At 47.0% G+C, this 121,591-nt stretch overlaps 2 protein-coding genes across 4 annotated transcripts in view; both read left to right on the top strand.

Moving 5' to 3' along the window:
• Positions 1-24,078, top strand: part of LOC144115599 (sodium-coupled monocarboxylate transporter 2-like) — a 100,146-nt gene extending 76,068 nt beyond the window's left edge. For both annotated transcript variants that reach the window (XM_077650019.1, XM_077650018.1), the window contains exons 8-16: positions 3,512-3,641; positions 4,350-4,438; positions 4,886-4,995; positions 7,854-7,921; positions 10,219-10,305; positions 13,027-13,208; positions 15,384-15,502; positions 23,284-23,375; positions 23,837-24,078. In XM_077650019.1, coding sequence (XP_077506145.1) covers positions 3,512-3,641; positions 4,350-4,438; positions 4,886-4,995; positions 7,854-7,921; positions 10,219-10,305; positions 13,027-13,208; positions 15,384-15,502; positions 23,284-23,375; positions 23,837-23,941 — 982 coding nt within the window. In that variant the 3' untranslated portion in view covers positions 23,942-24,078. The remainder of the gene's footprint in view (positions 1-3,511; positions 3,642-4,349; positions 4,439-4,885; positions 4,996-7,853; positions 7,922-10,218; positions 10,306-13,026; positions 13,209-15,383; positions 15,503-23,283; positions 23,376-23,836) is intronic.
• A 15,760-nt stretch (positions 24,079-39,838) lies between these two features.
• On the top strand, positions 39,839-116,190 carry LOC144115598 (sodium-coupled monocarboxylate transporter 1-like). 2 transcript variants are annotated; one of them, XM_077650017.1, is made up of 15 exons: positions 39,840-40,356; positions 48,142-48,207; positions 48,293-48,344; positions 48,860-48,927; positions 82,502-82,659; positions 82,754-82,894; positions 86,004-86,133; positions 86,216-86,304; positions 88,706-88,815; positions 90,242-90,309; positions 91,561-91,647; positions 110,648-110,808; positions 111,392-111,498; positions 112,704-112,798; positions 115,750-116,190. In XM_077650017.1, the coding sequence occupies exons 1-15, from the start codon at positions 40,024-40,026 to the stop codon at positions 115,825-115,827; spliced, it is 1,743 nt and encodes a 580-aa protein (XP_077506143.1). In that variant the 5' UTR covers positions 39,840-40,023; the 3' UTR covers positions 115,828-116,190. The 2 variants fall into 2 exon arrangements, 1 of the variants encoding a protein (XP_077506143.1); XR_013311467.1 differs by lacking the exons at positions 110,648-110,808; positions 111,392-111,498 and having other exon boundaries at positions 39,839-40,356.
• Positions 116,191-121,591: the final 5,401 nt, after the last annotated feature.

Here is a 121,591-nt window from a genome sequence, read left to right as displayed (position 1 = left end):
TCATCTCGCAGTGCTGTATTAAGAATTCAAGGTTATTATTACAACAGCTTAGTTCTCAATACTTGTAATCGATGTAAGAGTTGTACAGGCGTTGCTCAATCCTACAGTGTAATAAATCATGTGAATGGTCTAATATATAGTACTACAAGAGAAGAGCTTCATAATGGCAATATAGTACGCGCTTTTGCAAGTGCTCTAACTCAGCAAACCATTTTGTGTTTTGTGCTGTCTACGTGGTTGTCAAAATTTGGGTTAGGATGAAGCAAAATACGCAACTAGTTATGGGCTGACCTTGCGAAACTGGAATAATCTCGAAAACAGGTGAATGGAAAGAGTGAAAGCAGTTTGTGGTGTCGTGTGGAAAGAAATAAATTTTTTAGTTAATTAATTTGAAAGTGATTCACGTGGCATAACTTTGGTATGCAATTCTGATTAGAAGGACTATGAAAATCCTTGCTGTCAAGCCTTTGTTACAGCTGACATTTCAGCATGAAGTGTGCATTTCGGTGAAGGAAAGCGATTGTACAGACCATTCCTGCAGATAAAAAACAAACGCAGGCCTATTATTTGATTCTTAGGCAGTCTGATGCCAGAAACTACGGGAATAGAGCAAAGCACGGAAAAAAAATGGTAGGGTTTAACGTAGTTCAGCAGAGTAGACGTACGAAAGCAGATGTTCATTCATTCTTCAAATGGAGGGGGCACTTAAGCTCTGTCTTTAGGGTATGACACGATACCTTTAGTGGGTTAATGCCCATTTATATAAGCAGAATTAGTCGTTCTCTACTTAACATTCATAGCCTGCGGCGAGTCCTCCTACCCCTACCAGCGCAGCGCTTAAGCGTTGCGCCACTGCGCTGGCAGGTGGCCGTTTCTGTCACAGCCACCGCTAGAGATTGCGTAGCCCATGTTGCTCATCCAAGAGCAACCTCTCGCGCTGCTGGCGCGATGCTCCTCTGAACTTACCGGAGCTTATCCGAGGCCCGTGACTCCGGTTGCTAGGCAACGGCACGAGATTGTACGTACGTACGTACGGTGACAAATATCTTGGTCGGTGTTGGGGAGCGTATGTGTGCTTTCGCTCTAATACTGATATTAGCGAATAAGTATTTCTGATATATAGATAGATGAAGAGGAGGAGGGAAAGGCAGGGATGTTAACCAGAAAGGGGTTCCGGTTGGCTACCCTGCACTGGGGAAGAGGGATTAGGGGACCAAAAGGAGGGAGAGAGAAGGAAAAAAGGCATAACACACACACGCACAACGCTGTCACAATTTGCCACTCAATCCAGTCGCTCTCAAGTACGCAAAGAGTGCCTTGTATGCCTTGAGGGTAGTCGACTGCTGTGGCCACAGACCGAGGATCTTTTGCTCTGTTAATGGGCGAGGATCGAGACGGTCCAGGGCACAACACAGTGTATGTCTTGCACTCGCAAATGCAGGGCACTCACAGAGAAGATGAGCGATGGTCTCCTCACAACGACAGCTCTCACAGGCAGGGCTGTCGGCCATCCCCATCCGGAAAGCATAGTAATTGGTAAATGCAACACCGATCCATAAACGACAGAACAGTGTTGCGTCGCGACGTTCTAAGTTACGTGGAAGACGAAGGCGCAGTTCAGGGTCCAGTGCCTTGAGGCGGAGGTTGCAAAACTCTCCCGTGTTCCACGCTGAAAGTGTGAGCTCCAGCGCCAAAGGGCGAAGCCCACACGCTGCATCAGGTCTTGATATTGGGATCCTCACTGGAAGTCCGTCGTTGTGAGCAGAATGCACAGCCGCATCGGCCTGGTGATTACCGTTAATACCACAGTGTCCTGGCAGCCACTGAAAAATGATGTCATGACCTTTGGAAACGGTGCCGTGGTACAGTAGACGGATCTAAGCAACAAGTTGCTCCTGCGACCCGCGGCGTAGCGCAGCTTGCAGGGCTTGAAGGGCTGCTTTAGAGTCGGTGAAAACCGTCCAGTCATGTGGAGGTTCTTGACTGATGAACTCTACCGCAGCCCGTAAGGCTGCTGAGTTCCGCACCAGTTGAAGATGTTGGATGGGTCGTCTTTACTTTCATGAAGATGGATCTGGCCGGTATCACCACCGACCCCACAGAACTGGTCGAGTGAACTGATCCATCTGTGCAAACATGTATGCGGTGACTGTGGTAAGAATGCAGGTGATTCAATGTCAGTTGTTTGAGAGCGGGCAGTGATACACCAGCTTTCTTTCTAATGCCAGGAATATAGAGGTGAACCCGAGGTTCATGAAGACTCCATAAGGGTGAGCTCGGTCTTGACGCAGGGGTGAAGTGCGATGGAAGATATGCGGGATGGGCTTCAGTGACTTTGGCGAATGCAGTACGCGGCCTAATTATTGGGAGTGTTCTGAGGTGATGACAGGGAACCCGTGTGAGGTGCCGAATATGTGTTCCCATGGTGTCAACAGCAATGTATGTAGTAACAGGATGTTCCCGGGCAACAAGAACAGTTGCTGCTGTTGATGCACATTTAGGCAGTCCAAGACAGATGGGAAGTATTTCTGAACTAACTGTAGTAGTACCGGGTATTCTTATTGCTTCGAGATTAAAATTTGAACTTCTAAGTTTGGTGGTTTATTTCATTGATTTAAATTATATTATTAGGGAGGAGCGGGGCGGCGCGGTGTGGTACGTGCCTCAGATGGGACCAGCAATGCTGGAAGTTGGTCGATCACGCAGAGTGGCGGCTTGCAATACCTTTCAGATGTAATAAACACCGGTCAGCATATGCGCTTGTTGTGGAAATCGGTGCTAGAATATAAATTCAGGAAATAACTCCTGCGGGGCAAATATCTCTTTGATGTACTGTTACAAAGTCACGTAAATACCTTTTCCGCGTGGCCGCATTCGCCCAACAAAAGCGCTCAGTTCTTTTTCTTTGAATACGCGGAGTTTTTTTCCTCGCACCAGCAGCATGCAGCATTGCTATGCATTGCTACTCTGATGTTATGAGAAACAGTGGCTCAACAAAAAAACCCCGAATATCTCACCACATCACTGATGTTCTCTGGTGCGGCCTTGAAGTCATAACAACGCGTCGTAATGCGTCGGTACGTGAAAGACCATTGAATGAAAGCTCTCAGCAAAGTATACGTAACGATGGGTCGAGTATATTTAGGTAAATGTGGCCTATAATTGCAACCTGTTTAAGTACTGAACCGCTTTTTTTTCTGAATTCTTTCAGCCGCGATTAATATGAAGGAGCGTTTTACAATTCGAGTGCATAAATAAAAACCTTAATTGTTCTTTTGTGCAACTTGATTGTTTTCTTAAGCATTGTAGCTATATCTATGCGTTCGAGAGACATGTTTATCGTGTAGTCGAAGCATTTCATGCTTTCACCTGCTCTGAGATGTGCGCATGATAGCTGCTCATTCACTGAAAGGTTCGTGACCATGCTTGCTTACTGGGATCGCATTTCCTACAGTGTTGCAAACTTCATTCAGTTTGTGGTGTCTCTTTTTTATTTTTAACTCTGAAACAGCATAACCTACATCGGGATCACGTTGAACTCTATGTACAACTTTATCATGGCCGGCATGGCGGTGGCGTTAGTCTACTGGTACCGAGACTGCGATCCACTTCTCTCTGGTGCCATCACCAAACTTGATCAGGTAAATGAACGTCTTGAATGTCATATTACATCAACAGTCTGAAATGTACACGTGGAATGCTAAGTTGGCGACCGAAACTTATCTTCAAAAAGAGACATTTGGTTGCAAAACTAGCTTCTGCATTTTGCTTTTCATCTTTCTTATCGGTACAGCCTATCTAGTAGCCTGTTGCAGCAAGGTGAAACGTGTTTGTATGATACGCCCTGAGCATTTTGCCATTCCAAATTCACTTAACCATGGCTGCTACCTTTAGCTGCGGACTAATCGCAAAATAACGCATCTCAAACCCCTTGCGATGGCCAAGTTTATGATTGGCGTAATTTACTACAGAAACTACTAACGTATGCCGCATATTTGGGCATCCTGAACAAATGCACTCTTGCGAGTATTGCAGTTAAATTCCTCACAGGAACCCTAGATCTTGACTCCCACTTTTACAGAAAGAGACCACCTTTTGAACTCGAACATAGATTTAATTTTTCTCTCGCATATGAAGATTACATTACCACCGCACTTAATAGTTCTTTTATTCGCTTAAAAACTATAAAAAATTCAGAATTCCTAGCAAGTATTGAACAGTTTTTCTCTTTCAAGCCGTCTGGAATGGTCAAGGCAATGATATTTGACGGATACTTGAAAAAAATATAAAATAATCGATTTTTAGTGTTACTGTGTTACTGCATGAATTTTCATCCTTTATTTCATCAGATGCTACCGTACTACGTAAAGGAGAACTTAAGCGACTTCCCTGGTTTCTCAGGGCTTTTCCTGACAGGCGTCGTCAGTGCTGCAACCAGGTACGAAATATGTTGGTCAATATTTGTGCGTACGTGCAGACTTTGAAAGAAGCTATTTGTGCTAGGCTGAAGATTTTAGTTGTAATAGTATTTCAAGCAAACTTGGCTATGTGTTCGAAACCATGCAGTGAACATGACAGCGAGAAGCGTGCCTCATTTTTATTGGACTTCTGGTAAAAAGTTTGTTGCTTATAATAAAGCGACCAATCAAAACATCTACGTTCTAGCAGAGGCAGCAGAGTTCTGCCTTACTCTGTTTTTTCTTTTATGAGCTAGACCTTATATTCACGATGTTTGATTGTTTTCGTACAAAGTGCCTTTAGAAACTGTGGCGTGTCTATTAACGGGGACCTATGTAGCAAATAGCATATAGGCTGTGTAAAATTACAACAACGTACTTGAGCAATGTAAGATGCTCACACTGATCTGTTCATTTCATTTCTTCAGCACTGTATCCTCTATCATCAACTCCCAAGCTGCTGTATTTTACGTGGACGTAATCTCTCAGTACATGAAATTCACGACACAGCAAGCCGCATCCTTTACAAAGAAGAGTGGTGAGTATTGCTTCTATTTTTTTTTGTACGGGTACACTTACAACGGCACGCCATGATAAGTTAACATCGGAGCTTTTTCCGTCTCCTTCGATCGAAAAAAAGATTCGAATTCACAAAAACAAAAGGAACTCAAGGCTTTTGCCAAATAAACGTTTCTGCATAAAGCCTGTAGCTTAACTTTGGCTGCATCTGTACACTGCCAGGGAAACTTAAAACCAGAACAGCTGCTCGTCTTGCATAAAAAAAAACAACCTTTAGATTTCTGGACCGAGCTCGAGCCAGCCGGCCATCTGCACAGGTGCGCTGATATATACGCGTGCACCAACTATGTCGCTTTTATGCGAATGAGATAGTCCTGAAAGTTCGTAGCTTTCGGCCAGTTAAATTTTTCTTTTTAGAATATTTTCATGGCAAGCAAGGAAGAATCTTGTGCTCAATATTTTCAGCTGTTGTACCGAGCAGGCGTAGTGCACCAGAATGAAAACCTTCTATGGATCAAAGAAGCAGATTAGTACTCACTCGACTGACTTCAGCATTGCGTAAAAATTGTCTGTATGCTTAAAAACCCTTTTCAAGCAAAATACTGAAAATTGTCTCCTGATAATTTTCCATGAGAGCTACATTACCGAGAACGTAGAAAAAGGCAGCTATTCTAATTTCTTCAGGTATACGTTTTCGGAAGAAGCCAGCTGTGCATTGATTGGTAGAACAGGTTAACTTTATTATCGACACGACGCACGGCTTTTCAGCATCGTCTGAAAATACGTGAAACTTGAGTGCAACCTCACTCCGCCAGTGGATTTAATATAATTCTGTGATTTATTTAAAATCTTGGGGTGTCATTTAATTCAGCCATATCTTCTCCTGAACTCCCATTTGAAAAACCGTAATGCAATTCCGGTTCAGAACACTGATTCCCATTGCCTTGTGAAAAATTAGTGGACCCCCCCAACCGCGTGTTTTGTAAGACGCTAAAATATACACTTTACTCAAACATATACTTAAAAGCTAACACTGTGGTTTTTGGCTTTCAACTTTAAGGCCGAATTTTTGGATGTTTCGTATGTAATTAAATTTTATGCCATCTGTCCCAGGCTCCCTTTTCTCCTTGGAATATATAACATTGGCTCAAACGCTACCTACAAGCAAAATTACGATGTATACTAAGGACTGCATTGTGTACATAGACATTAACAATGCGACTGAGTCGTTTTTTACAGGCTGACCTTAACCCCTTATTTATCATGTGAAAAATGATACATGAGCCTTAATGCCGCGAAATATAGTCATACTCATATTAGTGAAAACTATTTTACAATCAGGACGACTATTACTTAGAAAATGTAGCAATGATGAAAGCTGCAGAAGCAAGTTTTCTTGGCGTCATTCTCTCATGAAATTTAACACAAATTAGACACATAGCTTATATCACCAGACAAGCCGGCTGATTACATGCTTCTGTTAAACGACGAAATATCTTCAAGAATGACATCTTTCCACAGAATGAAATAATAAGGCTGCCTTTTTCCAAGGTTTGCTCTGTACTGGGATACGCAGGTATTGCGTAAGATCCTAATACTAAACCTCCTATATAAAAAAAAAACAGCAGGTTGTTCAAAAACACGTTCACCAAGTTTTTTCTTACCGCTGCACAGTTTGCCTTTATTTTTTTTGCATGAACCTTGACACAGTTTTTTTTTACTTTAATTTCAAGATGAAATAGTAGCCGCGATGTCTCCGTGGTTGTGGCACTCGGCTGCTGACCCGAAAGACGCTGGTTTGATCCCGGCCGCGGCGGTCACATTTCGATGGAGGCGAAATTTCAGAGGCCCGTGTACTGTGCGATTTCAGTGCACGTTAAAGAACCACAGGTGGCAGAAATTTCCGGAGCCCTTCACTACCGCTGTCCCTCAGAGCTTGAGTCGATTTGGAATGTTAAACCCCCATAAACGAAACGAAACGAAATGAAACGCAACGATTTCAAGATCAAATATATATCGTAAGCAGGTTGGAACTCGTTATACCGGATAGCACGAACCGCCAATTCCCATTTTCTTGCGAAGCTATAAGAATTAAATGTATCAAGCAGGAACAGGCTTCCGGGGACTGTTTATGCGTACAGACGAATGTTTTCTCAACTGCTTCGTGGAGACATCTGCGTGCGCCAACACTATGGCTAGCCGTTGCAGCGTGCTGTTTACTCACGCCATGCTATGCCATTCCACTCATTTTTCAGTTATATTAGCGATAATGACTCAAACAGGGTGCATGCTTCATCGCAAATGTGCTAAAGCACCTGTTTTTGTATCTTACGTTTCAATCTTAGTGTAAAATACCTCTGTATTAGCGGCTTCCAGCAAAATGTACGTTTTGAAACGAATTGAAATAAATCCTGAATTACTAATGTATTTTACGTTTCAAGTTAAGATTGATGAAATTTCAAGAAAACTTATTAAAATATTTTGGGGCCAAAACTTGCATTTTACTTTCGTGTTTAAGAAAGTGGTAGTTCACTTTCATAGATTAGCATTTGCCAAGAAAGCACAGGCACGTTATCTACGGAAACTTTTGCGCATAACGGATTGGGATGACAGCACGTCAAGTATCACAGCTGCCCAGGTCGATTGACGGTGACTTGATTGCATCAATTCCACTGAAAAAAAATTTCGGTAGCTGCAGCGTAGGGCCAGCAGAAATGTTCAGCAAGGCTTTTAACATGACGTAATGTTTACTCGGGTGTGGCGGGATAAATCGCACACGCAGCTTCTGAAAAGCAGTTGTGTGGAGAGCTGCATTTGGTAAGGCGTGATTATGTTTCAGTGGAAGTGACTCGTGTTCTGTTTTCTTTTGTTCTGCAGCCCTGTTTTTTGGGTGCGTTCTTACTGCTTGTGCTGTCGCAGTTCCTTACCTAGGATCGGCCGTTAGGGTATGTAAGAGCTTCCTGCATTTCAATTCTAAGCGCTCTGGTACGCAGCAGCAAGAATCGTGGGAAAAGCACATACATGATTTATTTACGAAGCTGCTGTCCTGTGTCCTGAACAACTTTTGCAACACGCCATCTTGTATCGCGCACGAGTACATACAGAGTGTGGGACGCAGAGGGCACTTCGCATTCTTCCATGTGCCGCATGTGGGGAGAAAAAAAGGTGTAGGAAGCACTATAGTTGTAGCGTCACCTGATGACCTTTCATGAATGAGGGCACTGCACTGTACCACCCATACTAGTGACATGAAATTGCCGGAGCAGGAATGAATCCACTGTCAACCATGGCCCGTTATTAAGTATCCTAAAAAAAAACTATAATGAGAACTCAGCGTGTGCTCAGATATACCAAGCGTTTACGGGAAGTGCGCCACTAATGTTTAAAAATTAGGTTTTTGAGTTAAATAGAAGCCTTTTGTGTCATCGTAATACTAGTGTTGGCGGACGTCAAAAACAAGCGATTAATTTTAACTAGTAAAATAATTAACCAAATTTTCATAGTTAAATTTTTAACAATTACTGATAAGTACCTGGTTGCAAATAGAGATTTGTAGCTGGCCGATAGAAGTAGCCCTATAGGTTTTCAAAATTTCCTAAACGTGATTATCCTCGGCGCTGTGGCTCAACAAATTTGAGCCATTTCTCGCTGTAATCGAAAAACGAGCGCCTGCGGGGAGCGCAAAGCGACTTCTATCGAATCGCGACACTCTGTGACGTACATGTCACGTGATATTCTCTGCCCCGCCCGCGCTTGAGCAACGAAGTGGCGTTGCGGTATTCCCCGCCTCAGCGGAAAGGACCCAGCGAAAATTTTTTGTAATGAAGATGATGCCCACATTGTAACCTACTAACCAAGGCAGTAAAGACAGGGGCCTAATATGCCATTAGCTGGTTTCATTGTGCAAGGTAATCCCAGAAAACATGCAGATAAAAACTCGGCAAAAAAATGCTGCTTCGTGACAGTACCCAAAAGCGCCGCGTTGCACAAGGCTCTGCGTGTGAGTTAGGGCTGGAATGACCGGCCACCCAGCTTATTATTAGGGTCGTGCCCCTGTTACTTTTTTTGTTTCAAACTTTGAAAAAGAACATTCGAGGAAACCGATCCCTACCTGACGATGAGCTCAAAGAAGTCACTGCGTACTTTTTTCCAGGTGTGCGACAAAAGCTTCTTTTCCTTGGAAATCGAAAAATATGAAAACCGATGTATGCAGTACTTTGAAGTTCAGAGGACAGTTTTGAAAAATAAAAACATGTTCTTTCTTTTAGAGTCCTCGCTCGTGTATTAGGCGTGGAACATACTGAACGCACCTCGTACGTTACGTTTTACATTTATTACATAAAACTGTATTTGTGACAAAGTTCTGAACAGCATGGAAACATCCATTGGTTTTTCAGAAGCTCTCGTTACGGTTGCATTTAAGAATGGCGAATAGTACAAACGATACAAATGAATGAAATTTCATATCCTTTTACAAATTACACATATTTATTCATCAGAGAAGAAAGGCACATTTAGAAGAGGGTCTGAACGACGGCATTCTTCTTTTTTTTATTATTCAACTAATTGTAAAAGTAGAAATGGTAGTAGCTTTTAATAATGGGGTTTGAAAAAACTAAGCGATTAATTGCCTTAAAGAAATAATTCTGTGACCCAGTGCAACTACTAAAATATATGAGATCACCTACACCATTTGCGCTTCAAGTACTTGTTTAAAAATATATTTAAATAAATTTGGTGACCAGCCCATCAGGGGTGATCAAAGGCCACTGCGAGCTGTCTTTTCCCCACGGGGAACTTACGCCGTTTGATAATGACGGTAGTGTAAGAGGCAGAGTATGACGGGTAAAAACGAGACATTGGAACCGCAATTTGGCAGAGAAATAAGGTGCATTCTCTTGTGCATTAGACGCACGTTTTTGCATGATAAATATTTTACCAATTCAAAACGATATATATATATATATATATATATATATATATATATATATATATATATATATATATATATATATATATATATATATATATATATATATATATATATATATATATATATATACAAAACTTTGTCGCCGCATTTATTTTCGTGTTTTTATGTTGACATATCTACGCAATACACATTTTTCTTTAACATGTTTTTTTTTGAGACTCACAAACACTTAGCGCAAAACACGTAGTTACTAAGGAAACAAGAGAGCTGCCATAACTTCATTATTGTTCTCTTTTCATTATATTTAAGCTAATTCTAGTGCTGCACAGTGGTGGAACTGCCCCCTTCGTTGGAATCTTCATTCTGGGCCTCGCCTTTCCGTGGGCCAATGCTAAGGTATGGTGGTTGAAACTTCATGCGTCCGGTATTCTTGATTGGTAAGAGCTGACCAAACACACTTGCGTTTGCTTTTGTCTGCCTTTTTGCTCGATACTGCTGAGATATACGTTTACTTTCCAATCTGTTTTCGTACTGAACAACCTTTCTTCGGCCTGTTCTCTGGAGGTCACCTTTTTATGGAAGTGTGGATATTTATCTTTTTCAATGCAAGCGACGTGCATGATATTGCATGTCCTGATTAAGAAAATTTATTTCGAGCGCATGAAAACAATATTTCTCTTTAGACTACAGCCAGACTGACGCAAAGTCAGTCTGGCTGAATAAAGAAAGTTGCCTACAAAAAGGAAGGCAGCTAGCCACACGCTTAGCAGCGGAAATGGTTAACAACAGTATTCATACATGCACGTCTGAAAAAAGCAAGCCTCTCTCTTTTTGCTTGTCTATTCTCTCAGCTCAAGCAAAAAAAATTGCAAGAAAAATGACGAAATACCTCACAAGCGAGTTTTGAAACATGAGCGAAACAAAAAATATACCTGCGCAGTTTTCAGAGCAAAGGACGAATCCGAAGTGCTGTCCGCACTTAAGTTTGTGGTTCAACAGACCGTCTGCATAAGCAGTTGACGGTGATGTTTCGTTTGACAAGTTTCGTAAGTCCTGTGGCATGTTGCAGTCTTCTTTTCTCTCCCGTGGTCTTGAATTCCCAGCAGGTGCGGCTTGCGTTGAAGGTTATGCACAGGTCAAGGTACTGAAGGCTGCTTGCTTCTGGCAATTCACACTTGAACTGCAATACTCCGTGCGACTTTTGGAACATACCGAAACCCTTGGCTGCATTTTCTTCAGTGATATCATGTGCAGAGAAGCAGGTGAAAAAATCGTCGACGTGTCTTAATGCGCGCAAAACTCCGACTTTTTGGAATATCCTGAGCAGCCTGCAGCCCTTTTTTGCTAGGAAAAGGTATCACGAGATCGGTTCACTGCAGTATCCGATGCATATTTCGTAGTTTTGCTCCTAGACATGGCCGCCGAAGGTGACCTACAAGGAGTTCAAGAAAGTGCTAAACAGCTGCGGAAAATTGGTGGTGCTTGTTCCGCATAGGTTTTGGAACTTGAGGTTGCCAAACGTGTCAATGGCTTCCTACCCTGCCTGAACGGCCCCCGTATGGGCCACGTTGTAGAAGATGTCCACAACTCCTTAACAAGGTTGACGTCAGTTATCCGCTTTCTAGCACACTACTCTGAGGAGGCTGTAAGATTGTTTATGGGGGCGCCACCAGCAATTTGATTCTTCTTTGATGTTGTTTTATGCGGTCCAGTCCAAGACACAGACGAGCAAACTTCTCAGATTTTAAAACACCGTCCAACTCAATAGATAATTGCACCCGGATTTTTTTTGTTTTTTTGTACGAATGGTTCGGCGCCCAGGTCCACTGGGTATATTACATGTGGGGAGGGGGGGGGGTGACAAAATAAGAGGTATTGGCATGATAGAAGATGATCTCCGAGTGCAGATTTCAAGTGAACGGGATTGATGATCGTCTCCACTTCGGAAGGGATGCCATTCCAGTCGCTGGCCTTTCAGAGGAGAAAAGACTGATGATATGTTTCTGTGCGTGCTTTTTAAGGGTAGACGGCATTCGTGTGGCTGTTACGAGAAATGCGATGAGCGCGTGTTATAGGTTCATGGTTGAACGTGCGATAAAGTCTGTGATACAAAGAAAGAGGGACGACTGTGCGACGACAGGCAAGGGAGATGGAGCTGAAATTTTAGTGCCCAAACGCTAGCATAAGAATAGCCGGAGCATCGTTGTAAAAGATGCAAGGAATGTTTTTGAAAGCAGAAGGAAACAGTCATTCTGGCATACTCGGAAGACTGGCTGACGGATGAGATATGAGAAGCGCATATCATGAAATCCGGAGAACATGGTCCCGTCAGTTCCTATTACAATCAATTTGATCGAAATTATCGGTTCATACGCCCGTCGCCAAGGAAACAATCAGCCAAGAAGCTGAAAACACAGACTAAAAAAAAGCCCGTCACCAACTGATCACCTTTGATACGATTTCAGTGAACGTTTTATCTCAGGATTTTATACGGATTCTCTATTTTTCACGCGTTCCACCTTTCCATCACCGGCAGCGGAAAGGAGCAGAGCGTAGCTAGTTGCTCGTCGTTGTGTGTGTTTCGTCCTGTTTATGTTGCCCTGTAAATTGCTAAAAAGCGCGCGAACTTTTTTGCCACATTATTTCAAACAACGCGTGGCTTCCTTTCATTCACCTTGTACTTAAGATATAAGCTGGTTGTTCGCGTTCACATCATACATACAAGCTCCTAAGATAAATAAACCATTCAGCATGTGATTTTAGCAGTTGCGCAGTTTTTTCGCCGCTCTTCTGTGAAATGTTACAGCAGAAAGTTGAGCTGGAGTGCGTTCATTATTAGCCTTAAGCGCGAAAAAACAGGAACAGATAATAAATAATACACCAACGTTTGAATATCATGTCTCCTCCCTCCCCGTCTTTTGGCACTTAAGGGTACAAAGAAACCTTTGCACTGCTTTTCACTTGTATATGAATGCTCTTACGATGATGACAGTGCTACGGGTTGAAGGTAACTAAAAATGTCTAGAATACGTACTCCTATGTAGAAAATAAAGTAGAATGCCGCATCAGAAAAAAAAAATGACAAAGAGCTGCATGCTGACCGTATTTTGTCTGCAGGGCGCTGCTGTTGGCACCCTGGTCGCGGGAGGCCTGCAGTTATGGTTGATGTTCGGGAAAATAGCCCTTGATATTCATTCTCCAAGGATGCCTGTTACTCTGGACTACTGCCCAGTCAACGTCAGCGCTCTAGTCGCTAACAGCTCGGCCTCCGGATTCGACAAAGCCTCATCATTGGAAAGGTGAGGATTGGCCCCGTGGAAGTCTTTAAGCTCACTACAGCTGGTGCTTAAACTAGCAAAACAGATTTCAGAGAAAGGGAGAACTACCAGTAATAATTCATTACAGTTGTTGTTGTGCAAGCAGGCACTGCACGTTAAAAACGAAACTCTTATCGCAACAGCGAATGGGCGATCAAGGAAGCTACGACGATGTAAAGGCTTCTCCTCGCTGGTTGTTGATTAAAAGATCAATTTTTTTTGCATGTCTTTGCATACAACGTGTAGAAATGAGAGTGGGGGTACCTTGGAAGCTTTGTTCTGCGTGATGCCAGTCCATTATGTATGACTGCTGAGGTTTCCACTGAGTCGAATGCTTTCTCGTAATCAATGAAAGCTATATATAGAAGTTGGTTATATTCTGCGCATTTCTCTATCACCTGATTGATAGTGTGAATATGATCTATTGTGGAATATCCTTTACGAAAGCACACCAGGAAGTGTTTGTGGGCCAAGAGCACAATCACGCACTTCAAACACTTTATTGCTCTGAATTGCTGTTTAGACTGTAAACAGTTACATCACTTCTCAACTTACTTGACACACACACATGCGCAAATGCACATGCACACGCACACGCGCACACGCAGGCACACAAAGAAGGCAACTCGTTTGATAGGGCACAGCTGTATATCCGTCAAACAAGATGGGAGGCAGTGGAGTAAAACGATCGCTGCAAAGGTAGAATGCAGTGCTACCTGTGAGGAAATGCTTTACCAGACCATTATGCTGAGGTGGAGACGAAGAGGCCACTCAAAATTAAAATCAACGGGTAAAAGAATGCGCACTTGGAAGAACAGCACAATTTCTCAGTAAACCTATTCAACGATAAAGTTTTGTCCTGAGGGTGGAGCAAAATAGACAGAGACGTGGAAGGCACATACAAACAACGGCAGAGATGAAAAATTCCAACTGAGGTTTACTCGCCTAAACCCTGCTCCTATTTGTAAGATGAATCCAAGTGATATCACACAAACCTTTCACAAAAGGAAAAGAAGCCTCCAACAACTATCAGCGTACAGATTCCTGGCGAGACTGCTGACGGGCAAAAAATAAAAATCCAGCAATGAACCAACTAGCCGAAACCAAATACTGTTTTACCATTCAAAGAGGAAACCAAAGCACTAAAAGTAACAATATTGGAGTATACAGGTAAAGACATGCATGGTATCTGATTTGTTACAGTATGAAGGCGCAGATCGCTGAAAGATATCAATGTTTCTACGTTGGCATTCAAACGGTTCTGTAGCCTGTGTTAAAAATACAAGAGGGGACAAGAAGCTTGAAGCTATTAGTGTAGAGTCAAGAACGAAGGTGTTAAAGTGGGCTAATTATTATATGAACGAAGGCCAAGAGCCCTACCTACCTGCCGCGTTGGCTTAGCGGCTATGGCATTTGACTGCTGAGCCCAAAGACGCGGGGCCCCACCCAGGCCATTGCAGCCGCATTTAGATTTAGGCAGAATGGAAAAACCCCAGGTGCTGTGCGATGTGGGGGCACGTTAAAGAACCAGAGTTGGTCTAAACTTGGTGTAAGTTAATGTGGAGCCCTCAACTACGGCGTCTCACATAGCTCCTGTGCAGTTTCGGGACGTCCACGCCACATACCATAGCTGCAGCGCTACGTAAACGCGGCCACAAGGACATATAGTAGATTGAGTTAAAGGAGAAAACCTTGCCCGCACCTATAATGTATTGCAGGTAGAGATAAGCCTATTCTAAAACACTATAAAGCGGTCTCTAGTGCGAGGAACATACAGCGAGCTGGCTCTGTGTTGGCTTGTTCTGCTTGCTTTTACGTGAACGCAGTTTCGGACATAACATGCAGGGCCGCCTCCAGGTCATTCTTCGCATCCTTAGGCTGCCCAGTTTCTTGCTGGATACGCCAGTGCTTCTTACTTTCGCAGGAGTATAATCGTAGATGGGATACCCAAGGCTGGCGCAAGAATATAAACAACAGATGCTTTTTGCTCCCCTTGTATCATCCCTTCTTACCTGAGACTCGTATTGTTATTTCACAAAAATAACGCTTCATATTCAGGAGTATATAGGAGCCTAATGAAATGTACATACGTCAGCTCCTGAAAACTGGCTCATGCAATTCAACACTGATAACGTCATTAATTGTGATTTATTGCAGGGTTTCCGGCTTTGAAGAAAACAGCCTGCTGAGCTTCTATCGATTTTCAGCCTACTGGAGCTTGATTTTTACCACAGCACTCACAATCATTATCGGCGTTACTGTCAGTCTACTGACAGGTAAGTACCGTAAGCATTCTTTGGCTTTTCGCTTGCGGCGCCACTGTAAGATAGTCCGAGGATGCTCAGTCCTGAACATTGACTTTATATCTCAATCTTGAACTTTTATACTGCGATGAAGGGCGCCCTTGGAGAGCATCTGCACTTGGCCAGTAATCCATAATAGATAACTTGCACATGATAATGACGGGTTACGTTACGAGATACGATTTCAGTAAAAAGCGTCTAATCACTGGTGAGATCCGTTGTCAAAAAATTGGTGTTTCTACCATGCTAGAAATTGAATAATGTGGGTGGGCTTTCTTGTCTGTCAATACATTTCGCTCAAATGAGTTTTTCTCAACATCAAGGCCATAGCATAGAACTCATTTAAAGCCGATACCTTTTTGAAATAGTGTTAACATAGGTATGAAAACTTTTTTTGAAAATTTAGACGCAAAATATGCGAGAACAAATTGAGTAAATTTATGCGATTCTGAAACTTCTTAGCGTTTATCAGACTGCCCATGTCTTACGCTAAATAATGTGACCGATACAATACTGTTCACACGCTATGAGTATTGAACCGAAAATGCTTTTCGACACTCGCATATGTGTCGTAGCATTTTAAATGTACGCCTTTAGGAGAACTTTCATGAGTAAACTGATCAAGTGAAATATGTTTAAAATTTTTATTTCTTGTTACAATAGATGCCATGCAGAAATTGATAAGCTGCCCATCCTTTATACATGCAACGATCTTAACGGCGCTAAATTTTCCTGCTATCTGAAAGGCATAAATTTTTCTTTATGTAATGACTCAGCAAGAAAATAAACTTCGTTGCTATTGTTTAATTTTTTTTGCTCATGTTCTTCATTAACCAATTTCATCATTCCCTAAGGAAGGCTACACTTGGTGCTAGCTATCCGGGTAGCAGGTCTATCACTTGCATTGCTTCACTTTTTCTTGGGGTAGATTTCGGGTCATGCTTTCGTCTGACTATGGGAGTTTATCCACGATGTGGAATCGAGTAGGTGTTTGTGGCTATTATTGGTGCGAGATCACTATTCCGATGGGCAAACCCGGAGCAAGATCTAGTGATGTTTGTATGCTTTGAAGTATGAAGTATGCTTTGTATGCTTGCAGTGTTCATGACTTTGTAACAAGTGAAAGAAATAAAAGTAAACTAAACAACTAAACAAATATCCGCGACTAGGATTCGAACCCGCAGCGGCGCGAACAGATCAGCTTCGCTGGCCACTGCGCGACACCGCTAAGCTATCACCGCCTTTTTTTTTCTTTATTGCATGGAAATAGTGCCGAAAAGGAGAGTATGCTTATGCCACAAAACACCAGGCTGTGTCATACGAGCCTACCGTACCCCCGCACGTCCCCACCTTCCCAAACATCAAAAGTCTGGGAGGCACACACATGCATCTAGATAGCGGAGCCAGCTGGGTGGCTCTTCCAGGGCTGGATATACTCCCCGCACCAAAGCGCACTGCTCACGGGGCAAATATTTTGATGACCACGGTGATTTCACGTGGCGGTCCATCATACGGCTCTCGCAGAGACTAAATCGCCGCAGCCGCACACGGCTCGTGTTAAACTGCAACGCACTTTCGCGGTTCTTCTTCTTCTCCGTAGTAAGCATGGCACATACCCACGAAGGGGGATTGGCCAAGGTTCAGTAGATAATCCCAATGAGGTATTTGCGCGGGGAAAAATAGGCGTGAGAATACTAAATCAGTACAAAAATCGGAACAGTCAAATGAATTAAAGAAATATGAATTACCGGGAATAGAATCGAGCATATTTGGACATGCGACAAAATTTTGTATGCAGCTACCAAGGTAATCGATCAGCTGCACTTATGTAATCATGAAGGTAACCGCAGACACTGCTTAACGGGAATCCCTTTCCGCTCGCACCGAACGAAAGAATAACTGGAAGAGACAGTGGGAGTCCTAACCTCTAAAAAGGGACCTCCTAATACTGTTTTCTTTGAACTGCGAACCGCCGGCAAGAGAGGAGAAAATGATATATTGTTTCACCTTGCCCACATGATACACAAAGGTTTGTTACAGCGAACCCACATCTGCATAAGTGCAAATTTAAGTGAGCGATTCTGCATCGCAGAAGCGTCATTGACACCTCAAAAAGCCTTGATTTACACCACCTGATATTCCATGGAAACTTTAAGTGGCTAAAATCCATAGCATTGAGCAATGGATCACTCAGGTTGGCTGAAATATGTTGGAAGCGCTGGAAACGTGAAGTTTCTAACAGAATGAGGTGAGGGACGGGATAGACTACAGGAGCGCTGCGAGCTGACCTTGCCAATAAATCAGCCACCTCGTTAAAATAGACGCCCGAATGCCCAGGTACCCAGACAAAGCGGACCTCACGTACGTTGCGTGGAACAAAAAACCTAAGCGAACGATTCAATAAAGATTTCCCCGAATTTTGTAAATAGACGAACTGAAAGGCAGTCTGCAAAAATAAGAACCCGTGCTACATGCCTTGGAAGTTTGAGAAGAGCCAAACCAAAGGCCAGAAACTCTGCGAAGAATATAGGAGTATAATCTCGGATATGAACGGAATAGTTCCATGCCAGCTCCTGCGAATGTATCCCAACCGCCGCCTTCTCACAGCTGCCGGAGGCATCAGTGGAGATAACAGTATGAAGAGGAAAATTCTGTAGGTGTTCTGAAAGGAGACCATTTAGGATATTTGCGGGCATATGTTTTGCATGGGATGAGAAAATATGGTCATAATAGAAGACGGGGTCAGCCTGCGTATCTGCCACTTGCTACAAGGAGATCAGATTAACCTGAAGCGGGGCTAATAGATTCTCCTTGAACCTAACTTGCGGAAGCTGATAGCGTGGCCGGGGGCCGGGTCAAAGGACCTGAGGAAAGTACGCACTGTTAGAAGTTGGAAGCGGGAAAAGAGATCGGGGATACGGGCTTCCAGATAAAGGACAGCGTTTGAAGCTGATTTTGGGAGCCCGTGGCATAGCCGTATGGCATGCCTTTCCAGTAAAGCTAATGGCTGCAGCTTGTAGTTTGCGCTACCAGAGAACAAGACGCAACCAAATTCCAGAATTAGCCTCATAGAGCAACAGAAACGTGTCACGACGTATGCCAAACTTTTTATTACCAACTCGTGTCAACCGGCCCAGAGCACGTTCCCCTTTAATAACATTATTCATAATGTGGTGTTGCCAGTCCATGCTTTGATCATAAGTAACGCCGAGGTATTTAACCGACCCCACCTGCGGAGTTGGAGCGGAGCGGTAGACTAGAGAGATGTACAAAGGAGTGTCGGGCGGAAATAGCAGCACGCCATATTTGCTGACATTAAGTGATAAATTAATTTGGTTCAACCAGACTTCAATAGCATTCAGGTAGGCCTGCAAACACTCGTATAGTGCATGAATATCCTTTTCTGATGCGAAAAAAGCTATATAATCTGCGTATACACAAACTGCAACATCTGGATGAATGGGTATGTCCCGAACCAATATGTTGAAAAGCAGTGGAGACAAAACAGATCCTTGCGGCACACCTCTTGATTGAACATAGGTACTAGAACATCAAGATCCGTCTGTACAGAAGAAAAATATACGTTCTAAAAATTCACAAATCCAAGCATAGATGTAGTGCGGTGGATGTAGCTGAGTAAGATTGTTAATATAGACCGCGTGCTCAACGCTGTCACAGGCTTTAGCAACATCAAGTGTCACCAAGGCCGCAACTTCTCTCTTGCGCATTGATAGTCGTATTCGGCTCTCGAGGTCCACATGCGCGGACCATATGGAACAACCGCGACGAAAGCCAATCTGTGCGGAGCTCAGGCCGTTAACGTGATGAACATGCTCTGTGAGGTGACAGTGTACTACTCTTTCTACTAGCTTTACTAAATTTGAGGTTAAAGCAATCGGCCGAATATTGTCTAAATGAAATAAATTCTCTGCATTTTTCAAAAGTAAAATTATTTTCGCAATTTTCCAACTGTGAGGAATCCAAGAGTTTTCCAATGACGCATTTACAATATCCAGAAGGTGAGTTGGAAAGTCTTTCGCTAAAACCTTTAACATGCCCACAGTAACCCCATCAGATCCCGGGGCAGCAGACTGCACCGAGGAAACAATTGGGAGGAGTTCCGACACGTCCACCTCGGGATAGTCCGAGCTGGGGGTGAGAGTGTGCAAAGGTTCTGTTTTCTGCACTTGGAAACGTAAAGCCAGCCCCTGAGCGATACGTTCAAGGTGTTGCTTAGCTTCCTGCGGAGACAATACCATTGACTTTATGCGGTTGGAGGCCGGAGAGTTGTTATTCTGCGTCATGAATCTATATAGCGCCTTCTTATTATGAGGTTTAGAGAGATATGTGTTTAAATTTTGACTATATTCCTCCTTTGCTTTTTTAACAGCTCTTTTGAGAGATGCAGAGTAGAACTTATAATTTATCCAATTAGCTGTGTTCTGATTATAGGAAAGGCTTTTCCATGCTGCTTTTCTAGGGCGATAAGCTTTCTCACACTCCTCCGTCCACCAAGGAGACGGCTGTCTGGCAGGGGCAGTAGCGCACACAGAGAATACAGAGCTCTCAGCAGCATCTCGCAGAAAGGAAATTGCCCGCTGAGCTCTTTCTGCTCGACCTGAGCTAACTATGGAGGGAAGCGAGGCAGATATCAATTTTTTATACGTAATGTGATTTACAAATTTCATGGTTGCACTTCCTTTTCTGATATGAGAGGAAATAATAGTAAAGGTTATTAGAAAGTGGTCACCAGATGTACCTGAGTCTACTGTTGACCATGCAGATACTCCAACCCCGCGGGATGCTAATGTTAAATCTATGACTGAGTAAGAAACTCCACGCATAAAGGTTACTTCTTCGGAATTGCAGCAGCGCACTACATTAATAGACATCCATGACCAGAGAAGCTGGCCTCAGGAGTCAGAACGACTACCCCAGACACTGGTGCGAATTAAAATCCCCTGCGATGACTGTGTTGTTCGCTCCGCTCAGTAAGGTATCCAAACAGTCTGTCCTGTGAACACCTACAGGGAAGTAGACGTTAGCAATAGTTACTGTGGCGCACTGTGGAAGAGAGATTTCAACCGCCAACAACTCACAATCAGGGAGCATAACTTTCTGCGAGACTGATTCCCGGTGACATATTTTTGTAGAGATCATAGTTATTAGCCCACTACCCCTGTCATTAATGCGGTCTACCCTGAAAACACGGAATTTTTTCATTGAAGATGATTTAAGTAGAGAGAGCTACGTTTCTTACAAAATCACAATATCTGGATTATGTTTATGAAGAAGCATTTCAAGATCCGTGAGAAAAGAAAGTACGGAACGACAATTCTATTGCAGAACTTTTAGACCCGCCATTATTATTGACTGAGGAAAGAGGCAGCAACAGCCTCCTTCAGCACATCAGTCTGGTGGATTAGTTTGAGGGTCCTTTCTTTGCTTGCTTTGATTTGCGGAACAGCTGACTTCGAGGGTGAGGAAGAAGCTCGACGCTTCTGGGAAGGACAGAGCATTTCGACATCCGTGTTACAGATAGCTACGTGAGAGACACTGCCAGGCGTGCTGTTGGCAGGCGGGACTTGGGATGCGTCAGGAGGCGACATGGAGTCACTCTTACTAGCAGCACAATTTAGGACCTATGCAGGCGTTGGCGCCGAATCCGATGATTGAGAAGGCAGAGACAGGCCTGCAACAAGTTGAGATGAAGCCTCGGTGAAGTTGCACAGCATTCGCTCGACCACCACAGAAAGAGCCTGTTCTACTGAGGACACTATCGAAGTAGTCAAACTTGACTCTATATCTGCAACAGAGCTTGGCGCACGACTGGCATATATTCTTCCGATCCAGAATTGCATACGCATGTGCTCTCGAGCATCGCCTCGCTTGAATTATATCTAGCAGGCTTCGTTCGTCAGCTAGCTTCGAGCAGTTGGGATCATCAGCTGAGTGGTTACACTTGCAGAGGCAACACTGGGGCTGATCAGAGGAGCAGATGTCATCCGAATGCCCTTCTCCACAAACACGGCAGCGGGTCGCCGATTTACACGCTTTGCCACTGTGAACGAACCGCCAACAGTTGGTGCATTGAAGTGGACGGGGTTGCAAAGGATCCACACGATGCACTATTGGCCAGACCTTGAGCTCAGAAGGACAGGAGGAGCCAGGAAAAGTAGTTTTCACTGATTATGTCGCTACACGCACACCATTTAATTCTCTACTGCACCGGTAGACAGAAAGAACCCCCACACCTGCATCCTGAAACTCCTTCAGCATTTCCTGTGGGGAAAGTGCTAGGCCCACTCCACGACCAATACCTTTGGAGCATGTGAGCTGTTCAGGGATGAATGCTTGCACTACTAATGACTGAAAAATTTTGCTCTGGAGCAGGTCTGTGATGCTAGCAATGTCAGAGGACTTGAAAAAAAATGCCTGTACGGCCGAACGGTCGCACCTCAGAGATCTGGAGGTAGTGGGTAGTGAGAGACCTTAGCTTCTCCTGAAGAATCTCAGAGGTTTTCATCTTGATCATTCCTTCACCGATCGGTACGAGCGCCACAGGGATGACGTCAATTCCATTTTTCCTAAAAAGGTCCAGCGGCAAGCTTTGGGTGGGCAGGCTGGAAAACCAGGCTGCCGACCCTCCGCCCGGGGAGGTCAGCGACATGCCTGAGCCAAACGCTCCCTCAAGTGCACATTAACCGTACCTACATACTTAACCTTAGACCTGGCCAAATCCCCCAAGCAGAACTGCCTCACCAGAGATGAGCACGCAGACACCAGCAGGAAACCACAGACACCGCAGGAAACAGCCGTTCAGAACCGTCCAGGTAGCAATCCCGCTGCTCCTCCAAAGCTCAAATTACATCTTATCATATAATACTATTATGAAACTAATATTTGCGCTTTGAGCTATTTGGCGGTAGTGACAGAGAGATGTGCGTTGCATGCGGTGGCGTGGACAACGTTGGGGCAGAAAAACGGCACGAGAACAATAACCGTTCGCGATGACAACATTGCTGCAGAAACGCGGCACTGGAGCATATGCCGCCGTCGTACATTGGGTAAATTGGCATCGACGATGAAAAAGTTGAAGACACGCATAACGGATTCCCTGGGTCAGTGGACTCCTCAACCTCGCTTAGATGTACATGGCGGTGGTGTCCACTTCTAAAGAACGGCGCTTCTGCACAATATTTCGTGCTTAGCGCCAGCCTTTTTTTTATTCTGCCCATTTCTTCTGCATGGTGGAATTTTATGATCGTACTCTTATGTTCACGCTTCCTGTTATGTTATTGTTTTTATTTTCGTCTTTTTTTCGTTTTGGCGGCACATGGCTCTCATAAAGGCAACTCTATTCTATGCGTAGATTTATTATATATCATATACAATTCTCATTCTCACGTATGATGCATCGTTACCACCAATTAGTCCAAGGCGCAAACTAGTTAAAGCAGCGTATCTAAGCCTATTTAGGAGCAGTTCAGTTCACTCAGTTCTGGCGTCATCAAACAAAACACCAATGTCTACTTAGTGACTAGATTCAGAAAAGTAAAATGCTAATATTAGTGTTGTCCGGGAAGTGAAAGTCTTTTGGAAAAGCAGTGCGCTGTCGCTAGGTCACGCAACGGCAGCGCGCGCGCGGACTGATATCTCGCAGCGTTGTTTATTAGTTTGAGGCGACAGTAGCTCAATCCTGTCATATTTTCTACTGCCAAAGAGTGGCTACCTTGTTTCCGTCTTGCATGCAGGAGAGAAAAATACCTGTGCTGGGAACTTTCACCTCACGAGCAAGCTTGCATTGATGTTGTGGAGGAAACTGAACCTTCTGCCAAAGCCCGAGGTAAGTTGCGGACCCCATGGAGCTCTTTTATAAGCACTGTGCATTGTGCACTGTGCAACCAACTTGCCCAAAAGCTCACCTTACCAAAGGGCATCTCGCATATTTGTGCTTGCGAAATTCAATAGAAAAAAGAGAAATACTGAAATAGGAATGAAATAGCGTTTCATCGTAGAAGGTCCCGTTTTTGTGTGTGTCTGTGGTTGTCATGCCTTAAAATAGAGACACGAAACTAAGTTTTTGAGAGGTGTGTCTGGCATGAGTTGATGTGCAACCTCCAAGAAATTCTTATCCTTGTAGTCACTAACACAGGTCAGGCTATAAGATAGGACGTTTGAACGTGTTTCCTTCATGTTACCTGCCCTGCGTAAAGTTGCACAACCTTAAAAATTTTGCTACGATGTTGAATTGGCGCACTAGTAAAAACAAAAGACCTGCATCTGTTTTTGTGTACCTTGTTCTAGGTGAAGCTTCCAGCCGAAAAGGGCGAGGAAGAGGATGAGAAGAACATTCTTTGTAACGAATTCAAACGAGAAGAGTCCTTCAACTCAAACGAAATCAACGTGTAGATACCAGCTTTATGCATCCTGCAGAGTAGTCACCTCACGTGCTCAACAGCGGCGGATTCCACGACGATATGTTTTGCCCTTTGCGCTGGAATTGTCTCATTTTGTGTTGCTTCCATCAGTGGGTGGTGTGCCAAACAAGAGGTATAGTTTGAGGAGGCAAGGAAAAAAAGAAAGGACGCTCGACATACAGTGAGTGCGCTGGATTCGCCCGTTCTGCCATTAAGGGATAAAAAAAAGATGTGCAACTAGCAGGATTCTGTGATGCAGTCGTCCGCACACCTTTCCGGCATACAGTGGCACTTATCATAAATGCAATATACAGCGCGCCGTACGAGCTCCCTAGACAGGTGTACGGAAGAATGTACATCTGAAGCAAAATCAAATTCAAGGGGAAAATTCGGATGGATGAGGAGGAAACGCGAGAGCATTCTACTCTACCTTGTCTTCCTTTGTGCGATCGTTCTGCAGCCTGGAGCACGAACTCTGTCAGTACGACCATGACCTCTGCTTGCGTAACCTCACAAAGCCACTATCATCAATAGAACCCAATCACTATCACCTGTCACTCAAGTGTCCTTACCAAATTGCTATCGCCGGCGTTTCGTTATAGCTGGTGTTTTATTGTAATAGGTGTTTCATTAAAGTCTATTTTATTATGCCCGATGTTTCTCTCTAGCCGGTGCTATAACAAGTGGCAGGTGGAGAGCGTGAACTCCCTAAATGCCATCTGCCACATACCACGGTTGGCAGGAGGAGGAGTCACACAGTAGACGGCACCGGACAGTTTTTGACATGGTGGCCCACCTAATGCTATTGCATTAAAATAAATAAAAATATCACAGCCTTTGTAACGAGTAGGTGTTCACACACTGATAATGAAGTCACGGAGAACTCCACATTTAAGATGGCCTCGCACGCCGATGGAATTAATTTGTAGGTACTGGTTGCATTGTTGACAATTTCCCAAATTAGAGAACGTCTTTCTAGAACGGATCAAAACACGTGAGGGGCCCATACGCGAGAAGTTCTTGTCGCTTCTTAACGTGGTGCAAGCTGCCGCCCGTGTTCATGACAGTTCAAGGGGTCTCTGGTCGTGTCTCGCGTTGCGTACAAAAAGTGATAAGGCCGTGTGCAGGCGACTACAGCCAAAGAACGCGCAAAAAAGGACAAAATACTTGGCGGCAACATTATCCGTGAAATTGCTCTCGGATAAAGCTCCCTGCCCTCCATCGGCGGCCATCAATATAATCGAAATAGTGCGCGCGAGCAGTGGCTGCCGTTTCGCAAATACCGCTGTGATTGGTTACATTATTTTGAAGTGTTTAACGGCGGGCGGGATCCACGAAGACATGCAAGTAACAAAGGCTGTTCCTCTTATTGATTAACAGTGAAGAGACGGCTGGCTGCCTTAAATAGAAGGCGGAAGTCCATCGCAGGGTGAGCACTACTCCGATCAACCGAGAATTGCAACGAAGGAAGAGAATGCGACCTGTGTCTGGCGACCTCACCGTGGAAGATTGTCTTGGGATGTTCGGACGGATGGTAAAATGTGCGGTGATCGCACATTAACGCCCACGTCACTGTCCACTTTGAGTAGTACACAAATGTTTCCGTAGAGGAGATTTAGGTTTCCGCAGTTCGAATGGCGCATAATTTGACAGCGGAACAAAAAGCAAAGTTTGTGATTGCTGCTGTTCACTTGAAGTGTCTCTGCAGGTACTCAAAGGCTTCCTTGGCTTGGTCACTAACCCAGGATGAAACTTGGTTGCACCGGTTTGACCACAAAACGAAGCAACATTCAGAACAGTTGAAACTTTACGGCTCTCGACATATTCCGTAATGGTCATGGCCTCAGACTTCTGGGGCTTTGATGAAGTTCTAATAGGTTATTATATATACCCAGAAAAGCCAGGAACCCAGTGACGAGTATGACTGGAACCTTTAGGTGGAGTTCGAAGCCACCCTTGGGAGAAAATGTTCTGAAAGGCTGGAGCGTGTCGTAATTTTCTTTTTGAAACAAGGCGCCGTTCTCTGAAAGCAATGAAGATTTTACCTTACCTGACTTAATCACATGACCTCGCATCCTCAGAACATTAACTTGCTTCCTGCCCCGGAGGAACTCCTGAAATGGAAGTATTTTTCAATGAACGATGCCATCGTGGCCATTGTTGAGGAGTGGCGCAACTTCAAAGAATTATCATTTTTTGAAGGTTTCGCAAACTTTCAGCACAGATAGAACGTGCTTGAATGAGCCAGCGGTACCATGTGAAGAGGCCTGTGGTTCGGACGCTTGTGAACAGCCACACAATATTTAAGTGACTTTTCATTAAACGCCCGTACGTCAGCGGAGTGCCTCTGTGCAGTTCCCGCCGTCCAATGCTTGTGATGTGGCGGGCAGAACGCTCTATAGCACCAATGCTGTCTCTTCGGTTTTAAAGCTCCGCGTACGCGCAAAACTCAGGGGAGCACTTAGGTCACCTTACGTGCGTCAAGGTGAAAGCCTTTGTGTCGTCCTGTTGAGCTCTCTAGCTCAACGCGATCGCCTCAAGCTTCTCGAATTAGTTTCGGTTTCAAGCTACGACATACTACACCTTCGTTATATCCGGTGTGTTCGCTATATCCGGTTTCTTGTTACGACATATGCCTTCTAAACCCCTCTCGTTTCGTCGGACTAGGTGGCCGAGCGGTTAAAGCGATGGACTGCTAATTTATTGGGCTCAGCCCGCGTGGGTTCTAATCGCACCCTTGTGGAAATTTCTTTTGCTTTCATTTTATTTGATCGACAGGTGGAGCGGACACTTGTACACGTATCCTGCAGACAGGTCTTCAGCACACTCATGAGGCAAGAAAGGCTAATGAGGCAGCACAATGCATTCCTCACAGCTGCATAAAGCAACGGATGCAAGTCAGACTGATCCACCCACCTGTAGACGACACTGAGCGCTACCTCGACGGAAACCTAGACGCCGTGTCTCAAGCGCCTATTTCTCACACGTGTTATGACAGCTTGATAAGTCCAAATCTGCCGTGTGGGTGGCATGAGCAAAAGCCTCTTAAATTAAAGCATCCCGGCCACTCTAAGCTTGATTGATGTGGATATAGCGACATGATTCATATTTAGCACGCATGTGTATCCCAGACAGAAGTTATTGCGAAGTTTCGTTGTCGGCTGGCGGCTATGCAACTGATTGGAGCTTAGCGCGAGTGTGCGCACAAAGATAAAAAAGATAAAATAAAACTAATTGCGAGACATAAACGGCAAGAAAAAAGAACAGATATAAGAAAAGAATGACTTTATAGCTCGGATGATAAATCCAGTGATGCACTAAACATCCCTTAATTACATTTTCCTCATGCCTTGTGTACGCTTAATATATGCAAACCAAACAAGCTAAGAAAAGATTGGGTTTAAGGAGTGCACAGAAGGGGAAGAAAAAGGTTGAAAACAAAAGTACAGGCATTTTTAAAAGACGAGGACCCATAAGGACTTCATATGGAACATCGTCGATGATTGTACGTAGGTAATCACTATGCATTGACCGTGACGGCGCAATGGTGGCTTGTATTACGAAAAGGAACACCTCCAATAACTAGGCGCAGGTAATCAGGACTTGTGATTAAATGAGCCATGACATAGTTGTTCGGTGTACTGCAGTTTTGTACTTAAGTAAATAATACAAGAGCCTGCGATTCTATTTCCAATGTTTGAGTGTTCTGAACGCAATGTATATTAAAAAAATATGTGATATGAAAATGGAAACGGGAATTTCTCCCCACTGACAGCGACCATTATATTGAAATGCTCGCATGGCGTCACAGGGGCATACACGGCGCAACGTCGTCTGCAGTGTCAGCTACGAGGTCAAATGAAGTATGCCTCCAGTTCTTTCGTAGGCGATCGAAGTAGCGGATCGTCCCTCATATACAAGTAATTGATGAATAACGTGCTACTACGAAAAAAGAGATAACAGCAGCGCAGGTGCTATTCCGTATAGTTAAGACACGGTCGCAATAGGCAGATGCGACGCCGACGATCGGTGGGCTGGCCGGCAGGTAGACGACGTCGTTGACGCACTCTTATGTCACACTAGACCGACGACGACATCAGTACGACCAACGGCCGCGTATCGTCGCAGTGTGACATGTTTTCAACAAATTGACGCCGACGAAACCGACGGGTGGACGGTTGCCCGATCTGCCTCGGCCAGGTCTGAGGTCAAGCGAAAACTTCACGCACGATGAGGCGAAGGCCTGAATAGCTGCGCTTGCATACACCTCGGGATTCTATGGATTCGCAGCAGCAGCGGTTGCGCCTTAAAGGTCGTTTCCCAAACTCTCAACTTGCCTTTGCAGGTGCAAGCGGCCACAGCTTCATATCTGTCCCATACATCATCCACGTGTGCTTATTTCTATCGTCAGCGATGCTGTGTGAAGCAGTCTCTTGAGCTGTACCGGTAGGCTTCAGCACTTGCGAATACCTGCGCAGTTTGCCTGCGTGAATTGTCTACAAACCCCATCGACGTCGTCTTCCTGCGCGAACACCCTGCGTGGATTGAGCGCCTGAATAAAAGCGACCATATCATAGAGAAACATACTACCATATTGCTTCACCGTCTTCACTGAGCAGCCACGGCTACGGCTGAAATGACGTTTTAAAAGCTACAAACTTGCCTTTGCAGGTTAGTCTTATTCTGGGCTTTCATATTCCCAGAATTTATCTGCCGTTGCTGCAGCTGCGCGTGACCGGTGAGTGGCTTTGCTCAGTTTTTACTTCTTTGCTTGGTGGCTGTCTGACGACTAGCTACTTATGCCCACTAACGCGGAACTAGCAAACCGAACTGAAGCACTCGAAGCTTCTGAGAAAAATCTGGATGAGTTGGTGGTTCAGCTTTGGCACCATTCAAACTTAAACTGGAATCATCGAAAAATAACATTGCAGCTATCAAATCTGGTGTGACGAACCTTGTGTCTTCCATCGAAATGCTGAACAGCCTGGTCGAAGAAGCCTGAAATGATAATCAAAGAGCCTCGTTTCTGCGAACAAATCCCTCTTATCTCAGAATGAGGCTTGGACGAAGAGAGTAGCCGAATTTGAACAATACTAAGGTCCAACAATATCAAAATCGAAGGCATTCCTAGTAGCCAAGGCGAGGATTGCTTGGAAATTGTCAAAACTGTTGCCTCGAAAATAAACTCCACGGCCGAGCAAACAATCAGATTCGTCGGTCATCGTGTTCCAACGCTGTCGAAGGCTGAAAACATAAATGATGTCATCGCACGATTCTGCTCACGAGCAAAGAAACGGGATTTTATAATAAAAGCGCGCAAGCCAGGGCTGAATACTCGGCCTTAAGAGAACTTCTTGTTGGGCTAATTGGTAATTGATCATTGTAACTTAAAGCCGCCAAAACCACACACGAGAAGAGAGAACGGCACAGAGCGCCTTCTCTCGAGTTCTCTTCTCTCGTGTGCATGTGTGCGTGGTTTTGGCGCCTTTAAGTTACAATGAATACTCAGGACACTTGATTTAATATAGCACAGCGTCACACTGTGTTTGTAAACGACTATCTAACAGCTGGTAATGGCAAACTGTTCGCTAAGGCTCTGGCCCTAAAGAAGAAAAAGCAATGTAAATTCCTCTGGGTGAGCAACTGCCAGATCAAAGCGAGGCAAGCAGATGACCAGCCACGTCTATTGCGCTTCTCTCCGAAAATATCTATCACTGTTGTAGTCGATTTGGCATCGGTACCACTGTCTCTATTTCTGCCATATCATAGTACTTTTCATTGCATAGGCTTGTAACCTTCCTTCGGGTCCGTTCTTTGAAAGGCATATATTTTATTGCGCGAAGTATTAAAAGCCGCCACGATGAACGCACTCACTGTTGTCATTTAAAAGAACACCGCTTTTATTTCGTCTGTATGTCGGAGGCATGGTTACGGCGTGATGATAGAAACTTGTTCGGCTTTCCATCCTACTCATCGAAATATTGTCACCGATCAACTAACGCACATGATGCTGCCGCCATTTCCATTTCACCGAATGTCACCTGCCAGCCACGAAACGATCTTGACATATGGGTCGAAAGCTGCGAATCTGTTATGATCCGAGCACATGACTCATCCTTGCTGGCAAACTGCAACGCAGTCATCAGCTGTATCTGTCATTCACCGTCATCACTTATTCCAAAGTTTTGCTCTATGTTTTCCGCTATATTTGGCGTTGGAACCGCTGAAAATAAGAATGTTGTGATAATGGGTGACATAAACATTAGCCTTGAAGATGACAGCAACCTTAACGCCATTGAACATACTGTTTCCATTGATTTGGATACGACTCCTATAACTATTCCCACTTGTTGTGTCCCCGGTGGTTCATGCACACTAATTGATCATATCCTCTCCAACTTCGTTCCAACAGAAAAATGCGGCGTGCTATAGGCAAATATCGCAGATCGTTATCCACTTTCTTTCATTCAGGACACTGCTCAGCTCAGCATGACCGCTCATTTCTGAACCCACCAGTTGACAAAGCAGTACTTGTCGTGAGCGTATGTAGCCAGAATGGACTGATTTGTTTACATTACCTGATTGTACTTTTTGCACTTGATCATTTCACATCCGCAATAAGAATGTGTTCAGACCAATTTCCTGAAATTAAGAGATGCCAGAAGTAATACTCAGCTCCTCATAATTCCTGGGTTACCACTAGCTTATTAAATTCGATGAGGAGCAAAGAAAAACTTAACAAGAAAAGTAAACAACACCCATTTTATCTTTGAAGTAAACGCGCTATTCTATCTACCGCAACATTCTGAATAAAGTATTAAAAGAATCCAAAATAAAGTTCCATGAATCTAAACGTAATAAAGCTGGTAACGATATGAAACGAAAATGGAAACTTGTGAACTCATTCTTGAGGACCTGACATGAGCCACAAGTCACTACTTTATTTTACAAGAATCTAATTGTTTCATTTGCAATCGACCTATGGAGAAAGCAAATGTGTTCAATAGTCATTTGCTCAGTAATACATTGTCTCGCCGTCGTTCTTGCGCAGCCCTTTCCGCGATGCCTCCAGTTTTGTTTCCCTCGACCCCTAACGAAGCACGAATTGTCATTTTAGGATTAAAAATACCAGCGCACGTCTTGATTATATTCGTCGGATTCATATCAAACGAATCTCTCATCCAACTACGCTCCACTTTGTCAGATAATAAGCTTGATTTTTAAAACTGTCGTATTTCCTATCTCATTAAAGAAAAGGTAAGATTATACCATTTTTAATAAAAGGGATAGGACTTCCGCTTCTAGCTACCTCCACATACCCATATTATCCTTCTTTAGCAAGATTGTTGAGAAGTGCTTTGAATCATGCCCAATCAACTTATTGTCAAAATTTAACATGTTATCACCTCATGAATTGGGATTTCGATCAGGGTTTTCTACTAACCTTATTATGCTGTCTTTTACTGATAAAATTAAGACGGCTATTGATAAGGAAAGTTTTGGTGGCAGGATATCTGTTGATTTAACCAACTGATTTGACCCAAGTGTTTATTCTATTTCATTAGTTAAACTTGAATGGATGGACATTGTAGGTCCAGCATTAACCCTTATTAATAGCTACTCTCTGAAAGACAAGCTGCTTGCATCTCTCATGTCCACATTCTCGGACAACAATTTTCAATATTGAAAAATTGTAAGATACTGTTATAGAAATATTGAAGGTAATGGTTCATTCTTCTGATGTGTAACAAAAAATTTCTTTTACGAGTTTCCATCGATTGAATCGAGCAGTTAAGGCTACTTTAGAAAACCAATGGGGAAAGCTTTAGACGATAACAAAAACGTTATTAGCAAAAAAATGCAAGACTGCCGTCGGGTGGTCTGCGGATATATTGATTGTTATACTGAAATCTTACATTGTATGAAAAAATCACGTGCGTAAAGTGTTTCCCACTCAAAAATTCTTTTGTCCATAATTGTTGGGTATGACCTGCTTTCGGATTTTTCGACCATAGATAAAGGCGTACCTCAAGAATCTATGCTTGGACCAGTTTTTTTTTAGTTTACACTAATGAATTGCCCGACTGCCTCGCTTACTCCCAAGCCTTTCTTTATCCGGACGATACCACCATACTAACCACTCATAGCTCATTGGATTTGTTAATCAGAAAACTTAGTATTGATATTAATAACGTCCTTCTCTGCTGCCCCCGCAATTGCATATCAATAAATACCTCCAAAACAACACACGCTGTCTTCACATCCAGTCATTGGCCTCTGCTACACAAACCTGTTATTAACATATCTTCTCATCTCATACAAGCCGTTAACCAATGTACATATCTTGGGTTTATACGCGATTCTCATTTGAAGTACACAAATCATATAGCGCACTTACAACTAAAAAAATTGTGCATATCGCATCCGTATACTACTCAATGCGCGACATTATTTTCCTCGAGAAACATTACTTTCCCTGTATTTTGCTTTTGTTCATGGCTACACTACATATATCATTGCATCATGGAGAAACACTTATGGAGCTCACATAGCTCCTTGTAACAAGATGTAGAATATCAGGCCATCCGTGTTATAACTTTCAGCTCACACCGCAGCAGTGCATATCAACTTCTTCATGAACATCGCATATTGCCGATTCGCTCCTTTTAAAACTGTCAAGAATCTTTTGCCAGTTTGTTTCACACTTGGGAACTCATTATTATTAATTCTTTATTATTATTATTGTACTAACTACGGAAAACAAACCAGTCTTTTTTTTCTGCATTATTAATTTGAACCAGCTTCCAACTAATATTGAACGTTTTTCTGCTTTGACAATTTTAAACGTGAACTATCATCACTCTGTATGACCCCACCGTGATTTATTTATTTATTTATTTATTTATTTATTTATTTTTTTATTTATTTATTTATTTATTTATTTATTTATTTAAGGAGTCCTGCAGCACCCGAAGGCATTATTGCAAGGGGGTCGTACAGCGAAATCAAGCATTACAAGCGCCATACTCAGATGATCAGACTATTCGAATAGCACATGGAATAGCCATAAACACAATAAAAACGTGCACACATTTGCTTATATTGAAATATGTAATCTTAGGATAAAATCAATTTATGAATAAATTCCTGATACGCTTCCACAGATGTGCAGCCAAACCTGTTTTTTGACACACGCGGAGTGAACAATGGAGGGGAAAGCCTCAGGGTGCTTGGCAAGCACCCTGAGGCTTTCCCCTTCCTTGTTCACTTTTTGATTATCAAGGACCATCTGCCCAATCTCTCTCTACTATGTTTTTAGGCAGTTTGTTCCGCCCAGATATGACATGTGGAAAGAAGAAATTCTGATAAGCGTTTGCTCGACATCTGATTTCTTGTACCTTAACAGCAGGATCGCAACGCGCAGATACAAAATGTGGCAGGAGAACATATAGAGCTTTATCAGTCCTGATTTTGCCTAAATATGCGGCAGAACATTTGTAATTTACTGCGCAGGCGCCTAGTACTAACATGTTCCCAAACCAACAAAAAAAATTCCTTCAGTGATGCAACGCTGCGTTGGAAGTTGTAGTCATTCGCGATAAACCGAGCTGCGCGGTTCTGTACGCGCTCTAAAAGATGTGATAACGTAGCCATACGTGGTTCTCACACCACGCTCGCGTATTTTTCTGGTCTTGTTTTCCTTTGTTTGTGGTCATAAATATTTTTTCGTCTTTTCACTGGGAACTGCTGTTGTTGATTTGCTTTTTGCATTTCAATTCTCATAACTTCTGATAGCAGATCCCAATGCAGCCTTTCTGCTCTGCCACCTACTTCCGAATATTTATTGATGCGCAGTATTTACGATCAATAATTCTTGCTCGTGCCTGCAATTTTAGCGATTAAGAGGAGGGAGTTCTCAGGTATTGGCGAATGCAAATTAGCATTGAGTGTAGGCGGGAAATGCCGACGTGGCCCGGTCTGCCGAGCAGTGCTGAAGGCAGCCGGCAGTAGCCGTCGACGTTGCTTATGGACAACCCAGTTGGCTATTTTAATTCATGCGAAAGGTCGCCGGCCATACTTCTAGATAAAATGATTTAAAAGTATGTATTTTGACGTCGGAGAAAGGGGCACAATAAGCGGCAAGTGCCGGTCCTACGAGATGGCAAAAAGTACGCACCCGGCTACAAAGAACTTCCCAGAAGGGCGATCGCATCATTCGAGGTCCTTGCAGGGTTATAGTAGCGTGTTTGGTTTTGGTTTTTTGGGGTTTCACGTCACAAAGCAACTTACGCTACCAGGGACGCCGAAGTGGAGTCCGGATAATTTCGACCACCAGGGGATCTTTATGGGTTTATAGGTGTTTAACGTCCCAAAGCGACTAAGGCTATTAGGGACGCCGTATTGAAGGGATCCAGAAATTTCGACCACCTTTAACGTGCACGGACATCGCACAGTACGCAGGCCTCTAGAATTTCGCCTCCATCCAGCGCCCGTCAATGTCTTCCTTCAGTCCTCGTCCAAGTTCGCGCTGCTTTTCAGGAAAATGTTATATCAACTCTCCCAAGCATTCGTTTTAACTGCTTCAACCGCCGCGGCCGGAATCGAACCCGCGTCTTTCGGGTCAGCAGCCGAGCGCCATAAGCACTGAGGCACCGCGGCGGCTCTGGGGATCTGTAATGTGCACGACATCGCGCAGTGCACGGATCTCAAGCATTTCGCCTCTATCGAAATACGACCGCCGCGACTGGGATCGAACCTGCGTCTTACTGCTCAGTAGCCGAACACCGCAACCACTAAGCCTTTTCGTAGTCTGTAAACAAGGAAAGCTACAACTGACACACAAGAGATGAGAATATTTAAGTTAAGGTGGACAGGACGCAACTTGCGTTTTATGTCATGCGAACAAACAGGAGCTGTTTGTACATAGCTATGCTATCAACAGTAGTGTTGAGACGGAGTTGTCGGAATGGGGGACTTTCACGCTTATGCAGTAAATTCTAAATGGTGCATTACTATATTAAAATAATCATTTAGGGAGTGCACTAATGCATAAAAGAAGCCAGAAGCACATACATAGCCTTGGGAGCCCGAGCAGTCGCGCGGCGCGGCAGTGGGCGGACTGAAATGAAGACGGCGGCTGCTACTGGTAGGTGCGGGCCCTGAAGCATTGAAGCCTGCATAGGTCTTGAAAAAGGGTTCTACCAGCCGAAAGGATATACTTTCCACTAAGGCGTACGCACACAGCTTATAGCAAGCATGCAGCAAGGAAGCCGAACGTAGCGTTAGACAGTTTTATCTGGGCGTTACTTTAATGCCGTCTTGTGCTAATTTGAGTTTTTATTTAATGGACCCGCCGCGGTGGCTCAGTGGTTAGGGCGCTCGACTACTGATCCGGAGTTCCCGGGTTCGAACCCGACCGCGGCGGCTGCGTTTTTATGGAGGAAAAATGCTAAGGCGCCCGTGTGCTGTGCGATGTCAGTGCACGTTAAAGATCCCCAGGTGGTCGAAATTATTCCGGAGCCCTCCACTACGGCACCTAATTCTTCCTTTCTTCTTTCACTCCCTCTCTTATCCATTCCCTTACGGCGCGGTTCAGCTGTCCAACGATATATGAGACAGGTACTGCGCCATTTCCTTTCCCCAAAAAACCAATTATTATTATTATTTAATGAAAGGACGGAGTTGTGGGCTAGCCGGCAACGCAATGCCACTGCTGCCCTTCGCGCGTCGCACATTGACGGAGGCAGACACGGGACGTGCCGCTTTTCACATGCGCAAACACTTGGCTGTTAAAAGCAGACCGGTCCTATAATGTACAAATATGTACCTTAGCGTAGGCTTTAATTATACAGCATGAATCCATTTGTTTCCTCGACGTCCCCAACATGGGCACCTCTAACAAGCCCAATTTTCTAAGGATCATTAAGATCGCGTACTGTGCTGAAGGTTTCCAGAAAGGAAAAAAAAAGGGAATTAGTTTTATTTTGCTACAGAAAGTTTCCAGTGGCAGTAATCCACGGCATTAATGCAAGCATATCAACACAGCTAACAATGTCTAGTGGACGACGCGGAATCGGCATGCCCTTGTGACGTTAGTGATCAAAGTTTGCCAGACTAGCAAGCAGTTCGCAAATGAAACGAAAAAAATCATTTCAAAATTATCTACCGCACCAGATGAAGAGAAATTTTGCGAAGTATAATTCGATGTAAGAGGAAAAAAGTGCAATGGGGGGAGTTTACGTTCGAAAACTAGATTTCATGGCCCTTTAAGCTCCCGTTCCGCGAGCTGAAAGAACCAGAGAAGGAAACAGGTATCGCTGTGAAAGTATTTAGTTCACAGTTACACGTGTATTTGCGTGAAGGATTTTTCTGAAAAAGGCTGAAAAAAGTACTTGTTTTCATGGTCATTTTTTGCTGCATCCTGGTCAGGTCCTACGCACATTGTATTGCATATTTGTTTTTATAGAATTAAAGAAAAACACCACTTTCGCAGGCTAAAGTGATACTGGTATTCAAGAGATACTCGTCGTGCTCCCATGCAGCCAGCTGTTCAAGAAGTGCGTAATAGTAGGGACTGTGCGATCTGCCATCCAAGTCAGTTGCTCTGTCTAAATCAAATTTACTCTCCAGAGGACAAACAGCTCTCGAGAATCTCGTGCTTCAGCATGAGCATATTTTTAATTTACGCTTAATACAAATTCAGTCGTGTAGTTATTTAGATGAAGGACATAAGACCTTGTTGCATGTTTCTAAAGGCATAGAGGTCCGTAGCAGAGGAGGAGGAGGAGGAAGAAGAGGAAAGGCAGGGAGGTTAACCGGAAGAATAATCGGTTTGTTACCGTACACGGGGGGAAAAGGGTGAGGGGGTTAGTGAGTCAGTCAGAGGCATTGGGGAAAACTCAGGGGAAGAACTGTTGGAACCGTGGCTACTGAACCTTTTGTGTACATTCGTGGGAAGATCCAATTTACAGAATATATTTAAATTAACGACGACAAACCAAACTTGTCCTAAAGTTTGACAAGGATCTACAAGTCAATACATTAGACAGCTCGGTTTTTGCAGGGCAAGGCTTTTGAGTAGACGATAAGGTTAGTGACTCAGTCAGCTTGTGTCTCAATGCTTTTAATATGAAATTCATGGATTCTTTTTCGTACCTAATATTTTTATGTTTCTACCCTAATTTGTTAGCGAAACCGCGTTGTTCTTTATAATCGCCTTTAGGAACTTTCTGGAAGTTATGGGACACGTATGATTTAGTGCAAAGTCAAATGAGAGGTTTATGTAATGTTGCTGCTGTGATCTTAGTTGTAGTAGTTATAAGCATGCTTTATCAGAAGCCTGAATGAATGCGAAAGAATGCGCATATGATCTGAATGGGTGCGATGTCTCAGTATTCGTTTGGTGATTTTGTTAAGATCAGCGGGGTTAAACGTGCTGACACACACATAGGGTTATATACTTCTTTTCGACTTCTGGCAACAAACGTTTTACAGGAAATCGTATCTGTGACTACACCGCACACTCAATACATAAAGGAATATGTTAACTCTTTTACTGCCATGGAAAAAATGGCCGCATTTAGTGGGTTTTCGTGAATTTTTTTCGAACAACTACGAGGTTTAAATTTTTATTCAATACCTCAAAATTAAACCCATTAAGCACACTTTTTAATAATATTGACTTCGTTGCAATGATTGATGTCTTATTATGAAATTTTGTAAATCATTTCTAACAATTGCAATACAGGAATGGAATGAATTGCCAGATTCTACTGTCATGGAGGGACCCTGTCAAATTCAAAGAGCGGTTACTGTCTGTCTTTGAACATTAAATTTGTCTATATTTTTTTTCTCGCCCTCAGTTTGATGTGCTTGAGCAACTCGTTTGTAATTCCCCTTCTCTACTCGATTGATTTTTTTTGCAACTGTTTTGTGTTCTCATTTGATGTTACTGATTGTATTCGTTGTCCTAATTGCCCTCATTGTATGTTTATATATATGTTTTACTAGATTTGTTTTTCTTTTTTCAACCTCTTTGGCTTCGTTCTTGTATTGTCCTATGTGCGTCGCCCCCCCCCCCCCCCCTTATGTAATACCCTGCGAAGGGCCCTTAAGGGATCATTAAATGATGATGATGATGAAATCAAGGTTTTTAATAAACTTTGAACAAAACTTGCAAACACACGCTTCTATTAAAAAAGAAAAAAGTTTCAAAGAAACTTTGGAAGATTTGAAAAGTCTGCCGATCTCAGAAAATACTTCTGGAAAATCAGTTCTAGCTCATACAGTTCTGCGGGTAGAAAACAATCATTTCAGTACTTTAGTTGGGCACATCATTGAGCGCCAAACGCTGCGCTTCGTGAGAGGTCTCAAATCCTACCAAAATTATGTTGAAACCCTACATATGAGACAAACAACATCGGTAGTACCAATGTCTTTTTCAGAACGGCTGCTGTGTCGAGCAGAACGGGCCCAAATAGCACGGCAGCCGAGGAGCTACCACCGATGTTCTGGGCTTGTTCCTCGGGTATTTTTCGATCACTTATCAAAGTCGGATGACAAGGCAGAATCCTCAGAGACACTGCTACCTAGATCGTCGACAAAATCAACCGCAGGCGCAGCTGCATCTCAAGATTTGCCGCGTTTGAGGACGCGCCCCACAATGGCGGACGCGACCATTCTCATCTTTTACGCTTCGCTGTTTTCAGAGATGGTTAAAAAATCGCCGCCATGGGAAAGAAGTACAAACTAAAGAGAAAATAAAACTATTTTTCTAGCTTCAAGACACATGGTGCGGCATATTCGATAACAGGAGGCCTGGTATCATGACACCGACTCATAGCGTAACATTGCTCATTCACTGCGTAATGACACAAGTTAAACAATTTACATGCGATCGTCTGATCGTAGTAGCGAATTGGCTCTGCCGAGACAAGACAACGGTTTGCCGTCCTGGGGATGAACGCCACGACGCAGGAAGTTCGTTTATTGGGACCGAGCCCCTAGTTAGAAAGAATAATTTATTTCTGATCTCAGCCAAACTGAAAAAAAATGTAGGCTCATAGTTCAGTAGCTACAGAGCACTGGTCTTGAAATCAATCTCTGAAAGCTTGTATCCCTGGTTTGGCCATAGGTCACCTAATCAGTGTGTTACGATTAACCCATGACGCATTGCTTGCAAGCGATATCCAGCTGACTGCGAAACATTTAATTTCGGTTGAACCTTTTCTAAAGAGTATAAACTGCGCCTGGGAAATATCGACGTTGGGTGCAATGTATGGCATTCTTTCAATTTCAAAAAGACACACGGACAAAGAAAGATTGTAGAGCTGTGTTTGATTTTTTGAGAAGCCTTTCGATGCAATAGAAGTCAGTTACATCATTGAGCTTTACTGTTTACGTAAACTGAGTCAGGGAGGTGCAAGATTGCAACCGTACTAACAATATCATTAACATACACTGTTCGCAAAAGCCATATAGTGCCTCTATCGGCGAGAGTATTCTACAATAGGTCACCTAGGAAACCACACAAGACCGACTGTATGAAAAATACCGCGGTCCCAAACCTACTTTCTCTTTCCTGCCTCATGATCTTATGTCTGATATTCGATGCTTTCTTATTAAGCCGCAGGTTCAGCGCCATTCGGCGCATATGGCTTTCTCTGAAACACTTCAAAATATACCAGCTGTCGCTTCAGTCAAAATCGCACCCTGCAAATGATAAGCTGCGCTCGGTGCAGCAGAGTTCTGCGCATAAATGCAAATAGCAAGATAGCGGTAGTTGATCTTGGGTGTTGTAACCCGACGCTGAAAGACTGTGCAAAAGGCGCACAGCTGCTGTCTGCCTGTCGCCGTAAGCTGGTATAAACCGCAGTCTGTAGACGATATTTGAATTTTCCTCGAATCGTCTCCCTTTCTCTACGGAGTGCGTCATTCGCTCTGCGCAGCATCTCCTTGCAGGGTAACCAGTGCACCGCACAACTCAGAACTGTCGCCTCAATCGTCGTCGACGGATCCCTCTGGAAGAGCCTCTCGCGGTCAGGAGAGCGCGGTAGCAGCGGCGACTCTAGCGGCATGGAAACTGCTTGGGCCGAGTACACCGTGTTTGCGGTGCTCATGGGAGCCAACTTCGGCCTGGGCCTCTACTTCTCGTTCTACCGGCGGAACCGGAAGTCCACGGCTGACGAAGTATTCTTGGGTAGCCGGTCGCTTCATGCCTTGCCGCTAGCAGTGTCCGCGCTCGCATCCATCATGTCTTCCATCGGAATCGTGGGTGTGTCGGCGCACGTCTACGCCTACGGCACGCACATGTTTTGGAACCAGGTGCTGGCGCCCCTCAATGCACTCATCGTGGCGCACATCGTGGTGCCGGTGCTCTACCGGCTCAGGGTAACCTCCGTCTTTGAGGTGAGCCTAGAGGCCGTTAAGGGGCTGAAGCGTGCTCAGACTTTTCGAATACAATAAACTGGGCGAGTTGATTGAACACTAAGAAAGGAGCAAAAGGCTACACGACTGCGACATAAAGAAAGAAGCAGAACACACACCACGCTCTTGGAAGGAGGCACCTTGCTTGTTATTGAGCCACGAAGAACGTGCAGCATATGGGGACCTCTGAATTCCTTTTTCGAACAGTTCCCTATGCGTACACATCCTGGTCCTATCTCTGTAATTTTTTCAAAACAAACAAAACCCTTTTCTTAGTTCATGTGGTACGAAAATCACTGCTGCCCGTGTAGTTCGCTGTGTTTACTTCAGTAGCTTCAGAAAGGCGGTTCTTTTGAAAGGGGAGAGGCGGGAAGTTCCACCTGACGAGCTATCTCAAATATTAAAGAATATAGTCGTCATGGTAATTCGTTAAAGAGGAATTATACGGCATTATAATCTCTCATGGTCAGTGTACAATATGTGAGATAGAGAACTGCGTGCTCCTCTCTCTAGATACTACAATGTGTGTCTGGCATCAGTGCAATAGCAAATGGCTAGGTGTGAATAGAAGCCCGCCTGTCTGAAGACTTACAGCCGAAAGGAGCCTCACTTTGAACTCACCTCATTCGTGACGCCGACAGGCTTAGCTGAGATAAAACATCCTTTGCATTTCCATTTGCATTTGAGCTGCATTTGCGGTCATCACGGCACGCGTCATAATGTATGACGCATGCCATGAACAAAATTAAAGAATCAACTTTCATAGGCATGTGTGAACATTCGATAATTTCGAATACTCCGTCGAAAAGTAAAGTATTCGATTCGATCCGGATGTTTGGTATTCGAAATTTCAATGCATTTGTCTCGAGCAAAGAATGTTTATGGTACTCTTGCCGCGTGTGGTTTCGGTTCAGCTTACCTCCTCCGGGATGGCCCCACTACGCGCCGCCTGTCTGCGCTCCTGCGGGTATGCTGGAGCCGGGCTGCGCATGCTCGCGGCAACAGACGCGAATAAGCGCAAGCGCGGCGCCCTGATCTGTACCTGCCGGGTGTCTGCGGCCGCGATACCCGCGATCACGGCAGCGTGCACCTATACAGGGATTTAGCATAGCGCCATCCTCTTGCACGTACCGCCAGTGTGCACGCGCTGAATGGTCCCGGCGGGGCAGGCGTGCAAACAGCTGGCCGGCGCCTGGTGGCGTACTTTGTATGATCTCCTCATGCGCGGTGGCTCCCCACGGGAGCAGATGGCGCTATTCTAAATCTCTCTAATCGGAGGACCAGATGATCCCTTGATTTCCGCGGAACGAATCTGGGCTGACTGCTGCTGCCGCTCTTCTCCGCGTGAAATTCGGTAAACAAGCGCCAACGGCCGAGCACGAAGGGGAGCTAGCACGAGACAAATGGAGATGGGCGTCCCTTTCCGACGCCTGACGCGAGGTGGCGCTGGACTGGTGGAGCGTACTTCTAGCAGGAGTCATGGAGTCACCGCTTAAAAGCAACAGCTCCTCAATGAAACAATCGCAATTAAGAGCAACAGCTGGAGGCTCCACATATAGTTCTCGCACCCCACAGATACTCAGCACCGCATGTATGTCGGCTTCTCTAATTTCCGACGGCCATTTCTGTGAAAAGTCGACACAGCTTCGATGAGTGTGACAGAGCTTGAATGCATTCTCTTATTTTTTCATGTAATTGCCTTGTGTGGTAAAAAAGTTTAATTATTTGAAAATGCCTGTTGTGCCATTCAAATTTTTTTTTGTGTGCCAGAAGTATTGGAAATATTCCGTACGAAAGTATTCGAAAATAAATTACTGCGGGCTTCAAATTCGCCTCCAGCCAAAAAATAAACACTATTCGCACAAGCCTACAGTTTAAGCTTTGCCTCATGTCTACATGTTATTCGTGTCCAAGGTTGCTGTTGGGCAGTCTTAGTCCAATGCGTTTTAGTGGCATACCTCTAAGATGGAGTAAATTTTTAATATAGAAGCAATCAATCACAGAAGCTTCATGACTGAATAAAAACCAAGGACCGGGTCAAATGTATCTTCAACAGATAAACTTGTGTGGAAGCTGCATAGCTTTCCTTTGTCGCCGTATGGATTCATTTGGATGGACACTAATGAGCAATAGCTCCCATTTTATATAGCCTTCAGTAGGTCGCACACAGATGCAGCAATGTGAAAATACCGAGGATAAACTTTGTGACATTGGGGCTGCTTGATGGGACGTATTTAGAGGTCAATTACCAGGAAAAAAAAATGAACATATTCACGGGAGCTGATTATGTCTCCATTTCTCCTTCGTCCTGCCCGCTGCGTAGTTAATTTCTTGCAAATCCTGTCAGTGAAAAATAATAATGGGAGAACAAAAAACTTGGAGGACGTTTAAGCTTCTCCTTTAAGAGCAGAATGCGATAGCGTTACCGGACCGCCGCCGCTGAGAGGCAGCTGCTCTCTTTCATTCACGCAGCGCGAAGACCAACACGGACAAGAGGGGAGACACCACAAAGCGCTTACTTCAACGTTTATTGGTGCGTGCAGCTTATACATATACAGCACAGCGCGCATGCGCAGCAACGAAAACGACACGCAAAGAGTCAAGTTAAGAATGGTAGTGGCGCCGAATTCCACGAGGACACACCCTTCATCGGTACAGGAAAGGAACCATAAAGCTAAAACCCAAAAAGCAAGATATCAGAAGGCAAACAACAACAAAAACACACTATTTCAAAACCTCTAAAATGGAATTCCCAAGAAACGACGAATTTTTTCACTCAGAAACACCGATGTTGTGCGGACAAAGTCATCTGCTGCTTCTGCGATTTCACCAGCCTCAGCTATCTCTCTGGCAGATTTGTTGATATACTTCTGGAGTATTGTGGTCCTTCCCAAGAAGGGACTACGTTCTTTGCGCTGTTCGCAGTCACGGCAGTGTATGCCGAGATGACGAGGTGTCCCGATGACGTTGTTGTTATGTTCCATGAGCCTCTCGTTCGGACATCTGCCCGTTTGGCTGATGTAGACTCAGCTACAGGGCAAAGGTATTGAGTAGACCACGTTTACTGAGCCACTCTGCAAACGGTTTCTGGTGCCTATAACAAGAAGTTATCGCTCACAGTGACGGTGGAATTCACCTTCTTACACAAATTGGACAGCTTCATTGTTGCGGAAAACATCACATGTGCACCTGCTCTTTTTCCTGTTTCTTTGAGATGGTGGGCGATGGAGTATATGTATGAAATAACCGTCAAACTTATTCTCCTATCTGTGTCAGCCCCACCGTTGTTTGGAACCATATTCTTGCTTTCACTGAGCATGCTTTCGGCAACAGGCAACAAGACTCTACACGTCCAGCCTGAACCGCTAAATCGGGTCACGTGGCTAGAGAACGCAGAATCAAGTCGATGCGTACACGATTTCGCGAGAACATCACAAAAGCAAGACTTAAGAATGGCTCGTTTCACTAGTTTGGAGTGGGCTGAACCAAACAGAATATCCTTTACGAAAGCCTACCTGATCATTTGGTTGATTAAAGTCTAAGGTTGCCTTGACTCTGTTAGTGATTACCTTAGTAAATACCTAGTAGGCAACGGACAGTAAGCTGATAGGTCTGTAATTTTTCAAGTTCTTGGCCTTTCCTTTCTTATGAATTAGGATAATGTTTGCGTTCTTCCAAGCTTCGGGTATGGTCGAGGTTATAATGCATTGCGTATACAGGATGGCTAGTTTTTCTGGCACGATCTCTCCTCCGCCCTTCACCAGATCAGCTATTACCTGATCCTCACCAGCTGCTCTTCCCTTTTCATTGCTCCTAATGCTTTCCTTACTTCCTCTTTCGTTACTGGCGGAATGACGCATTGATGTGCGCTACTGTCTCTATCATTAACGTTGACATTACATCGGCTACTGTATAGATTTCTGTAGTTCTGTAGAACTCTTCGGCTACTTTAACTATCTTATCCATATTGCTAATGACATTGCCCTCCTTGTCTCTAAGCGCATATATCTGGTTTTTACTTATGCCTAGCTTCCTCTTCACCGCATTTAGGCTACCTCCGTTCTTGAGAGCATGCTCGATTCTATCCATATTAAACTTCCAGTTTGGCATTCTTTTGCAGTTCTAAAAGGCCTTCGGAAGTAATTAGGCAAGCAAATATAAATACATGAACAAAAAAATGCACGTTAAAGAACTCCAGGTGGTCGAAATTTCCGGAGCCCTCCACTACGGCGTCCCTCATAGCCTGAGTCACTTTGGGACGTTAAACCCTCATAAACCAAACCAAACAAACAAATGCTTTATCTCGCGCGACTCGTGTAAGCGTGCCGGTGATCTGATTTAGATCATGTTTACAGGCGTTACAAGAACTTGGTCAAGAGAAAAAATAACAACGATAAAAAGACGCAGGACCAGGAGAAGACACGCACACACACCGTCGCCGGAAAGAAGTTGATGGCCAGGCTTTTATGCAGCAGCGGTACACAACAACGTTCCGGCGCAATTTACTTTTTTTAATTGCCACTTGCACATGCACCTACACAGAAGATATGCTCGGGCATGCACCTACGCAAAACATACGTATCATTCATGTTGTATCAGTCGAGTTTTCGCTTTCGTGTTACCCTGGTAGGACGTGAATGGCCCATACTGGGTTAACGAAATTTCCGGCTTGCAGGCGCCGCCATGCATTCGCTTCTCCATTTCTTAGCTTCTTATCCGGCGGTGGCACCAGTTTTCTGTCCTGTAGTTCACAACAATTTCGGAATATGTTTGCGCTCGCTCGTCCAGGTTCCGACAGTCCGGCGGTTCCACGGTTACCGGAAGCAAAGAATATGGGAATGCGCTGACTACCCCGGAGTCGACGAAGATATTGATAGCAGACAAAGCTGGGAATCCCTGCTGCGCAGCGAAGAACCCGCTCGGCAGAAACAAGTTAATCCGCCTGGCAGCTGAGGCCGCGAAGAGATGAAATCTCTTTGTTAGCCTTTAGTCACGGAGGCTCTGGCCACCGCCCTCCAGGCCTGCTTGCCGGGGGCGGTGAGTAGTAAGGGGTCTCCATTTCCGGTGGAAATAAATGCTGTCATCCATCCATCCTGTCGAGATTTCCAACACGTGAAAATGTCGAGACCTGACCTTCGCTGCCGGCGCACTCCGCGGCGAATTTCGTTCCGCCGTTTTCTGAAGCTGCCGATATCTCGAACATGCATGGTGAAAGTCGAAACTGCTCTACACTGCTTGAATTATCCATAATTTCCAAAACATAGTCCTTAAAAGCCAGCTGAAGCAACGCGCTACGCAGCAACGCCGTCGGTGCCGGCCGGAGATCCCCGTGGATGACGTCACGACAGTCCCGGCCAATCGCGGGCAAGAGCGGCGTTCGCTCGGCGCCCTGGGGCGATGGGGCTCGTTTTCGTCTAAAAAACAGCTTTTTTTGCGTTTATTTCCGCTCTTTTTAAATGAGGTATTTTTTCAGCCTACTAAAAGCTATAAAATGACGTAGAGAAGTAAATTTTTTTCGAAAAGTGCTTCAGCTTCCCTTTAAGTCTTGCTTTTGTAATGTTCTCGCGAAATCGTGTGCGCATCGACTGGATTCTGCGTTCTCTAGCCAGATGACCCGGTTTGAGAGGTTCAGGCTGGCCCTGTTCAATCTTGTCATCTGTTGCCGAGAGCATGCTGAGAGAAAGCAAAAATGTGGTTCCAAACAACGGGGGGGCTTACACAGATCGAAGAATAAATCTGACGGTAATACCTTATATGCACGCCATCGCCCACCATCTCAAAAGAATAGGAAAAAGAGCAGGTGCACATGGGGTGTTTTCCGCACCAGAGAAGCTATCTAAATTGTGCAAGAAGGTGAATTCCACCGTCACTGTGAGCAATAACTGCACTGTTAGGCACCAGCAACCATTTGTAATGTGGCAAAAAAAACGTGGTCTACTCAGTACCTTTGCCCTGTGGCCGAGCCTTCATCAGCCAAACGGGTAGATGTCTTAACGAGAAGCTCATGGGACATAACAGCGTCATCGGAACATCTCGTCATCTCTGTATACAATGCCGTGCCTGCGATCAGTGCAAAGAACGTGGTTCCTTCTTGGGAAGGAGCGCAATACTTCACAAGTGCAACCGTTGTGCGTAAACTTTCGAGACTGATTTATTTACTTCTCTAAACATGATTCATCAAAACAAATGCTAGTGCGTATGTGCAGTTCCATCTTTTCGGGATAGCCTGAGCTATTTATGCTGTAGGCTTAACGCCTCAGGAGCGAAGGAACAAGACCACTGCTGCGAGCCGACACCAGAACAGAACTGCGAGCCGTAGCTGCATGAACCACGGCCAGGTGCCGTCTTTATGTTCTTCGCCAGGTGGCGCGCGCTATCCGGGTTCCCGGCGCCCCCCAAGAGAGGGCGCTACAATGTTATTTGCTGTAGGAGCCGCTAGATGGCAGTACATGTATAAAAATACGTTGTCACTAGTCGTCTGCGCATTCTACTGTGAGTGAATGGGGAGAGATGGACGTCCACCTCGAACAGCGTGTAAACATAAAACTTTGTGTGAAGCTTAGCAAGACAGCCACAGAGACGTAAGAGCTCCTTCCTGACGCTTACTACAACGAGACATTATCGCGGGCGCGAAGTTTCGAGCGGCACAAGAGATTCGTTTCAGGGAGAACGGCGGTCGAAGACAACACAAGGCAGGGGCGCCATTCAACCTCACGGGATGAAAACAACGTGGCTCGGATCAGGAAAATCGTGCAGCAAGACCGCACCATTACAGTCCGCAGGCTATCAGATGCTGTCGACATTAGTAAGACAACATGCCACCAAATTTTGCCTGAGAACTTGAGGAAACGAAAGCTGGATGCCAGACTGTATATTCCAAAATACGCGATCGGAATTGAGACCGGGAAACTGCTCCCCCCGGCAGCATCCGCCATATTTAACGCGCGCGTGACGACAGAAGGTCATGCATGCAGCAACGTCATATGCTATCGTTACTGGAATGCGCTCAACTAGGTCTCTTGTTCCCTGTACTTTCGTGGACGATCGATATAGAAGTCGTTCCTCATATATATGAGAGTCTGGGGCCGCAAAAGCGAAAACAGTAAATTAGGTATTCGTCTGCATAGTTAGGGTCCGGTCACACTAGACAGGTACGTGCAACGCTAATCGACGATCGACGGAGAAGTCAGGAGGAGGATCTGTTCATTAAAGCTGGCAGCCATTAGTTCCGGGCAAGACTTGTGCAATGCATTAGAAAGACAAATGTTTGAAATGCCCCTGCAACAATTTTAGAATGGGCAGAGCCATACGGGAGCAGTGGCGTGTTAGCGCGTGGTTCATACTTCCAATATACCTGTGTGTCCTGCAATAAAAGTCCGATATGAAGAAATCTGATGCTATCATCTGAAGGCATCTCGTAGGTTAATTATTCCAGCGGCGATAAGTCTGCGCTGCGAAGGTTAGTGTGTCATTGGCTAGAGCTTTAAATGAGTCCGAGTTATAGTCAAGGAATATTAGGAAGTCATCTACGTACCTAATACCTTGGGTACATAAAATTCAGTGAGGTGACAGTTAAGGCCCCTGTCAGTTTGAGCTAAAAACAAATAAGCGAGAATGGAGGCGATAAAAGATCCTATACATATCTGTAAAAAGATAGAATTTATATAGGAACTTGTTGTATAGAATGTAGTTGTGACCTCTAGACAGGATTTTGTGCCAATGTTTCGGGATTTTTTTTTAACACAAAAGTATAATTCTTTCTTTCAGTACTTGAGAATGCGCTATGGGGACAAAGTTGGATTGACTTCCTGTGTGCTCTACTTCTTTTTGAGTGTAAGTACTGTTTGGATCCTCTAGGATAGTAAGCGTTGTGACAAAATTTTACTCACTGATTGTTCTTTATGTCGGCATCTTACAGCAGACCATGGGTGCGGTGGCGATATTTCCCGCAGCAGCAGCCGTTGCAACAAGCAAGTGCACATACAATGTCGTTGCATCTGTAATAACTAAAACTACACACACCCAGCAATTTCTGACGTGCCCATTCTGTTCATCTGAGGTCGCTTCAGTAGCGGCTTTTTGAAAGTCTGTTTCTTGCGGATAATTTTATGGACTTTGTTTTTTTTTCTGTCTAGAAGTATGTCTTTTATCATATTGCTGAAATATTGATAGGCACCGGAAATCATTCAATCGTTCATGTAATTCGTAAAGGGTTTTATTTGGTTGCTTTATCCCGAGGCATTTCAGGTAATTTTTTTTCTAATCTGCTTGCAACTGTTTTCTCAAACCAAGGCTTGGTGTAAGAAAGACAGTGTTCGCGTAGAATTTAAATCCGCACAGTAAATTCCGGGGTCTGGTAAAATGTATATGAATTTATATCTCGCCCAGAAATTCCGCACATGCTTTCGCGGCAGTGTTGAGTGCAATACGAATATATAAGTTATAGTTCTGATATCCATTCCTGAACACCACGTCATTGTTGCAGTTTTCGGCCTGTCGGCCAACTGGTGTAGTTTCACTATTGGTTTAGCCGGCTGCATCTACACCGCGTTGGTAAGTCAAACTTTCTCTTTTTTTTGCATTGCGACCGCGAAAGAACGCCTTGCAGTAGGTCTAAATGCTTGTGATTAGATGCCTCCGTTTATGCAAATAGTGCAAGGCGTCTCTTTCAGCAGTACTTGGGGCAAACATCTCAACAAATATCAGTTTAATGTGCATGGAGAAAGTGTAGCTACGAATTTGATTGCCAAACGTGCAAACAACAGCATATAAATGAGACGACTATGGGACGATCCATGGAGGTCAGAAGATAAATGGGGTTCCGAGGTTCTGACAAAGGAACGGAACACAGTGGTTCGTCTTAACCACTAATAAATGAGTGTGCAGACAACGCGTAGCACATTAAACAAGACTGAGACTGATGCATAAAAATCCTTGAGAATATTGTTAAAGGCTACCTAACGCGACGCCTTCGAGTGGATGATTTCAATCTGAACAAGGTAGCAGTCTCAGTGCTCCAGAAACTTAATTTATTGTGTTGAAGCGCAGTAAGCGACCTTTCATTTGCTCTTAATACTTAAATCAATACAGACACTTTATTTTGACAGCGTGTTTCCTTCTTTGCAATGACGCGTGAGTCATTAGTACGGAAATATTACACGTGATATTTGCCTACGACCACCTCATAAGTGATAATTGTATTTCTTCTCTCATGCTTTTTCGGTGTCGATTTCATCGGTCGAAGGATCGCTGTGATGTGCAATTTCACTGTCTGTGACGGGAGGTATGAAAAATTGCGATATGACCACAGCTGTTTCATTCCTTACAATTTTACCTGTTGAGGCAGGGTGCCTTAGGGGTTATAGTGAATTGAAACGATGAAGCAACGATTATATCGCAGTTTTTTGTGTGCCTCCCGTGACATCTACAGACCTACCTTTTATGTCGCTGTTGGGTTTTTGAAAGTGAAACCGAGAGAGCACATGAGAAAAAATTTCTGGACACAATGTTTCCGGTTGATGATGAATACCCCGTGGTGATCCTTGTATGCTAACGTCTTACGCATCGTTAAAAAGAAGAAAACGAGCTATCAAACATTTGGCGCATGCATTCTTTTAAACCACATGTGCAGGAAAGCTAGAGTTGACAAGAAGCATTTATTGCAAGAAATCGAACCTGTGTTTGCGTGCAGAGCAGGTCAGTGCGCCATTGTGTGAGTCAGGTAAGGCATGAGGGCGAAACCAGTCGGCAATTTATTGAGTTGATTTGCTGAATGCATGCCGTATCTACAGCTACATTCTTGTGCCCCTCACGATATTCACGCAGCAACACCTTAAGTGGCCTAGAGACAGTAGCAAATGCCGATTCACCGTGCACGCAAGGGTACTGAACTGGTGCTGACTCCAGCGTTTGTCTGGCTACAAATCCGGTGGATTTATGCGCAGCTTGAATGCTCTTCTAAAGTCGATGCAATGAGAGTGCAATCGCGAACAGTTCGCAGTATTACAAATGCATTTCTGGGGCTCAACTAAGTAGAGTAAATTATAAGCTTTCTAGCGGCAACTTGTTTTTGTTAAGTTATAAGTTCGCTATTCCAGAAAACCACCTTGTCTGAAAACGCATTAAGTGTCGTACAATCAACTGAATTCCCTTTAAGGGTTGTACCAAGTACCGAATTTTTTCGCTCACTTTATGCCAGCCGCGATAGCTATCAAGCAATTTCCCTCGGCCCCTGAGCCGAAGGTCACGAACTTGATCCCGTCCGCAGCGGCTACATTTCCGTGGAGGTAAAATAAGTTTAAAAAAAGCACATACGTTCAATGCGACTCATGCGGCGGAGTATGCGTTAAGATTAGTGTTCCTCCCGGACAGAGGAGCCACAGCCGCTGACCTGTTCAGACGATGCGACCAGGTGGTGCTATCCAATTCATCAAACCGGCCGCCATGGTAGCTCAGTGGTTATTGTGCTCGGCTGCTGTCCCGAAAGACGCGGGTTCGACCCCAGCCGCTGCGGTCGCATTTCGATGGAGGTGAAATTCTAGAGGCCCGTGTACTGTCGATGTCAGTGCACGTTAAAAAACCCAGGTGGTCGAAATTATCCGGAGCCCTCCACTACGCCGTCCCTCATAGATTGAACCGCTTTGGGACTTTAAACCCTATAAAACCAATTCCTCAATCCCCGTGCAACACGCCGTACCGCCTCTCCACTCTCCCAATTCAATCCAGCAAGCACCGTGTCACACGGCCTACCCACTCTCCCCACCCCTCGACTTTCATTGGCAACCGCGGTTTCGGCTCTCACGCTCTCCCCTTTTCCTTTCCCTTTTCCTCCTTCTCCTCTCTTCAGACTGGAGAGGGTATTTCCATCTTTTCAATTGTCCTCCTCCCAGCCGGTGCTTCACAGGACAACAAGAGACTTTTTCTTGCGATAATAGCGTTCTAATGCTAACGAATTAAACAATTTGCATATGATCAATGCGATCCATGCGGCAGAGTATGCGTTAGCATTAGTACCCCCCACAACCTCCCTGTACGCCATAACTCCCCTCCACACTCCCCATTCCTCGACTGTGATTGGCGACCGCGATTTCCCTCTCGTCCTCGTATCACTCCACCCTCTCTCTCTCTCCCACTACTCCTATGCCTCCCTTCTTTCCCCTGCTATTGGAGGGGAGGACTAGGTGTAAACCTAGAGCGCGCTAAGGTTCAGAAATTTTTGGGTGTGTGGTTTCATGACACCTTCTCATAGAATGTTCACGGGTCGCAACTAGCGGCCGAGTTAAGCTAGACAGAAGGCTGTCGTCATAAAGTAAGCCCATTGGTAGCACAGTGCTTTAGAACCTCACTATATTATCCGCTTTTCTACTCTAGAATGTCTTATTGCTCGCTAATGTGGGGAACAACCATGCAGGGCAATTTTCATAAGCTGATTACAGAAGCGAGTCTATTGCATATTTAAAAACTACCATGGAGATCCTCAGTATTTATCGACATATCATATTCAGAAAGTATTCACTGGTAAAAGCTGACGAATTATACTGTTTTAGCCCTTACATCTCCAAAACAACAAATTCAACAGCGCAGCAAACTCCTCGGTGGAGTATTGCTTTCACACACATAGAAAAAAAATCACTATATTCAGGACAAATTACGGTAGGGGAACACGTACATTTTAAAATACCGTCTCTACTAAATCGCACTGAAAAACTATGTGATTTCAGCAAGCCAGTTCCCAAAAAGGTATTGAAGAATGTAATATAGCAAGAAAATATTGAATTAATTTGATTTATTTTTCTTGTGCTTTGCCAACATTTATGGCCTTTCAGTGTTGCTTCTTTTTCCCCTTTTGTCCCCTAAGAAGGGAATCAATTGTTCGCATTTGAGGTTTTGTATGTTTCTGATGCCTGTCTGCTGAAATGCACACATAGCAGATGCCTTTGTCGGGCTTCTTGCCTTTTGCCTTTGCTCCGGTTTCTGTAAATCAGAATGCAACAAATAAAGGAAAATTAAATCTTGTTTCTCGACTTCCATGCGCGAACGCATGATTCCAAACATTGGTAGGCGTGGTATGGTACGGTATAGTATGGCATGACATTGTATGGCGTTGTAAAGTATCGTGCATTATGTGGGGTTTAATTTCCCAGAGCTGCGCATGGCCCGTGGGGTACGGCGTGGTGGAAGACTGAATTAGAGTACCTGAGGTTTTGAACCAAAAGACGCGGATTCGATCCCGGCCGCGGCGATCGCATTTCGATGGGGGTTAAATGCTAGAGGGCCGTGTACTGTGAGATGTCAGTGCATGTTAAAGAACATCAGGTAGTAGAAACTTCCGGAGCCCTTCACAACGGCGCCCCTCATGACCTGAGTTGTTTTGGAAGTTGAACCCCATAGACCATAAACCAATACCTGAAGTTTTAACAGCGACAGCTCTTCAGCGCCCGTTCCTGGGTCTTGCGTCGTAGTGGTAGTAGTAGTCCTAGAAGTAGGAGTGACCGGTGGGTGTGTTGCCATGGGAACTACTAGGAGGGTGGTTACCCAAGAAGGAAGAAGGTTTGCGAAAGTAGAGGAAGGCGTAACCGTGCGGTGCTTCCCACCAGAACCATCCGGAGGGGGGTTACAATGAAAGGACGAGGACAAGGCGACAGCGTAGGGAGGCGTAACCGGACTGTAGTTACCGTAGGAAATGTTCATAAGGAGGTTACCTGGGAAGGAGGGCGTGGCGGGAGCTTAGGAATCCGCAACCAGAGGGTGATTAACGTGGAAGAAGGAGGTTATGGCAAGCGCCTCAAATGCGTGGCCGGAGAGTGGTTACCATGAAAGGAGGAGGGTATGACTAGAGCGTCAAATGTCTAACCGGAGAGTGGTTACAGTTGAAGGCGGAGAGTACAGCCAGAGCATCCAATACCTAACCGGAGGGTGGTTAAAGTGGAAGAGGGGGCACTGCGACAGATTGAAATGTTTAACCGGAGGGTGATTACCGTGAAAGGAAGGCATGACGAGAACGTCAAATCTCTAACCGGAGGGTGGCTTCAGTGGAAAGAGGAGGGTATGGCGACTGTGTACAAAGGCGCAGCCAGTCTGGTTGCCACGCCAACCGTTCGGAAGGACGAGGGTATGGCAAGAGCTGAGGAATCTTCAAGCAGAGGGTGGTTACCGCGAAAGGAGGAGGGTATGGCGAGAGCGACAAATGCCTAACCGGAGTGTGGTGTCAGTGGAAAGAGGGGGCCCGGCCAGAGCTTCAAATGCGTAACCGGAGGGTGGTTACTCTGAAAGGAAGCTATGACGAGAGCGTCAAATCCCTAACCGGAGGGTGGTTTGAGTGGAAAGGGGAGGGTATGGCGATAGTTTAGGAAGGCGTAACCAGAATCTGGTTGCAACGCGAGCCATTCGGAGGGAGATTAGCTCGGAAGGAGAAGGGTGTGGCGACAGGAGAGGAATCTTCAACCGGAGAGTGGTTGAGGTGGAAAGATGGGGCACGGTGAGAGCCTCAAATGCCAAACTAGAGGGTGGTCACCGTGAAAGGAAGCTATGACGAGAGTGTCAAATGCCTAGCCGGCGGGTGGTTTCAGCGAAAGGAGGAGGATTTGGCGACAGTGCAGGAAGGTGTAACCGCAGGGTGGTTACCATGAAAGGAAGGTATGACGAGCGCGTCAAATCCCTAACCCTAACCAGAGGGTGGTTTCAGCGGAGAGGAGGATATGGCGACAGTGTAGGAAGGCGTAACCAGAGTCTGGCTGCCACGCGAACCATTCGGAAAGAGATTACCTCGGAAGAAGGAGGGTGTGGCGAGAGCGGAGCAATCTTCAACCAGAGGGTGGTTACCGCGAAGGAGGAGGGTATGGCGATGGCATGAAATGATTAACCGGAGGAGGGTTTGAGTGGAAAGGGGAGGATATGGCGACAGTGTAGGAAGGTGTAACCAGAATCTGGTTGCCACGCGAGCCATTCGGAAGGAGATTAGCTCAGAAGGAGAAGGGTGTGGCGATCGGAAAGGAATCTTCAACCGGAGGGTGGTTACAGTGGAAAGAGGAGCATATGGCGACAGTGTCAAAAAGCGTGATCAGAGTCTGGTTGCCACGGGAACCGTTCGGAGGAGATTACCTCAGAAGAAAGAGATTGTGGCGAAAGCGGAAGAATCTTCGACGAGAGGGTGGTTACCGCGAATAGAGGAGGGTATGGCGAGAGCGTCAAATGCCTAACCGGAGGGTGGTTACAGTTGAAGGAGGAGGGTACGGCGAGAGCTTAAAACGCCTAGCCGGAGGGTGGTTTCAGTGGAAGAGGAAAGTATGGCGAGAGCAGTCAAATGCATAACCGGAGGGTGGTTTCAGTGGAAAGAGGAGGGCACGGTGAGAGCATCAAATGCCTAACCAAAGCTTGGATTTAGTGGAAACAGGAGAGCACGGCGAGAGAATCAACTGCCTAACCTGAAAGTTGTTTCGGTGGAAAGAGGAGGGTACAGCGAGAGCGTCAAATGCCTAACGGGAGGGTGGTTGCAGTCGAAAGAGGAGGGCACAGCGAGAGCGTCATATACCTAACCATTGAGTGATTTGAGTGGAAAGAGGGGGGCACAGCGAGAGCTTCAAATGCCTTACCAGAGAGTAATTTGATTGGAAAGAGGGGGCGCAGTGAAAGAGTCAAATACCTAACCGGAGGGCGGTTTCAGTGGAAAGAGGAGAGCACGAAGAGAGCAGTCACATGCATTACCAGAGGGTGATTTCAGTGGAGAGAGGGTGGCACAGCGAGAGCGTCAAACGCCTAACCGGAGGGTGGTTTCAGTGGAAAGAGAGGGGCACCGCGATGGCGTCAAATGCCTAACCGGAGAGTGATTTCAGTGGAAAGAGGGAGGCGCTGCGAGAGCGTCAAATGCCTAATCAGAGGGTAGTTTCAATCCAAAGATCAGTCCACGGAGAGAGCGTCAAATTCCTAATCGGAGGTTTAATTCAGTGGAAAGATGAGGACATGGCGAGAGTGTCAAATGCTTAACCGGAGGGTGGTTTCAGTGGAAAGAAGAGAGCATGTCGGGAGCGTCATATGCCTAAGAGGAGGGTGGTATCTATTGAAACAGGAGGGCACGACGAGAACCTCAAAAGCCTAACCGGAGGGTGGTTTCAGTGGAAAGAAGAGGGCATGGCGAGAACCTCAAAAGTCTAACCGGAGGGTGGTTTCAGAGGAAAGAGGAGGGCACGGCGAGAGAGTGAAAGGCAAAAGGGGGTCGTTACAGTGGAAAGAGGAGGGTGCGGTGAGAGCTTCAAATGCCTAACCGGAGGTTGGTTCTAGTGGAAAGAGCAGCGCACGGCGAGAGCAGTCAGTTGCTTATTCGGGGGGTGGTTTCTGTGGACAGAGGAGGGCACAGCGAGAGCTTCAATTGCCTAACTGGAGGGTGGTTTCAGTGGAAAGAGCAGGGCTTGGCGAGAGCTGTCACATGTTTAACCGGAGGGTAGATTCTGTTGAAAGAGGAGGGCACAACCAGCTCTTCAAATGCCTAACCGGAGCGTGGTTTTAGTGGAAAGAAGAGGGAACGGCGACAGCAGTCACATGCTTATCCGGAGGGTGGTTTCAGTGGAAAGAGGGAGGGGGCGGCGCGAAGGCGTCAAATGCCTACCTGGAGAGTGATTTCAGTGGGAAGAGGGGGTCCCTGCGAGAGCGTCAAATGCCTACACAGAGGACGTTTTCAGTAGAAAGAGCAGGGCATGGCGAGAGCGTCAAATACCTAACCGAAGGTGGATTTCAGTGGAAAGAGGGCGACAAGGCGAGAACGTCAAATGACTAACCGGAGGGTGGTTTTAGTGGAAAGAGGAGGGCACGGCGAGAGCGTCAGACGCTTAACCGGACGTTGGTTAAACTGGAAAGAGGAGGGTATGGCGAGAGGGCAAAATTCCTAACCGGAAAGTGGCTTAAGTGGAAAGAGGAGGGCACGGCGAGAGCGTCGTATGCCTAACCGGAGAGTGGTTTCAGTGGAAAGAGGAGCGCACGGCGAGAGCATCGAATGCCAACCGATGGGTGGTTTCTGCGGTAAGAGGAGGGCACGGCGAGAACCTCAAAAGCCTAACAGGAGGGTGATTTATGTGGAAAGAGGAGGACACGGCGAGAGCGTGAAATGCCTACCCGGAGGGTGGCTTCTGTGGAAAGAGGCGGGCACGCCGAGAGCGTCATATGCCTATCCGGAGGGCGGTTTCAGCGGAATGAGGAGGGCAGGGGAAGAGCAGTGAATTGCTTTAACGGGAGGGTGGTTTCAGTGAAAAGGGGAGGGAACGGCGACAGCAGTCAATTGCTTTAACCGGAGAGTGGTTTCAGTGGAAAGAGGAGGGCAGGGCAACAGCAGTCCATTGCTTTACCCGGAGGGTGGTTTCAGTGGAAAGAGGAGGGCACAGCTACAGGAGACAAATGTCTAACCGGAGGGTGGTTTCAGTGGAAAGATGAGGGCACGGCGAGAGCATCAAATGTATAACCGAAGGGTGGCTGCAGTAGTAAGAGGAGAGCGCGGCGAGAGCAGTCAATTGCATTAACCGGAGGGTGGTTTCAGTGGAAAGAGGAGGGCACGGCAAGAGCAGTCAATTGTTTTAACGGGAGCGCGCTTTCAGTGAAAAGTGGAGGGCACAGCGAGTGCGTCAAATGCCTAACCGGAAGGTGGTTTCAGTGGAAAGAGCAGGGGACGGCAAGAGCAGTCATGAGCTTAACTGGAGGGTGGTTTGAGTGGAAAGAGGGGGCACAGGGAGAGCATCAAATGATTAACCGGATAGTGGTTTCAGTGGAAAGAGGAGGGCATGGCGAGAGCAGTCACATGCTTAACCGGAGGGTGGTTTCATTGGAAACAAGAGAGCACAGCGAGAACCTCAAATGCCTAACAGAAGGGTGGTTCCAGTGGAAAGATGGAGGCACGGCGAGAGCGTGAAATATTATCCGGGAAGTGGTTTCAGTGGAATGAAGAGGGAATGGCGAGAGCAGCCACATTCTTAGCCGGAGGGTGTGTTCAGTGGAAAGAGAGCGGCACCACGAGAATGTCAAATGCCTAATCGGAGGGTGGATTCAGTGGAAAGGGCAGGGCGCGGCGAGAGAAGTCACATGCTTAACCGGAGGGCGGTTTCAGTGGAAAGGGGGAGGGGGCAACGCGAGGGCATAAAATGCTTACCCGGAGAGTGATTTCAGTGGAAAGATAGGGGCGCTGCGAGAGCGTCAAATGCCTACCCGGAGGGTGTTTTCTGTGGATTGAGCAGGGCACGACGAGAGCGTCAAATGCTTTACCGAAAGTTGGTTTTGAGTGGAAAGAGTAGGGCACGGCGAGAGCTTCAAACGCATAACCGGAAGGTGGCTTCAGTAGAAAGAGGAGGGCACGGCGAGAGCGTCGTATGCCTAACCGGAGGGTGGCTTCTGTGGAAAGAGGACACGGCGAGAGCGTGAAATGCCTAACCGGAGGGTGGTTTCGGTGGAAAGAGGCGGGCACGCCGAGAGCGTCAAATGCCTAGCTGAAGGGTGGTTTCAGTAGAAAGAGGAGGGCACGGCGACAGCAGTTAAATCCCAAAGCGGAGTGTGGTTTCAGAGGAAAGAGGACAGCAGGGCAAGAGCAGTGAATTGCTTTAACAGGTGGGTGGTTTCAGTGGAAAGAGGCGTGCACGGCGACAGAAGTCAATAGCTTTAACTGGAGAGTGGTTTCAGTGGAAAGATGAATACAGGGCGACAGCAGTCAATTGCTTCACCCGGAGGGTGGTTTCAGTGAAAAGAGGAGGGCACAACGTAAGGATACAACTGTCAACTGGAGGGTGGTTTCAGTGGAAAGAGGAGGGCACTGCGAGAACATCAAATGCCTAACCAAAGGACGGTTGCAGTAGAAAGAGGAGCGAGCGGCGAGAGCAGTCAATTGCATTAACCGGAGGGTGGTTTCAGTGGATAGAGGGGGGCACAGCAGAAGCGTCAAATGCCTTACCAGAGCGTGGTTTTAGTGGAAAGAAGAGGGAACGGCGACAGCAGTCACATGCTTATCCGGAGGGTGGTTTCAGTGGAAAGAGGAAGGACGCTACCGCGAGGGCGTCAAATGCCTACCTGGAGGGTGATTTCAGTGGGAATTGGGGGGCGCTGCGAGAGCGTGAAATGCCTACCAGGAGGGTGTTTTCAGTAAAAAGAGCAGGGCACGGCGAGAGCGTCAAACCCCTAATCGGAGGTTGATTTCAGTGAAAAGAGGAGGACAAGGATGGCGCGTCAAATGCCTAACCGGATGGTGGTTTCAGTGGAAAGAGCAGGGCACGGCAAGAGCAGTCACATGCTTATCCCGAGGGTTGTTTCAGTGGAAAGAGGGGGGCACGTCGAGAGCAGTCACATGCTTAGCCAGAGGGTTGTTTCAGTGGAAAGAGGAGAGAACAGCGAGAACATGAAATGCCTTACCGGAGGGTGGTTCCAGTGGAAAGATGGAGGCACTGCGAGAGCGTCAAATGTTAACCACAAAATAGGACTCAGTAGAATGAACAGGGAACGGCGACAGCAGTCACATTCTTAACCGAAGGGTGTGTTCAGTGGAAAAAGGGGGGCACCGCGAGAGCCTCAAATGCCTAACCGGAGATTGATTTCAGTAGAAAGAGGGGGCGCCTCGAGAGCGTCGATTGCCTATTCGGAGAGTGGTTTCAGTAAAAAGAGCAGGGCACAGCGAGAACAGTGACGTGTTTATCCGAATGGTGGTTTCAGTTGAAAGAGGTGGGCACAGCGAGCGCGACAAATGCCTAAATGGAGGGTGGTTTCACTAGAAAGAGAGGGGCGCTGCGAGGGCGTCAAATGACTAACCGGAGGGTGGCTTCAGTATATAGAGGAGGGCACGGCGAGAGCGTCGTATGCCTAACCGGAGGGTGTTTTCAGTGGAAAGAGGGCGGCACGGCGAGAACGTCGTATGCCTAACCGGAGAGTGGTTTCAGTGGAAAGAGGAGCGCACAGCGAGAGCGTCGAATGCCAACCGATGGGTGGTTAAGCGGTAAAAGGAGGGCACAGCGAGAACCTCAAAAGCCTAAAAGGAGGGTGCTTTATGTGGAAAGAGGAGGACACGGCGAGAGCGTAAAACGCCTAACCGGATTGTGGTTTCTGTGGAAAGAGGCGGGCTCGCCGAGAGCGTCAAATGCCTACCCGGAGGGTGGTTTCAGTGGAATGAGGAGAGCAGGGCAAGAGCAGTGAATTGCTTTAACAGGTGGGTGCTTTCAGTGGAAAGAGGAGGGCACAGCGACAGCAGCCAATTGCTTTAACCGGAGGGTGGTTTCAGTGGAAAGAGGAGGGCACAACGTCAGGATAAAAAATGTCTATCCGGAGGGTGGTTTCAGTGGAAAGAGCAGGGCATGGCGAAAGCAATCACGTGCTTAACCGGAGGGTGGTTTCTGTGGATAGAGGAGTGCACGGCGTGAGTGTCAAATGCCTAACCGGAAGGTGGTGTGAGTGGAAAGAGGAGGGCACGTCGAGAATGTCAAAAGCCTAACAGGATGGTGGTTTCTGTGGAAAGAGGACACGGAGAGAGCGCCAAATGTCTAACAGGAGGGTGGTTTCATTAGAAAGAGGAGGGCACGGCGACAGCAGTCAAATGCCTAAGCGGAGGGTCGTTTCAGTGGAAAAAGGCGGGCAGGGCAAGAGCAGTGAATTGCTTTAACGGGAGGGTGGTTTCAGTGGAAAGAGGAGGGCACGGCGACAGCAGTCAATTGCTTTAACCGGAGAGTGGTTTCAGTGGAACGATGAGGGCAGGGAGACAGCAGTCAAATGCTTTACCCGGAGGGTGTTTCAGTGGAAAGAGGTTGGCAGAGCGACAGGAGACACGCGTCTAACCGGAGGGTGGTTTCAGTGGAAAGAGGAGGGCATGGGGAGAGCGTCAAATATAAGCTCTAAGGTGGTTTCCGTGTAAGGAAGAGGGAACGGCGGCGAGAGCAGTCACATGCTTAACCGGAGGGTGGTTTCAGTGGAAAGAGGGCGGCACCGCGAGAGCGTCAAATGCCTAACCGGAGGGTGGTTTCAGTGGAAAGAGCAGGGCACAGCGAGAGCAGTCACATGCTTAACCGGAGGGTGGTTACAGTTCAAAGAGGAGGGCATAGCGAGCGCGTCAGATGCCTAACCCGAGGGTGGTTTCACTGCCAAGAGGAGGGCACGGCGACACGAGTCAAATGTCTAACCGGAAGGTGTTTTTACTGGAAAAAGGAGGGCACGGCGAGAGAGTCAACTGCCCAACCGGAGGATGGTTTCTGTGGAAAGAGGAGGGCACGGCGAGAGCTTCAAATGCCTTATCCAAGGGTGGGTTCAGTTGAAAGAGGAAGGGATGGCGAGAGCTTGGTATGCCTAACTGGAGGGTGGTTACAGTGGAAAAAGGAGGGCACGGCGAAAGCGTTCAATTCCAACCCGAGGGTGGACATGGTTTCAGCGGAAAGAGGAGGGCACGGAGAGAACCTCAAAAGCCTAACCGGAGGGTGGTTTTAGTGGAAAGAGGAGGGCACGGTGAGAGCGTCAAATGCCTAACCGGAGGGTGGTTTCAGTGAAATGAGGGCACAGCGAGAGCGTCAAATGTCTAAAACAGGGTGGTTTCAGTGGAAAGAGTAGAGCAGGGCGAGAGCGTCAAATGCCTAACCGAAGGGTGGTTTCAGAGGAAAGAGGAGGGCACGGCTAGAGAACCATAGACCTAAAAGGGTGTGATTACAGTGGAAAGAGGAGGGCACGGTGAGAGCCTCAAATGCCTAATTGGTGGGTGGTTTCTGTGAAGAGAGGTGGGCACGGCGATAGCCGTCAATTGTTTTATGTGGAGGGTGGTTTCAGTGGAAGTCGGAGAGCACGGCGAAAGCAGTCAATTGCTTAAACCGGAGGGTGGTTTCAGTGGAAAGAGGTGGGCACGGCGACAGCAGTCAATTGCTTTATCCGGAGGGTGGTTTCAGTGGAAAGAGGAAAGCACGGCGACAGCAGGCGGTTGCTTTAACCGGAGGGTGGTTTCAGTGGAAAGAGGAGGGCATGGCGACAGCAGTCAATTGTTTTAATCGGAGGGTGTTTTTACTGCCAAGAGGAGGGCACGGCGACAGGAGTCAAATCACTAACCGGAGGGAGGTTTCAGTGGAAATAGAAGGGCACAGCGAGGGCAGTCAATTGTTTCAACCGGAGGGTGGTTTCAGTGGAAAGAGGAGGGCAGGGTAAGAGCAGTGAATTGCTTTAACCGGAGAGTGGTTTCAGTGGAAAGAGGAGGGTACGGCAAGAGCGTCGAATGCCAACCCGAGGGTGCACATGGTTTCAGCGGAAAGAGCAGACCACGGCGAAAACCTCAAAAGCCTAACCGGAGGGTGGTTCCAGAGGAAAGAGGAGGGCACGGCGAGAACTTAAAATGCGTATCCGGAGGATGGTTTCAGTACAAAGAGGGCACGGCGAGAGCGTCAAATGCCTAACCGGAGGGTGGCTTCACTGGAGTGAGGAGGGCACAGCGAGAGCGTCAAATGCCAAACCGAGGGTGGTTTCAAGGGAAAAAGTTGGGCACGGCGAGAGTTAAAGGCCTAAAAGGGGGGTGGTTACAGTGGAAAGAGGAGGGAACGGTGAGAGCCACAAATGCCTAACCGGAGGGTGGTTTCAGTGGAAACAGGAGGGCACGGCCAGAGCGTCAAATGCCTAAATGTAGGGTGTTTTCTTTTGAAAGAGGTGGGCACAACGACAGCTGTCAATTGTTTTATCCGGAGCGTGGTTTCAGTGGAAACAGGAAAGCACGGCGACAGCAGTCAATTGCTTTAACTGTAGAGTGTTTTCAGTGGAAAGAGGAGGGCACGGCGAGAGGAGACAAATGTCTAACCGAAGGGTGGTTTCAGTGGGAATAGAAGGGCACGGCGAGAGTAGTCAATTGTTTCAACCGGAGGGTTGTTTCAGTGGAAAGAGAAGGGTACGGAGATAACCTCAAATGCTTAACCGCAGGGTGGTTCCAGTGGAAAGATGGAGGCACTTCGAGTGCGTCAAATAATAAAGGGAAAATGGTTTCAGTGGAATGAAGACGGAACGACAAGAGCAGTCACATTCTTAACCGGAGGGTGTGTTCAGTGGAAAAAGGGGGCACAGCGAGAGAATCAAATGCCTAACCGGAGAGTGATTTCAGTGGAAAGAGGGAGGCGCCGCGAGAACGTCAAATGCCTAACCGGAGGGTGGTTTCAGTGGAAAGAGCAGGGCACGGCGAGAGCAGTCACATGCTTAACCGGAGGGTGGTTTCTGTAGAAAGAGGACACAGCGAGAGCGTAAATTCCCTAACCGGAGCGTGGTTTCCGTGGAAAGAGGAGGGCATAGCGAGAGTGTCAAATGAGTAACCGGAAGGTGGTTTAAGTTGAAAGGGGAGGGCACGGCGAGAGCGCCAAACGCCTAACCGGAGGGTAAAGTGGAAAGAGGAGGGCATGGAGAACCGCAAAATGCCTAATCGGAAAGCGGCATAAACGGAAAGAGGAGGGCACGGCGAGAGCGTCGTAAGCCTAACCGGAGGCTAGTTTCAGTGGAAAGAGGAGCGCACGGCGAGAGTGTCGAATGCCAACCCAAGTTAGGTTTCAGGGACAATAGGAGGGCACAGCGAGAAGCTCAAAAGCCTAAGAGGATGGTTGTTTCTGTGGAAAGAGGAGGACACGGAAAGAGCGCCTTATGCCAAACAGGAAGGTGGTTTCATTAGAAAGAGAAGGGCACGGGGACAGCAGTCAAATGCCTTAGCGGAAGGTGGCTTCAGTGGAAAGAGGAGGGTTTCCAAGAGCAGTGAATTGCTTTAACGGGAGGGTGGTTTCAGTGGAAAGAGGAGGGCACGGCGACAGCAGTCTATTGCTTTAACCGGAGAGTGGTTTAAGTGGAAAGATGATGGCAGGTCGACAGCGGTCAATTGCTTTACCCAGAGGGTGGTTTCAGTGGAAAGAGGAGGGAACAGCGACCGGTGAGAAATGTCTAACCGGAGGGTGGTTTCAGTGGAAAGAGAAGGGCACGGCGAGAGCAGTCAATTGTTTTAACGGTAGGGCGATTTCAGTGAAAAGAGGAGGGCACAGCGAGCGCATCAAATGCCTAACCGTAGGGTGGTTTAAGTGGGAAGAGCAGGGCACGGCGAGAGTAGTCACATGCTTAACACGAGGGTTGTGTCAGTGGAAAGAAGGGGGCACAGGGAGAGCGTCAAATGATTAACTGGAGGGTGGTTTCAGTGGAAAGAGCAGGGCACGGCGAGAGCAGTCACATGCTTAACCTGTCGGTGGTTTCAGTGGAAAGAGGACAGCACAGCGAGAACCTGAAATGGCTAACTGGAGGGTGGTTCCAGTGGAAAGATGGTGGCACGGCGAGAGCATCAAATATTAACCAAAAAGTGGTTTCAGTGGAATGAAGAGGGAACGGAGACAGCAGTCACATTCTTAAACGGAGGGTGTGTTCAGTGGAAAAAGGGGGGCACGGCGAGAGCATCAAGTGCCTAACCGGAGAGTGCCTTCAGTGGAAGGAGGGGGGCGCCGCGAGAGCGTCAAATGCCTAACGGGAGGTTGGTTTCAGTGGAAAGAGCAGGGCAAGGCGAGAGCAGTCACATGCTTGACCGGAGGCTGGTTTCTGTACAAAGAGGAGGGCACAGCGAGCGCGTCAAATGCCTAACCGGAGGGTTGTTTCAGTGGAAAATGCAGGGCACGGCGAGAGCAGTCACAGGTTTAACCCGAGGGTTGTTTCAGCGGAAAGTGGGGCGCACAGAAAGAGCGTCAAATCATTAACTGGAGGGAGGTTTCAGTGGAAAGAGCCGGGCACGGCGAGAGCAGTCACATGCTTAACCGAAGGTTGGTTACAGTGGAAAGAGCAGGGCACAGCGAGAGCTTCAAATGCCTAACCGGAGGGTGATTTCAGTGGAAAGAGGGGGGCGCCGCGAGAACGTCAAATGCCTAACCGGAGGGTGGTTTCAGTGGAAAGAGCAGGGCAAGGCGATAGCAGTCACATGCTTGACCGGAGGGTGGTTTTTGTAGAGAGAGGAGGGCACAGAGAGCGCGTCAAATGCCTATCCGGAGGGTGGTTTCAGTGGAGAGTGCAGGGCACGGCGAGAGCAGTCACAGGCTTAACCCGAGGGTTGTTTCCGTGGAAAGAGGGGCGCACAGCGAGAGCTTCAAATGCCTAACCGGAGGGTGGTTTCAGTGGAAAGAGGAGGGCACGGCGAGAGCAGTCACATGCTTATCCGGACGGTAGTTTCAGTGGAAAGAGGGAGGGGGCACCGTGAGGGCGTCAAATGCCTTCCCGGAGAGTGATTTCAGTGGAAAGAGAGGGGCGTCGCGAGAGCGTCAAATGCCTAACAGGAGAGTCGTTTCAGTGGAAAGAAGAGGGCACAGTGGGAGCGTCAAATGCCTAACCGGAGCGTGGTTTCAGTGGAAAGAAGAGGGAACGGCGAGAGCAGTCACATGCTTATCCGGATGGTGGTTTCTGTAGAAAGAGGAGGACACAGCGACAGCGTAAATTCCCTAACCGGAGCGTGGTTTCCGTGGAAAGAGGAGGGCATAGCGAGAGTGTCAAATGCGTAACCGGAAGGTGGTTTAAGTGGAAAGGGGAGGGCACGGCAAGAGCGCCAAACGCCTAACCGGAGGGTAGTTAAAGTGGAAAGAGGAGGGCATGGAGAACCGCAAAATGCCTTATGCGGAAAGCGGCATAACCGGAAAGAGGAGGGCACGAGGAGAGCGTCGTAAGCCTAACCGGAGGCTAGTTTCAGTGGAAAGAGGAGCGCATGGCGAGAGTGTCGAATGCCAACCCAAGTTAGGTTTCAGGGACAATAGGAGGGCACAGCGAGAAGTTCAAAAGCCTAAGAGGATGGTTGTTTCTGTGGAAATAGGAGGACACGGAGAGAGCGCCATATGCCAAACAGGAAGGTGGTTTCATTAGAAAGAGAAGGGCACGGGGACAGCAGTCAAATGCCTTAGCGGAAGGTGGCTTCAGTGGAAAGAGGAGGGTTTGCAAGAGCAGTGAATTGCTTTAACGGGAGGGTGGTTTCAGTGGAAAGAGGAGGGCACGGCGACAGCAGTCAATTGCTTTAACCGGAGAGTGGTTTAAGTGGAAAGATGATGGCAGGTTGACAGCGGTCAATTGCTTTACCCAGAGGGTGGTCTCAGTGGAAAGAGGAGGGAAGAGCGACCGGAGAGAAATGTCTAACCGGAGGGTGGTTTCAGTGAAAAGAGGAGGGCACAGCGAGCGCGTCAAATGCCTAACTGTAGGGTGGTTTAAGTGGAAAGAGCAGGGCACGGCGAGAGTCGTCACATGCTTAACACGAGGGTTGTGTCAGTGGAAAGAAGGGGGCACAGGGAGAGTGTCAAATGATTAACTGGAGGGTGGTTTCAGTGGAAAGAGCAGGGCACGGCGAGAGCAGTCACATGCTTAACCGGTCGGTGGTTTCAGTGGAAAGAGGACAGCACAGCGAGAACCTGAAATGCCTAACTGGAGGGTGGTTCCAGTGGAAAGATGGTGGCACGGCGAGAGCGTCAAATATTAACCAGAAAATGGTTTCAGTGGAATGAAGAGGGAACGGAGACAGCAGTCACTTTCTTAACCGGAGGGTGTGTTCAGTGGAAAAAGGGGGGCCCGGAGAGAGCATCAAGTGCCTAACCGGAGAGTGCCTTCAGTGGAAGGAGGGGGGCGCCGCGAGAGCGTCAAATGCCTAACGGGAGGTTGGTTTCAGTGGAAAGAGCAGGGCAAGGCGAGAGCAGTCACATGCTTGACCGGAGGCTGGTTTCTGTAGAAAGAGGAGGGCACAGCGAGCGCGTCAAATGCCTAACCGGAGGGTGGTTTCAGTGGAAAATGCAAGGCACGGCGAGAGCAGTCACAGGCTTAACCCGAGGGTTGTTTCAGCGGAAAGAGGGGCGCACAGAAAGAGCGTCAAATCATTAACTGAAGGGAGGTTTCAGTGGAAAGAGCCGGGCACGGCGAGAGCAGTCACATGCTTAACCGGAGGGTGGTTACAGTGGAAAGAGCAGGGCACAGCGAGAGCTTCAAATGCCTAACTGGAGGGTGATTTCATTGGAAAGAGGGGGGCGCCGCGAGAGCGTCAAATGCCTAACCGGAGGGTGGTTTCAGTGGAAAGAGCAGGGCAAGGCGAGAGCAGTCACATGCTTGACCGGAGGGTGGTTTTTGTAGAGAGAGGAGGGCACAGAGAGCGCGTCAAATGCCCATCCGGAGGGTGGTTTCAGTGGAGAGTGCCGGGCATGGCGAGAGCAGTCACAGGCATAACCCGAGGGTTGTTTCCGTGGAAAGAGGGGCGCACAGAAAGAGCATCAAATGATTAACTGGAGTGTGGTTTCAGTGGAAAGAGCAGGGTACGGCGAGAGCAGTCACAAGCTTAACCGGAGGGTCATTTCAGTGGAAAGAGCAGTGCACAGCGAGAGCTTCAAATGCCTAACCGGAGGGTGGTTTCAGTGGAAAGAGCAGGGCACGGCGAGAGCAGTCACATGCTTATCCGGACGGTGGTTTCAGTGGAAAGAGGGAGGGGGCACCGTGAGGGCGTCAAATGCCTTCCCGGAGAGTCATTTCAGTGGAAAGAGAGGGGCGCCGCGAGAGCGTCAAATGCCTAACGGGAGGGTGGTTTCAGTGGAAAAGGGAGGGCACGGCGAGAGCTTCAAAGGCCAAACTGAAGGGTGGTTTCAGTGGAAAGAAGAGGGCACGGCGAAAGCATCAAATGCCTAAATGGAGGGTGGTTTCTGTGGAAAGACGAGGGCACAGCGGGAGCCTCAAATGCTTAACGGGAGCGTCGTTTCAGTGGAAAGAAGAGGGCACGGCGTGAGTTTCAAATGCCTAACCGGATATTCGTTTCAGTGGAAAGAGGAGGGCACGACTAGAGCGTCAAATGCCTAACTGGAGGGCGGTTTCAGTTGAAAGATGAGGGCACAGCGGGAGCGTTAAATGCCTAACTGGAGCGTGGTTTCAGTGGAATGAAGAGGGCACGTCGAGAGCTTCAAACGCCTAACCAGAGGGAGGCTTCAGTTGATACAGCAGGGCGTGGCGAGAGCGTCAAATGCCTATCCGAGGGTGGTTTAAGTGAACAGAGGAGATCACGGCAACAGCGTGAAAGGCCTAACTGGAGGGTGGTTTCAGTGGAAAAGGGAGGGCCGGGCGAGAGCTTCAAAACCTAACTGAAGGGTGGTTTCAGTGGAAAGAGGAGGGTAAGGCGAGAGCGTCAAATGCCTAACTGGAGGGTGGTTTCATTGGAAAGAGCAGGGCATGGCGAGAACAGTCACATGCTTAACAGCAGGGTGGTTTCAGTGGAAAGAGGAGGGCACAGCGAGAGCTTCAATTGCTTAACAGGAGGGTGGTTTCAGTGGAAAGTGCAGGGCGCGGAGAGACCAGTTACATTCTTAACAGCTGGGTGGTTTCAGTGGAAAGAGGGCATAGAGAGCGTCAAGTGCCTGACCGGAGGGTGGTTTCAGTGTGAAGAGCACGGCATGGTGAGAGCAATCACAGGCTTAACGCGAGGGTGGTTTCAGTTGAAAGAGGGGGCACAGGGAGGGCGTTAAATGATTAACCAGAGGGTAGTTTCAGTGGAAAGAGCAGGGCACGGTGAGAGCAGTCCCATGCTTAGCCCGAGTGTGGTTTCAGTAGAAAGAGGGGGGCATGGCTAAAGCGTTATATGCATAACAGGAAGGTGGTTTCTGTTGAAAGAGGACGACACAGCGAGAGCTTCAAATTTCTAACCGCAGGGACGTTTCTTTGGAAAGCGGAGAACGCCACGAGAGCGTCAGTTGTCTAACCGGAGTTTGGTTTTACTGGAAAGATGAGGGCACGGCGAGAGACTCAAATGCCCAGCCGGAGGTTGGTTTCTTTGGAAAGAAAAGGACACGGCGAGAGCGCAAAATGCCTAATCAGAGGGTGGTTTCAGTGGAAAGAGGAGGGCACCGCGAGAGCGTCGTATGCCTAACCGGATGTGGTTTCAGTGGAAACAGGAGGGCACGGCGAGAGCGTCGAATGCCAACCCGAGGTTGGTTTCACCAGAGAGAGGAGGGCACGACGAGGACCTCAAAAGCCTAACCGGGGGTTGGTTTCAGTGGAAAGAGGAGGTCACGGCGAGAACGTCAAATGCGTAACCAGAGGGTGGTTTCAGTGGAAAGAGGAGGGCACGGAGAGCGTCAAATGCCTAACCAAGGGTGGTTTCAGTAGAAAGAGGAGGGCACGGCGAGCGCATGAGATGCCTAACCGGAGGATAGTTTCTTTGGAAAGAGGACACGCCGAGAGCGTCAAATGCCTAAGCGGAGGGTGGTTTCAGTGTAAAGAGGAGGCCACGGCGACAGCAGTCAATTGCTTTAACCGGAGGGTGGTTTAAGTGGAAACATGAGGGCAGGGCGACAGCAGTCAATTGCTTTACCTAGAGGTTGGTTTCTGTGGAAAGAGGAGGGCACAGCGACCGGAGACAAATGTCTAACCGGAAGGTGGTTTCAGTGGAAAGTGGAAGGCAAGGGGAGAGCATCAAATGCCTAACCTGAGGGTTGTTTTAGTGGAAGGAGAGGGCACGGCGAGAGCCTGAAATGCCTAACCGGAGGGTGGTTCCAGTGGAAAAATGGGGGCACGGCGAGAGCATGAAATGCCTAACCGGTGGGTGGATTATGTGGAAAGAGGAGGGTACGCCGAGAGCGTCAATTGCCTAAGCGGAGGGTGGTTTCAGTAGATAAAGGATGGCACGGCGTCAGCAGGCAAATGCCTAACTGGAAGGTGGTTTAAGTGGAAAGAGGAGTTCTCGGTGAGAGCAGTCAATTCTTTTAACAGGAGGGCGGTTTCAGTGGAAACAGGAGGGCTCAGCGATAGCGTTAAATGCCTAACCGGTGTTGGGTCTCAGGTAGCAGCATCCCACAGCTGCCGCCAGTTGTCGAGATTCAGGTAGCAGCATCCCACCGCTGCCACCAGTTGTTGGGATTCAGGTAGCGTGACTGGAACGGAGAAGAGATGAGGACGTTTGGAGGTAGTAAACTTGGAAAACTTTACACAAGGACTATTTACATAATTTACAAGTACGGGCAATTGAGAGTGCTTCTCAGTAAAAAGAGCTTCTTAGCAGTCGGGAGTTACTGGTATCTCTCAAGAGGGGGGCTCTCTTGTACCAAACCACCAGCTCCTTATATGCTCTTCGTATTCCCCAGATCCCTAGCTGGGGAATACAGTTCGAAAAATGATGTCCAATCACACGATGGCACTGATGGTACTACCCACGGCAGGGCGGTCCTGATGTTTCCTCTCAGCTTGGTCGAGGGAAAGGGAACAGGACCCGGTCACGTTGTTGTCCACGCGGCCTCCAGGTGGGCGCGTACGTGTGTCCGGACTGCGCCCATGTTGACCCGGAAGGCGCCTGCATGACACAGGAATGCAGGCTGTCTCCTAGCATGGGTTGAAATATCTGGTACTGGTGACCGGAACGCGGAAGCTCTGTCGAAGGTACGGCACTCGGGCGATTTTTCAACACCAGCGTCACCGAAGGGGACCACACTGATGCCGCACTTCGTCGTCTGAGGACCGGAACGAATACGCTTAAGGTCGTCGCTGCTTCTGGCATTCCTGATCGAACACGTGGGGACGCTATTGTCTCTGCACCCGATGTTCCTGCAGCCACGTTTCTTCCAGAGGGCTCATCCACCCTCGCGGTGGTCCTCAGGGGATCCTCCCAATGCCTAACTTCGCCGAACCTCACAGCAGGAAGGAAGCGCGGGCACAACACCGGAGGGTAATTTCAATGGAAAGGGGTGGTCGTGGAGAGAGCGTCAAATGCTAACCGGAAGGAGGCTTCAGTGGAAAGAGTTGGGCACGGCGAGAGCCTCAAATGCCTAACCAGATGGTGGTTCCAGTGTAAAGTTGGGGGCGCAGCGAGAGCATGAAATGCCTAACGGAAGGGTGGGTTCTGTGCAAAGAGGAGGACACGCCGAGAGCGTCAAATTCCTAAGCGGATGGTGGTTTCAATAGAAAGAGGAGGGCACAGCGACAGCAGTCAAATGCCTAAGCGGAGGGTAGTTTCAGTGGACAGAGGAGAGCAGGGCAAGAGCAGCGAATTGCTTTAACCGAAGGGTGGTTTCAGTGGAAAGAGGAGGGTACGGCGACAGCAGTCAATTCCTTTAACCGGAGGGTGGTTTCAGTGGAAAGATGAGGGCAGGGAGACAGCAGTCAATTGCTTTACCAGGACGGTGGTTTCAGTAGAAAGAGGAGGGCAGAGCGACAAGAGACAAATGTCTAACCGGAGTGTGGTTTCATTGGAAAGAGGCGGGCACGGCGAAAGCAGTCGATTGTTTTAACGGGAGGGCGGTTTCAGTGAAAACACGAGGGCACATCGAGAGCATCTAATTCCTAACCGGAGGGTGGTTTCAATGGAAAGCGGAGAGCACGGCGAAAACGTCAAACGCCTAACCGCAGGTGGTTTCAGTGGAAAGAAGAGGGCACGGCCAGAACGTCAAACGCCTAACCGCAGGGTGGTTTCAGTGGTAAGAGGAGGGCGTGGCAAGAGCGTCAAATGCCTAACCGGAAGCTGGTTTCAGTGGAAAAGGGAGGGCACGGCGAGAACGTCAAACGCCTAACCGGAGGGTGGTTTCAGTAGAAAGAGGAGGGCATGGCGACCGCAGTAAATTGCTTTAATTGGAGGGTGCTTTCAGTGGAAAGAGGAGGGCATGACGAGAGCAGTCAATAGCTATAACCGGAGGGTGATTTCAGTGGAAAAAGGAGGACACGGCGAGAGGAGTAAAATGTCTAACTGGAGGGTGCTTTCAGTGGAAAGAGGAGGGCACGTCGACAGGAGTCAAGTGTCTAACCGGAGGGTGGTTTCAGTGGAAGGAGGAAGCCACGGCGAGAGCAGTCAATTGATTTGATCGGAGGGTGGTTTCAGTGGAAGGATGAGGGTATGGCGAGAACGTAAAACGCCTACCCTCCGGGTGGTTTCAGTGGTAAGAGGAGGGCATGGCGAGAGTGTCAAATGCCTAACCGGAAGTTAGGTGTCAGTGGAAAGAGGAGGGCACGGCGAGAGAAGTCAAATGTATTAACGGAAGGGTGGTTTCAGTGAAAAGAGGAGGGCACAGCCAGAGCATCTATTGCCTCATCGGTATGTGGTTTCAGTGGAAAGAGGAGAGCACGGCGAGAGCGTCAAATGTCTAACCGAGGGTGGTTTCAGTGGACAGAGGGGGGAGCGGCAAGAGCTTCAAATGCCCAACTGGAGGGTGGTTTCATTGGAAAACCGAGGGCACGCCAAGAGCGCCAAAGGCCTAACTGAAGGGTGGTTTCAGTGGAAAGAGGAGGGCACGGTGAGAGCGTCAAATTCCTAAGCGGAGAGTGGTTTCAGTTTAAAGAGGGCACAACGGGAGCGTCAAACGCCTAAGTGGAGGGTGATTTCAGTGGAAAGAGGAGAGCACAGCGGGAGCGTCAAATGCCTAACCGGAGCGTGGTTTCAATGGATAGAAGAGGGAACGGCGACAGCAATCATATGCGTATCCGGAGGGTGGTTTCAGTGGAAAGAGTGGGGCACCGCGAGGGCGTCAAATGCCTAACCAGAGAGTAACTTCAGTGGAAAGAAGGAGACGCTGCGAGCGCGTCAAATGCCTTACCGGAGTGTGGTTTCAGTGGAAAAAGCAGGGCACAGTGAGAGCGTCAATTGCCGAACCGGAGTGTGGTTCCAATGGAAAGAGCAGGGCATGGAGAGAGCAGTCACATTCTGGTCCGGGTGGTGGTTTCAGTGCAAAGAGGAGGGCACAGCGAGGGCGTCAAATGCCTAACCGGAGGGTGGTTTTAGTGAAAAGATGAGGCAATGGCGAAAATAGTCACATATTTATCCGGAGAGTGGTTTTAGTGGAAAGAGGGTGGGGCACCACGAGGGCGTCAAATGCCTACCCGGACAGTGATTTCAGTGGAAAGAAGGGGGCGCTGCGAGAGCGTCAAATGCTAACCTGAGAGTGTTTTCAGTGGAAAGAGGAGGTCAAGGCGAGAGCATCAAATTTCTACCCGAGGGGGGTTTCTTTGGAAAGCTAGGACACGGCGAGAGCGTCAGATGTCTAACCGGAGTTTGATTTCACTGGAAAGAGGAGGACACGGCGAGAACCTCAAAACCCTAACAGGAGGGTGGCTTCTGTGGGAAGAGGAGGACACGGCGAGAGCTTGAAATGCCTAACCAGAGGGTGGTTTCTGTGTAACGATGCGGGCACGCCAAGAGCGTCAAATGCCTAACAGGAGGGTAGGTTCAGTAGAAAGAGGAGGGTCGGCGACAGCAGTGAATTGCTTTAACGGGAAAGTGGTTTCAGTGGAAAGATGAGGGCAGAGTGACAGCAGTCAATTGCGTTACCCGGAGGGTGATTTCAGTGGAAAGAGGAGGGCACAGCTTCAGGAGACAAATGTCTAAACGGAGGGTGGATTCAGCGAAAAGAGGAGGGCAGGGCTCGAGCATCAAATGCCTAACCGAAGGGTGGTTGCAGTAGAAAGAGGAGCGCGTGGCGAAAGCCGTCAATTGCATTAACCGAAGGGAGGTTTCATTGGAAAGAGGACGGCACGGCGAAAGCAGTCAATTGTTTTTACGGTGGGGCGCTTTCAGTGAAAAGAGGAGAGCACAGCGAGCGGGTCAAATGCCTAACCGGAGGGTGGTTTAAGTGGAAAGAGCAGGGCACGGCGAGAGCAGTCACATGCTTAACCGGAGGGTGCATTCAGTGGAAAGAGGAGGACACAGAGTGTCAAATGATTAACCGGAGGGTGGTTTCTGTGGAAAGAGCAGGGCACGGCGAGAACGTCAACTGCGTAACCGGAGGGGGGTTACAGTGGAAAGAGGAGGGCACGAAGAGCGCCAAATGCCTAACCGGAGGGTGGTTTCAGAGGTATGAGGAGGGCACAGCGAGAGCGTCAAATGCCTATCCGGGGGTGTTTCAGTGGAAAGAGGAGGGCACGGCGAGAACCTCAAAAGCCTAACCGGTGGGTGGTTTCAGTGGAATGAGGAGGGCACGGCGAGAAGGTCAAATACATAACCGGAGGGTGGTTTCAGTGGAAGGAGGAGGGCACGAAGAGCGTCGAATGCCTAACGGGAGGATGGTTTGAGATGTATGAGGAGGGCACAGCGAGAGCGTCAAATGGCTATTCGAGGGTGGTTTCAGTGGAAAGAGGAGGGCACGGCGAGTACCTGAAAAGCCTAACCGGTGGGTGGTTTCAGTGGAAAGAGGGCATGGCGATAGGAGTCAACTATCTAACCGGAGGGCGGTTTCAGTGGAAAGAGGAGGGCACGGCGACAGCAGTCAAATGCCTACACGGATGGTGGTTTCAATGGAAAGAGTAGGACACGGCGGGATCCTCAAATGCCTAACCGGAGGGTGGTTTCAGTAGAAAGAGGAGGGCATGGCGAGAGCCTCAAATGCGTAATCCGAGGTTAGTGCCAGGGGAAAGATGGGGCACGGCGAGAGCCTCAAATGCCTTAAAGGAGAGTGGCTCCAGTGGGAAGAGGAGGGCACGTCGACAGCGTCAAACGCGTACCAAGAGGGTGGCTTCAGTTGAAATAGTAGGGCGCGGCGAGAGCGTCAAATGCCTAACCGGAGGGTGGTTTCAGTGGAAAGAGAATGGAACGGCGAGAGCGTTAAATGTGTAGCCGTAGAGTGATTTCAGTGGAAATAGTGGCGCACGGCGAGAGCGTCAAATGCCTAACCGGAGGGTGGTTTCAGTAGAAAGAGGAGGGCACGGCAAGAGCTTCAAATGCGTAACTGGAGGGTGGTTTTAGAGGAAAGAGGAGGGCACGGCGAGAGCAGTCAATTGGTTTAACGCGAGGGCGGTTTCAGTGAAAAGAGGAGGGAACGGCGAGAGCATCAAATGCCTAACCGTAGGGTGGTTTCAGTGGGAAGAGGAGGGCATGGCAAGAGCGTCAAATGCCCAACCGGAGGGTGGTTTCGGTAGTGAGGAGGACAAGGCAAGAGCGTCAAATGCCTAACCGTAGGTCGGTTTCAGTGGAAAAGGAGGGCATGGCGACAGCAAGTAAATGCCTACCTGGAAGGTGGTTTCGGTGGGAAGAGGAGTTCTCGGCGAGAGCAGTCAATTGTTTTAACCGGAGGGCGGTTTCAGCGGAAAGAGGAGGGCACAGCGGGAGCATCTAATGCCTAACCGGGGGGTGGTTTGAGTGCAAAGAGGTGAGCACAGCGTGAACGTCAAACGTCTAACCGCAGAGTGGTTTCAGTGGAAAGAGGAGTACACGCCGAGAACGTGAAGCGCCTAACCGCAGGGTTGTTTCAGTGGAAACAGGAGGGCACGGCGAGAACCTCAAAAGCCTAACCGGTGGGTGGTTTCAGTGGAAAGAGGAGGGCACGGCGAGAACGTCAAATGCGTAACCAGAGGGGGGTTTCAGTGGAAAGAGGTGGGCACGAAGAGCGTCAATTGCCTAACCGGAGGGCGGTTTCGGTAGAAAGAGGAGGGTACGGCGAGAGCTTCAATTGCGTAACTGGAGGGTGGTTTTAGTGGAAAGAGGAGGGCACGGCGAGAGCAGACATTTGTTTTAACGGGAAGGCGGTTTCAGCGGAAAGAGGACGGCACAGCGAGAGCATCTAATGTCTAACCGGATTGTGGTTTCAGTGGAAATAGAAGGGCACTGCGAGAAGCTCAAACGCCTTACCGGAGGGTTTTTTCAGTTGAAAGGGTCGGCATGGCGAGAGCGTCAAATGCTAACCTGAAGATGGTTTCTGTGGAAGGGGAGGGCACGGCGAGAGCCTCAAATGCCTTACCGGAGGGTGGTTTCATTGGAAATAGGAGGGCACGGCGAGAGGAGTCAAATGTCTACCCGGAGGGCGCTTTCAGCGGATAGAGGAGGGCACGTCGACAGAAGTTAAGTGTCTAACTGGAGGGTGGTTTCAGGGGAAAGAGGAAGCCACGGGGATAGCAGTCAGTACTTCAACCGAAGGGTGGTTTCTGTGAAAAGTGGAGGGCACGTAGAAAGCAGTCACATGCTTAACCGGAGGCTGGTTTCAGTGGAAAGAGGGCATGGCGACAGGAGTCAAATGTCTAACCGGAGGGCGGTTTCAGTAAAAAGTGGAGGGCACGTCGACAGAAGTCAAGTGTCTAACCGGAGGGTGGTTTCAATGGAAAGAGGAGGGCACGGCGAGAGCAGTCAATTGCTTTAACCGGAACGTGGTTTCAGTTTAAAGAGGAGGATACGGCGACAGCAGTCAAATGCACAACGCGAGGGTGATTTCAGTGGAAACAGGAGGGGACTGCGAGGGCAGTCAAATGCCTAACCAGATTGTGGTTTCAGTGAAAAGAGTAGGACACGGCGGGATCCTCAAATGCCTCACCGGAGGGTGGTTTCAGTAGAAAGAGGAGGGCACGGCGAGAGCCTCAAATGCGTAATCCGAGGTTGGTGCCAGGAGAAAGATGGGGCACGGCGAGAGCCTCAAAAGCCTTACAGGAGAGTGGCTACAGTGGGAAGAGGAGGCCACGTCGAGAGCGTCAAACGCCTACCAAGAGGGTGGCTTCAGTTGAAATAGTAGGGCGCGGCGAGAGCGTCAAATGCCTAACCGAAGGGTGGTTTCAGTGGAAAGAGGAAGGAACGGCGAGAGCGTCAAACGCGTAGCCTTAGAGTGATTTCAGTGGAAATAGTGGCGCACGGCGAGAGCGTCAAATGCCTAACCGGAGGGTGGTTTCAGTAGAAAGAGGAGGGCACGGCGAGAGCTTCAAATGCCTAACCGGAGGTCGGTTTCAGTGGAAAAGGAGGGCACGGCGACAGCAGGTAAATGCCTACCTGGAAGGTGGTTTCTGTGGGAAGAGGAGTTCTCGGCGAGAGCAGTCAACTGTTTTAACCGGAGGGCGGTTTCAGCGGAAAGAGGAGGGTACAGCGGGAGCATCTAATGCCTAACTGGAGGGTGGTTTGAGTGGAAAGAGGTGAGCACAGCGTGAACGTCAAACGTCTAACCGCAGGGTGGCTTCAGTGGAAAGGGGAGTACACGCCGAGAACGTCAAGCGCCTAAGCGCAGGGTTGTTTCAGTGGTAAGAGGAGGGCACGGCGACAGCGTCAAATGCCTAACCGGAAGGTGGTTTCAGTTGAAACAGGAGGGCATGACGACAGCCGTCAAATGCCTAACTGCAAGGGGATTTCAGTGGAAAGAGGAGGGCACGGCGACAGCAGTCAAATTTCTAACCGGAGGGTGCTTTCAGTGGAAAGGGGAGTGCACGGCGACAGCAGCGAAATGCCTCACCGGAGGGTGCTTTCAGTAGAAAGAGGAGTGCATGGCGACAGCAGTCCATTGCTTTAATCGGAGGGTGGTTTCAGTGGAAAGAGGAGGGCACGGCGAGATCCTCAAATGCCTAACCGGAGGGTGGTTTCAGCGCAAAGAGGAGTTCACGGCGATTGCCTCAAATGCCTAATCCCAGGGTGGTTCCAGGGGAAAGATGGGGGCACGGCGAGAGCCTCAAATGCCTAACCGTAGAGTCGCTCCAGTGCGAAGAGGAGGGCACGTCGAGAGCGTCAAATGCCTAACCAGACTGTGCCTTCTGTGGAAACAGGGCGCGGCGAGAGCGTCAAATGCCTAACTCGAGGGTGGGTCCAGGGGAAAGATGATGGCACGGCGAGAGCCTCAAATGCCTAACCGGCGAGTGGCTGCAGTCGGAAGAGGAGGGCACGTCGAGAGCATCATATGCCTAACCATAGAGTGATTTCAGTGGAAAGAGAGGTTCACGGCGAAAGCGTCAAATGCCTAACCGGAGGGTGGTTTCAATGGAACATGGAAAAGCACGGCAGGGGCGTCAAATATCTAATGGTAGGGTGGTTTCTGTAGAAAGAGGAGGGCATGGCGAGAGCATCAAATGCCCAACCGGAGGGTGTTTTCGGTAGAGAGGAGGCACGGCGAAAGCTTCAAATGCCTGACTGAAGGGTGGTTTCAGTGGAAAGAGGAGGGCACGACGAGAGCGTCAAATGCCTTACCGGAGGGTGGTTTCAGTAGAAAGAGGAGGGCATGGCGAGAGCGTGTAATGCCTAACCAGAGGGTGGTTTCACTAGAAATAGGAATGCACGGTGAGAGCGTGAAATGCCTTACCAGCGGTTGATTTCAGTAGAAAGAGGAGGGCATGGCGAGAGCGTCAAATGCCTAACCGGGGGGGGGGGTAGGTTTGTGGAAAGAGGAGGGTATAGCAAGAGCTTCAAGTGCCTAACCAGAGGGTGGTTTGAGTAGAAAGAGGAGGGCATGGTGAGAGCGGCAAATGCCTAACCAGAGGTTGGTTTCAGTAGAAAGAGGAGGGCACGGCGATAGCGGGAAATGCTTAACCGGGGGGGGGGGGGGGGGGTTTCTGTGGAAAGAGGAGGGTATAGCGAGAGCGTCAAATGCGTAACTGGAGGATGGTTACTGTTGAAGGAGAGTTTGGTGAGAACGGAGGAATGTAGCACGGGCCATCGGCGGCTGCTGCTAAAACGCGTTTTCTCTTAGGTCATCGGTGGCGCCGCGCTTCTGGAGCGGCGGACTGTGAGGAGAGCTTGTCGTGAAAGGAGTATGAATGGGAAAATTATAAAGAGCGCACTATATCTATAAAAATATTAAAAAACAGATCGTGAAATAACTTGACAGATGTTGCTGAACCTCGTGTTACACAGCGGTAGCCGCCCTGTAACTCTTTTAATGCGCACTGACCCCACGAACACCCTTACGTTCAGCGTACACGAAAATGTGGTTTGTGGCCAGGATTTGAAGCCGCGTCCTCGGACTCGGTAGCCGAGCTCGGAGCTCTGTAGCCGCTGCGGGTTGGTTGCAAATAAAGCGAGGTAAACTTAGCCCTGTAGAAAACGCGTTATTGCACTAATGACGAATTTCACAGATTTTTGCGTGTTTCTTGGCTTGGTGCGCACCGTCGCATACCTGTCTTGTGCAGGTACTTTTAGGGTTCTAGGACCCCTCGGTTCGATTTTAGTTTGATATCTTCCAAATGGCTTCCGTTCTGACTTCACGAAGAATAATAGGAAGTTTTAGGATAGTTGGCCCAAAGGCTTGGTGGCCCAAAGGAAATAGCGGCGCTATGCTTGGGCTCGTTAACTGCATCACCATTGCGACCAAGATAATTGCTAAGAAAATAAAAATAAACACACTAAAACATTTTTGTTTCATGTACCTGGTTAGTTTTTTGCAGCACTAAATCGCATAAAATAACCGAAACAAACGCTACAAATAAGGAATGCTTTTGACATTTTTTTGATTTGCCGCGTGCAGCGGCAACTCTGGGGAACACGCAATGGTAACTCCCTAGTAATGCTTCTAAATTACCATATTAAGAAATCCAATAAATATTGCTTGGGTGAATGCAGCAGCAGGTACGGCAAACGTTCAGCAGCACACTTCAGCGTACTGCAACTCACAGGGGGTGAGTAACCTAACACCGCTTAGGAAAAGCCTAACAGCGATCGTGTCCTATCGTTTTGAAGTCCATGGTAGAGGGTGTAGTTAGAGACATTTCTTGCAAACACAAAGTGAACAAGAAAGGGGGGGGGGGGGGGTCATGGAGCTTTCCAACATTTCGAAAAGTGGACTTGTCTTCGTCTGGGCCGTTTGAAGGCACGCAACCTGACAAAGGTTGGCTAGGTGAAAAAAATCAGAGTTGTCCAAGCAACAGGCAGGAAATTCCTCTGTTTTCAAAAACTTTATCTGAGATAGAACGCTGCTGTGCCCTCCAGCGTTTGCGTATAACGCCTTCCTAGCATCGGTTTCAGTGAGAACACGGAAATACTGAAACGCGAATTTTGAAGGGAACTTTTTTGTACGGCACATTCCCTCTAGAACTTGCATCCAAGCTCATTTAAGGGCTACACCAAATGAATTATGGCCGGCATCACGGCACCTTGTAGCACGCTTTAGGGTTGTCTCATACATGCATGTAGCATAATGGCGAGCGTTGTCAGTACAAAGCTCCTGCGAGCGGTTTGGGCGCAAGGCAGTATGTCAGAACTGAGATCGTGCGAATTAAGGTGCCGGGAAAAGATCCCAGTATTGCTGTCAACCTGACAAGAATAGAATAACGTGGATATTTTTAGAAAAATGTCTCCGAAACTTCGTCCAGAGGCTACGCGCATCGTCCTTATCCTGGCCGATCATGCCTGTGATTAAGAAGTGACCCCCTTTTTATGCTCGGCAAAGTTTTGAGAAGAAAATCTGCTTTTTCTAGCAAACCATCTCTGTAGCTCAAGCCTCCATTTCACTTCTAGCCTGAAACTATTACCTAATTTCTCTATCTTCAGCAGCCCATTCAGACATATTTTGAAAGGAAATGGCCAATAACGGTGCTCAGTAAGCATTTTGTATAACCCTTAGTAAATACTTTTCTTTGTGGACTACACCTACGCGAGGGCAGTACGCAAAAAATTTGTTACGCCTCCATAAACTCCCTTCAATGCTGAAAAAGAAGGAATTTCCGCGGATGATTTAAAGATCGCTCGTATTATCCATGCCTCCTCATTAATTTACTAACCGCAGGAAGATCAGCGACGTCTGACCGTAATAAAGAAGCCGAGTGGTTTTTAAAACATCCGAGCCAGTTTCCCTTCCTAGTCCTCTCCTCTCCTTAACAGACGACACGCTCTAAAAGCGGATGCCCTCAGTTCTAACGTAGTAAGCGCATCCACTCTTCTTTCGAAACGTGTTAAAAGGTTGTTACTGCTCAGAGCGTTCTACATGCTCTCATGCTCATCCATGCGTGACACGCAGCGTAGACTCTCCTTGCAATTGTTTTTTTCGATAAACGGATTCAAAACAAATCAAAGCAAACCTTATTTTGTCTCTGAAGGAGAGAGGAGGTGGCTGATACAAGCCGCGTGAGTGCAGGTTGACAGGCTGGGCCCAATGTACACTTAGACAGCAGGGAGGCACACGCCTGAAAGATAAGACTAGTGCAGTATTTCGAACACAAATCTATGTCCTGTATCACCGTTGTGTCGAGCGCTCTAGCAGTGCGTACCAGAGAATAAAAACCAAAATTAGACAATTTCTCCTCACTTTCGGGTGCTGTGTTGTACTCACACGGCTCCTAGATTTATATGGGTCTACTTCCGCACAGACGTTGCCTCTACAGCACAGCAGCTGCACCGTGGTTTCGCTCGGGCGCTCTAAATAAGGGCGACCCAGACTGCACGGCATAAAATCATGAATACGAACAACTGGCCTAAAAAGGCATGAATTTGAATTAAACACACAAATTCAAAGCGTTTCTTGAAAATCAGGGTACAGCATTGCCGAAAGTAAAGAAGCAAAAGAAATTAAGATGTGCATCAAGAACAGTTAAAAGAGTTGGAGTAAGCTTACGCTTCGGCCGTAAAGAGTGGAACGCGACAGCGTGCTGCAGCGTTGCGAGGCAGTCCATGGACGCCACCGCCCTTTCGGCGCTACACCTTGCCCGTTGGACAAATCGCTCGGAGCCTCTAGGAGGCCTCTCGAAACAGTCCATCCGTCGCCCGAACAGATCACGAACGAGCTGCAGTGACGCTGCTGCCTGAATTGGCCGTTGTGCGTCTGCGCTGTGATTGTGAGTTTCGAGGAAAGTAAAAGTGCAGTAACTCTCTCACATATCGATGCATACCTCAACCACGCCATGATGTAAGGGAGAAAGTTTTTAGTGAAAGAGAAGAGACAGAAAGAGAGGCCGATAATGGAGGTCTGCGTCTCCGTTTGCGTCGCATTCGCTGACCACAACAGCACACAGGCGCGCATAGATCACAAGTGCTCTGGAGGTACAGGTTCCATGACATCGCAATGGTTGACACCCGCACAAAACATGACGCACATAGGTCCCGTCTCCGCTGCCTGCCGGTCTGAAGCCCGAAGAGGTCGCGAAGGGTTGCACCCACGCTGCCGACCGCAGGAGCGAAGCTGTCGCGTTATCACTGGGCTCCGCGTTCGGAGCAGTTGACGTCTTTGAAGGTTTCATCTGCCAGTCCTCAAAATTCAAATCGACAATTCCTGTGCGATGTCAGTGCACGTTAAAGAACCCCAGGTCGCCGAAATGACCGAAGTCCTCCACTATAGCGTCCCTTCATAGCCTTAGTCGCTTTAGAATGTAGAACACCATAAACCCAAACTCAAACCCAACACGGCAATTACACCCCACCACCTATCGTACCTCAGCGCGAGCTATTCGCGTTTACTTTCATCTCTACAACATATGTAGTGCTGCATTGCCACCGCTCATGGCAGTCAATTGAAATGCTTTTTAGAGTAGAACGCGATTGTTACCGGGTCCTGTTTCAAAATTTGGTATACTCATAATTAACTCGGTCCATTTTTATTCACTTCAAATCAACTAACCTTCATAGCGTGTTTACGCCACAAAAACACTAGGCCACCATACCACTGCTTCCATACACTATACACTAGGTCACCACTATACACTATACACATATACCCTATACACATACACTAAACACTAGGCCACCATACCCATACCTTCCTCGGTTTCACGTGACCGGACTTCACACAGACACACACCGCTGAAACCCGGGCAGTACGCCTAGAAGTGGTTTCGCACTTTAACGCATGAGTGCGGTGCGTTGTGAGCGCACGTTGAAGAACCCTAGGTGGACTAGATTAAGGCGGAATCCTCTAGTAAGGCGTCCCATAGTTCACGTCTGGCTTCATCACTTTAAGCCCCCCATTTTTTAATGCACAAATCAGTTTGTAGGCACATGATTTAAATGCGCTATTGTAGTGAATATTTCGCATTTTTAGCTTAGCATTGAAGCGATTTTGCAACGATTTAAAGGCGTGACATCTCTACATGCCTTTTTTACGAAGTCCCTGTAAATCTTCTTTTTAAAATTTAATTTGAGCAAGAAGGCGGCGTGCAATCCATGGCCTTCGATAATATTTATTTCTCATCCGCAACTTATACTGAAAATGTTTGTTTTAAATGGTCACAATATATGACACGCAGATGACGCACATGGAATCGGGATTAGTTTTTTTTTTCACCAACATGGGTACATGGGTCCTGTCGTGGGTTTGAATATGAACACGAATAGACGTTGATAACTATAACTCCAAGGGCAACTCTTCCTTGGCGGTCTGTTCAGTCTGAATAAAAAAGCGTTAAATCTTACACTGACATGACAGCAATAGAGGCCTGCACGGAAAAACACTTTAGCCTAATGCGCATGATATCGCTGTAACCTCGGCCATATATGACACGCTACCATACTACGGGCAAAGGGTTTCCATCTAAAGATGAGAAGGCTGCACATTTATTACAGCGCTTTATATTCTAGGGCGGTCTGAGGGGCGTTGTATGGACTGACTGCGCGCAGGCTGGCATAGTGCTGTTGGCTCCAGCTACCATTATGGTGAAGATCGCTTACGATGCCCATGCGAAGGACTTGAACCTGCGTCCTTTCAGTGATTTTCCTGTCAAGACCTTCATGTGGGAGTATGTAATTCTTCTTCTTGATGCAGAAATAACAACGCTGACACGTGTCGCTATCTGATCCATAATTGGAAAAACGCATATTCTTTCCTTACAGAAACAGCTTAGACTTTACAAAGGATGAAAATGTCTGGGCATGCCTGATTGGTTTATCTACTATGTACGTCTACAGAGGAGGTGCTGATCAAATGATTGTCCAGAGATTTCTTGCTTCAAGAAATCTCAAGGAAGCACAAAGGTATGCCACATAGACTTATTCAGTTATTATTTCTGTGTTGTAGGTTTTTTATATGCGTGTTTCAAGCTGTTTTTGGACCTTTTGAAGTTAGCAGCTACAAAGCAGCAAATTTTGGGGCGCAGGTTAAGAACGTAAATACACCATTCTAGTGTACAGAACATGGAAAGAAAAAAAAACAAGTTTTAGTAGTTTTGAAGGTAGGAAATACCTCAAATTTTTAGAGGGGTTGAGATACCAAATTTTGAGGGTATAAAAAGGTTGTTATGGGCTTCCTTAGTACGTTAATACCCCCGCGGCCAATTATGTGATGCGTCAATCACTTAAAATATAATTTAATTCAGCTCCGAACAGTCCTTAAATAATGTTCTTTCTCACGATCGAGACCCATCGCTAGCACGATATTTAATGAAGCACGAGCTTGGGAACGACATCAGTAAATATCAGTGACATCACAGCACAGTAACGTGACGTGCTATGAACGGCGCCTCGCGACATTGCCAAAGCGCTGCGTTGGCCGGGGTTGGCGGTCGGTGGGTTGATCGGTAGGTATGATGTCACTGGCGCATCTGCCGGCACCAGCATCGGCGGCCGGGCGAAACCTTCACGCCAATGAGAGAACGACCTGACCGGTTGCTCTTGTCTTTACCTTATACGCATTAAAAATAAGGGAAACGAGCGACTACATTTCATATTGTTACTCGGCGGCCAGCTGAAGAATGAGGCCCGATGAACGATGTAAAAGAAATTATTTAATGACCGCTGGCCTAGTAGGAGCATTCCGTCCCGCGCCACTCTCAGCTTCGTCTTCTTTGTCGCACTACCCGAGGCCACTCAGCGATTCTCCCAATCGAGAATGAAAGACATTGACGAAGATGCGCGTGAAATGGTGATGGGCTTGAGATGACGGTACGACAGAGGTGGCAAGGTTGTGTAGTGCTGGCGATGCAGAAGATGAGGAAACGAGTTCTGGTCCACGAGCTTCCGGGCCTCTGATCACCAGGAGGTGACGGCCTAGGCCCTTGGACGCGCCGAATGGCATGGGGAGGGGGCAGTGTCTCACATGTGAGCTGCCTCTCAGGTAGGTGTGGTCAGTAGGTCGGATCGGTCATGGAGTCGGTTCCAGTTCGTCGTGTCCAGTGGGTCAGGCGGGGGACGGGGCGGGGGAGCAACGGTGAGATCGGCTCGGCTCTCGTAGGCTGGAGCACAGCCGGGCGACGCGGACCAGAAATCCGCAGCCGACAGACGCAGGCAAACACAGGGCTCCCAAGCCCGATTACCAAGAGGATGAGATTTGGGTTACACCTCGCAAGCTCCACCAAATGTTACGTGGCGGCCAGCCAAAGAATGAGACGCGATGAACGATGGAAAAGAGATTTAATGGCCACTGGCCTAGCGCGAGCGCTCCGTCCCACGCCACTTCCAGCTTCGTCTTCTTCGTCACAATATATTTGCACTTTGACACTCACCAGCGGGACAGGTAGGCCTGGGGAGTCAGCGGGGTTCGTATATATGGAGTTCAGCAATTGCAGTGAACGGGTTTAGAGGTTTTAGGGAATAGAAATGCTCATCGAGCATATTTTTGGCAACAGTGACCTGAAATCGACGGCAGCCCACATCTCAGGACGCGCGTACGTCGAGCGGGAAGCGCCACTGCTAGCCGGTGTGACCCAGTCTGCAGGCGCTCGCCGTCGAAGTCGCCGGCGTCACTTGTGGACAACAAATTAAGCCATTTTAATTATTGCAGATGTGCGCTGGACATACTTCTGGGTAAACTAATTGTGAAGTCAAGTATTGGACACGTCAGTAAAAGGAGATATAATGAGCGAGAAACGCCGGTCCTGCGCGATGTCAACAAGCTGACTGTGAGGCGTTCCCCAGCCTGGCGCTCGCAATCGTCTGCGCTCCTTGAAGAGTTATCGCACTGCGTAAACAAGTTAACGTACAACCGGCTCAAAAGAGAAAACATTGCTCTGCATAAGTGGAACGCAGCTTGCATTCATGCTGAACGAACGTGCAGTTGCTGTCTGTACACATGCAGCAATATGTAAACAAAAGTAGCGCTGAGGTACAGACTTCGTTATGGGCGCATTCCTGGGGAAATTACGTACTCGCGCTGTAAATGTCGAATTCTGTAGAATTGGCCTGAAGCACTCATTTAGCGAATACAAGGACTGTTTGCTAAACAACCAGCACAACAAAGCGAGCAGCCGATATCGAAATCAGCAGCCACGGACCCGCGGAGGAGTCTCGCGCCGCGTCTGCGCGGGCGGGATGAAGTGAAGGCAGCGGCGGGAATTCGTCGGTACAGACAGTGATGCATTATGTCGTTTTGACGTGTCCAGGAGATCGGTCGACTGACGCGCTATCGGCTACGGGCCGCCGACAGAGACGTCCGCCATACATCGGCGTCAGCAGTGTGGCAAAGCTAAATACAATGCAGAAACCGCTTTGCCATACGCGGCACGCCGACTGATATCGGCCCAAGCGCGCCGCTTGGTTTCAGAACTCGGTGTCGTCTCTCGCTCGCTTGGTATTTCTCAGCCTATCGCAGTACCCACGAAGTTTTTCGGCATTTTGAAAGGCGCTAGTACGCACAGCATGTGTAGTAGAGCATGTAGCAGACGCAGCAGTTCGTGTGTCACAACTTTTGGGGCCCACGTGACCAGAGTTGCTTCTCTTTCCTTGCTGTGACGGCATAGCATGCCCGGCGCTCAGAAACCGAAGCCGAAGTCGCTGAGTATTAGGGATACAATAAATTTTTTTGCCGTGCATATATTAATCGCCGAGCGTGTATTACGCGTCGTTGGGTCATGCGCAACGTTTTAGACTAAGAAAACGCCACCCGCAAACTTGGTGTCTTCACCTCTTCAAGGTAATTTAATTGGAGTAGCATTGAGCACGAAGCTGCCCACTGGTAAGATTGGTCAAAAATAAGCTAATCCCAAATAGTGAAGTAAGTGCAAAATAGTAAGGCAATAAGGAAGTAAAATAGTGAAGCGGTATAAGTGAGAAAAAGATTACTTCATGTAATGCGTTGCATGTTCTTTCCAAACCATATACATTTGATGTCTATAAGATGCTATAAATCACTGATTCCTACCTTATGCAGGACCGCAAAAGTTGGAACAATGCTTGTGCTCATTTACTATGGGATCGCATCTAGCCTGGGTGTGGCACTTATCTACTGGTTCCGCGACTGTGATCCATTATTGAGTGGCGCGATCAAATCATACGATCAGGTAAAGCGGGACTTCTCTCAGCTCTGTAATTTTTCAGAAAGCAAAATAATCGCCTTCATGCGTTTTTTACTATATTTCGCAGATTGTGCCTTATTATGTCAAGAAGAACCTCAAAGAATTTCCTTGTTTCTCAGGGTTGTTCCTTGCGGGAGTCGTCAGTGCGGCGACAAGGTACACGTATATGAACTGGTTACGGGCGAATTGTTTGGACATATTGCTTGGACACAGCGCGAAGAAGGGACAAATGGAAGTGCTTAGCATTCGTTGTGGCCTTCTATTCGTCCTGTCTCTGTGCTGTATCCACTCAAAAGGCACAGCCATTGCCACTGCGACTATAAAAAGTTGACAGGGATAGTTGCAAATATTTGCATGCAAACGCCGAAAAAAGTAACATACTTTGAACGTGTAATGAGTAGACAACAAAAAATAACGCATTGAACAAATCACGATCCAGGGTAGTCCTGCGTACTAAGAAGTGTCATATAACACTGGCTACACTCGTTAGTGCGCCAGTAAGTGATAAAACGTAAACATAAAAAGGAGGATCAACACGCAAAGAGAAATCAACAAGGTCTACCGAGCGAGATAACTTCGATATTAAAAAGTGCATTCACGTGTACATTGTGTTCGCAACATTTAGAAACATTTTCTAGCTTCTTACGCATATTACCAGTGAAGTCATTTCAGCAGGCTCTTGGTGCTCTCCCACAAAAGACAACGGTCTAAACCCTATTATACTGTGAAGAGCGACTAGATTAGTTAATTACTGCGGAGACTGCTACGGAATAAAAAAGCTTTATTGAAAAAAAAAAGGAATGTGTGCATAGATTTGAGGAACTTCAAAACGCCCCAAGATGCAAATACTGAAACAATAAGAGTCTGCATAGTTATATGTTCACTTCCGAAGACAAAGGCATGTCTTAACTGTAGCAACTCTGTAAATGAGGCACAAAATGCATCGCAAATTGAAGCATAATTATGCGCGAGCGCTGAAATGTGTCAGGCTTGGAAAACATGACAAATTAGCCTCGCTTCTGCAGTCATTAAATTCTCTGCTTGTATAAACTGTGTGCCAACATTTACAGCAGCCCCGGTCTCGTTGGTTGAACTGGTCTACATATCAGAGGCTCGCAGAACCTGGCATTAAAGAGTTTCTGGTGGAAGAAACGGCTGTTGAGTAGAAGTACAGACAGTCACCAGCCCGACGATATCTTCTGCTCCAAAGATGACACATAGATCAAACAGGGACAAAGATAAAAAATTCTCTAAGATTATGCTTTTTTCGTTAACGAGTTTCACCAGCGCAGCTGCTGCATATGTTGGATAACACAGGCGTCCGTTACGCACCACATATTTCGACCTCTGCTTCTTTCACCAATGCGGCCAACTTCGGCGCATGTAGTTCGACCAAACAGGTGCTTCGAGTAGTCCCATAATCTACGAGCGGGGAGTGGAATTGGGCGCATCCGTTACGGCCCACGAACCTCTTTCGCTTGCTTCCTCCTTCTTCCGAGCGCTTTCAGTCACTCTACGCCCTCCTCCTGCGCCTTTTTCCCCTTATCTTCTTGCATGCAACAGAGACGCCAACGCCGCGAAACCCAGGGAAGAAGTTAACAGCTGCGCTGTAAAAAAAGAGTGCGCGAGTTGTCGACTCTATTTGTTGCAGTAGAAATTCTTCTGCTGGGTCACAGTTCAGGGACGTGTCGATGACTTTATTGTTGCGGATTAAAGCGCGCACGAAGCACTCGAGCTCACTTGCAAGACAAATGAGTTTGCTACGTTTCACTGGTGGGTGCTAAGAACCGTTCGGAAGCAAAACCTACTACTTATTAGCCATATCTTAAATTATGATATGAGCTTACAAATAAGATCGGCCAAATATTGCCAGTTACCTCGCACTGTTTTTCGAGGAACGCGTTGAATGCAAAATCGGCCGCTGTCCGGAGAAGAGGTGTCCTTGGTATATTTCTAGTGTGCATTTATATTGCTGATGACAGGTCACCGAACCTGCAGCGAAAAAGAACAAAAAGAAGGCTGGTGATTTCTTAAATAGACAAATTTTTACCTCAGCATAAAAGTTGCACTTTTTACCCCACTACGTGCCGCAGTGGCTGTCACCATGCTATAAAAATGGTATAGAATACAAACAGAAATAGAAATGGTATAGAAATAGAAATGCTGTAGAATGGCTGTCACCATGCATAGTGGCTGTCACCATGCTATAGAAAATGAAAGTTCACGCTTTGTAAAAAGTTTAGAACCAAGGGGGTTTGCATCCGGGACACACCGTGTGGCTCGCAATGCATTCTCAGATATCCAAAGCTCCTAAAGGCGAGAAGTTTTTGATCTTGCCCCCTCCGACGGGTAAAACTTTCAAGAATGATATAGAAACCTCACTACACGGCTTAGAAGCGAACCCCCTGGGCTCTAAACTTTTGCAAAGACAGTACGTGTACCATAAATATTGAGAATCTCGATTTTAATGAGTGATTCGAACGACGTTAAGATAACTAATCCCGCGGTCCCTCCTCTCGTGGCTATACTCCCCCAATCTTGTACTATATCTTTACAGCACCATATCTTCGCTGATCAACTCTCAAGCGGCTGTCATTTACGTAGATGTAGTAGCGAGATTTTTCAACCTAGACGAAAAGCATTCTGCGACAGTTACGAAAGGAATAGGTAAGTGCATGAACAAGACTTTATTCTTCGGCATGTATTGCATCATGAGGAAATCACGTACTGGACGCGATAGGGTTAACTGTGCGGTTGATTATTTTTGCTTTGAAAAACGCCACGTCGAAACTTAACCGCTCAGCACTTCCGTAGGGTTAATTGATGGAGGCGATCAATATCACGCTGAAATGAAAGTTTACAAGGCTCCGCGATGCAGCGCCTATCTGTGGCGATATGAACTTCCGCTAACGGTGCATTAGCCTCCGCATGCTGTCCTAGGAGAAAGAGGGCGGCTGTTGATGCCATAAGTTTTAAACTTCCGCATCACGTCGCCCCAGATCTCATCTGTGCCTGTTTCATAGTTTTGTTAAAACTCACTGCACAGACGCACAACAAAAAAACTAAGTTTTGGTCACGAGTACAGCCCTTTGCGCCCATTCCTACGTGCGCTCTAGTCGTGAGTAGTTACATAATTCCTCACGCATTAGCCTTGTAAAATCCTCTATTCTAAAATATAGCCACGTGCGAAGATCGACAAATCTTCCACCAAGAGCCAACAAGTCACTTTACCTAACAGATAGTCACTTCAGAAAGAACTCTCATATTATTTCGTGCCCAACATATTTAGTTTTTGTATCCTGTATGCCGCTTTATACACGATTTCGTACAAATCAAACTCATACTTTTTTCTGAGAGTATGGTGCACCTAGCAACTATTTCCTTGTTACGTGCCGATTTAGCATGCTTGATGCCAGAAATCTGTTTTTTTTTTCATGTCATATAGCGAACGCAGTAAACATTTCGTGAAACAGTAAGCGGGTAGCACGTCGTCCGCGGTTTTTATGCAGACAAATTTTGCCAGCAGTAACATCAGTTTTTGTTTTGAAATTTGAGTCGTGATGTGGGGGGGCATCTTCGAAGCAGAAAATTCCACGATCCTTCGGGTGTTTATATGACAAGCTCTAGCATTTCGAGGTTGCTGTTTGCATCAATTTTGACACTTTGAAATTTTGTACATTCTAGGTAAAAACTAACCCCTGGCAATTTGCGCTGAAAAACTTGCATATTATCGTCCTTGAGGCCTGAATATAATATTTAGAAAATTTTGCCTGAAGGAAATTACCTTCTTTGCGATGTTTAAATCGTTTTTTCCCATTGGACAGCTAGCTCATTAGTTATCAAACACCATTTGGGTCTCCAGCGTTTTGTTTTATTTTTATTCCGGCTTGCACTTTTCCATCAGAATTTAAAGCAACAAAAACGTACTCCGCCTATATAAGGCCTTCGGGTCCTTGGAAACAATTAATGAACTAAATGAAATAGAATTTTTACTACCCCATCGGCCCAGGCGTCCGACAGCCTGATGTTTCACATCGCCTCCAGTGTCAATGGACACTATACTTGTCGTTAAATATTTCCTTTATGTTTTCAGCCCTAGTTGTTGGTGGGGTGATGACAGCGTATGCCATCGCAGCGCCTCATTTGGGTTCAGCAGCAAAGGTGAGCTTTTTACCTGAACGAGAGCGCGGCAGTTTGGGGCGAGGGAAGCAAGCTTCGCTCTTAACCGCATGCCTATAAACGCAGTAACTCAGCCTGTACACTATAAATAAAAATGAATTGCTATAAAGACAAGAGCAATCCTAATTTAGCATCACTAGGTTGCTCAGGCACTTCTCAACAAACTTTTTGTTACAATGAATCATTTCGGGTGCTGTCGTTGACAACGTTGCAGTCACTTTTCTGAACACTGTTTAAAGTCTATTTCGGCTATCAAAGCATGAGGATTTTTTATGTATAGATTTCTATACGACCTAAAATGTTTACCTCGATTCAAAACAACCAAATAGGCTGCCAAGAAAGCTATAGAAACTGCCGAAATTCAACGGCGTCCGGGGAAATGGAAGTGGCGAGAGCCAAAGAAATCTTATGGGATTCGAAAGTGTCCTCACATTCCGCCTGGCCCCCCTCTTGTGAACGTACTCTCATGACAACAGGTGAAACACATCAATAATAGCTGCTAAGGTACCCACTGAAAAATTCTGAGTTTTACCGAGTGATGTCTTAAAGCTTAATCGAGCTCGTTTTGTTTATTGATGAATACGGACGACTCGCGTAACGGAGTCTTTTGGATATGGATGTTCTGCTGACAAATATTCCAAGTCTTAGCAGCAGCTTTCGAACTGGGTGGACAAGTAATGCGAACTGTGAAGGGGGACCGCAACCTGAACAAGCCGCTTTCTTGATGAGCAGTTCATTCACTAACAATCGATGGCAAAAGTTGTGCGGGCGGTGGTATTCACACGCTCACACCAAAATAATAACGAATGGGGACAAAATACAACCGGCATTGGTTATCATATTCGAAGCGCCTTCATCGCCACTCGATAATTTTAAGTAACCACGCTAAGAGTTGGTCTTCCTAATGCATATTTTATTTTGCTGTTCGCACTTGGGTTATCCCTTTCACCCGTGATTTGTCCCGTTTGTGCAACCAATTTCTGTCCTGGTCCAGCGATAATGTGTTGCCAGGCCAGTGATAGCAAAAATTATAGTACGTACGAGGGCATCTTGGAGATAAACTGCTGCATGCTTATCTACTCTGCGGCGACCATGACCTAAATTTTTATTTCTTTCTTGCGTATTTTCTGCTCCCGTCCACTTCAAGCGAGCGAGTGTATTGCAGAACATCTAGAAAAAAATTGCGGCCATTTACTCTCGTTAAATCATGTTATTTTTTCTCGTATTTTGCAGATAATTATGGTTTTCTACAACAGCGCAACAGGACCGTTTCTGGGGCTCTTCTTTATGGCGCTAGTATTTCCCTGGGCGAATGGCATTGTAAGTGAAGGCGATTTTTGAGCATGTTTTAATCTGCGCAGTTCATGTGCAGCTGCTGTGCTCTCTTCACGTAGAAACAGATAGCCTTACAAACGAATGTGACTAAAAGAAAAATTCCACGTCCGAAGTTAGCAGCCATATGAAATTCGGTATCAATTAAAATTTGCATGCTATGATTCTACTTTGACGTCCACTGAACAGGTGACCACTAGGAACCGCAGGGCAGTGCACAGACCTGCGATTTGTGTCCGCAGAGGCTCCGTATTTGTTATGATGCGAATCAGCCGCCATCATGCGCCTTTTTAAGAGCGTGAGCTCTTACTCATCACGTTTCGAGATTTCGTTGGGTCTGCTACCATCCTGAGATCACAGCCCGATCTGTGGCAGAAACTAGAAAACGGCACATCTCGCATTGAGACTTGTAGCGCCATCTACAATGGCAATGTAGAAACAGCCACCTGCCGCGTGCTAATGAATGATGATGTCACGGTCCAAAATGGTGGATAGAGGTGGAACCATGTGAGTATGACAAAAGGGGACGAAATGGCGGCCTAGTTTCGGTTCCTCGAATCCGAGATGGCGGCAATTATAATTGGTTGTGCCCTCCCATCTCTTCCCCCCCTCAACCCCCCCAAAAAGTTTCCTATAAGCGGTAGGACAACTGTCCCGTCACGGGACCGCTTTTCCACTATATATACTCCGACAACAAGGGGCACCCATCCGGGGACAGCTCTGTACAGAATTTGGCAGGCAAATAAAACCCTATGAGTTGTGGTAAAGAAATAAAACCACAATTAAATGATAGTTAAACATTGAATACATGCAATTACTAATTGAAGCGTTACTATATCGCACGGCAACCTGAATTCTAGGCCCACCTTGACCACCAAACGAAGCAAATTCCTTTTGGGACCTATCTTCAGGGGTGGAACTCGACAACGGGTAGACGTACATCGTAATTTTTCTGATAGATGGCGCTAGGCGTCGATCAAAAGGTTAAACTGGAATCTAAGGAAGATTTATGGCTAAAAGGAAAAGTGGCAGAGGAGCAAACACTCCTTGGCTTTGTATACCTGTGGACAGGATCTAATGCCAAAGAGGAAAAAACAGGAAAATGTTAGAATGTTTTGCAAGCGACATTTATGAGCTCGGAGGACAGGGCGAGATAATTAGGCGACATGAACACACCTATAGAAGACCTGGATGGGTACACAGATATGACAGGAAGCATGTTGCAGGACATGTGTGACAGGCATGATTTAGTTGTATGCAACAGTACCGAGAAGTTTGAAGGGCTCATACCATGGACGGCAGGGAGTCTGCCCTCGACCATAGATTATGCACTAATGTCACAGAGGATGTATAATAGATTAGGGGTAATGATCATAGATGGAAATGGTTCCAGAAGTCTAGGTAGTGACCACAAGCGTATCAAGTTGAGCTTCAGAAGAGAAACCAATGTAGGACTGAAGCGAGATGAAGAATCAGAGAGGAAATTTTTACTCAGAAAAGCAATTGGAAGCAGCAGCGAAACAAATTGAGAAAGTAATTTCTGAGGATAGTGAAACAGAATGGACTTATACCAAATTAACTCGATTACTGGAGCTAGAGCTATCTAAGGTGCGAGTAAAGCCAAAAGGGAAAAGACGCAAACCCAAGGGTTGGTGGGATGAGGAGGTCAAGAGGGCGATAGAGAAACGTCAGGAAGCATCCAGGGAACACAGATATTTTAAGGAGAGGGGGAACCAGAAGTTGAAGTAGACAGAAAATAGGATACCTTCATAAAGTGTAGAAGGGAAGCATCCTATTTGATTAATGAGAAAATCAGCACAAAGGGTGGCCAATGGATGTCAACAGTAAATAAAAAGGATAGAAAAGCACCTCAAAAATTCTGGAAACATCTAAATGCAATGAGTAATAAGACTAGGCTACAGCAAAGGCTTATTTTTTACAGATCAGGGTATTAGACTATAGGGGTTGAAGCGATAAAACACATGGGAACAAGGATGACAGAAAAATTTAAATAAAGTAATGTTGCACATGATTTATCGAGGGAGGATAGACCGGTTACTGCAAAAGCTTCACTTGAGCAAAGAGAGTGGGAAAGGGCAGAGAAGAAGGTTCCTAGTGGCACATCAACAAGACCAGATGGTATTCCGATTAAGTTAATAAAGAAGCTGGAACCAAAATCTAAGCAAACATTAATACAGGTAGTGAATAAAATGATAGTGGGTGGGAACGTCCCCGAAGAATGGCGATTAAATAGAATGAACATGATATATAAGGGAAAGGGGGACAAAGCTGACGTAAGTAACTACCGCCCCATAACAGTGACGTCTGTGGTTTACAGGGTGGTGATGCAGGTCATAAAGGACCGATTGCCGGCTTGGGGGGAGAACGAGGAGGTGCTAGGGGAGCTACAAAATGGGTTCCGAAAACAAAGGAGGTTGAAGACAATCCGTTTTCATTGACGCAGTGTATAGACATTGCTGAAAAGGAACACAGGCCCCTATGCCTAGCATTTCTGGATATTAAGGGAGCCTACAACAACTTACTCAAGAGCATCTGTGGATCATACTGGGCACATTGGATGTGCAAGATGGAATAATTAATATTTTAAAAGCTATATATAAAGGTAACAGAGTGCTTATAAAATGAAAAAAAAAATGTATCAGAGCCTGTAAGGATACAGCGGGGGCTTAGGCAAGGATGTCCTCTTTTTCCTTTGTTGTTCATGTACCTGCAAGGGTTGGATACCAAGCTTGAGAGGAGCGGACTAGGCTTCAACCTTTCTTTTTTCAAGAAAGGAGAATGGATTAAACAGTCATTACCGGGACTAATATACGTCGATGATATAGTGCTAATGACTGTCAACAAGGAAGATTTACAGAAATTGATAGACATATGTGGTACAGAGGGAGATAGATTAGGTCTCAAGACTAGTAAGGAAAAATCTGCAGTCATGATTAATGATAAGGGCGGCGAGTATAGAATACAGGAGTTCACGCTAGAAGTAGTGGATGAGTACAAGTATCTTGGGGTGTGGATAAATAACGGTGCTGCGTATCTGACTGAGCATGAAAACTATGTAATGAATAAAGCTAGTAGGAATGCAGCTGTCATGAAAAATAGGGCAGTGTGGAATTACAATACGTATGAAGTGGTAAGAGGGATCTGGAAAGGGGTGATGGTTCCTAGCCTGACTTTCGGTAATGCGATCCTGTACATGAGACCAGATGTTCAAGCAAGGTTAGAAATTAAACATGGTGTAGGGAGGCTAGCTTTGGGAGCACATGGCACTACACTAAATCAGGGGGTACAGGGTGATATGGGATGGGCGTCGTTCGAGAGCAGAGAAACTAGCAGTAAGATAGCATTTGAGGAGCGATTGAGAAAAATAGGGGGGAAAGCAGTGGGCTATAAAAGTTTTCAGATACCTGTATATAATGAATGCTGACACGAACTGGAAAAAGCGAACCAGAAAATTGACAAGCAAGTATCTAGACAGCAGTAGGGAGGCAAATCAGCAATCATAGGTTAAGAAAAAGGTTAAAGAAACAGAGAGAGCTCTGTGGAAAACAGGGATGCTGGCGAAATCAGCAGTGGGGACAAAGGATTTTTAAGCAGGAAATTGCCAAAGAAAATATTAATGATAATTGTAGGGGAAGCTGTTGTTTGAGGCCAGGGCGGGAGTTTTGCGGGCTAAGACATAGAGAGTCACGTACCACGAGATAGACACGTTGTGCGTTTCGTGCGGAGAGGAGGAGGAAACGGCTGAACACTAGATACTTTTCTGTAAAGGGCTTCACCCTGCAGTGGAAAGCAGCGGTGCTGATTTATCCAAGGCATTGGGATTTAAGGACAGTGAAGGTAAAGTAGATTTTAACCGGGTAGAAGTAACCAAGCGAAGGTTATCTGATTGGTGGCTAAAATCAAGACAAGAGTAAAATTTCATAAGCCATGGCTAGGTGGCTTGAACCACCGCCCGATTTAAAGGGTTCAGCCGTATCCGTCCGTCCGTCCGTCCGTCCGTCCGTCCACTAGGTGGAAAGTTGTGTCACTTTTCCGAACCGCTCAGGGCTTTCTTCACTGGCCCCGCTGGATTCAGAAAGACTTTCGTTTTGCTCATGTCCAATAAAGCTAACGCTCGTTACTTCAATGCCTTCCAGACGGTGGCGGCATTTTTGGTACTTTCCATGCACTGCGCGTTGTCTACTTCGCACATTTGTTCCAAGCGCATTTTTCTTTATTTAACGTTGCTCATAACTGTGGCAAGGTTCCGGGCACGCGTACATTGCCGTAAGCACTCGGTCCCAACCTGGGCTTGGTTAAAATTTCGGTTGAATGGTAGATTTGTAATTGTTACGACTACGCTCCGTTTCAACAAGATCATGTAGTGCAGACAAGGCAATATGGACGACACAGTTTTCAACCAGAGAGACAAATGTACAAAGGATCTTTCGCGGCGCCTGAATTCCTCACCGCTCTGGCCGAGTGCTAGACGCAGGAAGTATTCGTCATATGAGGAGCAGAAGAACACCGTACAGCGTCTCTTTTCATCAGGCGATAGTTGCTATTGTCTTCGCCGTTCCAATGACGGCGATTCCGCTGTCCCTCGCGCAGATGGGTTATCGAGCACCTGGTAGAGTCCTTGAACAATACTCTATCTCAGCTGAAGTGGCGAACTACGTCCGTAAAAACCATCGTAATCAATCAGGTTCAGAGCTGGGCCGGATAAGATAAAGACTTCATTCCGGTTCCAATTCATGTTGATTTTTTCGCTCTTTCTCTTTGGATCAAGTGGTGTCACAGGCGGAATCAGCCAGTAGGCGGGGCGGGTAGTATATCTGAAACAATTGAAAAAAACGGTCATTATGCTGGCCCTCTTTCTTTTTGGTAACTGCCATCTCTTCCTTTTCACGGTACGAGACCGTGCGGCTGTTCCTCTATTCTGGGCTGGGCTACTGTCTCAGTCATCAATACAGCGTTAGTTCGAAATATCTAATGCATTTGCCTCGCACACGGTGAAAGTCGTTGTTTTTGGTCATCGCAGTGGCACTACGATACAGATCACTATCCCTTAATGAACTCTAATGGTATTAACTTGTCATAAACATCGCGCCATTCTCTATGGTTTTCAGCAAGCGGCCAAGAGATCACCCTTAGCTTCCATAAAGGTTGGGTTTCAGTAGACACATTATACGTGAAAATACAACAGTGCATGCTCGCGGACTGTTCTTTCTCAAGGAGGGTTCAGAAACAACATAACTAAGCAACACAAATTGAAAGGCGCTGACAGTAAATGGAAGGCAGAAATTATGCGAATTAAGTCAGATAATAATTAAAAGCAGAGAGATCCCTTCGTTTTTTTTTTTCATAAAGAATGTTACAAACCGTTGCGTAGAGAAAAAAGAGAGGGTAGAGTTACAGAAAAGGAAAGGTGGTTAAACGTAAGGGTATTCCGATTGGGTACCCTAATCGGGGGGGAGAGGTGTGTAAAAGGGAAAGAGAAAAGAGATGCGGTCTGCAGTAAGCACACGAAGCTGAGATACGAGCGCTGAAAGTCAGGCCACCGCCGCAGAGGCCAGCACACTCTCAGGGCTGCTGAGCGCTGCGACCTCAGTACAACACATATGTCCTTCACCGGCGAACACAGAGCGGTCACACGGCACGAAGACTTTCCAACATGAAGCATGGGTGCATGCCGTTGCAGTTGATAGTGTCGATTGTAAAGTGAGACATCCAGACATATCGGAACCATGAGCCTGGAGGGGCCATTGTACCCGCTACTGAATTCCTCGAAGGACCGGAATGATCGCGTCCAGCACCTGCAGAGCATTTCGTACAGCTGGCGTGTGCAGGCTAGAAAGCAACACACGCATGGTGTTGATAAGGGTATTCATGATGGCAATAACTTGCTTGTCTTCGACGTGGAGCGGTTCCTGGTCTAGTACCCGGCAATCACTAGGGTCAGCACAATGGGTGCGCAGAGCCTCCTTCGTCATTGAAGGTTTGCAGTGCTTCGGTACTGATGGCGAAGTACCTTGCCGGTCGCGGTTCTTTAATAGAGTTTGGCCCGGTGGTTCTACATTAGCAATATGCTGGGGACAAGCTTGGCTGCGCAGTACCTGCTTGGTCACTGCGGGTGCGTGTAGCTCCGGTAGGGATGGCCAACGCAGATCTTCGATAACCGTCGCTTCTTCTACAGTCACGTGGCTCCCGTCCTGGCCACATGTGGAGGGGAAAGATAAGTGGCAGAAATATCTGGATCATCCTTCCCAACGGCCACTGCATTCTTAGATCTTCAACGAGGGTGACGACGTCGTTCTAACTTAGCGGCGGCCTCTCTTTGCACGGAATTGTCTCTTGTCATTTGTTTTACTATCGCCTGTTTCCTTTTCAGGCGAGGACAGTGTTTTTAGGCAGTGTCATGAGGACGATGGCAGTTGGCGCACTTCAGGACTGTTGCCCGGCAGTCATCGTTGCCGTGTGGCTCCGAGCACCGTGGGCACACGATGGAGAAATTGCACACACTGCTCACATGCCCAATCTCCATGCATTTCCGGCACTGGAGAAGCATCAGAACGAAATGCCTAACCACGTTTCTAAAGTGCCCAACATTTACGTCTGTTGGAATGTAGTCCCATTGGAAAATCAGCCTGATGCAATTTGTCCACCCCCCCCCCCCCAGGACGCTGAAATTGCAGTATCGCTACGCCGTCGCTGGCTGATCGGATCAGAATGGACTGGTCGGAGTCGCAGATGGCCACGTCGACGTTGTAAATAACGCTTGCCGTAGCGCCGCTGTCTTGAAGGACATGGGAACGAACGCTGATGCCGACGAGCGTTATGATGTTGCTCAAACTTTCAATCGGGTTCCGGTCCGCAACTTCTACGGTGACGACATTCCTATAACGATTTACCCTCACGTCTTTGATAGCTCATGGGACGCGAGCCTCAAGGAACTCAGACGTGGCTTACCTGTTAATGTGGTTGTGGTTATTGGTAGGAGTCTCTGGCAAAAACAGGACATTATGTGCTGGTGCTGAACACTCCGTGGTAATCGTGGACGTACAAGACGACAGCGAGACCTCACCCCTGCGCAGTTATCGCTTGGCTTTCTTGCTCAGGACCCTGATGAAGCCGTCGTCAAGCGAGGAATCATCGCTACCGGCCAAGTACAGCACGTTGGCATGGCTGCTTGCATCACTCTGGTGGCTCAGCCATTTCCTCTGGGCGGCAGCAGCTGAGCCATTGGGATCCACTGGAGGTCTAGCAGCGTCCACTTCAATCACCGTCTCAAAAGAAACAGCCCTTCGCGATAATGTCGGGAACTAGGAAAAAATGCCGCCACCGTCTGGAAGGCATTGAAGTAACGAGCGTTAGCTTTATTGGCCATACGTAAAATGAAAGTATTTCGGCATCCAGCGGGGCCAGTGAAAAAAAACCTGAGCGGTTCGGAAAAGTAACATAACTCTTCCACCCAGCGGAGCAATCGATGCCTAGCGCCATCTATCAGAGCAATTACGATGCACATATACCCGTTGTCGAGTTACACCCCCTCAAGATACGTCCGAGACGGTATGTACTTGGTTTGGGGGTATATTGAGCGGGTGTAAATCGGCAACAGGTCGATAGAACAGACAAAGACAAACAGGTAGACTAGACACAGACAGACAGGTAGGCAGACGGATAGACAGTCATAGATAGACAGAGATAGAAAGACGGGTAGACAGATAGATCTTTTATTTATGTCAATTGTCGTACGCCAAAAAGCAGGCGTACCAAAGCCTCAAAGGGCTTGAGTGGCAGCGCCTGGCAGACAGCGAGCATTGGCAAACAAAGGAAGATAGAGATGTTGCAACGAACTCGGCAAAAAAGTTAACACAGAGATACAAATATAGAGACATAACTATTACAACATCGAAAGGGATGACAGTAATGTGAAATTATGACAGTAACATTAGATGAGATAATTATGGGGCAAGAAGCAACGCCGAGACCACCGCAAATTTTTTTTTCAGGATGTATTTTGTTTTTATGCGGAACACACTAGGTGGAAAACTATTGAAACAGGCAGGTACATAGTATTGACGGGTGCGCTTTGCGAACCGGTTTGAGGAGCGACGAATGCAGTAACGGTATTTCGGTCTTAAATCTCGTGCAGGAACATGCGGAACGGTGAACTGACTGTACCAGAAATGTGTAAGCACAATAGTTTCTGTTAACAAAGCGTTAAAGCTTCGAAGCTTTAGTCTCCTAAAAATCTCAATGTTATTACCAATGAGCAGGTTGTAGGCGATATTCTTTAGAAGTGAACGCAAAAGCAAATTTACCCTGTGCTGCCAGCGAACCATGCAATGACCATAAACAGTGATTCCGTATCTAAGTACACTATAGGCTAGAGCATGTGTAACACATTTACGGACGGAAAACGGCATAAAATATTTAATATTATACAGGACACGCAATACAGCACGAAGTTTTTGGCAAGCAAAAGAAAGGTGCGAGTTCCAAGAGAGATCACTGTCGAAGATCAGGCCAGGATATTTGACCGAATGCGCATATTTTGCTGGTACACAGTTATAATGAAAACGAGAGGAATTGTGCAAATAAACAGGATGACTCAACTCAAATTGATTCAGTGGGTTATGAAAACATATAAGTTGCGCTTTAGAAGCATTATGATTGATAAGGTTAGACAAACCAGTACATGGCTTTAGTAGCTGCCATCTGTAAAGCTGTTACAGCATCGGTGTAATTTCTTGCGCGTGCAACAATAACAGTATCGTCAGCATACTGGAACAATAGAATCATTAACGTATAGATTGAATAACAAAGGACTCAATTTAGAACCCTGCGGGACTCCGGAGGTAATTTCCGTGATATCGCTATGGAATTTTGAAATCGACACATATTAGCGCCTATCCTGTAAAAAGTTAGTAAGCAATTGTAAAAACGAACCTCGAAATAACAGTGCAGAAAGCTTATCAAGCAAAAGAACGTAGCAGATGCTATCGAAAGCCTTGCTTACGTCAAGAAAAAGAGCATAGGAATTTAGTACGTCACAGAATTCTTCATGATCATTTGTTCCTTTTCCTGGTATGAAGCCATACTGACAAGGTGATAGAACACTGTGCGTATTCAAAAAATTCGTCATGGTAAGCAGTAGATCCTTTTCAAATATTTGGCCCATGCATGGCAGAATAGAGACAGGTCGGTAATTACTCATGATGTTTCTGGAGCCACCCTTGTACAAAGGTATAACTTTAGCAGTTTACATGGAAGTCGGTATTATACCCCTGGAAATGATACTGTTAAGGATAACTTGTAGGACACCTTAAACCGCTTGAAAATTTTTGCACAGGTCAGTGACCGTGAGGCCGTCATGACCAGAGATTTGCTACGGTTAAGACTGAACAGTATACACCTTAAATCATTTTCGGTAATATCAGGAAGGAAAGCAGATTCCGTCACACTGGGAGGCAAGGGACAGGCGGTAGGCGGGGTTCGAGATGCACCAGAGACCAGAGAAAATAGTTTGTTAAAGTCATTCGCAATGCTCTGTATCTTTACGGAATAGCAGCACTCACTCATTACAGATTATTTACCAATAACTCTGTCTTCTTTCTGTTAAAACGAGCGTCGTTAAACTGGGGCCTAAAGTGGTCGCGCTTGGCCAGACGGATCATGGCATTAACACGTTTTCGTTCATATTTAAACTGCAGTCGTAGGTCAGAACAGTTTGGGGCATGTCTCGATCGAGCCCAGAGCAGATATTTCTCTTTAATGGCTTCCAGTATTACGAGTGACATCCACTTATTGTCTGAATTTCGTTGCTTAACTATCACCATGCGTGAAGAATCGGCTTTGTGTGAACGAAAAACCTCGACAAAACTATCATAAGTCCGCAGGAGACACTGTCAATAAGAGAATCCCAATCATACTTTGCTATTCTTTCATCAATACGCTTATAATCAAGTACAGATACCTTTTTCTGGCTGCGCATAGATGCAGGGTGGCTGGAACCATCCGTTAGCGAGCAGCAAATGAAATAGTGGTCTGCAAGCTTGACTTCAACCACAGCAGACCGCACGGAAAGGTTTTAAGAACGCACGTTTATGTCGTCGATGCAAGACGAGACCAGCTGCGCAGATAAGTATTCCTCACGTGTAGGGGTGTGTATTTTAGTCTCTAGTCCCCACTTCGATAAGGTGTCCAGTTAATCTGCGATTGTTGGCACACCGATAATGCACTCGTGTTCTTCACGGGAGAATGATTATATTGCAGATTCAAGCTCAGCTAAAAAGATTCGACCGTTACAGCACGGAGGGCGGTAAATTGTGAGAAAAACCAACGACAGCCAAGGTGGACTTAGGCGGAGTGCAACCACTTCTACTTCAATAAAAGTAATACTAATTTCAGAAACGGACCAAAAGTCTTTAACAAAAACTACGATTCCTCCTCATTTTCGTTGTAGGCGAGTGTAAGAATATAACTGGTAACCTGACAGCGAGAAATGCGATAAAACATCTGACGAAACATTCATTTCCGTGAGAGCAACAACGTCAAAACGTGAATGAAAATGGCGAGTTAGCGCACAAAAATGGTCCCAGTGTTTGCGTATACTGCGAATATTAACATGAGTAAACTGAAATCAATTGCCTGTGTGATGCTGAAAGAACTTCCATACTTCAGAAAAATCGAAACACTCCACGAAACCAATGTCACACATGGTTATGTTAGTTTTTCAAGATCCGGAAGCTTGTTGATGCGAATGAGAGGTGCGCCTTCGGTCTGTTTTGCAAGGACCTTCCCATTTTTGGTCTAGACGAACTCAAAACCCTTTTCTTTATCACGAGGCCTTGTAGTCGGAAGAACTCGCGATTAACCTGAGACAAGCTATCGTTAAAAAAAAACAGCCGAGGAAACTGATTGCCTTGCACCAAATCAGGAAGGCCCTTCCGAGTCCCGAGCCATTTCTGCTTAACAGAAATTGACCGAGTTTGCACTAGAATCGGTGGAATATAGTCGCCTCTGGATGGCAGCCGATGTACTGCTGAGATATCTGCTGGTTGAAAATCGGTTATGTTTAGCTTGCCAGCTAAGGCACTTAAGAAAGAGTGCAGGCTTTAATCAGATTTGACTGGAAGGTCGTGAATCAAGAAGTTACATCTCCTGCTGTATTGTTCGAGGTCATTTATCTCCCCACTCATCCTGTCAATGACCTGTGTCTGGGAAACTACTGTTGAAGACAGCGATTGAACTTGTGATCAAAGGTCTGCAAGCTCAGCCTGATTAGTGGTCGCTGTAGCAAGCACTGAGTCATACCGTGACGAGAGGAAATCAATCATATCGTTACCGTGTTTATGTTACCGTTTACCGTGTTACCGGACGCCGGACTTTGCGGTTAGCGCGGCGCACGCCGGAGGGCGTTTTAGAGTACCGTCTCTCCCGTAACAAGTACCGTAAGGCTAAAACGAGTGATGATGGCAGATGCCCAGCTTTTAAAGAAAAAAAATACGGATGCATTGCAATAGTTTCTATGACGTGAGATGCTACACTTTAATAATCTTTTTCTCTGCATATAAAGACGTACCCACTACACTTCAGCTAACAGCCGACTCAGCGGCTTTTAAAATGTACCCGTGAAGCTAGACACCTATTCCTGCCCAGTCCAGTAGACAATTCTGATACGTAAACCTCAGTAAGCTTGCATACACAGCGCACGTTGAGTTGCGAGCGCAGTAAAAAAGCACAACTAAGACGCCTGTTTGCCATGCCGCATCGTTGCTTCTTTGTAAACACAGTAGGGCCATCTAGTGGCAGTAAGGTAAAGCGCGCCAACTCCAACTTTTTATTTTCTGCAATTACTGATTAATATAGTAAGAGAATTACCAGTCTTTTTTGACAAAAAAATCATGAAAATATTATTAAAAAATGTTAAATCGGGCCCAAAACTGAAAAGCTGCAGTGTAGTCGTGCCTATTTGGCTATGTACACGACATATAGTTAGACTTAACTGCTTAAAAATTGGCAAATAATCTCAAAAACATGGCCTAGTTGTTGCTCAAACCTCAACGTATGAGTGAGAGTGCGCAAATTAAAAGCAAATGCCTTCATTTATATCGAGAAATGGCGCCGAAGAACGCGGCGGTGGTGCTGTATTTGGTCCGAAGCGGCCATGCAGGGCGCCGCCATGTTTTCTTACGAGCGAACGCTAACTCTCCGCAACGCTAAGGGAGATTTCATAAAGTGCTAGCGGACCGGTAAGTGGCGGCGCATGCGCAGATGTCGCTAGCCGGCCCCGGTAACGTAAAGACGGTAACGATATGCTATAACTGCCTAATAGCGGACTGTATGTCCTCGACTACTGAAGCAGCCTTTTCACTAGTTTCCTTGACCAACAAGAGCTCTTCAATTTTCACCATAAGTGCTGCAAGAGTTGTAGTCAAAGAATCCAGTTTCACATTCAGAGCAGACAGTTGCTGCGGGAATGAATCATCACCTGAGTTCCATGCTACGTCTGGTTGCTTAACCGAATCGATCTTGCATGAAGGACATTTCCACGTTTCACGCGTTACTGTACTCATCTTCTTGAAGGCGTTTTCAGTAACTGACGAGCAGTTTTCCCCCAGGCGAAATTCGCCATCACAGGCACAACTCATAAATCTTCCATCTTCGGTATGGCTTTTGAACAAGTGCACAGAGTAGACATAGTGCAGTCAGCGGCAAAACCCGAAAGTGATAAATTACAACAGGTGTAACCAAGACTCACCTGCGAAAAGCGAAGCAAACGTTTAGTCCAGGACAAAGGTTTGCCGCTGACTGCAACGATCCACGAAGTTGGCGGCATTTAAATAATCGGTGATCGACGCCAGGGAGACATAATTAGCAGGTCCAGAACCAATGAAGTCAAGGATGGCTTGCTACGTCGAAACGGCAGCCTCCTTGAGATCCACATGCGTAGATCAGTCACCAGAAGCAGTTGCGAAGATGATAGCCGTTGATGATACGTGCGGTTTTCTAGCTGATACTGTCCGACGGCTTGCAGAGCCTGCCCAAAGCAAAGCAAACGTTTAGTCCAGGACAAAGGTTTGCCGCTGACTGCCTCTCTGATACAACCTTTCTCTGATACAACCTTCGTCCGTAAACTTTCGAGACTGATTTATGTTCTCTAAAAATGATTCCCCAAAACAAATGCTCGTGCGTATGTGTAGCGCCATATTTTCGGGCTAACCTGAGTTATTTATGTTAATTGCTGTGGCAGCCGCTAGATAGCACTACATTTAGAAAGATACGTTGTCACTAGTCTGCGCATTCTACTGAGTGAATGTGGAGAGATGGACGTCCACCTCGAACAGCGTGTAAACATAAAATTCTGTGTGAAGCTTGGCAAAAAAGCCACACAAGACGTTCGTTTCGGGGAGAAAGTTGGTGGAAGACTACACAACGCATGGGCGCCCTTCAACCTCACGGAATGAAAACAACGTTGCTCGGATCAGAGAAATCGTACAGCAAGACCGCACCAATACAGTCCGCCTGCTTTCAGATGCTCTCGACATTAGTAAGACAACATGCCACAAAATTTTGCGTGAGAACTTGGGGAAATGAAAGCTCAATGCCATACTTGTGCCGCACTCCCTCACACAGGACCAGAAGGACACGCGGGCATCAGTGAGCGCTGATTTGCTCTCCGAGGCAGAGAAGGATGCTGCATTCGTCGATAGCATCATTGCTGAAGACGAAACATGGTGTCTTCAATACGATCCTCAAACAAATAGGCAGAGCGCTAAATGGCAGTCCACAAGCTCTCCGGCGTCAAGAAAGGTTCGGCGACAGGAGACCAAAACAAAGACGATGCTGATAGTTTTTTTCGATGCCTGAGGTGACATACACCACGAGTTCGTCCCACAACGGCAGACAGTGAATCAGGAGTTTTATAGCCGCATGCTCCAACACATGCGTGATGCATGTTCCAACACCGTCGCCCTTATGGGCATCTGGACAATGGAGCCTTCTCCACGATAACGCAAGGCCGCACACTGCTCTCAGCGTCACAAAATCTCTAGCCAAGCACAACATTACTGTACTTCCCCCCTCCGTCATAATCGCCTGACCTCTCCCCATGCGCTTTTTCCTGTTCCCTCGTGTGAAGAGAGCCCTAAAAGGTCTCTGGATGCGGAGCGCGGATGCCATTCAAGACGCCACGACAAAGGAGCTGACAGCCCTGCCAAAAGAGGCGTTTTCCAGCTGTTTCCAAGACGTCAAGAAGCGTTGGAATCTGTGTATAGTCTGCAAGGGAGACTATTTCGAAGGGGTGCTGCACAAATGATTTCAATGTTAAACGCGTTTTTTTAATGGACTGTGTCTCGGAACTTTACGGACAAAGATTGTAGATTGCGCTAGGCGTTGATCGCTCCGCTGAGTGGTAAAGTTATGTTACTTTTCCGAACCGCTCAGAGTTTTCTTCACTGGCCCCGCTGGATGCGGAAAGACTCGTTTTAGGCATGGCCAATAAAGCTTACGCTCGTTACTTCAACGTCTTACAGATGGTAGCGTCATTTTTTTCCCTAATTTACGAGATTATCGTGAAGGGGCAGTTTCTTTTATGATGGTGATTTGTCCGGAACGGAATTTGCTTCGTTTGGGGGTCCCGCCGCGAGGGCTCAGTGGTTAGGGCGCTTGGCTACTGATCCGCAGTTCCCGGGTTCGAACCCGTCTGCGGCGGCAGCGTTTCGATGCAGGCGAAACGCAAAGGCTCCCGTGTGCTACGCGATGTCAGCGCTCGTTAAAGATCCCCAGGTGGTCGAAATTATTCCGGAAACCTCCACTATGGCACCTCTTTCTTCCTTTCTTCTTTCACTCCCTCCTTTATCCCTTCCCTTACGGCGCGGATCAGGTGTCCTCCGATATGTGAGACAGATACTGCGCCATTTCATTCACCAAAATCCTATTATCACTACCAATTATCGTTTGGGGGTCACGGTGGGCCGAGAATTCGGTTTGCGGTGCGATATGGCAGCACTTCAATTAGTAATTGCATGTATACAATGTTTACTTATTATTTATTTGTGGTTTTATTTCTATACCACAACTCATAGGCTTCAATTAGCGTACCAAATTCGGTACAGAACTGTCCCCGGATGGGTGTCCCTTGTTGTCGTAGTATATATAGCGGAACGAATATATGCTTTTACAGCGGTCCCGTAACGGGAGTTTTCCTACCCGTTTTAGATATTTTTTGGTGAGGGGGAGGGGTAGAAATGAGAGGGCAGAACGAATTTTAATGACCGCCATCTTGGATTCGAGAAACCGAAACTATACCGCCATTTCGTTCCTTGATGTCATACTCACATAGTTCCACCTCTATCCACCATATTGGACCGTGGCGTCATCATTGGCACGCGCCAGGTTGTTTCTACAATGCTATTGTAGATGGCACTACAAGTCTCAATGCAAGATGTGCTGTTTTCTAGTTGCTGCCACAGATCACGCTGTGATCTCAGGTTGGTAGCAGACCCCACGAAATCACGAAATGTGATAAGTTGTAGCTGCCACAGATGGCGCTGTGATCTTAGGGTGGTTAAAGTCACTGGAACGGGAAAAATACCGCATTCGTTTTCTCTCGCCGCCGCGCCGGTCGGCCAGCGCGCGCGCGTTCCCGATTCGTTTTCCGCGGTGACGCGGTCATTCCCCGCCATAAATGGTCCGCTTGCTTATTTCTCGCGGCCGCCGGTACACAGATAATCCGAAGCATTACGTAGCACTTGCTCTTATAGGCCGAGATAAGCGTGCACAGCAATCGGGGCTGGAGCAAATATGGCGGCTGGTTGCAGTACTTTTCCCGTTCCAGTGACTTTAAGGGTGGTAGCATAACCCACGAAATCTCGAAACGTAAGGAGTAAGATCTAACGCTCTTAAAACTGATGAGGGGAAGGGACAGCGTTCTGATGGGCAAAAATTTTATCGTCTTCCCCGTAGTTCGCTTATTCTAAAATAGGCTGCTCAAAAGCATCCTATGGCTACAATTTACTCGAAATCTATAATCCTCAGTGAGAGTCTGTAGGGAAACTCAACAACAATGTTGTCCAGCACATCCTGCGTTTTAAAATGTTCCGGTATAGCAGACCTGAGTACTCAGAGCAATTCTGAATGGTAGAAAAGCTAGTTAACGGAAAACGGTCATCCTAGTTAAATCGACTGAATGTTCCTGTCCGGCCAGGCTACCATGGAAAACTGCGGGCGCTTGTAATTGGCAGTAGCGCAACTACCGTTACTTGAAAACCGCCGTCGTATTTACAGCGTATGTATGCGTGAATATGTGCGCATAAATAAGTGTGTCTAACAGCTGAAGCTCGTTTACCGCATTGTTCAGAGAAATACGAGTGCTTCAGAAACTCCACTCGAGCGTGAAGTAGTGACATTATTGCAAGGCGACAAAGCTGTTGAGCGGAACTGCACCCTCTAGATTGCTATCAATTTTTTTAAAATTCGGCAACAAGCGAAAAATGGGCTTCACGAGGGCTCAGTTTCTGCATGAAATTCATTCAAGAAACGTATATATTATGTACACTTTCCAGCCCTCGACCACAGCGCCGCCTACCACGAAAAAATAAAAAACCCATTAAAAACAGGCGCATCGCATTCCGGAATATCATTCAACTGCTTGTTCATAAGCGCAGCGCAACAATACTCGATATGATACGCCCTCGATCCAATCTGCAATCGTTTCATCGTTGCGACTTCATGAGACTGACCACTCATTAAGCGGTGCGCAGCGCGAGTCACGGGCAGTGGAAAAGGAGATTTGATGGAGGCAGCTTGCACAACTAATTGAATTCTCTCTGACAGTCACTTTAAAACAGCGTGTCTGCTCTGCGCACGCGCTTCCACAGGAAAAGTGAGTGTACAGCGCTGTTGCGCCATTCAGCCATCCTGTTCACGTGCCGAATTTTGCGCACGTCTCAACACGCATGCCAGTCACCTCCTTCAGCTAGCATATGCTGTACAGGGGCACAAATACTTCCCAGCTTCCTCTCGACCGAAAATAAATCCATAACATTGTACGTGAATCCCACTTTCAAACAATGCGAAAGGTAATGTGCGCCTCACGTTCAGGGCGGACATTCAATTGGGGCACCTTCCTCTGCTCAGCCTTCTTTTTGGCTAGCCTCTCATGCAGCCTGCCAACAGTAATATCCCAATGCTTCAGTATATGTTACTGTGACGACTTGAGTCTGCAAGCAACGGTGGACTCGATGCTCAAAGAACTTCGCAACCGTAGACCTGACACCATAGGAGATTAACGTCACCGCAGCGGTGGCCTAGTGGTTGAGCATCGGCCTCGTATGCGGGAGGTGCGGGGTTCGACCCACTGTACCGCCGGGTACCCACCGGTGATACATTCGGTACAGACTTCCCCTGGCCTGGTGCTCTGGTGCTCGGCTTATTCAGTGCGAACTGCTTGGAAAAGGGGTCTTTGACCCCACCTTGAGCAAAAACGAAAATACCTTGTGCCATGGTGCTCTTTGGCCGCAGAACCCTTGCGCCATAAAAATTCACTATCATCATCATCAGGACATTAACGTCATTGACGAGCTTGAAATGGCAAGACCTGAAATTCAGCAGGGGCATGGCTTAGCGCAGAACGCACACCCAGCAAGCATGCTCAAGCTTCATGTTTTGATGGTATCTAGAAACTGCATCTGTGGGCCATGTGGAACCTCGGCGGTGAACGCTAGCCCTTGCCCACCACAGAAAAACTTCAAGGTCGCTTCCACCGACACCGCACCCGTGTCAATCACCTTTGCACAAAACGCGTCAGCGATTGTGTGATCCACCGTGTTGAGAAAAATTTTATTCAATTGCGGTGCCACCCGAGTTTCATTGGAGCTTCCGGTTTTTTTTAACCTATATAAGCCGCCATCCCAGCATACAGGGGGGGGGGGGGGGGGGGGAACAAGTACAGGGACAGTTTCTCAAGGAACCCCCTCCTGATATTCCGCTTTCTGTGTTCATGAAATGCAGTTGATCATTAAGGCACGTTGATCGCAATTTTGCACATGACTTTCAAGTACCATCTGGAATAGAATATTGATGCCAGTCATGCTCACAATGCCGTATATTGAGGTTGCGTTGGTAAATTTCGAGTTTAAAGCAATGCTCCACGTGGCCCATTTTTATGTTTTCGTCTTTATTTCTTTCGCGCTCCTACCAATGAAGTTTAATCGCCTCGTCAAACTTTAAAATTATGCAGTCTCTTTTTACATAGATCATCTACAGTGTTATTCAGAGTGCCTGCACACACCACTGTCGCTAAGGCAGCTTACGCTCTTTTTGCAAAGCAGCACTATCAGTGCTCTATCGCAGACATCCCAGAGCAGTTCGTGTCGTGTCACGCCGAATCATCCCGCCCATTCCCGTATGTGGGAGAAGGAATGGGCTCGTACCAGACGCGTGTAGCAGATCTGTCCCTTTCATTCCACTACAGCTTCCTTTTTCCTGGGCTGCCTATTCTCCACGTCCTTATCCTCGTCTCTCCATGTTCCGACTCCAAAGCAGCATAGGCTATGGGCACTCTTGTGTATTCTTCCCCGTCAACGGCAGACAGATTTTTCTTGTCTCATCTCACCTAACGGTCTAAAAACAATGTCTGCATTGGTGTATCCGTCATTATCGTATTTAATGGTGACTTAGCGTTTTATCTCGCGAATAAATGCGTCTTCAGCTGCCGAGTCGACCTCAACAAAGGTACAAGAAATTAACAACGAAGCCAAGGACAAATTTCACTAAGAGCAGATATTAAATTTAGTCGTTCTCACTGTGTGTTTAAAGGGTACGCAGATGTCTTCAATTCATACTTAAGTCACGATTCAATCAACCAGGAGACGCTTCGTTTACATCAGTACTATTAGACGCAGTCAAGAGTGGACATGCCTCTGACCGCACAGTGCCGTCTGCAAATTTCCTGCTATTAATATAAACTGAATATTTACAGGGCGCCTCAATTGCTACAACTTTGTTCAGCTGCCTGGTGATATGGCAGGCAGTTGGGAAGACCTTCAGCGGTGTGCGCTTTCCCAAGATGCCCGTCACGACGGAGCGCTGTCCACTCAACACGACGCTGACCAGCGCGTACACCAGTGAAGAGAGCAGTGTGTACGTTCACCACCAAGATTGCGTGGTTGTAAGCGCTGGTGGGATTCAACTGTTCAGTGTTGGACCATTCCGTCTTTGATACTGAAGGCGGCGATTGGCATATCTTGCTAAGTTTCAGATGCCGTCCCAGCTACAGATGATGCAGGGTCATAAGAAATAACCGAATAAAAGTACCCTAAAAACATATAAAAACGGAACATACGCGTTGTCCAGTAGCGCCCCACTAGCATGAAACATGCCCACATTGCCGCGCTCTTCCAGTGGGAATCAAATTGTTCTTTTTGGTGCAGTGGGGCTACGACACTCGTTCTATTACTCGAGAGGCTCCACTAATGAGAATTATTCGCATCTCATCACTCCACTTGTATATTAACTCCCAAGCATTGTGGAGTGCTGAGTTTGCTGCATTCCAGTTGTTTTATGACAATTTCATTTATCTGATGGAAGGCAGCACATTTACCAGGGTCATGTCTACATGACAAAAATTTTAGATTAATTGGGGCGCCGGTATCTGCGCCATATACACATGATGCTTCTGAGGTTGGCTTTTTGTTTTGACGAGTTCATCTTATCTGTGTTACAGGAACTTTGATGATCTCTTTCCTTTGTATAAATTCTCATCTTACTGGAGTGGCTTTCTCAGCGCCTCGTTTACGATATGCCTTGGACTGGCAATCAGCTTATTAACAGGCAAGTAGCGGCATTTTTCGGCTTAAAAACGTTTAACTTTCTGTGGAATTCTCACGTTTTCCAGTACCATATATAACTAGTAAACGTGCTAGTTTTCTGTTGCAAGCACGGTATTTAATGATCAATGAACAGCCAACGTGGACGCACATTCGCGCAGTCGGTTGCTGCAATGATAGTCACTGCGTCGCTTTGAAAGTGTCAGCTGCGTTAACTAACGTAGGCGCAAAAGGTGTCGAATGCCTGCGGACTCAGAGGTCGTCGAGAAACTCTTGTCGAGAGCGGCTAGATATGACAGCATTTGGAATAAAACTGGGTGTATTCCTCGAGGCGTTCGCGCTTTGAAGCCATTCAGCATCTCATTTTTTCTCCGTCTATTTGCTCCTTCAAGTGACGCCATGGTTTCGTTCAGGTACACTTCTTGCGAGAAAGCTCTTGACCCCTTGCACCCCCCCCCCCCCCCCCCCTCTGTTTAGAGAAAGCTGGTCCTGAGGCCAAGGCTGGTGGTAGCGAGGAGGCTGGAGCCACACATGCGAGTAGAAGGGCATTGTAGGATCGGGAATCACTGCAGCGCCGTAGATTGTCTTGACTCATACTGCTGCTACGACGTCCGTCGCGGCTAAGTGCGTCGCAGATCAGCATTGTAGTCGCAGGAGTTCAGTTGTTGATTAGTTGACGGCACGGGCGTCTGTAGCGTTTTCTGGCTAATAAATGCGGTCGCGGTCACCTCGCCAGCGTTCCCCTGGAGATCGTGTATCAATTCATACTGATCATCCTGTACAGATTACGCTTTTCCGCTTTGAGTGGTATTGCATGAGATTTTCAATTTCACGCACGCGCTGGGTATAAGCCGTCCCATAAGTCTACTAGGCACAAAAGGGCGATCTCGAGAACCTAAGAGGGCGCTATGCTACCATAGAGCGCTGTGTTCAAGAAAGTTCAATGATCTTTCGTACAGTATAACAGTGTCGGCTTTCTTTCGGCTTTATAATCATTCATTCATTCGATCTGTATGTGCTGAAAACGAATTTGTAATGTACCTTCGTCGAGACCTCGAAAAACCCTGGAAATTTTACTGAAGGACCTCATTTCGCAGAACAAAGATACGCACACAAATGTTTGCGGTTACTGTATCATCAAACTCCTCAAGAGAGATATACAGAAATGAGCTAGCAATCATAGTCCAATGCCTTGTTGCTTCGTTCCAGGTGGTCGCAAGCAATATCAACAGAATTTACCTATGACGTCGAGCTTTTTTATTTCTCTGTGGAGTAAGCTTGGGCTGCTAAAGATGAGCGATCCTGTAAGTATTGCCTTGACAGCAATTCACTTACAACTTAGGGTTAAATAACGTCGGGTAATCGTGGTTAGCTATGTGAAGGTTCCCTCAAAACAAACTGAGGGTAAATGAATCAACTTATAAGAACGGGCAAAGCGCAACTGTTCGAAATTTTTATTTTCCACTGTGCGTGAAATCATTTTGTCGTCAAACACGAACGGCTTCTCTTCCTCTGCGCCTGCTTTGATTTCAATGCTTCTGAAATCATTCACAAGCAAGCATCTTATCATGAGAAAGACATTATTACTGCGTGTTATTTTTTTCCTGTTATGTTTCTGATTACTGCATGGTGGCAGGCTGTTATTTTTTTCGTCAAGCGCTGTCCTAACAATATGCACACAGGCCAGCCGGCCCTTGCTGCAGCCGCCGCGTGTAGCTTGCGTGGATAAATTAACTTGGCGTGAAAGTTGTGTTTCTTGCAATGCAGAAAGAAGTGCTCTGCACGCGTATCGCGTTCTTTTTCACTTTTAAGGCTGTAAAAGCGATAAAAATTACCGTACCTTAAGAAAATATTCCGGTTCTCTATGGTGCGATATTGATACTGATCTAAAATCAAAAATTTTCGCAATCTGTCATGAGAGGCAGTTTCAAACGTAATGTCCGACAACAGCTAATTGGTCGCCTACAATTACCTGTAGAAAGTGTCTTTCGCCTCTTCAAAGAGGTGCGCTACATAAACAACTTTCTCAGTGCAATAGCATTCAGGTTATCATGCAGTTTCCGGTTTCTTTGTAACTAAACTTCCTAATTGGTGGAGCGGTCACGTGACCTTGTGACGTCTTGCAACCTGCCTTGAAAGGTCATCCTAATTGGTCGACAGAGTCACGTGGCTTCGTGATGTCATCACAGCCTGCCCATCGTGGCAGGTGGCAACCTGATTGTGAGCAACCTGCCCACCGTGGCAAGTGGCACGCGCACCCCTAAAATTTTGGAAATAGGCCCACCTCAGGAAATGAATTAGGCTGGATTAGAAGGAATTAGCGGGTGTGTTAAGGTGGATTAGTACATCGGATTAGTATAATTTCATATGATAACCCAATGGAATGTACTCGAACATTCTAGGAGGTGACAACCAATACCATATTAGCGAAGTGGAACTGTTTCTAACATAAGTTTTGGCGGGAAAATCGCAAGAACATAACTCACTATAGACGCCATAGAAGGCAACCTAAAGGCTAACGCATTATCTTTAAGAATGTGGTTAAGAAGGCCCCTAAGTTTTTATTTTTTAAATTAACCAGTGGGAGCCATCGACTTTGTGCGCGTCACAGGGCAGACGAGAACGTCGGTCATGAGCTGTTGATTGCCTTTGAACAGAGCTGTTTAATCCTGAGCCGCGGCAGCTTTCAGATACAGGTTTAAATACGTAATAATGACAACAGAAAATATCTACCGATAACATGCCCCGCGTCCAAGTCATGCATAAATATGACGTATGAGTAATTTGCAGTGTTTTATTTGATTGCTTATTTTTTTTTGTTGCTTCGTATGTTTTCAGTCACATGGGCACAATGTTCGTCTTTGCGCACTTGAGTGTTTCCTTTCCGTTGTTCTTTAGAGCGCCAAGGTCCGCTAGAACAGCAGGGAACGGCTGTAGCTTTTGTGATAGCCCTGTAGCTAAGCAGACCTCGTATTAACTAAATAAAGTGTAATTGCCTTTAGAAACACGAAACATCCTTCAAAGGTGGTCTGTCAGACTCAAGCTTGCACGGTGCATGAGTTTGTTTTTAGGTTTACGGTATTGAACTACCTTCTTCCGCACGCCCCAGGCGGATCTCGTCATTTCAAACGGGGCTGTCAAAACACAGTAGAGGCTTTTCTATATGAGCTTCGCTTTATCGGGGATTCATAATATTACAGGCCTGCAATTTCCCTAGAGAACAGCAAAGGTTTTCACGTCTGTACCTCACGAAGGATGCCTGCTTATATTTTCGGTCAAACTCCAGCCTTCTTGTGGGCATAAAAAGAAAGAAAAAGTAAAGTCACGTTTAGCACGTGCCTTTAGCTGTATAGCGACGTATAGCAAAATAAAACGCCTCAGTTATGAACAACTTGTGGCAATAAAAAAACTGGCAGTCCTGTGCAATCTCAAATTTCACAATTATAGGTGACTGCTGTAGTAAGAGTAGTTTAGTTACTTTCCTCATCGCAATGCTCTCGTTTACAGCTGACAGGGTGTATACGTTTTCCAATACCAGACAACAAATGTCATCGCCTCTGGGGGCATTCTAAGCCCTATGAACTAGAAAGGAGACTGGAGGCTTCGGGCTGTAATTATAATGAAAACTGTTGTATGGCAACAGCCAGGTTTAATTTACAGTTGTAACTGTGCTTGATTGTCCCGAAACGGTGGCTGCATGCATCATATTGAATTATTCATTCGTGGCGTCACCAGCGTGCAACGCGTCAATTAGTGGCGGCATTAGCTTAGTTCATACCCTAGGTTGGTTAAAAGATAATTCCAAGTTCATGAATGCATTGTAGAATTTCATGCAGGTTTCCGAGCGTACGTGTGCCAGATGCTCAATTTTATTTTTTTCGCACGTGAAATCCGCTGCATATATCACAGCGATGCAGTTTCCGGGATGTCCAAAAAGCAAATAAGCTATCGGATGACTTCCCACGTAAGCGACAAATGCCGCGTCAAGTTCTTCCCGAAGGGGGGGTTTACGGAAAGTGAAAGCTTGCGCCGGATGTGATTCGTGCAAACCAGCTGCTACAAGAGTGCAAAAATTTTCAAAGCAACTGTCTTGCACATTTGCAGGAAATGTTTCCATACTACCTCTTCAATTGAAACGCATCCTACATACTTATGCTGCTAATAGAAAACAAAAAGCTATCATTACTGCTTTTGCAGATTCTGGGAAATGGTGCCCTTGTTCTCATTCTGTGTTGCCTTTCCCGGATGCTTCCAGATGTGCCAACAGACGTCTTCTTTCCTGGAAAATACGGCCTGCCACGTGGCCCAAGAAGAACCTTCGACGGCTGTTTGATATTTTAGTTTTGCTGACAGCAGTGCCGAGAAAGGGCCGATCATTGATTGGAACAAACTAAGAGTGTTTGTTCTGCCCTGTTTTAATAACAGACAAAAGCACCACGTCGAGGCACTAAAAAGATGAGGAAAACCGGCTGACTTATTACTGAAATTGATTACGTACGTACTTAACACTGCCTGCGTCAGTGTGCATTGAAGGACTGTTTATTTTAACGACTGCGAGTCAGGCAGCGGCCATTTCAATATTAAAACTGCAGTGAAACATCACAGAAATGTCGAGATGAAGCCTCTGGACATCGCGCAATCACCAAAAAAAAGTGGCATGGACGTTTAAAGCCTAATAAAAGTGTGGTACTTTGACAACGAACAGATATAAGACCAAATCGCTTGTCTTCAAAAACCAAAAAAGAATGAAAGTGCAAGGAATCTCAAGTAGCAACAGTTGTGGTGGCGGTAAAAATGCTTTATTGACACTTTTAGGCGGTTTTGACGGGCGGTGTCCTTATTCTGGAACTACAATGATGAAGGCTGCTCCCTGGCTCTTCTAACTAGGGTCTTCTGGTCCGAACCGTCGGAGCTGGACAGAGCTGCCTCCCATCCCTCCTGCGTTGGCTTTTCTATAACATCTAGGCACCTGTTTTCCTGACAGGTCCATACAATATGATATAAGCCTGCCTTCTCCCCGCCGAACTGACATTCCGAGTCGAACGACTCCGGGTCTATAGCGTGTAGCATATACAGGGTGCCCACGCTAACGTTAGCCAGGGTTTAAAAATATGCCGCGGCACTCCAAGACGACGCGACCAAATGCATGTTGCTGGCTATTGCATGGAGCAACTGACACCATTTTTGTGTTGTGCTTAATTGCACAATTAGTTGAGATTAATAATTCAACTTCGCCAGCAACGAAGATAGGCGAGAAAGTCCAATTAGAAAGTTGTACAACGGTCCGCAAAACGTCCAAGTGAACAGTTTCGAACTTTCCATCGATTACGCATCGGCTTTTTTTCGCTGTCTGCAGATGCCCGCGAAATACAAAAAAATATACCACGTGACATGCCCGCCTGCGCGCCGCGATTGTAGTGCTCTGAAACATTCCACGTAAGAACGAACAGACCATTTAGCCCGGTGTGCTGCTGCTTAAAAGGTGACAGGGCTGCGACGCAGGCGCTGGCTTGTGCGATTTGCGCGCGCAGAAGCGATAAGGACTGTGTCTGCCTGCCACTATCAAGAGCCACAAGGGAAGCATACCGCTTGTCTATATCGCACAGCCAGCTGCTGCGTCGCTGCCCTGTCCCCTTTTAAGCGGCAGCACACCGGGCTAAAAGTTCTGTTCATTCCTACACGGAACGTTTGAGAGCACTGCAATCGCGGCGCGCAAGCGGGCATGTCACGTGGTATTTTTTGTATTTGGCGGGAATCTGCAGTGAGCGAAAAGAAGCCGATACGTTATGGATTAGGATTATAGGGGGATTTAACTCCCCAAAGCAATGAGGGGCGCCGTAGTGAAGGACTCCGGAAATTTCGACCACCTGGGGTTCTTTAACGCGCACTGACATCGCACAGCACACGGGCCTCTTGAATTTCGCCTCCATCGAAATTCGACCGCCGCGGCCGGGATTGAACCCGCGTCTTTCGGGTCAGCAGCTGAGTGCCGTAACCACTGAGCCCCCGGGGCGGCCCCCCGATACGTAATGGGTGGAAAGTTAGAAACTGTTCAGTTGAACGTTTCGCGGACCGTTCTACAACTTTCTCTTTGGACTTTCTAGCCTATCTTGATTGCTTGTGAAGTTGGTTATTTAGTCTCGACTAATTATGCAATTAAGCACAATACAAAAAATAGTTTAAATTGCTCTATACAATAGCCAGCAACAAAAATTTGGTCGCGTCGTCTTAGAGTGCCGCGGCATATTTTTAAAGTCTGGCTTAACTTAGCGTAGACACCCTGTATATGGACTATTAAAGGTGTTTCTCTGAATTTTACGAAGTGGGATCTCTTCGAATTTATCTAACGTATTGTCCGGTTAGGGGTACACCTTGCGCAACAGTACGTCTGTGAAGGTTGGCAGGGGGGTAGGGGGTTTCACAACAACCCTGTATGGTGCCCGTAGAGAACTGGTTGGGCAATAGGCGTGTGCTCCCTCGTGTCCTGGTACCCACACAAAGTGTTTGCGTTGTTGTTTGGAGCCTTCGTCGTTGCTCTTAATTACGATACGCGTTTTCAGAACCTTTTAGACAGCCTTATACTGGTGCCCGGTTGGTGAGGCCTCGGGTTACAGTATGAAAGCGGTCATTACCAGGGAGAGACGCGTGCTCTGGGGTCCAGACTACTCGTATATCGCGGATTGGGTCCTCTCTTGTTTGATAGACAAGGCTGTGGGCAAGCTGGGATGATTAATCCCTGCGTAAAGTTGCGACCTGCCTCCCCAGACTCCCGCCTGCGTGATTACTAGCGCAAAGTGCATTCCTTCGCCTCCGTACAGTTGTATGTTTCGACTGTGCCTGCTACTTTTGTTTGGCCTTCCCAGTTGATTACGGCTACGACCATGACATGTCTTGTGGGGTATCTTGCTGCATTCTAGTATACGGTATTTGGGCCTTGACTGTAGGAGCGTACCAACGCTTTAGCTCGGGCCGAGCGTAGATCTTGCCGGGCGGGATTTCTGGATGCCTGTGGCATGGTACAAGGACGATCTTTATGCGAAATCTGAAGTCCGGTGCGGTCGAAGCTGGCTTGGATGATGGATCACAAATATTTAATAATGTGGGTCATCGACAAATCGGCGCGTCAGCACCGCATGGCTGACTTTGCGTGCGAAGACAGCTGAAGGTACACGCATGGCAACAAACTTAATGTCAGCTATTGTATTTTCCCCTGAACACGGCAATCATTGTACCGTTATTTTCTTCTCGGTAACTCAAATGCCTATAGCTGCTATGGAACATTACGGGAAGGAGGGGATGGATGGATGGAAAAACTTTATTAGCGACAAATTTAAAGTGTTCTTGACCCTTGCGTGTCACTGGGCGCCGTGGTCGATCCTTGGCCAAGGATTCCGCGCATGACAGCGGCCATCGTGGCTCGGCGTACGAGAAATCGTTGCGCTTCCTCGTCCTGGCTGGCCAGCAAGTGCTCCCACTGCGTCACTCACACTCGGGTGGTCTATTAGAGGCTCTAAGTCTGCCTTAGGGCAGGTCCATGTGACATGCTCTAGTGTAGGTTTACCCTGGCACCACGGACATTCGTCTACGTATTGTGTAGGGAAAATCTTTTGCAGTTCGTGCAGCCGCGGGTAGGTACCGGTTCTTAGTCTGCGCCAGTCTACCACCTCCTCCTTGGTTAGCCTTTTATGTGGGGCTGGGTAGCGTTTCCGCTGACCCCTGTAATGATCCAGTATGTCTGAGTAAGGGGGGGGGGGGTAAGAGGGTCAAAGGTGCCTGTGGTGCAAAGTGTTGAATCTGCTCGGTTGACGTACCCTCGAGCTAACTCGTATGCTGCCACTTTGCCCTTCATGCCCTCTTGTCCCGGAACCCATACTATATAATGTTTAGTGTTTATGTGTCTTCTCGTCGTGTGTAGAATATGATTGGAGATGCTGTCGATCCTGCCACTTGTGTGGTTTCTGCATGCTTGTTTGGAGTCCGTCACTATAGTGAGGTTTTGTCCTGTTGCGTTGCCGTGCGATATTGCCAGAGCAATGGCGGCCTCTTCAGCTGCCTCTATGCTTGGGCTGTTTATTGTTGCGCTGGTTATTTCTTTCCCTCCTTCGTCTGTTACAACGGCGATCGTTTTGCGTTGGTATCGGTACTTTGCTGGGTCCGGGTAGACTACGCTGGGATTGTCGCTGAATTTCCTGCTGAGTGCTCGGACTCTGGCTTGTCGTCTTTCATGGTGTATATTGGGGTCCATGTGCCTGGCTATGGGTCTTACCCGGACGTAGTTTCTGTCTTCATTATTAATCCGTTCCTTGTCTTTTTGTGTGCCCAGGGTTAGCCCTAATTTCTCCAATAAGTGTCTTCCTGTTCTGGTTTGAGTGAGTCTAGTTGCGCACTACGTTGCGCTTCTTGTAGTTCGTCGAAGCTGTTCGATACTCCCAGTGCCGTTAGCTTTTCGTTTGATGTTGACATTGGAAGTTTCAGCGCCGTTTTGTATGCTTTGCGTAGTATGGCGTCGATTTGTAGAGTCTCTTGCTTGTTTAGTTCGTGGTAGGGGAGACTGTACGTTACCCTGCTCGTGACGAGACTGTCTATGAGTGTTAAGGTGTCCTGTTCGCTCATTCCCTTCTTTTTATTGCTGACTCTTCGCAAGATTCTGGCGACTTGCTCAGTTGTATTCTTAAGAGAGGCAATAGTTTTGCTACATCGTCCTGTGTTTTGCAGCCCCATTCCAAGCACTCTGACTTCCGTCTTTTCAGGTATTGCCTAGTTTCCGAGTTTCAGGGTGATTTAGAAGTCGTATTTCCGTGTACCTTTTCTTTATTCTTACGTATTCTGATTTTTCTGCTGAGCACGATAGTCCTCTGGCACTGGCGTATTGTTCAGTACGGTCGAACGCTCTTCTTTTGCTGATTGGGAGCCTGCGGTTGTCCATATTGTTATGTCATCTGCATACGTTGCGTAGCTGATGTTTTCTATTTCGTCGAGTACTTTCGTGAGTCCCATCATCGCTACGCTGAATAGTAGCGGTGATATTACTGTGCCTTGCGGGGTGCCCTTGTTTGGCACCGCGAAGCTGTCAGATCTTGTTTCCGATGCCTATGGTAACCGTACATTCCGTCAAGAAGGCTTTGACATATAGGAAGGCTCTATTTTCGCAGTTTATATTATTGAGTTTATGTCATTGGACTAGGATGGCATTCAGCGGTTAAAAATTATATTAAATTGTGGACTTGAATTGATGGGGATGCACTAATACTCAAGAAGAGAGTTTAGCCGGACTGCTTTGTGCATGTTGATGGAAATGACTGAACAGCGCTAACAGACGGGTCGGGAGAGAAGAACAACGCATGTGCCTATGTTTTTTCTCCCGTCCCGTCCGTTAGCGCTTGTCAGTCATTTTCATCCACTAATATGGTGATGTGTGCAGGAAAGTCGTTTGACTCTCTGATTGTACATGGAAACAATAGTCTTCAAAATATTGTTGTCCGGGTACACTGGGGGTAACTCCCTTTACCATATGGCTGCTGTTGGACAAGCGACTGTCTGATCCGATGAAGTTGTCTGGTGGCTCGGTATTAAAAACAAGTCTCTGGTTTACTGATACATATAACCTTTGTCCGTAAAGTTCCGAGACTGAGTCTATTAAAAAATGCTTTTAACATTGAAATCATTTCTGCAGCACCCCTTCGAAATAGTCTCCCTTGCAGTCTATATAAAGGTTCCGACGCATCTTGAGGTCTTGGAAACAGTTGAAAAACGCTTCCTTTGGCAGGGTTGTCAGCTCATTTGTCGTGGCGTCTTGAACGGCTTCCACGCTTCCCATCCAGTGACCTTTTAAGGCTCTTCACACAAGGAAACAGGAAACAATCACATGGGGAGAGGTCAGGCGAGTATGGCGGATGGGCAGTACAGTAACGCTGTGCTTGGCGAGAAATTTCGTGACGCAGAGAGCAGTGTGCAGCTTTGCGTTATCGTGGAGAAGGCTCCATTGTCCAGATGCACATAAGTCAGGGCGACGGCGTCGCAGTGCATCAGCAACGTCTTTGTTTTCGTCTTCTGTCGCTGCACCTTTGTCGACCCCGGAGAGTTTGTGGGCCGCCATT

Source organism: Amblyomma americanum, chromosome 1 (genome assembly GCF_052857255.1).
Source record: "Amblyomma americanum isolate KBUSLIRL-KWMA chromosome 1, ASM5285725v1, whole genome shotgun sequence".
NCBI lineage: Eukaryota > Metazoa > Arthropoda > Arachnida > Ixodida > Ixodidae > Amblyomma > Amblyomma americanum.
The sequence above is the reverse complement of the archived record's forward strand: the minus strand, read 5'-3'. Positions and strand labels throughout refer to the sequence as shown.

Coding starts and splice junctions, on each gene's coding strand:
- LOC144115598 (XM_077650017.1), top strand. CDS start 40,024: ATGGAAACTGCTTGGGCCGAGTACACCGTGTTTGCGGTGCTCATGGGA. Junction 82,895..86,003: donor AATCTCAAGGAAGCACAAAG/GTATGCCACATA, acceptor TACCTTATGCAG/GACCGCAAAAGTTGGAACAA. Junction 110,809..111,391: donor ACCAGTGAAGAGAGCAGTGT/GTACGTTCACCA, acceptor TCTGTGTTACAG/GAACTTTGATGATCTCTTTC.